Source organism: Coregonus lavaretus, assembly GCF_964263955.1.
Source record: "Coregonus lavaretus genome assembly, chromosome: 23".
Lineage (NCBI taxonomy): Eukaryota > Metazoa > Chordata > Actinopteri > Salmoniformes > Salmonidae > Coregonus > Coregonus lavaretus.
The window spans coordinates 31943345-32080192 of NC_140010.1; the positions used below are offsets into that span (position 1 = coordinate 31943345).

Below are 136848 nucleotides of genomic sequence, written 5' to 3' on the forward strand. Positions count from 1 at the left end.
GTACCGGAATGGTTGACAGTGAACAACATCTCCAGAATCATTCAAATGCCCCATACATTTCTAGAAAAACTAAGACAAAGTATGATAGGAATTATTATTTTTAAATCAAAATAATGAGATGTTAATCGCATACAAACATGTCATTACACTGTACATGGATAGAACCCTTTTCCACCTGCACATGAATAGCAGAACCCTCCATTTTCAAATAATGGTCTGAGACTGTGAGGGGTCATACAGTACGACATGCCATTTAGACGGTAAACAGTACAGCCACCTACAGTACAACAGTGTAAAATGGTGTACAAATGTCATCATGGAGATTAACATACAACACAGGTTTTCATTAAACTGTGGTAGCATAAAACAACTTTACCCATAATGCATTTGGGAAACTGAAGCCTAGTCGTGCATCAACTATAAATCTCATTGCTGGCCTGTGAGCTTAAAACAATACTCCATATTGTACTAAACAAGTATCTGACGTATCAACATACAGTATAGATCCATGCTTTTGCAACACAATAAAATAGGAGGAATGAAACCGAGAAATAAAAAAACATCTGTTTATTTCCATATTATTCCCGCACTGGCTCTGTTGCCTGACTGTGGTAATATTATGGTTGTTGATTGTCTGGCAAGCCTTAAGCAACATCCTTCAATCCACAAGAGAAAATTAAGGTTTATCAAGCACACACACACGGACACACTTGTACGGATCCATGCACACATGCACACACAGTCGCAGAGTTGCACACCTACATGCTCATGTATTTCTGGCAAATCGTAAGAGGGACACAATCCATTGATTGATTTCTCTGAAAACCAAAGCCTATATAAAATTCTCTCAGGTCTAGTTGGTAAATCTAGACAGAAGTAAACCAACACATATTGGCTCTGACAAGATACAGTTTGGATTGCACTTTTGCAGTAATAAACAGACATGATAGAAAACACATCATATACGTTTACGCTGTTGGCTAGGATTAATGATCTTTGACGTTGAAGGAAATAAAAATGCTGTACAATACATATACAGCAGTATGAGACGTGTTTGATACAGTACCTTATAGTATATGAAAATAATGAATACTTTTTGGGAATTCAATGAACACCATTCATCAGGAGAAGAACAGAAGAGAAGGAGAGAACATGTTGATTGGAGAAATAAAATGGTAAAGCTACAGGAATTTCTACATTTTAGTTGGAATAGGCAGTGTCATCATAATGTTTGATTGGAAATAGGGTCATACTGTGTAGATCAAGGTTGGGGTCAATTTGAATTTAAGTAAATTCTTGAAGTGATTTGAATTTAAAATAAAATAATGGAAAACAACTTTTTGTTTTGTTTATTGAGGTCTTGAAAATATATGCCTTTTTTCAATTATTTAATTGCAATTTGAGTTTACTTCCAGAATTGACTGAATTGGAATGTAACTGACTCCAACCCTGTTATACATAGATATCATCATCAGGATCTGTGTTGTCCTCTGGCGACCATGACAGTGAGCAGCAACCACATCCAACTGTGTGTCATGTGACACATTCATTGTCATGTGACCTCGGCGAAAGTAAGAGGATTCTAAAGGAAAAAAGAAGAAACAGAACAGAAATGTGTCTTCAATTAATATGAAGTAAACTGATTAAGTCAGATTAGACATTACTTGGTAACATGATATTTGCGATCTTGATATAAAAAAACACAAAATAGCACAGTCAAGATACAGTATCGGTCCTGTGACATCTTGGTCCCCAACATCTCTACCTTTCCCTATTTCAATTATATAACGACCATTACATAACCTCAAGCTAAGTCAGTTGCTTTGATTGCGCTGAGGGGCTTGTTAGGCTGTCTGTCTACACACACACACACACACACACACACACACACACACACACACATACACACACACACACACACACACACACACACACACACACATACAGAGTGGGCCAAGTAGCATGAGGCTAGCACACTGTACAGCTCCTGGGTTGCCTCTATAAGCATAATACAATAGCATTGCTCCTGAAGATTAATGATGTAGCCTTAACAGACCCTATAGCGAGGGGAATGCTAGGCCATGCATTACAGGGACATACAGTCTCCGGCCCCCTTGGTAATCTTGATGAAGTGCCTTATGGAGACCCGGTGCTCCCCCTATTTGAATTCACAATGAGTCCAGGGGAAGTTATATTGAGCCATTTGTCAACGCAAAGGAGGATGACCTCCTCTCGTTAGACTGAGGTGTGTGAGGGGAATAAGGACGAGGAGATGTGGAGAGGTGAGTTTGTGTGTGCGTGCATGAGTGGTAGATGAGCAAAGCACTAATGGCAAGAATGGTCAAATTTGTATTAGTTGAGGTTTGAGGGACTAGATGTACTTTAGAAATCCAAATACACCCAATGGAAACCTAAACTGCAGTATGGATCCACTCATTGTACAGTTTAGAGTAGCAGCAGGGAGGCTGTAGCTAAATGCATTTCCTCACTAAATGCATTGCTACACACAACATCACCATGGCCAAAGGCCATCTGCAAACTGAGTACAGAAGGTGACCCAAATAAATCTGACACATTAGGATGCTTTAGAAAACCCTTTGGATCCTGGCTCACTGCTCCCTTTGACTGCCTGGCTGCCTGCTTCAGTATTAATATATTTGAAGGGAGGTAAATTAAACACGCACACACCATCCCATAAGTAAGCCAGTAGTTAGTAGTGAAGGATATCATACCTTGCTAAGTAAGAAAGAATGTCATATAATATTGTTTTAAAAAGGCAAAATTATTATTTTAAAAGGCATAATAGCATTTTCCCAAGTATTCACCCCTGTAACTGCCTCTGTCGCCAGTTTATTTCATGTATTAGCACTTTAGTTTATTTCATGTATTTGCACTTTATTATTTAATTTCTTCTGAATTGTACGTTTACAGCAAGACGGAACTAATTATTGGTTCAGCCCGAGTGTTGTCACCCGAGCGCCTTTTAGCGACGCACCGAGGAAACTTTACCGCAAAAAGCTAATTATTTTTCCACTGTTATCGTGTTTAAGTGCATACTTACAAAGAAAGTATACAGAAGAAGATAAAGGACATTTAAAAGGATGTTTAGCACCTCTGTGTGATAAGCAGCAATGAGTTGTCACGGGTTGACCAGCATTAAAGCCCTGTATTCAAATCAAGACCTCTTGCCTCATGCCTGTCACTGGAGGAGCTACAGTGAGAACTCATCTGCTCTGCATGAGTAGACGAGGAAGACAGTACCAAAGAGCCGTGATCCATGGACAAGAAGGGACATCTCTACATCCAAGAGTGTGCATCTGCTCCTGACATTTACACAGCCGCAGCATCCACAGAAGAATCCAGGCGCCTTACCATGAATCCAGCTGATGCAAAGAAGCTTAAACTATTTCCCACAAGAGACTGACACATTTTTGCCTTCATATTCATACGGTATAGTTGTGTGTATGTTTAAGTGTTAAATAAGCTACAACCAAGAGACTGAATTTTGCATTTCATAGAACAACGTGATATTGATTTGTGTGAAGTAGATGTGAATATGTTCTAAAAAAAACTTATTAGTGGTAAAAATAGTATAAATGTGAATAGCTAATGGGAGCTGAATCACTTAGCTACGGGCCAAATTAGATTTAACCCAAATTTAAGTACACCAAGTAACAATGTCAGAGCCTAGTCTTACCTCTGGGAGAAAGCAGGTTAATGTAGGTGAAAGTATAGAGCAGCAGTGCATAGACATGCAACCACAGGCTACTAAAGGCACAAGAGCTAATGACCACACTTCCTCACAAGAACCACGAAGAAGCCAAAGAGACCGAAAGTTAACAGAAAAGGGCCAAGAACTGTACAATGAGCAAATAAGAAGATTTGCTCACCGTTTCACTGTGAGCTATGAGGAGTGGAAGGCTATTGCTAAAGACGCTAAGCAAGCTTTGAGTGGACAATGCTCAAACAACCTGCTACATGAACACATAAGCAAAATAAGTGCTGCCTCAGAGAATCTGAACATTGCTTATGATGAGTTAAGGCGCATAGACAACCCTGACCATGACACACGTCGCAGAATTGACACCTGTGATGCAGTAACCAGGAAGATCATCCAAACTGCAAAAGATCGTTTGGAGACAGCAGATAACGGTGGAGGAGATGAACAACGAGGCAACAGGGCGACATCGTCTATATTCAAGTCTGTAGCCTCAGACAAGATAAGTATCAAATCCCAATGCACTAAGTCCTCTCATGCTCAAAGCAGCTCCAGACATTCAAGTCGGATTTCTGTTAGCAGACAAGATGCCGCTGCTGAAGTTGCTGCCAATGAAGCTACTCTAGAAGTACTACTAGAACAAGAGTGTTGCATTGAGGAATTGGAAAGGCTTGAAGCGGAAGCTGCAGAGAGACAAAAGGTGCTAGATGCAAAGCGGAGACAACTGGAGCGACTAGAGACAGTTAAAAAGTTAAAGGCTGCTAAGGCACGTCAGCGAGTGTATGATCAGAGTGAGTGCTCAGATAAAGAAATAAGCAGTCTACTCCATCAAAGTGTCTGTATGAAGGAAAAGGAAGAAGTTAAACATGAAAATAATCTGTTGCAGCACCATTCTTCACCACAAGACCGGGCACATTCAAAGCAGGATGACAGCACAGCAGCTCTTGTTAGAGCACTTGCAGAGTCCATCAGTGCAGGTCGTCTTCCTATACCTGAACCAACAATATTCAATGGCGACCCACTCAGATTCAATGACTGGAAGGTTTCATTTCAGACACTCATTGATCGGAAAAACATTCCAGCCGAAGAAAATATATATTACTTGCGAAAGTATGTGGGTGGACCTGCTAAAAAGGCTATAGAGAGCTACTTCCTACTTGGTTCAGAGTCAGCCTATCACGCAGCATGGAGGATTCTCGAGGAAAGATATGGAAATCCATTCCTCATAGCCAAAGCATTCAGAGATAAGCTGGAGGCATGGCCCAAGATAAGCTCCAAAGGCAGTATCGAACTTCAAGAGTTTGCTGATTTTCTTCGGAGCTGTGAGGCTGTTATGACTCAGATCAGAGGCCTCGAAGTACTTAATGACTGCAATGAGAACCAGAAGTTACTTGCAAAGCTTCCAGACTGGCTGACCTCGAGATGGAACAGAAAGGTCATAGAAGTGGAGGAAGAAAGTCACACATGAAGTTTCTCACACGTGAAGCTAAGATTGCAAATAACCCAATAACATCTCTCCATGCTCTGAAACCTGCTGAAGGTGAGCAGATCAAGGTTTTAAAGAACAGAGCTCTCGGAGCAAAGGTACTAGCAACTAACTCAGATGAAAGAGCTTCCTCCACAAGCTGTGTTTTTTGTGAGAAGTCAGGTCACAGTCTACACAAGTGTTGGAAATTTATGAATAAAACCATCTCTGAGCGAGTCAAGTTTGTTCAAGGGATGAAGTTGTGCTTTGGCTGTCTGAAGCCTGGCCAACGCTCAAAGGATTGTGAAAATAGAAGGATCTGTGATACTTGTGAGAAAGGACATCCAACCTGCCTACACGATAATCGCAGCAAAGAAAGAGGAATGTCAACAAGGACTGATGGAGAAATGGAGAGTGACAAGTCAAGAGAAGGAACGACAGATCGTTCACAAGAGAGGGTGACAAAACCACCACGCGAGGTAACATCTAACAGAGTTATCCAGAATGTTAAAGGCACCCATAAATCCTCAGTCATTCCTGTGTGGTTGTCCACTACAAGTAAGCCAAATCATGAAGTTCTTGTGTACGCTCTTCTCGATACACAGAGTGACACGACCTTCATCCTTGAAGAGACAGCAAAGGTGCTTCACACTAAAAATGAACCAGTCCAGTTAAAGCTCTCCACAATGGCTTCAAGAAATACAGTGGTGCCTAGCAGAAGGCTGACTGATCTACAAATAAGAGGATTCTACTCCGATAAGATAATCTGCCTGCCAGTAACTTACTCAAGAGAATTGATCCCTGCAAACAGAGATCATATTCCCACACCAGAGACTGCCAAGGCATGGTCTCATCTTGAGCACATTGCAGATGAAACTGCTCCTCTGCAGAGCTGTGACATCGGCCTACTAATTGGCTACAACTGTCCTCAAGCTCTTGCACCAAGACAAGTGGTTGCTGGAGAAGAAAATGAGCCCTTTGCTCAGAGAACAGACTTGGGTTGGAGTGTAGTCGGCTATGGCAACCCATGTCTTGACTTTGGAGATGCCTTTGGAATAAGCCATCAAGTCATTGTGAAGCAAGTGACATCAGTTCTTCCAAATCTCCCAAACGAAGTGCACTATGTCTGTAGAACACAGATCAAAGAAGTAGTCCTTCCAACAGACGTCATCAAGGTGTTGGAATCTGATTTTGTAGAAAGGGCTTCAGAAGATGAACACCTTTCTCAAGAGGATCTCCAGTTCATGTCAATTATGGAGAGTGGCATCAGACTCAAGGATGATGGGCACTATGAAATGCCACTTCCCTTCAAGAAAGGAAGACCAAACTTACCAGATAACAAGGTATGTGGCATCCACCGTCTCAGATGTCTGGAGAAGAAGTTAAAGGGAAATGAGCAGTACTGCAGAGACTATAAGACCTTTATGGATGAGACAATAGCTTGTGGAGATGCCGAGCTTGTCCCTGAAGAGGATATTAGCAAGACCCCAGCGTGGTACATCCCCCACCATGGGGTGTATCATCCCCAAAAGCCCGGTAAGATCCGTGTCGTTTTTGACTGCTCTATAAGGTTTCAAGGGACAGCCTTGAATGACCATCTCCTGACTGGCCCAGAGTTAACAAACACCTTGGTGGGAGTTTTGTGTCGGTTCAGAAAGGGTCGTGTGGCAGGTATGTGTGACATAGAACGTATGTTCCACCAGTTCCATGTTAAGCCAGAGGACCAAGATTACCTCAGATTCTTGTGGTGGAAGGATGGAGATCTTAAAGCCCAGCCCTCCATCTATCGAATGAAGGTCCACTTGTTCGGTGCAGCTTCATCACCTGGATGTGCTAACTATGGCCTGAAGCACCTTGCCGCTCAAGGACAAGGACGCTTTAGAGAAGAAACCATCAGGTTCATCCAGAAGAACTTCTACGTCGATGATGGATTGGCAAGTGTAGAATCTGAAAACCAAGCAATCCAACTAGTGAAGGAAGCAAGAGAGCTTTGTCGCACAGGCAAACTTCGATTGCACAAGTTCATCTCCAACAGCAAAGAAGTCTTAGCCACAATTCCTGAGGAAGAGTGTGCTAAAGCCGTCAAGGACCTGACCATGATGTTGGGAGAACCACACATGGAAAGAGCACTAGGAGTACAGTGGTGTGTGACTTCTGATGAGCTGCAGTTCAGAGTGGTTGTCAAAGAAAATCCACTTACCCGCAGAGGGGTCTTGTCCACAGTTGCCTCGGTGTACGACCCACTTGGATTTGTGGCACCCTTCATCCTGGTAGGAAAGCAGATCCTGCAGCAGATGTGTCGTGACAAGCTCAGTTGGGATGATCCTTTGCCTGATGACCTTCGACCCCTGTGGGAGTCTTGGTTGCAAGATCTAAAAAACTTGGCTGGTGTGAGAATCCAAAGATACTATCTGCCATCAAGCTTCAAGGTCCAGCATTATGAGCTCCACCACTTCTCTGACGCCAGTGTGTCAGGCTATGGAGAGTGCTCGTATCTAAGAGCAGTCAGTACATCAGGTGAGGTCTACTGCTCCCTGGTCATGGGAAAGTCAAGAGTTGCTCCTACTAAAGTCACGACCATACCAAGACTCGAGCTGTCAGCAGCAGTGGTAGCAGTCCGGACCAGTGACATGCTCAAGAAAGAACTAGAAATAGACTGCCAACAAGAATGTTTCTGGACTGACTCAAAGGTTGTACTTGGATACATCAGTAATGAAGCCAGAAGATTTCATGTTTTTGTAGCAAATAGAGTTGAACGCATCAAGCTAAGCACAGAGGCCAGACAATGGAGATATGTAGCTTCAGAAGACAACCCAGCTGACCACGCCTCAAGGGGTGTCACAGCAGAACAACTCACAGCTTCTAACTGGTTCACAGGTCCAGACCTTCTTTGGCAAAAAGAGCTACCAACTGGAGTTGTCATGGTGGGAGAGATCGAGAGCAGTGACCCAGAGGTCAAGAAAGCTCAGGTTCATGACACTCAGGCAGAAGAAGCAAAAACAATTTTAGATCGTCTACACAAGTTCTCAGACTGGGCAAGAAAGGTGAAGGCTGTTGCCAGACTCAAGCGCCGTGCTAAGGAAATCAAAGGTCTCAAGCCAAAGTCCTGTGAGGCCTCGAACTTGGAGGAAAGGAAAAAGGCGGAGCTGACCATAATCAAGATGGTCCAGGAAGCAACTCTCTCTCAAGAAATGCAACGCCTTAGACATCATAAGGAGACAAAGGTCAAAGACAAAGCCAACCAGTTGCACAAACTATGTCCGTTCCTGGATGATCAAGGTGTAATCAGAGTAGGAGGCCGCTTAGCTGATGCTGCCCTACATCCACATGTGAGGCATCCAGCAGTACTTCCTAGAGACAGTCATGTTTCTGCATTGCTCGTCAAGCACTATCATGAGAGAGTGTACCATCAAGGTCGAGGAATGACTATAAATGAACTCCGATCCAATGGCATATGGATCCTGGGTTGCAGCAAGCTTGTTTCATCCCATATTCACAAGTGCACAAGTTGCAGAAGGTTCCGAAGATGCACAGAGCAACAAAGGATGGCAGACCTTCCAGAAGAGCGGATGGAAACAACTGCTCCATTCACTTACTGTGGAATGGACTGCTTCGGACCATTTCACATTAAGGAAGGAAGAAAGGAGCTAAAGCGTTATGGGCTGTTGCTCACCTGCATGTGTTCAAGAGGAGTTCACATTGAAGCACTTGATGACTTGACCTCAGATGCCTTTATCAATGCTCTGCGTTCATTCATCGCCATTCGTGGATCAGTAAGGCAGATAAGGTGTGATCAAGGGACAAACTTTGTCGGAGCAAGGCGTGAGTTCATTGAAGCACTGAAAGAGATGGATCAAGAAGAGCTCAAAGATTTGGGCTGCGAGTTCATCATGAACATCCCTGCCTCAAGTCATATGGGTGGAGTCTGGGAAAGACAAATCCGCACTATCAGAAGTGTCCTGGCATCCATTCTAGAACAGTCGTCCAGACAACTTGACTCCTCTTCCCTACGAACATTTCTATATGAGGTTATGGCGGTTGTGAATAGCAGACCTCTAACCACTGATCATCTGAACGATTCTACCAGTCCAGAGCCCTTGACACCAAACCACATCTTGACCATGAAATCCACAATCATTCTCCCTCCTCCTGGAAAGTTTGTCAAGGAGGATCTCTACCTCCGCAAAAGATGGCGCAGAGTTCAACTCTTAACCAACAACTTTTGGGTACGATGGAAAAAGGAGTATCTCCTGAATCTCCAACACAGACAGAAGTGGACCAAAGATCGCAGAAATGCAAAGGTCGGTGACATTGTTCTGTTACAAGATGCTGCCACACCACGAAACCAATGGAAGCTAGCAAGAGTCATCGAGGTGTATCCTGGAAGTGATGAAAGAGTGAGGAGACTCAAGTTACTCATCAGTGACTCCTCCCTGGATGGAAGAGGAAAGCGTACAGCCAAACCTGTTTACCTGGAGAGACCCATTCAGAAAACAGTTACATTGCTAGAAGCAGACTGATGGTTCTATCATACACTCACACACAGTTTATTAGTTGTTTATTAGGACAGAGTTTCATTTAATTTATTCATGCAGTAGGTTTGTCTCCAAGTTTTAAGAAATCACTTGTGATTTGGTGGGAGGGTAACTGCCTCTGTCGCCAGTTTATTTCATGTATTAGCACTTTAGTTTATTTCATGTATTTGCACTTTATTATTTAATTTCTTCTGAATTGTACGTTTACAGCAAGACGGAACTAATTATTGGTTCCGCCCGAGTGTTGTCACCCGAGCGCCTTTTAGCGACGCACCGAGGAAACTTTACCGCAAAAAGCTAATTATTTTTCCACTGTTATCGTGTTTAAGTGCATACTTACAAAGAAAGTATACAGAAGAAGATAAAGGACATTTAAAAGGATGTTTAGCACCTCTGTGTGATAAGCAGCAATGAGTTGTCACGGGTTGACCAGCATTAAAGCCCTGTATTCAAATCAAGACCTCTTGCCTCATGCCTGTCACTGGAGGAGCTACAACCCCCCTTGGCATTTTTCCTATTTTGTTGCCTTACAACCTGGAATTAAAATGGATTTTTTAGGGGTTTGTATCATTTGATTTACACAACATGTCTACCACTTTGAAGATGCAAAATATTTTTTCTTGTGAAACAAACAACAAATAAGACAAAAAAACAGAAAACTTCGGCATGCATAACTATTCACCCCCCCAAAGTCAATACTTTGTAGAGCCAGCTTTTGCAGCAATTACAGCTGCAAGTCTCTTGGGGTATGTCTCCATAAGCTTGGCACATCTAGCCACTGGGATTTTTGCCCATTCTTCAAGGCAAAACTGCTCCAGCTCCTTCAAGTTGGATGGGTTCCGCTGGTGAACAGCAATCTTTAAGTCATACCACAGATTCTCAATTGGATTGAGGTCTGAGCTTTGACTAGGCCGTTCCAAGACATTTAAATGTTTCCCCTTAAACCACTCAAGTGTTGCTTTAGCAGTATGCTTAGGGTCATTGTCCTGCTGGAAGGTGAACCTCCGTCCCAGTCTCAAATCTCTAGAAGGCTGAAACAGGTTTCCCTCAAGAATTTCCCTGTATTTAGCGCCATCCATCATTCCTTCAATTCTGACCAGTTTCCCAGTCCCTGCTGATGAAAAACATCCCCACAGCATGATGCTGCCACCACCATGCTTCACTGTGGGGATCGTGTTCTCGGGGTGATGAGAGGTGTTGGGTTTGCGCCAGACATTTTCCTTGATGGCCAAAAAGCTCAATTTTAGTCTCATCTGACCAGAGTACCTTCTTCCATATGTTTGGGGTGTCTCCCACATGCCTTTTGGCGAACACCAAACGTGTTTGCTTATTTTTTTCTTTAAGCAATGGCTTTTTTCTGGCCACTCTTCCGTAAAGCCCAGCTGTGTGGAGTGTACGGCTTAATGGTCAGATACTCCAATCTCCGCTGTGGAGCTTTGCAGCTCCTTCAGGGATATCTTTGGTCTCTTTGTTGCCTCTGATTATTGCCCTCCTTGCCTGGTCCGTGAGTTTTGGTGGACGACACTCCCTTGGCAGGTTTGTTGTGGTGCCATATTCGTTCCATTTTTTAATAATGAATTTAAATGGTGCTCCGTGGGATGTTTAAAGTTTCGGATATTTTTTTATAACCCAACCCCTGATCTGTACTTCTCCACAACTTTGTCCCTGACCTGTTTGGAGAGCTCCTTGGTCTTCATGGTGCCGCTTGCTTGATGGTACACCTTGCTTAGTGGTATTGCAGACTCTGGGGCCTTTCAGAACAGGTGTATATATACTGAGATCATCTGACAGATCATGTGACACTTAGATTGCACACAGGTGGACTTTATTTAACTAATTATGTGACTTCTAAAGGTAATTGGTTGCACCAGATCTTATTTAGGGGCTTCATAGCAAAGGGGGTGAATACATATGCACGCACCAGTTTTCCGTTATTTATTTGTTTGAATTTTTTGAAACAAGTAATTTTTTTCATTTCACTTCACCAATTTGGACTATTTTGTGTATGTCCATTACATGAAATCCAAATAAAAATCAATTTAAATTATAGATTGTAATGCAACGAAATAGGAAAAATGCCAAGGGGGATGAATACTTTTGCAAGGCACTGTAGGATACATGAATTCATCTGAAAACAATAACTAAAGTGAAGTAAAGTTATTATAAAAATGAATAATTTATGTTGTGAAACACGTAACCACATCCATCTACAAACACTGTGTATTTCCAGTAGCTTGTCAGTTTTCAGAGTGTCAGGTCAGTAGTTCTGTTCTTCTCTCCTGACAGTTATAGGGTAACTGTTGCTCCCAATGTTCTGAACAGTGTTTTAATCAATACACAGCAAATGGGCTACTTAGCCCAATTTAACACACATGATGTTTATACCTACACAGCTTTGCTATCAAGATTATTTGTATAGACAGGTAACGAGGCATGCAGGTTTTCATTCTTACATTATCAGTTTACACAGTGTGCGATTTAGCCCAACGTAACAATATGTGTGTCCTCTAGCTAATCACCTGTATACAGATGATTAGCAGACAGACACTCTTCCTCAGGGACTGGGATTGTGTACCTCTTGCCAGAGGCATTGTAAGAGCTTATAGTAATTTTACCTGGACCATAAAACGAAGAAGATGAGACTCTCAACCCAAAGTGATACATACTTTGTATTCCAAACACCAATGTATATTTTTGTCAATGTTCATATATTTTGGTCAATTTTCAACCTTCACACTACACAACTGGAAGTAGTGTTAATATTTCTGTACAGGAAATGGAGGATATACTGTATATGATGTGTCTTTCTGTATGGTGACCACAGCAGAATGGACTGAGGCTGACAAACAAGGTACTCTAGGAAACGGTCCCTAGCAAAGCACAGTATATTGTATCACTGCAATGAAGTGTGGCTGACAATACCTGTGAGGCTATGTACTTCTCCATGGTGTTGTCCATGATGCGGGGCTGGCCCATCATAGGAACACTGCTGGCCACGCTCTCCTCCGGCGGGATCTCGTTCAGCAGGGTCTTCCCTTTGAAGTTCTGCACCACCCCGAGAACCTGCACTCACAGCCACGGTCACGGGACAGACAAAGGAAAATAGACAGAGAAGGGGGGGGGGGGGAGAGAGAGAGAGAGAGATGGAGAGAGAAAGAGGGAGAGATAGAGGTGCGAGGAAGAGAGAGAGGGAACGAAAGAAAGAAAAGACAAAGAGATGAGGGAGAGAGAGAGAAGGAGGAGTGGGAGACTTAGTAAGTTAGTTAGTTAGTTAGGCTGAGATGGCGATAGAGGCTCTGTGGTGTTTTTGCAGAGCAGAGTGCCTTTCACTTCTCATAACATGGGTTATGTAAGTATTTTTTCTATTATAAACAACAAGCTCCCTCACGACGCCAGGACAGCGGAGTCACTCACCACCTTCCGGAGACACTTGAAACCCCACCTCTTTAAGGAATACCTGGGATAGGATAAAAAATAATAATAAAAATAAAAAAAAGTGTGTAAAGTGGTTATCCCACTGGCTATAAGGTGAATGCACCAATTTGTAAGTCGCTCTGGATAAGAGCGTCTGCTAAATGATGTAAATGTAAATGTAATAAAGGAATCGCACAGCTTGTTGCCCAAAAACATTAATTCAATCAGAGTTGTGCGTGTGTGTATGTGTCTCCTCAAGGAGTTTCATCCATTACCATCCATTTTTTGTGAGACGTCTATCTAAGGCAATGTTCAGACGGAGGAGAAATGCGAGTCAGAGAAAAATTATAATCTAGAGCAGTGGTCACCAACCGGTCGATCGCGATCAACTGTTCAATCTCCAAGGCATTTATAGTCGTTTACCAAACATTGCTGGAAACCCCCCCCCCAAAAAAGATTAATTCTTATAGTTTTTTCTTTGTTTAGCGCTGTTGGTGGTAGGTGCACTTGATTCAGCAGCCCGGCAGGCCCAGAGAGCAAATCAAGTGCACCTATAGGCCTACGGCTTGCCAATCAGATAGTTCAGATCACAGTGTCAGCACAGTTTCCTCGAGTCATAGACATAAAAAGAAGCCTTGAGCACACAGCAAAGTTGATACTGTGAGATTTCAAAACTTTTAAAACCATGACTAGAGAGAGAGACAATGAATACAGCAAATAGCTGCTGTTTTTATAAGTAAATTCCTGTTTAAGTTGTTATTCAGCATTGTCAACACTTTGTTCAACACTTTTATACGCCTTAAATGTGCATTCTCCCTACTTCCACTCACGCTACAACCAGCACAGCAGCTGCAATGAATGAGTATAGTAAAGCGTTTTGATAAGCTTGCGATGTTCTTTTTAGCGGCTTGTGTCTTTTTTAATATTGAGGAATATTTCACTTTCTCTGGTCATAGGAGTAACAACATGAATTGGTGCATAAGGCAGAAATAATGCAGTGTGACTTGCGTTTCGCCATCAGCTGGAAGACTAAGGGAGAGCGGAGGGACGGTGAGTCGGGTGAGAGGCAGCCTCACCGCTGCTCTCTCTCCCTCCCTCCCCTCAGACTTACCATCAGATGCAGGCCATCAGTCCAGTAAAATAAAAAAAAGCAAATTATTATGCTCACTCAGCTGTGCCTCACAAGTAATACAACATATTATCTAATACCAGTCTGATCCTATACCTTTTTCTGTATATATACTGAACGAAAATATAAACCCAATATGCAACAATTTCAAAGATATTACTGAGTTACAGTTCATATAAGGAAAATCCGTCAACTGAAATAAATTCATTAGGCCCTAATCTATGGATTTCATATGACTGGGAAGGAGCACAGCCATGGGTGGGCCTGGGAGCCTTGTGAGGTCAGTTGAATGTATTGCCAAATTCTCTAAAACGACGTTGGAGGCGGCTTATGGTGGAGAACTGAACATTAAATTCTCTGGCAACAGCTCTGGTGGACATTCCTGCAGTCAGCATGCCAATTGCACGTTCCCTCAAACTTGAGACATCTGTGGCATTGTGTTGTGTGACAAAACTGAATGGTAGATCTCGCCTTGCAAGTGATCTTGGCTCAGAAAAGTTTGGTGACCACTGATCTAGAGGGTCTCTTCCATTACCATTACAGGCCAAAAGGCCCTGCAGTCATTTGTTGAATTACATTCCCAAAATAAATATATAAATACAGTTGAAGTCAGATGTTTACATACACTTAGGTTGAAGTCATTAACTTGTTTTTCAACCACTCCACAAATGTCTTGTTAACAAACTATAGTTTTGGCAAGTCGGATAGGACATCTACTTTGTGCATGACACAAGTAATATTTCCAACAATTGTTTACAGACAGATTATTTCACTTATAATTCACTGTATCACAATTCAAGTGGGTCAGAAGTTTACATACACTAAGTTGACTGTGCCATTAAACAGCTTGGAAAATTCCAGAAAATGATGTCATGGTTTTAGAAGCTTCTGATAGGCTAATTGACATAATTTAAGTCAATTGAAGGTGTATCAAATCAATCCCAGAACAACAGCAAAGGACCTTGTGAAGATGCTGGAGGAAACAGGTACAAAAGTATCTATATCCACAGTAAAACAAGTCCTATATCGACATAACCTGAAAGGCTGCTCTGCAACGAAGAAGCCACTGCTCCAAAACCGCCTTAAAAAAGCCAGACAACGGTTTGCAACTGCACATGGGGACAAAGATCGTACTTTTTGGAGAAATGTCCTCTGGTCTGATGAAACAAAAATAGAACTGTTTGGCCATAATGACCATCGTTGTGTTTGGAGGAAAAGGGGGGAACTTGCAAGCCGAAGAACACCATCCCAAACGTGAAGCATGGGGGAGGCAGCATCATGCTGTGGAGGGGCTGGTGCACTTCACAAAATAGATGGCATCATGAGGAAGGAAAATTATGTGGATATATTGAAGCAACATCTCAAGACATCAGTCAGGAAGTTAAAGCTTGGTCGCAAATGGGTCTTCCAAATGGACAATGACCCCAAGCATACTTCCAAAGTTGTGGCAAAATGGCTTAAGGACAACAAAGTCAAGGTATTGGAGTGGCCATCACCAAGCCCTGACCTCAATCCTATAGAAAATGTGTGGGCAAAACTGAAAAAGTGTGTGCGAGCAAGGAGGCCTACAAACCTGACTCAGTTACACCAGCTCTGTCAGGAGGAATGGGCCAAAACTCACCCAATTTATTGTGGGAAGCTTGTGGAAGGCTACCCGAAAAGTTTGACCCAAGTTAAAACATTTAAAGGCAATGCTACCAAATACTAATTGAGTGTATGTAAACTTCTGACCCACTGGGAATGTGATGAAAGAAATAAAAGCTGAAATAAATAATTCTCCTAAACCTGACCTAAAACAGGGAATTTTTACTAGGATTAAATGTCAGGAATTGTGGAAAAACTGAGTTTAAATGTATTTGGCTAAGGTGTATGTAAACTTCTGACTTCAACTGTGCGTATATGTGGTACTTCTTTTCAGTATATGTATCAGTATGCTTCCATTATCTTATTTTCAGTATATGTATCAGTATACTTCCATTATCTTCTTTTCAGTATATGTATCAGTATACTTCCATTATCTCAGCAGGTTGCTGTAGCACTCATCATAGAAACCTGCCTCAGCTTCAGATATGGTATGTTATGAAACTGCAATGTGGTAATAATCGTTTGTGCGCAATTTGTCATGTTACGCCACGGCACTAAATTATATACTGAACACAGCATGTGAGAGTGAATAACACAAGCATACATTGACAGAAGTAGGGGACATCTAAAAGACAGATGTGCCTTAACATGAGAAAATAACATTCTGTAGTTATAGGTTCATTCACTCTATAACAACACTTTAGGGAAAAAAACATGCAGACACACACAACACATAGACATGCATGCAAGTAAACACGCACACACATACCTTTACCCCATGGCCCAGGCACCCTGCGGTTTTCACACACACACACGCTCATACACTCTCACACACACACACACTTCCACACACACACACACACACACCTATACCCCATGGCCCAGGCACCCTGCTGTTTCTGTTAGGCACTGTGCTTTCTTGCTGATGATGCGTGATGTGTGCCTGCTCGCCTGTGATACGGTGGTTTGATCTCAGATATCTCATGCTGGGTCCTTTCCCACCTTTCCCTATTCCTTTCCCTATTCAGTCTCGTTAACTAGGTCATACTAGGTGTGTGTCCCAAATAGCTCCCTATTCCCTACATAGTGCACTACTTTTGACCAGGGCCATGTAAAAAAATACATTGGGAATAGGGTGCCATTTCGGACGCACTTTAGCACACCTCTCTTCTACCCAGGGACTCACTAAAACTCTCCACCTATCCTGTCAGAAATGGATGATCTTTGAAGATACGTTTGTGCTAGTAGTAATTTAGAGTTGTTGAGGATAAACATGTCATGAGCAGCAACCTAGCACTAATGTATCCACACCAATGTATGCACAACCAATTAAGCAAGATTTATCCACAGACTAGTGCTTTGAAGTCAGAGAAACTCAAGCAAATCTAACGGTGTTCATACTCACTCTAGCAAGAGACACACCAACTAATAAGTGTATTGCAGAGATATCAAAGGAGCCCACTCATATAGGAGCTAACTCACTTGCCCTGTCTAAACACAACAGATCCACATGGCCCCACTGCGTTCATCTGAGCCAATTATCCAGCCATACTTGGCGGAAAACCCAGTGTTTTCCATAAGTGCCGGCCGTCGACTAAATAGCCGATAACAGAGTCATTATAAGCCGGCTACTTTTTCCACTTCATAAATTAACTAGGATTCTTTCCATTTAAAAGTTTTAATTTGCTATCAGTATAGCCTTTGTAGTGTATTAAAATTATGTCTTTGTTAAATGTTTTGCATGAAGAAATACACTACACCTTCTCCCGCTAGAATGAATGATATGCATCTTCTAGTGATCTATTGATAGGACAGGCGCCTGTCAGTCACAAAGCGAGCGATGACAGGAAGACTGCTAGTTTGTGTAGTTTGTCAGTCTACTGTCTGTCCCACCTCTTGGTACCGGTGTTATTTTTGTGCGCTGTGGTTTGCTGAAGTCAAATTTATTTTTATGGAGGAGGGAGGAGAGCATGATGCTTCTTCATTGTCTCCTGTGAGTGAATTGACATGTCCCATGTAATGTAAGTGGTAACGATGAGTTGAAATCCACTGAATTATTGTTTTGTGGCACATGCAAACTGGTAGACCACTACTGTTTTTTAGCGATTATCTGCAAATAAATTATGAAAACATTTGATGGAGGTGTTGAATCCTCACTGCAGGAACAATAGGTAGTAGAGAAAGAGCCTCATTCTGGTCCAAAATATGATAAAAGAAAACAGATTTGCATTTGTATTTATTATGGATCCCCATTAGCTGCTGCCAAGGTCAAAACAAGATTAAGGCAATTACATCACCCAAAATTGTAAATACAAAAGTACAACACACAACACATTATTACACCACTACTCTACCGCTACATATTTACAATACAAAATATTTAATACTACAATATTACAACATTACAATGTACGTGTGTGTAGAGTGTGTGTGTTAGCATATGTTTGCTTGTGTGTGTGTGCCTCTCCGCGTTGTTCCATGAGGTGTAGTTTTATCTGTTTTTTTAAATCTGATTTTACTGCTTGCTTGAGTTACTTGATGTGGAATAAAGTTCCATGTAGTCATGGCTCTATGTTGCACTGTGTGTTTCCCAGAGTCCGTTCTGGACTTGGGGGCTGTGAAGAGACCCCTGGTGGCATGTCTTGTTGGGTATGCATGGGTGTCGGAGCTGTGTGCTAGCCATTTGAACAGACAGCTCGGTGCATTCAACAAGTCAGTATCTCTCACAAAGACAAGCAGTGATGCAGTCAATCACTACTCTATTTTGAGCCAGGAGAGATTGACATGCATGTTATTGATGTTAGCTCTCCGTGCACATTACTCATTACAAGATTTTGTTGAGGTTTAGGGTTTAGTTAATGATTTGTCCCAAATACAATGGTTTTAGTTTTAGAAATATTTAGGGCTAGCTTATTACTTGCCACCCATTCTAAAACTGACTGCAGCTCTTTGTTAAGTGTTGCAGTGATTTCACTTGCTGTGGTAGCAGACGTGTATAATGTTGAGTCATCAGCATGCATAGACACACAGGATTTACTCAGTGCCAGTGGCAGGTCATTAGTAAAAAAAAAAGGTAAAAGTACGAGGCTTGACAGCTGCCCTGGGGTATGCCCGACTCTACCTGGATTATGTTGAAGAGGCTTCCGTTAAAAAACACCCTCTATGTTCGGTTAGACAGGTAAATCTTGATCCATGATACACAGTTGAAGTTGCAAGTTTACATACACTTAGGTTGGAGTCATTAAAACTCATTTTTCAACAAACTATAGTTTGGCAAGTCGGTTAGGACAACTAATTTGTGCATGACACAAGATATCTTTTCAACAATTGTTTACAGACAGATTATTTCACTTTGAATTCACTGTTAATTCACAGTTTACATACACTAAGTTGACTGTGCCTTTAAACAGCTTGGAAAATTCCAGAAAATGATGTCATAGCTTTAGAAGCTTCTGATAGGCTGGGCAGAACTGAAAAAGCTTGTGCGAGCAAGGAGGCCTACAAACCTGACTCAGTTACACCAGCTCTGTCAGGAGGAATGGGCCAAAATTCACCCAACTTATTGTGGGAAGCTTGTGGAAGGCTACCCGAAACGTTTGACCCAAGTTAAACAATTTAAAGGCAATGCTACCAAATACTAATTGAGTGTATGTAAACTTCTGACCCACTGAGAATGTGATGAAAGAAATAAAAGCTGAAATAAATAATTCTCTCTACTATTATTCTGACATTTCACATTCTTAATATAAAGTGGTGATCCTAACTGACCTAAGACAGGGAATCTTTACTAGGATTAAATTTCAGGAATTGTGAAAAACTGAGTTTAAATGTATTTGGCTAAGGTGTATGTAAACTTCTGACTTCAACTGTAGCAGAGAACGTAAAGCCATAACATATATGTTTTTTCAGCAAAGTCTAACAAAACAGCTCCCGCAATCTTTTCATTAGCAATTTCTTGATTGAACACCATTGAACATAATTTATTGATTGAACACTGACCTTCAACACCATAGTGCCCTTCAAGCTCATTACTAAGCTCGGGACCCTGGGTCTGAACCCCGCCCTGTGCAACTGGGTCCATGACTTCCTGACAGGCCGACCCCAGGTGGTGAAGGTAGGCAACATCACTTCCGCCAAGCTGATCCTCAACACAGGGCCACACAAGGGTGCATGCTCAGCCCCCTCCTGTACTCCCTGTTCAAGATCATCACTAAGCTCGGAGCCCTGGGTCTGAACCCCGCCCTGTGCAACTGGGTCCTGGACTTCCTGACAGGCCGACCCCAGGTGGTGAAGGTAGGCAACAACATCTCCGCCACGCTGATCCTCAACATGGGGGCCCCACAAAGGTGCGTGCTCAGCCCCCTCCTGTACTCCCTGTTCACCCATGACTGCGTGGCCACGCTCGTCTCCAACTCAATCATCAAGTTTGCTGACGACACAACAGTGGTAGGCCTGATCAACAACATGCTTCAATCATGTTTCAAGTTTCATTAGTCGTATGTACAGGATACACATGGTATACACTGTCCAACGAAATGCTTACTTGCAGGTTCCTTCTCGACAATGCAACAACAATAAGAAGTAAGAAAATACAAATATGAACATAAAGTAAATGGCTGAGTAGAATAGAAAATACATTTTAGTATAAGTATAATACAGGAAGGCACAATTTATAGTACAATATTTACACATGTATCACTGGAGGGGGGATTGGGGGGCAAGTGTTTAAATTCTGCAGTATGAGCAATAGTAAATAAGAGTCTGGTAGCAGCAGTTGTAATGTGTGTGTAGCATGAATGTATATACTGTATGTGTGTGTGCACCACACAGCTGGATTTGCCTTTGTAGTCCGTGATAGCATCGCCTAATGGATTTGCGGAGCTCGTACCTGCTTGCCTTGTACGCATTGCACGACACCGAGTCGTCGGGGTTCGTTCTGCTGACATTGAATGCTGCACTACAGGCTCTCAGCAAGGTATGGATTTCTACGTTCATCCAGGTTTTTTGGTTGGGGTATGGCCAGATTGCTATTGTGGGTACAACATCATCAACACATTTCCTAATGAAGCCTGTGACTGACGATACATATTCCTCAATATTGATGGATGAGTCCTGGGTGGAGGAATCTTTGAGCATATTCCAATCAGTATTTTCAAAACAGTCCTGCAGCATCGAGTCTGCCTCCTTTGTCCAGCGCCTCACTATTCTCTGTGTTGATGGCTCCCTCTTGAGTTGCTGCTTGTAGGTGGCGAGTTGGAACAGAGAGATGTGATCTGATTGGGCGAAGTGGGGGCAGGGATGGCTTTGTACGCGTCAAGGCTGTTTGCGTACACATGGTCCAGCACGTTGTTTCCTACCGCGGGGCAGTATAAATGTTGGTGATACTTTGGAATAATTTGTATAAAATTAGCTTGGTTAAAATCTCCCACGGCAATAAAGGCTGCTTCCGGGTGAGACGATTCTTGCAGGCTAATGTTCTTATACAGTTCACTAAGTGCCGCCTTGATGTTTGCTTGTAGCGGTATGTACACAGCTGTGATAATAACACACGTGAATACCCTTTGCATATAGTGGGGTCGGCATTTTAGCATCAGAAACTCCAGGTCGGGTGAACAGGAGCTCGAGATGTTTTCAACTTCGGTACACCAGGAATTGTTGATGAGGAAGCATACACCTCCCACCATACTCTTACCAGAAGCCACCATACGATCCACACGGAAAATGGAAAAGCACAGTCGAGTGAATTGTCTGTAAGCCATGTCTGTAAAAACAAAGATACAGCATTCCCTGATGTCCCTATGTGATTGAAGCCTTACTCGAGTTCACAAAGATTATTTTCCAGCGTTTGGACATTAGCCATCAGGATACTAGGAATCATACCACAGGAGGTTGGTGGCACCTTAATTGGGGAGGAAGGGCTCGCGGTAATGGCTGGAGCATTTTGAATGGAATGGTGTCAAATACATCAAACACATGGTTTGATGCCATTCCATTCACTCCGTTCCAGCCATTATTATGAGCCGTCCGCCCCTCAGCAGCCTCCACTGAATCATACCTGTAGGTCTATTCATGGGTGCCTGACTTTATATAAAAGTGTGGGTGCACAATCTGGAGAGGGGTCTGAGGGTCCTCCCCCTGAAAATGTTAGCATTTTTAAAACCTAAGAAAACATGTTGTGTTCTTTCAAGTAAGCATGGATTCCCTGTTGAGAAATAATATAGAATTACAGCAAAATGATGGCTCCCTCTCTATATTGTTTCTCAACAGGGAATCCATGTTTATTTGAAAGAACACAAAATTTTTTCTTAGGTTTTTGCCACAATAAATTAAATTGAAAGAGTAGACTAGAGTAGTTTTTCTGACTAGATTACTAATCTACTGCCTTCCCCTCAGTCCCACCTACAGTGGGACAGGTCTGAAACCCTAACAACTCTGTGACTCAAAAACATCCTGCCCCCTCCTCTGACAATCCCACCCACAGTGATTGACTGAAAGGCTAAACTGTTAAAGGGATAGTTCACCCAAATTACAAAATTATGTTGGTTTCCTTACCGTAAGTGTCCACAGCAGCAGAGCCAATAAAATACATACAGTGCATTCGGAAAGTACTCAAACCCCTTGACCTTTTCCACATTTTGTTACGTTACAGCCTTGTTCTAATCTACATACAATACCCCATAATGACAAAGCAAAAACTTTTTTATTATATATTTTTGTACATTTATTAAAAATAAAAAACAGAAATACCTTATTTACATAAGTATTGCTATGAGACTCGAAATTGAGCTCAGGTGCATCCTGTTTCCATTGATCATCCTTGAGTTACAGCCTTATTCTAATATGGATTAAATTAAAAACAAATTCTCATTAATCTACACACAATACCCCATAATGACAAAGCGAAAACAGGTCTTTAGAAATTCTTGCAAATAAAACAAAAACAACAACATAAATACCTTATTCACATAAGTATTCAGACCCTTTGCTATGAGACTCGAAATTGAGCTCAGGTGCATCCTGTTTCCATTGATCATACTTGAAATGTTTCTACAACTTGATTGGAGTCCACCTGTGGTAAATTCAATTGATTGGACATGATTTGGAAAGGCACACACCTGTCTATATAAGGTCCCACAGTTGACAGTGCATGTCAGAGCAAAAAACTCTGGAGAGACCTGACAATAGCTGTGAAGCGACGCTCCCCATCCAACCTGGCAGAGCTTGAGAGGATCTGCAGAGAAGAATGGGAGAAACTCCCCAAATACAGGTGTGCCAAGCTTGTAGCGTCATACCCAAGAAGACTCGAGGCTGTAATCGCTGCTAAAGGTGCTTCAAAAAAGTACTGAGTAAAGGGTATGAATATTTATGTCAATGCAATATTTCCGTTTTTTATTTTTCATAGATTACTAAAACCAGTTTTTGCTTTGTCATTATGGGGTATTGTGTGTAGATTGATGAGGGGAAAAAACAATATAATCCATTTAAGAATAAGGCTGTAACGTAACAAAATGTGGAAAAAGTCAAGGGGTCTGCATACTGTCCGAATGCACTGTAATTTGACGAACAAACATCATTGTGGCAATTAATATATTGCAGTAAAACTGTAAATATGACTTTAATCTCAAGAGAACACAGGTTTAATGTTAAAAAAGGTTATCTTACTTAAAAATAGTATATCCAAATCAACTAACACACTGAATTCATACATTTTCAGTCATTTTAATTGTAAAGCAATGTCTTTTTACTCAATACCACAACTCATTTTATCAATCTGGGAGGTAAAATTGTTAAATTATTCAATAATTTAGCTGTGTATTTCAAGGCATTCGAATGTACCAGAGGCCACCAAAATAGAGCTTGTCCTGCAATTTTTTCCCTGGCTGGCTACTTTTGTTATTTGGCTGGCTACTCTATGTACTTACAGAAAACAGAACTGAGCCATGACCAGTGATTTTCCAGGTTTTCCACCCAGATCTACAGTAGATAGTTAAACAAGGATCAAGGTAATATATCCAGGATCAGCATAATCTATGACAGTCTTAATATTAATAATTGGGAGGAAATGGTAAAACAGGCCTTAGATCAGTGTTTAGGGGCAACTTCATCCTACATCTTGTGGCTATCCCTGGCCCTTATTTTCTAAAAGATGGTGAGAGAGAAGGGACACAGGCAAACACAGGGTCGTATTCAATACCCAGAAAACAGGGGACGTCCTAAGGACATTCGGCGAAGTTGCCATTAGGTCCCTTTAAGGGTTTTGGCGAGACGTTATCCCACTCACATTCTGGGAACGTTCCAGGAATATTAAAACGTTAACTTCGGGACCATAAGAGAATGTTCAGTACAGGTCCTGGTTTGGTCACGTATAACATTATAATAAGGTATTTTGATGTCCATTACATGCTGACCACACCGCCCGCGTTACATGTGTGAGCGTTGCGAAATAAATGTACACATACACTACCGTTCAAAAGTTTGGGGGTCACTTAGAAATGTCCTTGTTTTCGAAAGAAAAGCACTTTTCTTTTTATTGGCCAGTCTGAGATATGGCTTTTTCTTTGCAACTCTGCCTAGAAGGTCAGCATCCCGGAGTCGCCTCTTCACTGTTGACGTTGAGACTGGTGTTTTGCGGGTACTATTTAATGAAGCTGCCAGTTGAGGACCTGTGAAGCGTCTGTTTCTCAAACTAGACACTCTAATGTATTTGTCCTCTTGCTCAGTTGTGCACCGGGGCCTCCCACTCCTCTTTCTACACTGTATTTCTGATCAATTTGATGTTATTTTAATGGACAAAAAAAATGATTTTCTTTCGAAAACAAGGACATTTCTAAGTGACCCCAAACTTTTGAACAGTAGTGTACATGTTATTCCATCATTGCATCCACACTGCTTGTGCGCGTCAACGACCATCTGCGTAGCCAGGCGCTAAAATAGAACTTGGTTCTATTTGTGACTCTTGACACGCTGCAAGTTCCGCCTCTCCCATCTCCTCACTGGTTTTTAGGAGTATATACCTGCGTGGGTGATTGAAAGATGAACTGAGGTCCACACTCCAGTCCAGTTGGTGGTAATGCACCTTAAAGTTTGTTGCCAACCGCCATATAAAGTCTAAAGAAAAAGAAGAAGCCTGAAGGAGGAGAGATTACTAGAAACAAACTCGGTTTACCCTTTTATCTGTGGATTAATTGTCAGAATAGAGTACCTTGTGCATTTCAGGTAAAATAACAACCCAATGTTTATATCCCAGGACAAATTAGCTAGCAACAGCAAGCTAGCTAGCTAAATTGCCATAAATGTTTAATGCTTTTTGACCTGCGTCTGTTTCTCAAACTAGACACTCTAATGTATTTGTCCTCTTGCTCAGTTGTGCACTGGGTCCTCCCACTCCTCTTTCTAAATTGCCATAAATGTTTAATGCTTTTCGACCTGCGTCTATCCCCAAATTAATATAGTTGGTTCAGAGTTCGTTTTGATATTTCAACCTGCGTGTCCTGATCGAGTCTGGTGAAGGTGGACAAATACAACACACGGACGCATCGCGCCCGGTGTAGTCAGCATGTTAGAGAACGTTATGAAAAGGTTCCTATTTGGTTCTGATAAGACGTTATCCACGGGACATTCAATGACCACAAGGGGATGTTTTATGATGGTCAAGGTGACGTCGCATGATGGTCCCAAGGGAATGTTCTCTGAGGGACCTTTGTCTAGTTCCCTAGTTCACTGTACGTTTCCAGGACATCACTGAGGACCATGTCAGGACCTTTTTAAGACGTTCTCAGGACTTTTATTTTACTAGTCATTAGGACTTTGTGTGATGGTCCCAAAGGATTGTCCCTGCAAACAAAAATAAGTTGTTAGGACGTTCCCGTTAATGTCACAGAATGGTTGCCTAAAGTGGTCAGGACTTTGTGTCATGGTTCCCTGGAGGTTTTGTGTAGTTCCTGCTTTTTCCCGGGGACGTCCCCAAGGATGTTTTTAGAACGTTCTTGGGCGTTGTGTCATGGTCCCCTGGAGGTTTTGGCTAGTTCCCGGTTTATCCTGGGGACATCGCTGAGGACGTTTTTAGGTCGTTCTTGGGCGTTGTGCCATAGTCCCATGGAGATTTTGTCTAGTTCCTGGTTAGTCCCAGGGACATCCATGAGGACGTTATTAGGACAGTCTTGGGACGTTGTGTCATAGTCCCCTACAGATTGTTATCTCTGCATTCATCTCGTATAAAATATTAATAGAGCAGTCTTTTCTATTCCCTGAAATCTCACCAAGGTAAGTTCAAGACCAGAATTTCTCCTATGTAGGCAAATTTACTTGGACCAGTATAAGTAATTACTTTTCTTTCACTTTGAAAATGTGGAGTACATTGTGTAGATCAGTAAAGAAAAAATCTAACTTAATCCCTTTTTAGATTTAAGGCAGCAAAATGTGAAGACTGTGCAAGGGGTGTGTAGACTTTCACTATGGACTGTATAGAGTTCAAACATGTTACATGTCAAAAGTATGTACATGTGACCACAGAGAGGGCCTCATCATGAAGAGTTAATGTAACAAGCATATAATAAGCATGTAACACATACGTAACAAACACGTTCAAAGAAACGATCCCTCTATCTTTAAACAGAAGGCTGTAGTATAAAGATGGTGAGTTCCCTCACCATGAAGACTGCTATGGCCCCTCCGATGATGAATCCGGCGATGACGTCACACCAGTGGTTACGGTACTCCACCACCCTGTTGATGCCCGTGAGGAAGGCCAGACATATGAGACCCAGCGATAGGACAGGCTTGGCCAGCTTGGTCCCCTTGGCCTTCACTGTTAACGTGATGTACATCTGCAGCAGGGAGACACACATCAAATCAAATCAAATTGTATTGGTCACATGCGCCGAATACAACAGGTGTAGACCTTACAGAGAAATGCTTACTTATGAGCCCATTCCCAACAATGCAGTTAAAAAGTAAGACAAATATTTGCTAAATAAAAAAGGAAATAGTAAAACAATAAAAACAATAACGAGGCTATATAGAAGGAGTACCAGTCCCAAGTCAATGTGCAGGTGTACAAGGTAGTTGAGGTAATTGAGGTAATACAGCATGTACATGTGGGTACTGGTAAAAGTGACTAGGCAATCAGGATAGATAATAAACAGAGTAGCAGCAGCGTATGTGAAGCGTGACAATGTGTATGTGTGGGTGTGTGTGGCGTCAATATGCATGTGTGTGAGCGTATGTAGTGTGTGTGTGTGTGTGTGTGTGTGTGTGTGTGTGTGTGTGTGTGTGTGTGTGTGTGTGTGTGTGTGTGTGTGTGTGAGAGAGCGTGTGAGTGTGTGTGTGTGTGTGTTGGAGTTGTACTGTACTGGGTCGTACACACTTCACTCTGTAGCGCCTTATGGTCGGATGCCAAGTAGTTGCCATACGAAGCGGTGATGCAGCCAGTCAAAATGCTTTCAATGGTGCATCTGTAGAACTTTGAGGATCTGAGGACCCATGCCAAATCTTTTTAGCCTCCTGAGGGGCGTTTTTGTGCCCTCTTCACGACTGTGTTGGTGTGTTTGGAGCATGATAGGTCCTTAGTTGATGTGGACACCGAGGAACTTGAAGCTCTTGACCCGCTCCACTATAGCTCTGTTGATGTGAATGGGGGCGTGTTCGGGATTCCGTTTCCTGTAGTCCACGATAAGCTCCTTTGTCTTGCCGACGTTGAGGGAGAGGTTGTTGTCCTGGCACCACACTGACATGTCTCTGACCTCCTCCCTATAGGCTGTCTCATAGTCGTCAGTGATCAGGCCTACCAACGTTGTGTCATCAGCAAACTTAATGATGGTGTTGGGGTTGTGCGCAGCCACGCAGTCGTGGGTGAACAGGGTGTACAAGAGGGGACTCAGCACGTACACCTGAGGGGTCCCCATGTTGAGGGGCAGCATGGTGGATGTGTTGTTGCCTACACTCACCACCTGGTGGAATCCCATCAGGAAATCCAGGATCCAGTTGCAGAGGGAGGTGTTTAGTCCCAGGGTCCTTAGCTTGGTGATGAGCTTTGAGGGCACTATGGTGTTGAACGCTGAGCTGTAGTCAATGAACAACATTCTCACGTAGGTGTTCCTTTTGTCCAGGTGGGAAAGGGCAGTGTGGAATGCAATAGAGATTGCGTCATCTGTGGATCTGTTGGGGCGCTATGCGAATTGGAGTGGGTCCAGGGTGTCTGGAATGATGGTGTTGATGTGAGCCATGACCAGCCTTTCAAAGCATTTCATGGCTACAGAGGCGGTAGTCATTTAGACAGGTTACCTTGGCGTACTTAGGCACAGGGACTATGGTGGTTTGATTGAAACATGTAGGTATTACAGACTGGGTCAGAGAGAGGTTGACGATGTCAGTGAAAACACTTGCCAACTGGTCAGTGCAAGCTCTATATAAATGTGTCCTGGTAATCCGTCTGGCCCTGCGGCCTTGTGAATGTAAACCTCTTTAAATGTCTTACTCACATCGGCTACGGAGAGCGTGATCATACAGTCATCTGGAACAGCTGGTGCTCTCATGCATGGTACAGTGTTGCTTGCCTCAAAGCGAGCATAGAAGGCATTTAGGTCGTCTGGTAGGCTCGCGTCACTGGGCAGCTCTCGGCTGGGTCTCACTTTGTAATCCGGGATAGTGTGCAGCCCCATCCGACGAGCGTCAAAGCCGGTGTAGTAGGATTCAATCTTAGTCCTGTATTGACACTGTGGGGATAACGCCGTCGATGCACTTATTAATAAAGCCGGTGACTGATGTGGTAAACTCCTCAATGCCATCGGATGAATCCCAGAATATATTCCAGTCTGTGCTAGCGAAACAGTCCTGTAGCTTAGCGTCCACTTCATCGGACCACTTCCGTGTTGAGCACGTCACTGGTACTTCCTGTTTAAGTTTTTGCTTGTAAGCAGGAATCAGGAGGATATAGTTATGGTCTGATTTGCCAAATGGAGGGCGCGGGAGAGCTTGGTATGTGTCTCTGTGTGTGGAGTAAAGGTGATCTAGCGTTTTCATCCCTCTAGTTGCTCAGTTGAATTGATGGTAGAAATGATGTAAAACGGACTTCAGTTTTCCTGCATTAAAATCACTGGCCACTAGGAGCGCTGCCTCTGGATGAGCATTTTCGTTTTTGCATATGGCTCTATACAGCTCGGTGAGTGCAGGCTTAGTGCCAGCATTGGTTTGTGATGGTAAATAGATAGCTACGAAAAATACAGATGAAAACTCTCTTGGTGAATAGTGTGGTCTACAGCCCTAAAACTCAACACTGGACCTTGAAGCCAGTTCCACAGGCTCCAGACCTTGTACGGCAAGAGTTGAATAACCCTGGTCTACAGCTTATAATGAGGTATTCTACACTCTTAGAAAAAAAGGTGCTATCTAGAACCTAAAAGGGTTCTCCAGCTGTCCCCATAAGATAACTTTTGAAGAACCCTTTTTGGTTCTTTTTGGAAGGTTGGGTGTTCGATTTCCAGTCGTTTCATATGAAAGACAAAACATTTGGGACCTGGTGTCTCTGCTGTCTATGGGGCTGTATGTCAAGCTGCCTCACACTACAGAAACAGGAGATAGGCTCCTGCCCTATGGGCCATTCTGACTCAGGTAAGGCTTGCTTATCTTACCGCTCCAGGGTCAGTTGCAATGAACACTATTAAGAGCTCTAAAAAATATATGTCTCTGTAGTTGATTTTGCTGAATTACAGTTCATAGAAGGAAATCAGTCAATTGAAGTAAATAAATTAGGCCCTAATTTATGGATTTCACATGACTGGGCAGGGGCGCAGCCATGGGCGGGCATAGGCCCACCCACTGGGGAGCCAGGCCCAGCCAATCAGAATTAGTTTGTCCCTACAAAAGGGCTTTATTACAGAAATAAATACTCTTCAGAACCCCACCACCCTCAGATGATCCAGCAGGTGAAGAAGCCGGATGTAGAGGTCCTGGGCTGGCGTGGTTACATTTCTGCAGTCAGCATGCCAATTGCACGCCCCCTCAAAACTTGAGATATCTGTGGCCTTTTATTGTTCCCAGCACAAGGTGCACCTGTGTAATGATCATGCTGTTTAATCAGCTTCTTGATATGCCACACCTGTCAGGTTGTCACACCCTGGCTCTGGGGACTCTTATATGTTGAGCCAGGGTGTGTAGGGTCTATGTTTTGTGTTCTATGTTCAGTTTCTAGTTCATGTGTTTTCTAGGTTGGCCGGGGTGGTTCTCAATCAGAGGCAACGAGAATCAGCTGTTGCTTGTTGTCTCTGATTGGGAACCATACTTAGGCAGCCTGTTGTGCACTTGTGTTTGGTGGGATCTTGTTCCGTGTTGGTTTGTGTTCATGACCGAGGACGTCACGTTTCGTTTTGTTGTTTTGTATTTTGTATCGTGTTGCTAGTACACTATTAAAGAGATGTACGCATATCACGCTGCACCTTGGTCCAATCATTATGACGATCGTGGCACAGGTGGATAGATTATATTGGCAAAGGAGAAATGCTCACTAACAGGGATGTAAACAAATTTGTGCACAAATTTGAAAGAAATAAGAATTTTGTGCGTATGGAAAATTTCTGGGATCTTCTATTTCAGCTCATGAAACATGGGACCAACACTTTACAAGTTGCGTTTATATTTTTGTTCAGTATACATTTAACATTTCAATGAACTTGCAGTTTCAATGAAGTGGAGATGAGATAAAACTTTTGCTCTAGTAACGTTTGGAGAGGACATTGTTTCTACTCTCCCAGCTCACCTCCAGTCCCTCACCCCACTAGCGACAAGCATGAAGGAGAGACAAGGGTTATGCAGCCGAGTCTATGTCTGATTCTAAGAGACAATGTCCAATAAGGCTGAAGAGCCAGAGGCAGCGACTACAGCTAAGCGCTAGCTGGTAGGCACAGAACAGCCCTGAGACCCAGAGACATAGCCTACAGTATTACCCAGAAAGCAATTTGAATAACTAGCCCTGCGTTCGCTCTGCATTGACTCCAAATGTACCCCTCCTCTGGCAACAATAAAACAATTCTAACAAAACATTAGAAATTATTGCGCAAATATAAATACTGTCTTCTTAACATTCTAATGCTGGATGAGTGTTAATAATAGAAATTCCGGATACATTAGCCACTCATGTATGAGGTTAAGTGAAAGTTAATTTGCCCTGAAGCGCCATGTTAGAGGTCCGACTTCTCTCTCATTAACAGGAACATGACTGTACTGTACTATATATTGTGGCAACACTGGAGTAACATACTTATCCATCTGACACTAATACAAATATGCCACTTAGAAGACACTTCCAAAGCAACTTACAGTACAGTGATCGCATGCATTTTTAATATGTGTGTGGCTGTGATCCCTGCAGGAAATTCACCCACAACCTTGTTGTGGCTAGCCTGCTAGCGCCATGCTCTTAACAACTGAGCCAAACAGATCTGACAGTTTTATAGTAATCTTCGAAGGTTCCATTATCATTAACTGTTATCATTTCTGAAAAGGATGTCCCCAAATTGCTGTGTCTAGCCTCTACCTTCGGGCTTCACATACAATCAGTCGCTTTGAGAAAAACAGAGACATCCAATCTTGGAGGGCAAGCCACTTGAGCTGAAACTGGAAATGAGGGAGCACAGAATAGGATGGGGCGGTGATGCTGCTGATTTTGGAGCACCGTTCTCCCTGCACCGTCTTCAGAGAGGAAACTCTTCAATAAGAACTAATTTGATCAAAGTTGGAAAGTAATAAAGGGAAATATATTTTTTTAAAGGATATGTATATATATATGTATGTATATGTATTTATATGTACAGTAGAGAAAAAAAGTATTGAGTCAGCCACCAATTGTGCAAGTTCTCCCACTTAAAAAGATGAGAGAGGCCTGTAATTTTCATCATAGGTACACGTCAACTATGACAGACAAATTGAGATTTTTTTTCCCTGAAAATCACATTGTAGGATTTTTAATGAATTTATTTGCAAATTATGGTGGAAAATAAGTATTTGGTCACCTACAAACAAGAAAGATTTCTGGTTCTCACAGACCTGTAACTTCTTCTTTATGAAACGTGGCTGGGTCTTTCAGCATGACAATGATCCCAAACACACCGCCCGGGCAACGAAGGAGTGGCTTCGTAAGAAGCATTTCAAGGTCCTGGAGTGGCCTAGCCAGTCTCCAGATCTCAACACCATAGAAAATCTTTGGAGGGAGTTGAAAGTCTGTGTTGCCCAGCGACAGCCCCAAAACATCACTACTCTAGAGGAGATCCGCATGGAGGAATGGGCCAAAATACTAGCAACAGTGTGTGAAAACCTTGTGAAGACTTACAGAAAACGTTTGACCTGTGTCATTGCCAACAAAGGGTATATAACAAAGTATTGAGAAACTTTTGTTATTGAACAAATACTTATTTTCCACCATAATTTGCAAATAAATTCATTATAAATCCTACAATGTGATTTTCTGGATTTTTTTCCCTCTATTTGTCTGTTATAGTTGACGTGTACCTATGATGAAAATTACAGGCCTCTCTCATCTTTTTAAGGGGGAGAACTTCCACAATTGGTGGCTGACTAAATACTTTTTTCCCCCACTGTATGTGTATGTACAGTTGAAGTCGGAAGTTTACATTCACCTTAGCCAAATACATTTAAACTCAGTTTTTCAAAATTCCTGACATTTAATCCTAGTAAAATTCCCTGTCTTAGGTCAGTTAGGATCACCACTTTATCCCAAAATAAGTTGGGTGAATTTTGGCCCATCCTCCTGACAGAGCTGGTGTAACTGAGTCAGGTTTGTAGGCCTCCTTGCTCGCACACGCTTTTTCAGTTCTGCCCACACATTTTCTATAGGATTGAGGTCAGGGCTTTGTGATGGCCACTCCAATACCTTGACTTTGTTGTCCTTAAGCCATTTTGCTACAACTTTGGAAGTATGCTTTGGGTCATTGTCCATTTGGAAGACCCATTTGCGACCAAACTTTAACTTCCTGACTGATGTCTTGAGATGTTGCTTCAATATATCCACATAATTTTCCTTCCTCATGATGCCATCTATTTTGTGAAGTGCACCAGTCCCTCCTGCAGCAAAGCAACCCCACAGCATAATGCTGCCACCCCCGTGCTTCACGGTTGGGATGGTGTTCTTCGGCTTGCAACCCTTCCCCATTTTTCCTCCAAACACAACGATGGTCATTATGGCCAAACAGTTCTATTTTTGTTTCATCAGACCAGAGGACATTTATCCAAAAAGTACGATCTTTGTCCCCATGTGCAGTTGCAAACCGTAGTCTGGCTTTTTTATGGCGGTTTTGGAGCAGTGGCTTCTTCCTGGCTGAGCGGCCTTTCAGGTTATGTCGATATAGGACTCATTTTACTGTGGTTATAGATACTTTTGTACCTGTTTCCTCCAGCATCTTCACAAGGTCCTTTGCTGTTGTTCTGGGATTGATTTGCACTTTTCGCACCAAAGTACGTTCACCTCTAGGAGACAGAACGTGTTTCCTTCCTGAGCGGTATGATGGCTGCGTGGTCCCATGGTGTTTATACTTGCGTACTATTGTTTGTACAGATGAACGTGGTACCTTCAGGCGTTTGGAAATTGCTCCCAAGGATGAACCAGACTTGTGGAGGTCTACCATTTTTTTTCTAAGGTCTTGGCTGATTTCTTTTGATTTTCCCATGATGTCAAGCAAAGAGGCACTGAGTTTGAAGGTAGGCCTTGAAATACATCCACAGGTACACCTCCAATTGACTCAAATGATGTCAATTAGCCTATCAGAAGCTTCTAAAGCCATGACATCATTTTCTGGAATTTTCCAAGCTGTTTAAAGGCACAGTCAACTTAGTGTATGTAAACTTCTGACCCACTGGAATTGTGATACAGTGAATTATAAGTGAAAGAATCTGTCTGTAAACAATGGTTTGTCACAATCGTTAGACGGAGTAGACCAAGGCGCAGCGTGAGATTCGTACATCTTATTTTATTAAGTGTACACACAAAATAAACAAAACAACAAACGATACGTGAAGACCACGGTACTAACACAAAACCAACTGGAACAAGATCCCACAACTATTGTGGGAAAACAGCCTGTATAAATATGGCTCCCAATCAGAGACAACCAGCAACAGCTGACACTCGTTGCCTCTGATTGGGAACCACTCTGGCCAACATAGAAATAGAATACTAGATAAGTCACATAGAACACAAACACATAGAATTTACACACCCTGGCTCAACATATAGAGTCCCCAGAGCCAGGGTGTGACAGTACCCCCCCCCCAAAGGCGCGGACTGCGACCGCGCCTCAACATAAACCAAACAGGGGAGGGCTGGGTGGGCATTCCTCCTCGGAGGCGGTTCCGGCTCCGGGCTTGCCCACCACCCTCCAACAATCCCCCCGTAGCGCCCCTGATCCGGTCTGGCCCCGCTGGCTGGAGCTGGACTGGACATCGTAGGAGCGGATTGCTTAAGCTCCGGTGTGGAGCAGCTGACCGGTACCTGACCAGGCACCGGTGACCCAGGCACGGGTTGTGCCGGACTGACGACGCACACCCCTGGCTTGGTGCGTGGAGCAGGAACGGGCCGGACCGGGCTGACGATGCGCACCCCTGGCTTGGTGCGTGGAGCAGCAACGGGCCGGACCGGGCTGACGATGCGCACCCCTGGCTTGGTGCGTGGAGCCGGAACGGGCCGTACCGGGCTGACGATGCGCACCCCTGGCTTGGTGCGTGGAGCAGGAACGGGCCTTACCGGGCTGACGACTCGCACCCCTGGCTTGGTGCGTGGAGCAGGAACGGGCCGTACCGGGCTGACGACTCGCACCCCTGGCTTGGTGCGAGTGGCAGGAACAGGCCTGGCCGGGCTGGCGACGCGCACCGTAGGCTTGGTGCGAGTGGCAGGAACAGGCCAGGCCGGGCTGGCGACGCGCACCGTAGGCTTGGTGCGAGTGGCAGGAACAGGCCGGGCCGGGCTGGCGACGCGCACCGTAGGCTTGGTGCGAGTGGCAGGAACAGGCCGGGCCGGGCTGGCGACGCGCACCGTAGGCTTGGTGCGAGTGGCAGGAACAGGCCGAGCCGGGCTGGCGACGCGCACCGTAGGCTTGGTGCGAGTGGCAGGAACAGGCCGGGCCGGGCTGGCGACGCGCACCGTAGGCTTGGTGCGAGTGGCAGGAACAGGCCGGGCCGGGCTGGCGACGCGCACTGTAGGCTTGGTGCGAGTGGCAGGAACAGGCCGAGCCGGGCTGGCGACGCGCACCGTAGGCTTGGTGCGAGTGGCAGGAACAGGCCGGGCCGGGCTGGCGACGCGCACCGTAGGCTTGGTGCGAGTGGCAGGAACAGGCCGGGCCGGGCTGGCGACGCGCACCATTAACTTGGTGCGGGGAGCAGGAACAGGCCGGGCCGGGCTGACGACTCGCACCCCTGGCTTGGTGCGTGGAGCAGGAACGGGCCGTACCGGGCTGACGACTCGCACCCCTGGCTTGGTGCGTGGAGCAGGAACGGGCCGTACCGGGCTGACGACTCGCACCCCTGGCTTGGTGCGAGTGGCAGGAACAGGCCGGGCCGGGCTGGCGACGCGCACCGTAGGCTTGGTGCGAGTGGCAGGAACAGGCCGGGCCGGGCTGGCGACGCGCACCGTAGGCTTGGTGCGAGTGGCAGGAACAGGCCGGGCCGGGCTGGCGACGCGCACCGTAGGCTTGGTGCGAGTGGCAGGAACAGGCCGGGCCGGGCTGGCGACGCGCACCGTAGGCTTGGTGCGAGTGGCAGGAACAGGCCGGGCCGGGCTGGCGACGCGCACCGTAGGCTTGGTGCGAGTGGCAGGAACAGGCCGAGCCGGGCTGGCGACGCGCACCGTAGGCTTGGTGCGAGTGGCAGGAACAGGCCTGGCCGGGCTGGCGACGCGCACCATTAACTTGGTGCGGGGAGCAGGAACAGGCCGGGCCGGGCTGGCGACGCGCACCGTAGGCTTGGTGCGAGTGGCAGGAACGGGCCGGGCCGGGCTGGCGACGCGCACCATTAACTTGGTGCGGGGAGCAGGAACAGGCCGGGCCGGGCTGACGACTCGCACCCCTGGCTTGGTGCGTGGAGCAGGAACGGGCCGTACCGGGCTGACGACTCGCACCCCTGGCTTGGTGCGTGGAGCAGGAACGGGCCGTACCGGGCTGACGACTCGCACCCCTGGCTTGGTGCGAGTGGCAGGAACAGGCCGGGCCGGGCTGGCGACGCGCACCCTTAGCTTGGTGCGGGGAGCAGGAACAGGCCGGACCGGGCTGGCGACGCGCAACCTTAGCTTGGTGCGGGGAGCAGGAACAGGCCGGGCCGGGCTGGCGACGCGCACCATTCGCTTGGTGCGGGGAGCAGGAACAGGCCGGGCCGGGCTGGCGACGCGCACCATTCGCTTGGTGCGGGGAGCAGGAACAGGCCGGGCCGGGCTGGCGACGCGCACCGTAGGCTTGGTGCGAGGGGCAGGAACAGGCCGGGCCGGGCTGGCGACGCGCACCGTAGGCTTGGTGCGAAGGACAGGAACAGGCCGGGCCGTACTGGGAACACAAACCACTGGCCTTAAACGGGGATCAGGAACGGGCCGGACCGGACTGGCAATACACCTCAGTACCTCTCGCCGTGCCTCTACAACTTCCTTCCCTCTTCTCACCAATGGCTCCCGTAACCTGGTGGCCTTCTGAACTCGCCCCTTATCTGCCTCCAGCAGCCCCGTCGTCCATGCCATGTGCCCCCCCCTAAAAATGTTTTGGGGTTGCCTCTCGCCTGTCCGACGTTGACCCGTTTGGCGCCGCTGCTCCTCTCTACGGCGCGCCTCCACCGTCTCTTCCCACGGACGCCGATCCATCCCGGCCTGTATCTCCTTCCAAGTCCAGGACCCTTTCCCGTCCAATATCTCCTCCCATGTCCAGGCTGCCTGCTCCTGGACACGCTGCTTGGTCCTGGTATGGTGGGATCTTCTGTCACGATCGTTAGACGGAGTAGACCAAGGCGCAGCGTGAGATTCGTACATCTTATTTTATTAAGTGTACACACAAAATAAACAAAACAACAAACGATACGTGAAGACCACGGTACTAACACAAAACCAACTGGAACAAGATCCCACAACTATTGTGGGAAAACAGCCTGTATAAATATGGCTCCCAATCAGAGACAACCAGCAACAGCTGACACATCGTTGCCTCTGATTGGGAACCACTCTGGCCAACATAGAAATAGAATACTAGATAAGTCACATAGAACACAAACACATAGAATTTACACACCCTGGCTCAACATATAGAGTCCCCAGAGCCAGGGTGTGACATGGTTGGAAAAATTACTTGTGTCATGCACAAAGTAGATGTCCTAACCAACTTGCCAAAACTATAGTTTGTTAACAAGACATTTGTGGAGTGGTTGAAAAACTGTGTATGTGTATGTAAACCTCCGACTTCAACTGTATATTTGCAAGAAGAAAAAAAACATATGGGGGATTGGAAGTGATGCAGACAATTACATTAATTGAAGTTACAATCTGTCTGCAATATTAAAGCTGATATACCCCCATTATTAAAAAATAAATAATACTAATAATTATTATTATTATTCAAAGTGCTCAACAACAGACATCAACAACAACAGCAGCAACCCTCCAAAACATCAACGGAGCAGCATTCTGCTCAGCCTAGATCCAACTGTTTAATTCAATAGCACAGCAGCAGCAGCACAATATATGCTTGGGGTGAAAAGATATGGACCTACTTTTGTAAACATAGATGCAATTATGTTCTAAATCTGAACTAAACAGATGGTTACCACAGGGATATTGTACAACTGTCTATTGTACAAATTAACATAATTTGGCTGTTCAAAGAAGTATAGGCAAAACAACTTTTAATGGAACCAAGTTCAGTCTCATAAACATGAAATTAATGGGCAATCATGAACATTCTGAAATAAGCAGAAATTCAATATAGGATTTGATAGCAGCAACCTCGCTTTGGACAGATCAGGGAAGATTCTGTATTCTCAAATGTTAAAGAGATATGGGCAGAGTTAACATCAAACTTCTGAAGTAGGACCACCAATAGAAATTAAGTATGTATAATAGGCCTTTAAAAAAAGTGGCATAGATCATCTTCAAACTGTCCTTAGTAGTACATTTGGCGTAGTCGGCAGGATCAGATATGCATAGTTAGCATGAGATCCCCCACTCACTGTATGTACTGTATACAGTGGCTTGCGAAAGTATTCACCCCCTTGGCATTTTTCCTATTTGGTTGCCTTACAACCTGGAATAAAAATAGATTTTTTGGGGGGGTTGTATCATTTCATTTACACAACATGCCTACCACTTTGAAGATGCAAAATATTTTTTATTGTGAAACAAACTTGAAATAAGCCACCTTTTGCAGCAATTACAGCTGCAAGTCTCTTGGGGTATGTCTCTATAAGCTTGGCACATCTAGCCACTGGGATATTTGCCCATTCTTCAAGGTAAAACTGCTCCAGCTCCTTCAAGTTGGATGGGTTCCGCTGGTGACCAGCAATCGTTAAGTCATACAACAGATTCTCAATTGGATTGAGGTCTGGGCTTTGACTAGGCCATTCCAAGACTTTTAAATGTTTCCCCTTAAACCACTCGAGTGTTGCTTTAGCAGTGTGCTTATGGTCATTGTCCTGCTGGAAGGTGAACCTCCGTCCCAGTCTCAAATCTCTGGAAGACTGAAACTGATTTCCCTCAAGAATTTCCCTGTATTTAGTGCCATCCATCATTCCTTCAATTCTGACCAGTTTCCCAGTTGCCAATGAAAAACATCCCCACAGCATGATGCTGCCACCACCATGCTTCACTGTGGGGATGGTGTTCTCGGTGTGATGAGAGGTGTTTGGTTTGCGCCAGACATAGCGTTTTCCTTGATGCCCAAAAAGCTCAATTTTAGTCTCATCTTCCATATGTTTGGGGAGTCTCCCACAGGCGAACACCAAACGTGTTTGCTTATTTTTTTCTTTAAGCAATGGCTTTATTCTGGCCACTCTTCCGTAAAGCCCAGCTCTGTGGAGTGTACGGCTTAAAGTGGTCTTATGGACAGATACTCCAATCTCCGCTGTGTAGTTTTGCAGCTCCTTCAGGGTTATCTTTGGTCTCTTTGTTGCCTCTCTGATTATTGCCCTCCTTGCCTGGTCCGTGAGTTTTGGTGGGCGGCCCTCTCTTGACAGGATTGTTGTGGTGCCATATTCTTTCCATTTTTTAATAATGGATTTAATGGTGCTCCGTGGGATGTTCAAACTTTCGGATATTTTTTTATAACCCAACCCTGATCTGTACTTCTCCACAACTTTGTCCCTGACCTGTTTGGAGAGCTCCTTGGTCTTCATGGTGCTGCTTGCTTGGTGGTGCCCCTTGCTTAGTGGTGTTGCACTCTGGGGCCTTTCAGAACAGGTGTATATATACTGAGATCATGTGACAGATTATGTGACACTTAGATTGCACACAGGTGGACTTTATTTAACTAATTATGTGACTTCTGAAAGTAATTGGTTGCACCAGATCTTATTTGGGGGCTTCGTAGCAAAGGGGGTGAATACATACAGTGGGGAGTATTTGATACACTGCCAATTTTGCAGGTTTTCCTACTTACAAAGCATGTAGAGGTCTGTAATTTTTATCATAGGTACACTTCAACTGTGAGAGACGGAATCTAAAACAAAAATCCAGAAAATCACATTGTATGATTTTTAAGTAATTAATTTGCATTTTATTGCATGACATAAGTATTTGATACATCAGAAAAGCAGAACTTAATATTTGGTACAGAAACCTTTGTTTGCAATTACAGAGATCATACGTTTCCTGTAGGTCTTGGCCAGGTTTGCACACACTGCAGCAGGGATTTTGGCCCACTCCTCCATACAGACCTTCTCCAGATCCTTCAGGTTTCGGGGCTGTCGCTGGGCAATACGGACTTTCAGCTCCCTCCAAAGATTTTCTATTGGGATCAGGTCTGGAGACTGGCTAGGCCACTCCAGGACCTTGAGATGCTTCTTAAGGAGCCACTCCTTAGTTGCCCTGGCTGTGTGTTTCGGGTCGTTGTCATGCTGGAAGACCCAGCCACGACCCATCTTCAATGTTCTTACTGAGGGAAGGAGGTTGTTGGCCAAGATCTCGCGATACATGGCCCCATCCATCCTCCTCTCAATACGGTGCAGTCATCCTGTCCCCTTTGCAGAAAAGCATCCCCAAAGAATGATGTTTCCACCTCCATGCTTCACAGTTGGGATGGTGTTCTTGGGGTTGTACTCATCCTTCTTCTTCCTCCAAACACGGCGAGTGGAGTTTAGACCAAAAAGCTCTATTTTTGTCTCATCAGACCACATGACCTTCTCCCATTCCTGCTCTGGATCATCCAGATGGTCATTGGCAAACTTCAGACGGGCTTGGACATGCGCTGGCTTGAGCAGGGGGACCTTGCGTGCGCTGCAGTATTTTAATCCATGACGGCGTAGTGTGTTACTAATGGTTTTCTTTGAGACTGTGGTCCCAGCTCTCTTCAGGTCATTTACCAGGTCCTGCCGTGTAGTTCTGGGCTGATCCCTCATCTTCCTCATGATTATTGATGCCCCACGAGGTGAGATCTTGCATGGAGCCCCAGACCGAGGGTGATTGACCGTCATCTTGAACTTCTTCCATTTTCTAATAACTGCGCCAACAGTTGTTGCCTTCTCACCAAGCTGCTTGCCTATTGGCCTGTGCAGGTCTACATTAATATATCCCTGATGTCCTTACACAGCTCTCTGGTCTTGGCCATTGTGGAGAGGTTGGAGTCTGTTTGATTGAGTGTGTGGACAGGTGTCTTTTATACAGGTAACGAGTTCAAACAGGTGCAGTTAATACAGGTAATGAGTGGAGAACAGGAGGGCTTCTTAAAGAAAAACTAACAGATCTGTGAGAGCCGGAATTCTTACTGGTTGGTAGGTGATCAAATACTTACGTCATGCAATAAAATGCAAATTAATTACTTAAAAATCATACAATGTGATTTTCTGGATTTTTGTTTTAGATTCCGTCTCTCACAGTTGAAGTGTACCTATGATAAAAATTACAGACCTCTACATGCTTTGTAAGTAGGAAAACCTGCAAAATCGGCAGTGTATCAAATACTTGTTCTCCCCACTGTATGCACGCACCACTATTCCGTTATTTATTTTGTAGACATTTTTGAAACAAGTTATTTTTTTCATTTCACTTCACCAATTTGGACTATTTTGTGTATGTCCATTACATGAAATACAAATAAAAATCCATTTAAATTACAGGTTGTAATGCAACAAAATAGGAAAAACGCCCACCAACAAACAAACAAATATGGTAACTTCTACAAATAGTATACTACACTTACCGCTGTGTAGAGCGCGGCGTAGACACTGAGTGCCGCCTCTTTGGAGGGGAAGGATTTGCGGCTGCGCATGATGTCGTCCTCATTTCCCGTGCACGCCCCCTTTTGGTTGACGAAGCGGGCAGTCTGCATGCAGCCCAGGGCCGTGTAGTTGGGCTTACACACTGTCAGGAAGTGGGGGGACAGGTTTCCTGTCACAACCTGGCCTGCGTTCACAAAGATGTCTGTGGAGAACAGTCCGAACGCATACACACCTAGAGAGAGAGAGAGAGAGAGAGAGAGAGAGAGAGAGAGAAAGAGAGAGAGGCACAAGCCGGAAGAAACAAAGAAAGAGAGTGATTGATGAGAACAAAGGTTAGAGGTGAGGAAGTGAAGAGACAGGTCATATGAGTCATAGACTAATGATGAGTATTTGATTATCTTTGTCTAGACGAGTCCTTCACCTTGAATGTCTTCCTTCAGCTTGAACTTCTCCAGAAAATAAACAATTGTTAAACGCTTGACTGCAGTTTCTGATTAGACCAGGGATGGGCAACTGGTGGCACAATAGCCGTGTTCACGTGCTAGTCAGAACTAGGAAACTCTGAAATGTCTAACTTGTAATTCGTGTTCAACGAATTACCAACTCTGAAATTTCAGAGTTTCCTAGTTCCGACTAGCATGTGAATGCGGCATCAGTGGGGGTCTCAACTTATTGTTGAGAGTTAAAATAGCAGAATACACAAGGTGCAATTTAGAAGTTTGGTTGTGCATCAGAAGTTTTTCTCCTGTTATGTCAGTCACTGACAGTCACTCAATTAGCCCATGTCAGCAAAAAAAAATGTGACTGTTAAATTAGTCTAGACAGCTATCTAAACTTGTAGTAATCATGGTCAATTTTGTTAGTCACTCTCACTCAGATATCATATTAAAAATGGCAAACATTTCTCTCCACCCTATGGCAAAATGTGTAGAAATACAGGAAATTTGTCACGGGTGCTGAAGGTGGGTGTGGTGCAGGAATCAAGCGCAGGACGCAGAAACTAAGTCCATAAGACTTTAATGAAATATTCACGTAGTACACGAGTCCAACAAGCCCGGAGGCGAAATTAAGGCGCACACAGGCGTCAAACAAAAGGCGCACTAACATGTGCGAAAAACCTCTCCTAACAACGGAGGGAAACACGTAGCTCAGAACACCAAACAGAAGCGTAATCACACACAACACCTGACACACACAACGAGAACTAAATAGGACACTAATGAAGACTAACTAGAAACAGGTGTACAACATCAAGACAAAACCAAACGAACATGAAACATAGATCGGTGGCAGCTAGTACACCGGGGACGACGACCGCCGAAACCTGCCCGAGCAAGGAGGAGGAGCAGCCTCGGCCGAAACAGTGACAGTACCCCCCCCTTGACGCGCGGCTCCAGCCGTGCGCCGACCCCGGCCTCGGGGACGACCAGGAGGACGCGGAGCAGGGCGCGTGGGATGGCCCCGGTGGAATTCCGACAGGAGAGACAGGTCTAGGATGTCCCTCCGTGGCACCCAGCACCGCTCCTCCGGGCCGTACCCCTCCCACTCCACGAGATACTGGAGACCCCCCATCCGGCGTCTTGAGTCCAAGATGGACCGAACGGTGTACGCCGGAGCCCCCTCGATGTCCAGTGGGGGCGGAGGAGTCTCTCCTATCTCACCTTCCTGGAGTGGACCAGCTACCACCGGCCTGAGAAGAGACACATGGAACGAGGGGTTAATATTCTTATATTCAATAGGCAGATGTAACCTATAACACACCTCGTTCAATCTTCTCAGGACTTTAAAAGGCCCCACAAACCGCCGACCCAGCTTCCGGCAGGGCAGGCGGAGGGGCAGGTTTCTGGTTGAGAGCCAGACTCGATCTCCGGGTGCGTACACCGGCCCCTCACTGCGGTGGAGATCGGCGCTCGCCTTGTGTCGACGGATGGCCCGCTGCAGGTGGACGTGTGCAGCGTTCCACGTCTCCTCCGAGCGCCTCATCCAATCATCCACCGCAGGGGCCTCGATCTGGCTCTGCTGCCAAGGTGCCAGAACCGGCTGGTAACCTAACACACATTGGAAGGGGGTTAGGTTGGTAGAGGAGTGGCGGAGAGAGTTCTGGGCCATCTCGGCCCAGGGAATATACCGAGCCCACTCCTCCGGCCGGTCCTGGCAATACGACCTCAGAAACCTACCCACATCCTGGTTGACTCGTTCTACCTGCCCATTGCTCTCCGGGTGGTACCCCGAGGTAAGACTCACCGAGACCCCCAAACGCTCCATGAACGCTCTCCAGACTCGGGAGGTAAACTGGGGGCCTCGATCAGACACTATATCCTCGGGTACCCCGTAATGCCGGAAGACGTGGGTAAATAGTGCCTCTGCGGTCTGTAGGGCAGTAGGAAGACCCGACATAGGGAGAAGACGACAGGCCTTAGAGAACCGGTCCACAACGACCAGGATGGTGGTATTCCCCTGCGAGGGGGGAAGGTCTGTCACAAAATCCACTGAGAGGTGGGACCATGGTCGTTGTGGAACGGGCGGGGGTTGTAACTTACCCTTGGCAGGTGTCTGGGCGCCTTACACTGGGCGCACACCGAGCAGGAGGAGACATAAACCCTCACATCCCTGGCTAACGTGGGCCACCAGTATTTAGTGCTAAGACAATGCACTGTCCGGCCAATACCCGGATGTCCAGAGGAGGGTGACGTGTGAGCCCAGTAAATGAGTCGATCCCGAATCTCGAGCGGAACGTACTTCCGACCCACAGGACACTGTGGAGGGCTAGGGTCGGCACGCAACGCCCGCTCCATTTCAGCATCGACCTCCCACACAACCGGTGCCACAAGACAAGACGCCGGTAGTATGGGAGTAGGCTCAACGGACCTCTCCTCCGTGTCATACCGCCGGGACAGCGCATCTGCCTTACCGTTCTGGGACCCAGGGATGTACGTGATTTTAAATACGAACCTGGCGAGAAACATACTCCATCGAGCCTGGCGAGGGTTCAGTCTCCTCGCTGCCCGGATGTACTCCAGGTTCCGATGGTCAGTCAAAATGAGGAAAGGGTGTTGAGCCCCCTCAAGCCAATGCCTCCACACCTTAAGGGCCTGGACTACAGCTAACAGCTCCCTGTCCCCGACGTCATAATTTCGCTCCGCCGGGCTGAGCTTCTTAGAATAAAAAGCACAGGGGCAGAGTTGAGGTGGCGTGCCTGACCGTTGAGAGAGTACGGCCCCTATACCGGCCTCAGAAGCGTCCACCTCGACCTGAAAGGGTAAGGCGGGAACCGGATGCGCCAGCACCGGAGCCGACGTAAACAGGTCCTTCAGTCTCCCAAAGGCCCTGTCCGCCTCGGCTGACCACTGCAGGCGCACCGGACCCCCTTTCAGAAGGGATGTGATGGGAGCTGCCACCTGTCCAAAACCCCGGATAAACCTCCGGTAGTAATTCGCAAAGCCCAAGAACTGCTGCACCTCTTTGACAGTGGTTGGGGTTTGCCAATTACGCACGGCTGACACACGGTCCACCTCCATTCTCACCCCTGACGCGGACAACCGATAACCCAAAAAGGAGACCGACTCCTGGAAAAACAGACATTTCTCTGCCTTGACATACAGGTCGTGCTCCAACAGCCTCCTCAATATACGACGCACCAGAGCTACATGCTCGGCTCGGGTAGGCGAGTACACTAGAATGTCATCAATGTACACGACCACCCCTTGCCCCTGCATGTCCCGGAAAATCTCATCCACGAAGGATTGGAAGACTGATGGAGCATTCATCAACCCGTATGGCATGACGAGATACTCGAAATGACCCGAAGTGGTACTAAACGCTGTTTTCCATTTGTCGCCCTCCCTAATGCGCACCAAGTTATACGCGCTCCTGAGATCCAGTTTTGTGAAAAACCGCGCTCCGTGCAATGACTCCGTCATGGTCGCAATCAGAGGGAGTGGATAACTGTATTTCACAGTAATCTGATTGAGACCACGGTAATCAATGCACGGGCGCAACCCTCCATCTTTTTTCTTCACAAAAAAGAAGCTCGAGGACGCGGGAGAAGTGGAGGGCCGTATGTATCCCTGTCTCAAAGATTTGGCTATGTAAGTCTCCATAGCTTTTCTCTCCTCTTGAGACAAAGGATACACGTGGCTCCGTGGGAGCGCTGCTCCTGCCTGGAGATCAATCGCACAATCCCCCTGTCTATGAGGAGGCAACTGCATCGCCCTAGCTTTACTAAACACGAGAGCCAAATCCCCATATTCAGGCGGAATGTGCAGTGCGGGCACTTGGTTTGGACTTTCCACCGAAGTCGCCCCCACGGAAACACCCAGACATCGCCCCTCACACTGAGCAGACCACCCATTGAGAGCTCTCTGTTGCCACGAAATGGCAGGGTTATGGGTACTTAACCAGGGAATTCCCAGCACCACCGGGTACGCAGGAGAGTCGATCAGATATAGCTGTATAGTCTCCTCATGACCCCCCTGCGCACACATCCTAAGTGGCGCTGTGATTTCCCTAATCAACCCCGACCCCAACGGGCGGCTATCTAAAGCATGAACGGGAAAAGGCTTGTCAACAGGCAGGAGGGGAATCCCTAAATCTAAACAAAACTTCCGATCAACAAAATTCCCAGCTGCGCCTGAATCTACTAGCGCCTTATGCTGGGAATGAGGTGCAACCTGTGGAAAACGAACAGGTATACAAAAGTGCGCAACAGAGAGCTCTGGGTAAGTGGGGCGTCTACTCACCTGGGAAGGCTCCCCAGTGCGTGGCCTGTTGTCTCCTCCCTCTGGGAACCCTCCCCTGCACCTGGCCGCAGTGTGCCCTCCACGACCGCAATTGGTGCAGGGGACAGGCCCCCTCGGGCTCCTCCTCCTCCTTTCTCTAGCGCCAGCACCCCCGAGCTCCATAGGGCTCGGCTCGGAGGTGCTGGAGGGTGGAATGGACGGACCCCACTCGGGACGTCCACGGGTGGCCAGCAGGGTGTCCAGACGGGTGGACATGTCGACCAACTGGTCGAAGGTGAAATTGGTGTCCCTGCAGGCCAACTCACGTTGAACGTCCTCCCGTAGACTACATTGAAAATGGTCGATGAGGGCCCGTTCATTCCACCCTGCGTCTGCCGCTAGAGTCCGGAACTCCAGTGCGAACGCCTGTGCGCTCCTCCTCCCCTGTCTCAGGTAGAATAGACGCTCCCCCGCCGCTTTGCCCTCAGGTGGATGGTCGAACACGGCCTTGAAGCGACGGGAGAACTCTGCGTAGGAGATGGTGGTGGCGTCCATCCTCCTCCACTCGGCGTTGGCCCATTCCAACGCCTTGCCCGTGAGACAGGAGATGAGGGCGGAAACGCTCTCGTGTCCCGAGGGCACCGGGTGTACAGTGGCCAGGTAGAGCTCCACCTGCAGGAGGAACCCCTGACACCCGGCAGCTGTGCCGTCATACGCCCTCGGGAGCGAGAGCCGAATCCCACTGGGTTCCGGACCTGGGACTGGTGGACCGGCCGATGGGGGTGGCAAGGTAGGTGGAGGTGTGGGTACCCCTCTGGACTCCCATCGGTGCAGGGTGTTGATGACATCCTGTAGAGCGGTCCCCAGTTGTCTGATCTGGTCATCCTGGCCGCGGACATGCTCCTCCAGGGACTCAGGTGTGGCTGTTGCTCCTGCTGATTCCATTATATATGGTGTGTGATTCTGTCACGGGTGCTGAAGGTGGGTGTGGTTCAGGAATCAAGCGCAGGACGCAGAAACTAAGTCCAAAAGACTTTAGTGAAATATTCACGTAGTACACGAGTCCAACAAGCCCGGAGGCGAAATAAAGGCGCACACAGGCGTCAAACAAAAGGCGCACTAACATGTGCGAAAACCTCTCCAAAACAACGGAGGGAAACACGTAGCTCAGAACACCAAACAGAAGCGTAATCACACACAACACCTGACACACACAACGAGAACTAAATAGGACACTAATGAAGACTAACTAGAAACAGGTGTACAACATCAAGACAAAACCAAACGAACATGAAACATAGATCGGTGGCAGCTAGTACTCCGGGGACGACGACTGCCGAAACCTGCCCGAGCAAGGAGGAGGAGCAGCCTCGGCCGAAACCGTGACAAATTTGCTGTGAAACTGCACATTTTTCTCTCCGCCCCATGGCAAAATGGTTAGAATTGCAGCAAACTTTCTTTAAAACAAACATGTTCTCTATGTCCCATGGCAAAATGGTTAGAATTGCCTGAAATTAGTTTTTTTTTAAACAACAAAAAAAGCTTCATTTCACTTAGGGCCCCCAAAAGTCTAGGGCCAGCTCTGACTGCATGTGTGGGTATGGATGTGGGTACACAGACCCGCGAGCCACTGTGGTTCCTCATGATGAGTTCAGATTGTTTGTGGCCCCCACCCCATCAATGTTGCCAATAACTGGATTAGGTAAGATGACAAACTACTAGTAATTGAGTTGAATAGCTCCACAGCATGTCTGGCAAGGTTATAGATAACTTTCAGTTCTCCAAATGAGTGGTAAGAACGAGGCAGAGTGGTAGTGGGTATCCATTTACTATTAGATCTGACACATTTACAGTGCCTTCAGAAAGTATTCACACCCCTTGACTTTTTCCAAATGTTGTTGTGTTATAGCCTGAATTTAAAATGGATTAAATGGAGATATTGTGTCACTGGCCTACACACAATACCCCATAATATCAAAGTGGAATTATGTTTTTAGATATTTTTACAAATTAATTAAAAATTAAAAGCTGAAATGTCTATAACATTTACATTTACGTCATTTAGCAGACGCTCTTATCCAGAGAGACTTACAAATTGGTGCATTCACCTTATAGCCAGTGGGATAACTACTTTACAATTATACATTTTTTTTTTGGGGGGGGGGGGGGGGGGGGGGGGGGGGGGTAAGGGGGGGTAGAAGGATGACTTATCCTATCCCAGGTGTTCCTTAAAGAGGTTGGGTTTCAAATGTCTCCGGAAGGTGGTGAGTGACTCCGCTGTCCTGGCGTCGTGAGGGAGCTTGTTCCACCATTGGGGTGCCAGAGTATTCAACCCTTTTGTTATGGCTATTTAATATAGATGTTTAGTGAACTACTCTGTCTCACTTAAGGGCAGACAACAGAACAAACCCTACCTCTTTAAGGAATACCTGGAATAGTATAAAAGTAATCCTTCTACCCCCCCTCCCCCACCCCCCCATAAAAAATATAATAAAATAAAAAGTGGTTGTCCCACTGGCTATCATAAGTTGAATGCACCAATTTGAAAGTCGCTCTGGATAAGAGCGTCTGCTAAATGACATAAATGTAATGTAAATGTAAACCAATTATATGAATTATGCATGTTGTAGAATGAAACACCTATATGCCCTATATGCCAATGAAAGGGTTAAAACAGAGCCATTATGAAATGGCTCTATAGGTATTTTTCCATTACATATATTATAATATGTCAAGGACATGGGATGGAGATAAACTTTAGGAACAGATAGACCTGTATTGTTTCCATTTCTCGTTGCTTCTGAGTAACCTGGTCACACGGTCAAGACAAAGAGCCTCAGAGTGTCCACAGTTTTTCAGTTCATCCTGTCTTTTACTATCTTTCAATGGCACAGCTGTGTGGAGATATGAGTAGTTATGGAACTAAAGTTATCACTTGTTTGTGCGCTATGACCCGATACACATAGCCACAAGAAGAAAACCATAGTGGCTCCAGGTCAAGGGAGGGGGGCTGTTTGGATAAAGAGGGGGTTCCGATATGATATGAAAATGAGACCAAGCAGACATGGGGATAGACAGGAAAGAAGCTAGACAAAGAAACCATAGTGGCTCAGATATGATATGAAAAGATGAAGCTGTATAAAAAGAGAGCTCCAAGTCTGGGACGGCAGTTGCTCTGCAGACCAGCTCGGCTCTATTGCTTGTGTAATAAAGTCTATCTTGATTCTACAAAAACTCTGAAAGTACTTTGTTTGTTTGATAATTTTCTACAACATAATTGGCGAACACGAAGGGACTGGAAAAAGAAATCATAGGGGTGCTGCGCCATCTGGAGGAGGCTGAATGAATCACACAAACACAGTGGCCACTGTAAACAGAGGTAAGCAGCGCTCTTACTTTTAGCATAGAAATTGTGTGGTTCGCTCAGCTGATTCTGGAAGGTCAGGTACCGGGGGTCTCTGCAGTATTATGGACTAAATCTAGGAAAAGTACAGAGTATTTGTTGGAATGAGAAATAAGCATGCATGTAATATTGTTGTTTCAGTAATATAAGTCTAAGAGCCTATGGATATCGCTTTGGAGAGCTAAGGTTAGAGCTCAAAAGAACTGCCCGGATAGGTTGCCTATGGATACCGCTCTAACGTGTTGAGGAAGTGCATCGTTAGAGGGCTGCGCGGGTAGGCTGTGCATACATTAAAACAATCCTGTGTATATAGCCCAGGGCTGCAATACATAGAGGAAAGCTAGGTAGGGTAGTTCTGATCATCCTGAGTAGGTGATGTAATAATTAGAGTAGTGCTGCTCATCCTGTGTAGGTGAGCAGAAGCGAAATAGCTGCAAGGGCTGCAATACATAGAGAAAGCGCTAGGTAGAGTAGGTCTGCTCAGCCTGTGTGGGTGGATAGTTTGCTTGGGCGGCTGTGATTCATTCAGTTTGGTTAAGTTGGATGGTTCATCTGTCTCATTCAGGTTGCTCATTTGATCAGTTTGATCAATCTGTTTGATTCGATTGTTTTGTCTGACTCGTTTTGTACAAGACTGGTTTTATTTGACCTGTTAGAGTTTGCGAAAGCAATCCGTTCATCTTGGTCAACCGGTCTGACTCAATTCATGCATTCAATTCATTGAGGTCACTCAGTTGTTCATCTGGTGTATTTGTTTAATTCGTCTGATTCATTTGTTCGTCCTGCTGGCCATTCTGTTCGATTTATTTTGGCGCGAGCGGCTGCTCATCTGTGTGGGTGATCAGAAAAGAAAATCCTGCGAATAATAGCCTTTTCTGTGTTGAGGAGGTGAATCAGGAAAGGGACTAGATTTGAGGTCGCTTGAAGTTTCTGTCTCGCTTTAGGAGAAGAATAAACGGTGCGTGAATGTTCATTGACATACTGAGTGTGGAAAAATTCACGTTTCCAGGAGGTTTAGAATCAAGAGCAAGGTGGGCACAAATAAGAACACCTCAATATAACATTCGAAGGTGGTGGCGTGGACCGGGAGAAAAGATAACAGTCAAACCACAATTATTTAAACAGTGGTGGATACAGGAAATAGTAATAATAGAAAACTATCTAGGAGAATTTGAGATATGGACTAGCCGTCCAGGTATAAACAAGTATATAAAGAAGTAAAAAGGAAAACTAAAAAGGAAAGTTAGGGAATAAATGCCAAGACGAAGAATAGAATGAGAACCAGCGGCATTCAGATATAGGATAAAGGGATGTACATTAGTAGAATACACAGTGACAGCAAACATAAAAATAATAACATATGATGTAGATATACTGAAAGACAGGAAAAGCAGATATAGGAATTTAGATATGAAAGACTTTACGAAAATAGAAGTGTAGGAATATTGGAGAAAATAGTAACGTGGGTATTAATAGGGGAAATTAGGGTGTGGTCCGGCCATTGTATCTCGGTGGGACCGATCCCTGCAGGTTTCCCTAATTTGGAAACCTTAGAAGTTATTTATGATTATGGTAAAATTGGTTATAGTAAAATGGTAATGTGATAGATTTGACATTCCAAATTTGGGCACCTTTTACAGAAGAACATTTTCCTGCAGGTTATACAAATATTGATTAAGTGTGTTTGGGAATAGCATTGTATGAATGTGGAAATAAGTCTTAATCTGAAGTTTGGATAATAAGAGATAGAAATGTGTATGAAAATATGATGAATTTTATGTGTGTGTAATCGATTGCTAGAGATTTGATAAAGTAATAATTGGAATAATATTAATATACTAACGTGTGCACCCAAACGTAGACATACGTCAGGGGTGGGAAACAATAAATAAACATTTTCTGAGTTGGTGCCATTTATGGATCATTTGATAGAGATAAGGTTAAGCATTATATGACTGTCTACAAAGTCTGGGCAATAGTCTCAGAAACTGAGTGGCGTATGTCCACTTTTTGAAAAATATGGGGAATTGACTTACCCTGACGATGTAACTATAAAGGCTTATGGGATTTTCTCCATCCAAGTAAAACATGTAAGGAAAAACTGCCCATAAAGCCTGGAAATGATCTACGTAATTTATAACATAGTACAAAGCCAATTTAGGGTTTCCATCAAACTAATTATCATTGCGGAGCTAATGTGATGTAGTAAAGGAATTTCATTATGACGCAAGGAAAAACATAATCCGTTTGATTAAACTCGCCAGATCTGTTTCCAAATCAATGAATGTGGATTTTGTTTCCAAATCAATGAATGTAGATTTGACTTGTTGACTGCTAAGTTATTCCCTTTGAGCATGTAAGATCTTTGCAAAGAAACACTTGGACAACCTTTAAGGCTATTTTCTGGTAATTGTGTTATGTGCCAGATGTTAAGACTACAAACCATTGTAATTGAGATATTTGCGGGATTTACTTGTAATTTCAATAGGCATAGGTTCTGTGTTACTGACTAAAATCTGGGTTTCTGATTAGAATTCAACTATGGCCATGGGTTGCTTAGATTGAAATAGCAGCCAGTGTTTATTTTAAGATGTAAACTGAACGATTTAGCAGCTTGCTTAGTTCAAATTGAGAGGCTAAGTTATTGAACATGAATAGCGGAACGATTTGTGTGGCCTAATCCTAATGGTTTGCTTGAGGAACCTACTGAGAATGGGGTTGTAATTTAAAATATTGAATTTAATATGGATATTAATTGAATATATGCTTGTCAACTACAGCAAGTGTTTGTTTTGTTACCTGTAGCCTAATCAGAAAGGACAGTTACCTAAATCTACTGACTTTAATAATAGCGGCTTGGCAATTGCAATAGAGCTGTGGCCATGATCTTAATTGATAACAAAGGAAAGTAAGTTTATATTAAGTGAGAATTTCGAATTTGAATTGTTTGGGTAGTGTCAGTGTTGCTGTAGGTGGGTGTGGTGGTGGAATCAGGCGCAGGACGCAGAAAGTAAGTCCAACAGACTTTAGTGGTTGCACAAAACACAAGCACGAAATAAATGCCCTGAGGCGAGAACTCCGCACGCAGGCGAAAATAAAACGGGCGCACTAAACATGTGCGACAAAACACTCCAACACAATGGAGAACAGCTCAACCGAGCAAACAGTATACGTCCAAGCAAACGCACGACAGTGAAAACAATCACACACAACACTTGACAAACACAACGAGAACTTATAGGACACTAATGACACTAAACGATAACAGGTGTACAATACCAGACCAGACCAAACGAACATAGAAACATACAACGGTGGCAGCTAGTATTCCGGAGACGACGAACGCCGAAGCCTGCCCGAGCAAGGAAGAGAGGCAGCCTCGGCCGAAACCGTGACAGGTAGACTGGAAAGAAAATAATGCCTTCTAATAATGTGAATGCAAATATGTTATTCGTTTTTTGGTGGTTTGTGGATAGACTTTACTAATGCCATGTTTTAGTCCGTGGGTGAAAGAGAGTCGTGCTCGCTGGGCTATATCAGCAGAGGTCTGAATAGTTTAATCGGAAACGTTCTTGGACAATTTCTAATTATTATTACTCAATTCTATAGTTTGCGTAACACCATTGATTTATGCAAACATTTCATTCATTCTAAAACGATAATCTGTTTCCGTTACGTGGAACAGTGGATTGCAGGTAGTTTTGAATATTACGCTGATGGGACAGCACCAACTTTTTGTAGGTTCTAGATTTGTTAAACAACAAATTTATATTTTGACTAAATTAATGCAATAGGTTACAATGATAACATTACCAGAAAGGGGCACAATCTAAAGCGAAACAGCTATTACCTATGTCGTTGATCCAGTAACGATACCAGGTTAATTGGACAGGAAAGATAATAAAGAGAACCACAAATAAAAGTGTCTATAGTATTGAGAGAAGTTCAGTGGATTATCCAAAATGAGCAGCAATAAAATAAGGGAACAATTAGGCACAAGGAAAACAGTAAGGAAAATATTGTTGACCCTACACCCTAACATAGACACTGAACCAAACATAAAGCTAGCGTCAGGGAGACCAAGAATACAGGGAATTGAGATGGCAGGAACACCAATAGAAATCACAAAGAAGAGATTGGAAAACGCTCTAATAAATGGGAAATAAGAACCAGAAAAATGGCAACAAAATTGCCAAAGGAAGGGACGTTTGATGTGACTGTGTGTTAGGAAATGGATACCATAATAAAGTACTATAAAACAGGATAGAAAGGGGAGAAAATAAAGAAGAAGAGAGAGAAAGAGAGAGAAATGTTGTGGGAGGAAGGAACGGGATGGAGAGAGCATGGCCAAAGTCAGAAGGATAATAATGGAAAAAGAACCAAAGAAGGTTGGCTTAACTGCACCTCCACCATACACACAAGAGGGACAATATCCCCAGGTCACAGGACTAGTCTCAATAACAGGGAATGTAGAGCTAAAAGTAGAAAAAGGGAAGGAGCAAGCTTCCACCCCAAAAAGAGAAAGAAGATCTCACTTAGATATAGACTGGTATGAGGGACTGAGGGGCATGTTAACAAAACTGGAAAATTATAGGATAGATGAACAAGATTATGATGGGCAAAGTAAGCGGGAGGATGCAAGTGATGAGGAAGATGAAGAACTTAGACAGTGTGCTGACTCTGATCAAGAACAATGTGAGACAGAGGGAGCCACAGGAGGCAAATCTATAGTAACATAATTAGGTAAGGCACTGCAAGCCCACCTGGAAAAATCAAAAAGATAATTAAGAAACAGAAGGACAATAAAAAAGCCAGAAAGGTATGGAGCTCAATATCCCATTTTGGTAAAGGGGACACATGTTCACTATGTGCCCTGGGGATCGCAGGACCTGGAAGGCCTGGTGATTAGACTGCCAAACATGAATGAAGGAGCAGGAAAATGGATTAGAACATTTGAAGAACAAATAAAGGGGAAACTACTGGCGGTGGGAGACTTGAAGGCATTGCTGGCCAGGATGGTGGGAGTGGCCAAAATGGAGGACCTGTTGCAGGCAGGTGGCCTCATACAGGCAGTGCGGAGGACGTTACTGGATGGAGTGACATTTTACAATTATAGGCCAGGACTATGGCACACTCTGAGAATAGAGTATCCAGCCAAAATAGAGCCTAAAGCACTGAGAGGGGAGCCATTGGGGGATAAAGAAAACCCGGCAGGTTACCTGGAGGACCAGCTCAAGAGGTGGCGACAAGAAACAGAAAGAGACCCAGAGGGGGATCCACTGATGACAACACTGTTCAGGACATCACTGATGGAAGCAATGCCAATGCCTGTCAGAAGCAGACTGGAAGATATGGTTGGACTTACGTCAAAGTCACACAAAGAGTTCTGCGACCATGTTATCCACGCAGTGGAAAAATACAGGAAGGACAAACAGAAACTGACAGAGCAGGGAAGAGACATTCAAAGAAAACTGACACAGATGCAGCTGGAAGAGCTGACAAGAAAGGTCATAAAGAAAACACAAGCTCCAGTGATTACTCCGACACCGCCAGAGGCTGGCGCCATGGCACCTGTCATCCAGGGAGGTCCACAACTGCCGCCTCAACAACAAGGCCAAAGAGCTCCTGCCATACCAGTAGTGAATGTGTACACACAACAATCCCCTGGACAGTGGCAAAACAAAAATAATGGAAACAGACCCAGGAATCAAGGGCACCGACCACAGCAGCAAACACACCAAAATAGAGGACCAAGAGAACCTCCAGGTGTCTGCTGGGGGTGCCATCAATCAGGACATACAAGAAGGAATTGTCCTAATTGGCAAAGAAATGGCCCCAGCTCGGATGCATAGCAGCAGTCTCAGATACAGGCTCCACAGGTCCCAGTGAACCCATGGGGAGGACTAAATCAGGGATACTAGGGATGCCCAGGGAATCCTAAAGGGGAGGGTCAGCTAGTGGCAGTAACTATGCAGGCTGATGAAGAACCTATGCTGCAGGTTCAGGTGAATAATAGAGGCACACCAATGATGATAGATACTGGAGCAACTTACTCATGTGTAAGTCCAAATTATGCCTCTCACCTCCACATGTCAGGCAAATATGCAAAGACAGTAGGATTTTCGGGACAAACGCAGCTAATACCTATGACAGTTCCAGTAAAACTAGAAGCAGGAGGAAAAGCTACCTGCATACCTATATTAGTATCAGAACAAACTCCAGTTAATCTATTAGGGAGAGATGCACTGTGTAGAGTGGGCATCCAAATTAAATGCACATCAGAGGGACTAATAATAGATCAGGAAGGTGTACGTCCACAGATGATGATGGCTATGGACAGAAAGTCAAATGTATACTGGATAGGGAACATAGAATCACCAGTACAAGAGGTACTAAAGAAGTGTGGAAAATGTATCAGGGCTCAGGTTCCAGAAATGAAGTTAGGCTATCATTGTACACTGCAATATGACCCATATCAAAATCAGTTGCTGGAACGACTATGGTTGAGGAAGGCATGGGGTAAACCGACCTCCATGAGATCGCAATATTTTATAATAGGGAAACAAGGGGCAGCAATGGAAGCACAAGATGCTCCAGGGTCTGATATCATACAGACCTGGTTTGATATACCAGGAACAGAACCTCACATAACACTTTTAGCGGCTGAGGGATATCAGGCAAAAGACCTAGGACCAATGATGAAGAAGGCTAAAAATACACAGTGGGTAAAAACAGAGAATCCATTAATTTTCCAGTCTGTTGACAAAAACCTCATTAAAGTCATATGCTTTGCATAGCTCATGGGGGAACCTCAGGAAGTGGAAATAACTGAGGAAAGACAGATGCCAGTAGTTGAAGAAGAAACAAAACAAGAAAATCTAAGGAAACAAATGGAAAGTATGATACAGATGTGGGTTTGGTAAAATCAGCTAATCCAGTCTGCATTAAAGTAAAGGCAGACACAAGACCCCCATGGAAACAGCAATACCCAATGAAACCTGAAGCAGAGGCAGGAATTCAGTCTACAATAGAGGGACTGATAGAAGCAGGAGTACTGGTTAAAACCCAGAGTGACTGTAACACGCCACTGCTACCAGTAGTAAAAGCAGACAAACAGAAGTGGAGACTGGTCCATGACCTGAGAGCAGTGAATGAAGTAGTTCAAGACTACCAAGCAGAGGTACCCAATCCACACACACTGTTCACAAACGTTCAACCAGATGCAAAATGGTTCTCAGTGATAGACTTATGTGGTGCATTTTTTAGATTCAGTAGCACAAGGGCATCCACCATGTTACCAGGGATTGGCAGCTGTACAGTATGCATATGACAAAGCATCCACGATCACAATGGGATACCCAGTGGTGATCTATGCTCATCATAAAATAACTGAGTTGATTGAGCAAGGAACATTTGTACTGACCAATGCCAGAATATTGGATCGTTTGACACTATTGACCTATCCAGATGTAACCATAAAACGATGTACTACAGTTATCCCAGCAGAAAGGATGCCAATAGAAACTGAAGGCGAAACACATGACTGTGTAGCAGAGTCCTTGGCGTTCACTAAATTGAGACCTGATTTGTTGTCAATTCCAATACTGGGAGCTACAGAGGAATTGTTTGTAGATGGGTCTTGCTTTAGAGCTGGTTATGCAGTAGTAAGGAAAGGACCAGACGACCAATTCTACACCATAGAGAGTGAAAGTTGTGACCAACCATGTTCTGCTCAACTAGCAGAGCTAAGAGCATTTACGGCAGCATGTAACCTAGGAAGGAATAAAGCAGTAAATATTTACACTGATTCAGCATATGCGCATAAGGTATGCCACCTGATTGGAGCAGTCTGGAAACAGAGGGTTTAGGAAAACAGATGGAAGCCCAATTTTGAATTTTGAACAAACACAACAACTAATGATTGCATTAATGAGGCCAAAATAGATAGCAGTTGTTAAATGCCAGGCACACAAGAAGGGAAAGGAATATGTTACCAAAGAAAACAACGCAGCAGATGAAGCGGCAATACTAGCATCTAAATGCAAAGTAGCCATACAGGCTCCACTGATTTTGATAGAAGCAGCCCCAGAAATAGATGATATAATAAGAATGCAGGACAGAGCCAACATAAATGAGCATACTATGTGGGAATAAAGAGGTGCAACAAAGGACAGGAATGGATTGTGGAGAACACAGGATGGACTAATAGTGGCTCCTATAATGCTTTTGAACTTACTCATTACCAGTGCACATGATTGATGATTGTGGACTACAGGAAAAAAAAGAGGACTGAGCATGCCCCCATTCTCATCGACCGGGCTGTAGTGGAACAGGTTGAGTGCTTCAAGTTCCTTGGTGTCCACATCACCAACGAACTATCATGGTCCAAACACACCAAGACAGTCGTGAAGAGGGCACGACAAAGCCTATTCCCCCTAAGGAGACTGAAAAGATTTGGCATGGGTCCTCAGATCCTCAAAAAGTTCTACAGCTGCACCATCGAGAGCATCCTGACTGGTTGCATCACCACCTGGTATGGCAACTGCTCGGCCTCCGACCGCAAGGCACTACAGAGGGTAGTGCGTACGGCCCAGTACATCACTGGGGCCAAGCTTCCTGCCATCCAGGACCTCTATACCAGGCGGTGTCAGAGGAAGGCCCTCAAAATTATATGAAGGACTCCAGCCACCCTAGTCATAGACTGTTCTCTCTGCTACCGCATGGCAAGCGGTACCTGAGCGCCAAGTCTAGGTCCAAAAGGCTTCTCAACAGCTTCTACCCCCAAGCCATAAGACTCCTGAACAGCTAATCATGGCTACCCGGACTATTTGCACTGCCCCCCCACCCCCACCATCTTTTTACGCTGCTGCTACACAGTTAATTATTTATGCATAGTCACTTTAACTCTACCCACATGAACATATTACCTCAACTACCTCAACTAGCCGGTGCCCCCGCACATTGACTCTGCACCGGTAACCCCCTGTATATAGCCTCCCTACTGTTATTTTATTTTACTTCTGCTCTTTTTTTCTCAACACTTTTTTGTTGTTGTTGTTTTACATTACATTTTTATTTAATAAATAAATGCATTGTGAATTGATTTGCATTTTAATGAGGGAAATAAGTATTTGACCCCCAGGTGTCTTTTATATATCTGTGGAGGGAGCTGAAGGTTCGAGTTGTTACCTATATAAAAGACACCTGTCCACAGAAGCAATCAATCAATCAGATTCCAAACTCTCCAACATGGCCAAGACCAAAGAGTTCCCTATCCAGTAGTTTACCATCCCCAATTGCAGGGTATGGTGGAAAGAGTAAACGGTTCTCTGAAAGCGAAAATTGCAAAGATCGGTGAGAGTACGAGATTGAATTTGGTAGATGCCTTACCTCTGGCACTAATGAGCTATCGCATGCAAGCTAACAGAATAACGCATCTAACACCGCATGAAATGCTTACGGGACCATATGAGGGTCCACCTCTAGAACAGTTGGAAAGGGAATTAGAAGAGTATATCAGGCAACTAACTGTTATACATTAAGTTATATACCAACAGGAGAGAAGCAGAGTTCCAGAACCAGAGGTGAATCCACCACGACAGTGGTCCCGGGGGAGAAGGTCTACGTCAGGGTCTTCAGAAGGAAGTGGAACAAACAGAGACGTGAGGGACCCTACACCGTCACCCAGGCTATACCAACTGCCGTAAGGGTCGAGGGGAGCTTGAACTGGTATCATCTAAACCACTGCACCCGAGTACTGCATGGAAACCGACGACCGAGAGATGAGGAGGCTGAGGCTGCCGAAATACCCAGTAGGGACGGAGAGGAAACAGAAACAGAAGAAGATGGCCCCGCCACTGCGTAGCATTGTTTTATTTTCTGTCTGTCTGTGTCTATGTGTCTTTGCAGCAGTGACTCTCAGCTTCCCTATTGGTACGCTGCCAGAAGGACACACTCCACACACCGATGTTGATAAATTGAGAAAGACTCTGCCTGAGCCCGAGACCCTAGTGACGGAAGAAGGTCCTGAGCCAAAGGGACCCAAAGCCGGCCCGGAGTAGATGCCCAGAAGTAGATGGTCATCGTCGGAAGAGAGCCCTGCTGGTCCCTCACAACAATTAGGACAATTTGATCTAGAGCAGAAATGGTTGCTAATCTTACATCTTGACAAAAAGAGTGTTGGGTGTGTGGATTGGGGCCGGTTAAGGTAGGAGCAGGTTTACCGCTTGTGGGAGTTCCCATAGGTGTAAATCTAAATATGTAAATAAACGTACCATTCTTAGTAGAGATGTAACCCTGACCCCATGACGTTCTCTGTATTACACAACCACACAGGCCCACCTTCGTTTGCTAGGCAAGATAATACCGGGTTTGGAGGGTGGATCACGCAACTGTGTCTGACCGTTGTTTTAGTCATTGTATTGATTTTGCTGCTCATCCTCATGTTGAAATGTTGCTGCAATATGTGTTTAAAACTGGTAACAAATGTAATGTTGCCATGACCCAGGGCCAGAATGCAGGTTGCGAATGATTAACTGAGCTACCCTTTATTGCTGAAGACTGTGATGTTTGAAAATATATATTTAAAGCAAGGATGTTAGTCACTACATATCCCTATATTCATATATTAGTCACTATATACAGTTGAAGTTGGAAGTTTACATACACCTTAGCCAAATACATTTAAACTCAGTTTTTCACAATTCCTGACATTTTATCCTAGTAAAAATTCCCTGTCTTAGGTCAGATAGGATCACCACTTTATTTTAAGATTATGAAATGTCAGAATAATAGTAGAGAGAATTATATTTCTTTAAGCTTTTATTTCTTTCAACACATTCCCAGTGGGTCAGAAGTTTACATACACTCAAATTAGTAATTGGTAGCATTGCCTTTAAATTGTTTAACTTGCGTCTAACATTACGGGTAGCCTTCCACAAGCTTCCCACAATAAGTTGGGTGAATTATGGCCCATTCCTCCTGATAGAGCTGATGTAACTGAGTCAGGTTTGTGTGGGCAGACTTTTTCAGTTCTGCCCACACATTTTCTATAGGATTGAGGTCAGGGCTTTGTGATGGCCACTCCAATACCTTGACTTTGTTGTCCTTAAGCCATTTTGCCACAACTTTGGAAGTATGCTTGGGGTCATTGTCCATTTGGAAGACCCATTTGCGACCAAGCTTTATCTTCCTGACTGATGTCTTGAGATGTTGCTTCAATATATCCACATCATTTTCCTTCCTCATGATGCCATCTATTTTGTGAAGTGCACCAGCCCCTCCTGCAGCAAAGCACCCCCACAGCATGATGCTGCCACCCCCGTGCTTCACGGTTGGGAGGGTGTTCTTCGGCTTGCAATCCTTCAATTTTTTCCTCCAAACATAACGATGGTCATTATGGCCAAACAGATCTATTTTTGTTTCATCAGACTAGAGGACATTTCTCCAAAAAGTACGATCTTTGTCCCCATATGCAGTTGCAAACCGTAGTCTGGCTTTTTTATGGCGGTTTTGGAGCAGTGGCTTCCTCCTTGCTGAGCGGCCTTTCAGGTTATGTCGATATAGGACTCATTTTACTGTGGATATAGATACTTTTGTACCTGTTTCCTCCAGCATCTTCACAAGGTCCTTTGCTGTTGTTCTGGGATTGATTTGCACTTTTCGCACCAAAGTACATTAATCTCTAGGAGACAGAACGCGTCTCCTTCCTGAGCGGTATGATGGCTGTGTGGTCCCAGGGTGTTTATACTTGCGTACTATTGTTTGTACAGATGAACGTGGTACCTTCAGGCATTTGGAAATTGCTCCCAAGGATGAACCAGACTTGTGGAGGTCTACAATTGTTTTTCAGAGGTCTTGGCTGATTTCTTTTGATTTTCCCATGATTTCAAGCAAAGAGGCACTGAGTTTGAAGGTAGGCTTTGAAATACATCCACAGGTACACCTCCAATTGACTCAAATTATGTCAATTAGCCTATCAGAAGCTTCTAAAGCCATCACATAATTTTCTGGAATTTTCCAAGCTGTTTAAAGGCACAGTCAACTTAGTGTATGTAAACTTCTGACCCACTGGAATTGTGTTACAGTGAATTAGAAGTGAAAGAATCTGTCTGTAAACAATTGTTGGAAAAATTACTTGTGTCATGCACAAAGTAGATGTCCTAACCGACTTGCCAAAACTATAGTTTGTTAACAAGACATTTGTGGAGTTATTGAAAAACGAGTTTTAATGACTCCAACCTAAGTTTATGTAAACTTCAAACTTCAACTGTACATTTGTAGTGTTTGTGTGGGACCTATAAAGTCCTAAAGGGGAGACTTTATAACTACACTGTCTCACTTAAGGGCAGACAACATAACAAACAAATGATATGAATGAAACACCTATATGCCTATGGATTAAGAATGTATTTTTTTTTTTTTTTTTTTTCATTTAGTAGACGCTCTTATCCAGAGCGAATTACATGAGCAATTAGGGTTAAGTGCCTTGCTCAAGGGCACATTGACAGATTTTTTACCTAGTTGGCTTGGGGATTAGAACCAGCGACCTTTCGGTTACTGGCACAATGCTCGTAACCACTAAGCTACCTGCCGCCCCAATAAATCAATGAAAGGGTTAAAACAGAGCCATGATGAAATGGCTCTACAGGTATTTTTCCATAACATATATTATAATATGCTTAACAATAGTAGAGACATTTCTTTAGTGCAAATGCTGTGATTCTGAGAAAGGATGGTTCCCTCTAGCTCCCTGCAGCTGGTCTGGCGTGTAGTCAAGGACATGGGATGGAGATAAACTTTAGGAACAGATAGACCTGTATTGTTTCCATTTCTCGTTGCTTCTGAGTAACCTGGTCACACGGTCAAGACAAAGAGCCTCAGAGTGACCACAGTTTTTCAGTTCATCCTGTCTTTTACTATCTTCCAAGGGCACAGCTGTGTGGAGATATGAGTAGTAACGTAACTAAAGTTATCACTTGTTTGTGCGCTATGACCCGATACACATAGCCACAAGAAGATAACCATAGTGGCTCCAGGTCAAGGGAGGGGGGCCGTTTGGATAAAGAGGGGGTTCCGATATGATATGAAAAGAAGGCCAAGCAGACATGGGGATAGACAGGAAAGAAGCTAGACAAAGAAACCATAGTGGCTCAGATATGATATGAAAAGATGAAGCTGTATAAAAAGAGAGCTCCAAGTCTGGGACGGCAGTTGCTCTGCAGACCAGCTCGGCTCTATTGCTTGTGTAATAAAGTCTATCTTGATTCTACAAAAACTCTGAAAGTACTTTGTTTGTTTTCATAATTTTCTACAACATTATGGCTGAAGATGTGCTTAACAAGTCACATAATAAGTTGCATGGACTCACTGTGTGAAATAATAGTGTTTAACATGATTTTTGAATGGCTACCTCATCTCTGTACCCCACACATACAATTATCTGTAAGGTCCCTCAGTCGAGCAGTATTTTTAACTGAACTAAATGACTATCGCCCCGTAGCACTCACTTCTGTCATCATGAAGTGCTTTGAGAGGCTAGTTAAGGATCATATCACCTCCACCTTATCTGACACCCTAGACCCACTTCAATTTGCATACCGCCCCAATAGATCCACAGACGATGCAATCGCCATCGCACTGCACACTGCCCTATCCCATCTGGACAAGAGGAATACCTATGTAAGAATGTTGTTCATTTACTGTAGCACAGCCTTCAACACCATAGTACCCTCCCAGCTCATCATCAAGCTTGGGGCCCTGGGTCTGAACCCCGATTTGTGCAACTGTGTCCTGGACTTCCTGACGGTGAAGGTAGGAAACAACACCTGCACTACGCTGATCCTCAACACAGGGGCCCCACAAGGGTGCGTGCTCAGCCCCCTCCTGTACTCCCTGTTCACCCATGACTGCGTGGCCACGCACGCCTCCAACTCAATCATCAAGTTTGCAGACGACACAACAGTAGTAGGCCTGATTACCAACAATGATGAGACAGCCTACAGGGAGGAGGTGAGGGCCGTGGCGTAGTGGTGCCAGGAAAATAACCTCTCTCCCTCAACGTCAACAAAGCGAAGGAGCTGATCGTGGATTTCAGAAGACAGCACACCCCTATCCACATAGACGGGACCGCAGTGGAGAAGGTGAGGCTTCAAGTTCCTCTGAGTACACATCACTGACAATCTGAAGTGGTCCACCCACACAGACAGTGGCACCCACGGAGATGTCAGCCTCGCGACTAGCTCTTAGGAAACTTTGCGGATGTTATTATAGATATTCAAACAGCTTTTATCCAATCAATTCCGCTCCATTTAATTTATTCAGGGCTTTTGTTAATTTTATTTTCTTACTGCAAGGGTGAACACCCCAGAGCATTGCTTCAGCCAAGCACACGGCAATGACAAACATTCCATTCATCATCTTGACTGCAGCCAGAACAGGCATATGTGGGTAGGTTTAACTTTGTTGACACTGATGATAGCTTAGAAGATGCTGCTACATTGTACTTTACTAGCTGCATTAAATATAGGTAAACATCACTTATCATCACTTATCATTTTGAGTCAGACAATTCCTGTACACCACTTACTGTATACCAACAATTTTGTCTTATTTTGAGTGCAGACCTTTGACATTATATTGCAACAAAGCTCCTTGCTACCGCGTCATGAGTTAGGGCAGCCATTCTGCATGGGGACAGTAAGCATTCGGCAAGTGGTATGGAGGTAGGTTACTGCCAAAACACGTACCCAGGAAGCGGAAGGTCCTGCGCACCAGAGGATTGAGGTAACAGCAGTCTCCCATGACGATGATCTTCTCCCTGTTGTCCAGGTCCTCCGACACATACTGGAGCAGAAACAACACAGACTCTATGGCTGTGATCTAATGTACAGAGGGAGAGAGAGAGACTTTAATCACTGATAACAGGATCTGAATATTGTGATGTTTTTTAGCAAAAAATACTACCATGGTCCCCGATAAACCATGGTCCCTGTAGCAATGCTTTTGTGCCACATTAACCAAATGTCGTATTGACGGCATGCATTAATACCTATTCTGTTTTCTGTCTGCAACCAAGCATAGAGTACAACAGATAGACCTAAGGCGGAAGAATACTGCACCAATGAACAATGAAATTGATTTGGGCTCTGATTCGGTTCAGCTGTAATGCCAGTGTTCCACTACAGCTGTTGGCCTTGATTGGCCCATTTAGCTCAATTGCCAAAGTTCAATGAGGTGAAACATTGATAAGCGCCTTTAGGTAAAGACACTGTGCAGACGCCCAGTATAATGTCTGCAATAATTTCCTGAAACAGTCAACTAAACATAGGCGTTTTGTGGTGGTAGAGTGTTAATCTTTTGTGTGTGACAAGGTACAGTGAGGGAAAAAAGTATTTGATCCCCTGCTGATTTTGTACGTTTGCCCACTGACAAAGAAATTATTAGTCTATCATTTTAATGGTAGGTTTATTTGAACAGTGAGAGACAGAATAACAACAAAAACATCCAGAAAAATGCATGTCAAAAATGTTATAAATTGATTTGCATTTTAATTAGGGAAATAAGTATTTGACCCCCTCTCAATCAGAAAGATTTCTGGATCCCAGGTGTCTTTTATACAGGTAACGAGCTGAGATTAGGAGCACACGCTTAAAGGGAGTGCTCCTAATCTCAGTTTGTAACCTGTATAAAAGACACCTGTCCACAGAAGCAATCAATCAATCAGATTCCAAACTCTCCACCATGGCCAAGACCAAAGAGCTCTCCAAGGATGTCAGGGACAAGATTGTAGACCTACACACGGCTGGAATGGGCTACAAGACCATCGCCAAGCAGCTTGGTGAGAAGGTGACAACAGTTGGTGCAATTAGTTGCATATGGAAGAAACACAAAATACCTGTAAATCTCCTTCGGCCTGGGGCTCCATGCAAGATCTCACCTCGTGGAGTTGCAATGATCATGAGAACGGTGAGGAATCAGCCCAGAACTACACGGGAGGATCTTGTCAATGATCTCAAGGCAGCTGGGACCATAGTCACCAAGAAAACAATTGGTAACACACTACGCCGTGAAGGACTGAAATCCTGCAGCGCCCGCAAGGTTCCCCTGCTCAAGAAAGCACATATACAGGCCCGTCGGAAGTTTGCCAATGAACATCTGAATGATTCAGAGGATAACTGGGTGAAAGTGTTGTGGTCAGATGAGACCAAAATCGAGCTCTTTGGCATCAACTCAACTCACGTGTTTGGAGGAGGAGGAATGCTGCCTATGACCCCAAGAACACCATCCCCACCGTCAAACATGGAGGTGGAAACATTATGCTTTGGGGGTGTTTTTCTGCTAAGGGGACAAGACAACTTCACCGCATGAAAGGGGCGATGGAAGGGGCCATGTACCTCCTTCCCTCAGCCAGGGCATTGAAAATGGGTTGTGGATGAGTATTCCAGCATGACAATGACCCAAAACACATGGCCAAGGCAGGAGTGGCTCAAGAAGAAGCACATTATGGTCCTGGAGTGGCCTAGCCAGTCTCCAGACCTTCATCCCATGGAAAATCTGTGGAGGGAGCTGAAGGTTCGAGTTGCCAAACGTCAGCCTCGATACCTTAATGACTTGGAGAAGATCTGCAAAGAGGAGTGGGACAAAATACCTCCTGAGATGTGTGCAAACCTGGTGGCCAACTACAAGAAACATCTGACCTCTGTGATTGCCAACAAGGGTTTTGCCACCAAGTACTAAGTCATGTTTTGCAGAGGGGTCAAATACTTATTTCCCTCATTAAAATGCAAATCAATTTATAACATTTTTGACATGCATTTTTCTGGATTTTTGTTGTTGTTATTCTGTCTCTCACTGTTCAAATAAACCTACCTTTAAATTATAGACTGATCATGTCTTTGTCAGTGGGCAAACGTACAAAATCAGCAGGGGATCAAATACTTTTTTCCCTCACTGTAGGTTGGCAATCATGACAAATTGGTGAGACAGGGCATCAGCTCTAGACTGCAGGTTTACCTTTCCCAACACCTAGACCAGCGCATCAGGGATACTGTGTTTTATCCACACAGTATACAGCTATGGGTTCAGAGCTGTTTCTGACTTCAGTGAGATTATATTCCACTGTCTCCCTAGTGTCCCTAGACTCTAGCTGCTGTCCTTACCAGACCTAATGAGTGTGGTCCAATCAAGAACAGAATCATGATGGAATCACACCAGAAAAGTACGCCAACTGGGCCTATGCCTTGTAAATACTTAGATTTTCAGCACTTTGTAAGCTGTTAACTTTCATTTTACAAGTCATAATGGCACCGTTCTGAAGCGCTCAAAAATCGGACAGAAATCCAGTAATAACATATGTTCCTTCCTGTTTCCATCTGGAATAAAGCCAGATTTTAATTATTTAATCTCTGAATTTGAGTGTGCCACCCTAACTGTGCCACTTTCAATTATTCTTGTTATAGAACTTTTCCATAGGTAAATATCAAAGGTTTGACAAGTTCATGCAATCAATTGTGCATAATTGTTGCGGGTTGCAGGTGATGTTGGACGGAGTCAGACGCAGGAGGGTAAATCACGGAATAAATGGTTTAATCAATAAACAGTGCGGACAAACACACTGGGGATGACAAGGCACACGGGTGAAATAACCCGGCGATACACAATATAATCAAGCTCCACCGAGCTATAATCTCCTCTACAATAACCAATCACACACAAAGACAAGGAGGCAGAGGGAACATATATACAGGTACTGATGAGGGGATATGAACCAGGTGTGTGTAATAAACAAGACAAAACAAATGGAATGAACATATGAGGAGCGGCAGTGGCTAGAAGGCCGGTGACGATGAACGCCGAAGCCTGGCCGAACAAGGAGAGGAGGCAGCTTCTGTCAAGACTTCCTCCGAAGCTGCCTCCCCTCCTTGTTCGGGCAGGCTTCGGAGTTCGTCGTAACCGCCTTCTAGCCACAACCGCTCCATTTCTCATCATTCCATTTGTCTTGTCTTGTCAATTACACACACCTGGTTCATATTCCCCTCATTAGTATGTGTTTAAGTGTTCCCTCTGCCCCCTTGTCCTTGTGGGTGATTGTTTCATGTGAGATTAGTGTAGCTCGGTGGAGCTACCTGTACTTTGTATTGCCGGGGTATATTTTTCCCGTATGCCTGTATTTGTTCCAGTGCACCTGTTTTGTGCACTGGACTGTTGACGCAATCCAGCGTAACTGTGTACTACGGAATGAACTCTGTATTCTGTGATTTACCCTCCTGTGCCTGACTCCTTCAAATCACACTCTCACAGCTTCGGAAGAAGTCGTGACAATAATACTGTATTAGCAATCCTGCCTTCTTCAAAGAAGTTGCTACTTCTACCTTCACTCTTCCCCTCTGGTCTAAGGGTCATCTTCAATGCATCTACTTATAAATAAATGTAACATTATCTCTTTGATCAAATATGTATAATATATAGTGCCTTCAGAAAGTATTCACATCCCTTGACTTTTTTCACATTTTGTTGTTACATCCTGAATTTAAAATTGATTAAATTTAGATTTTGTGTCACTGGCCTACACACAATACCCCATAATTTCAAAGTGGAATAATAATACAAAATTAAAAATATTAAAAAATGAAAAGCTGAAATGTCTTGAGTCAAAAAGTATTCAAACCCTTTGTTATAGCAAGCCTAAATATGTTCAGGAGTAAAGATGTGACATAAGTTGCATGGACTCACTCTGTGTGCAATAATAGTGTTTAACATGATAATTGAATAACTACCTCATCTCTGTACCCAACACATACAATTATCTGTAAGGTTCCTCAGTCGAGTAGTGAATTTCAAACACAGATTCAACCACAAAGACCAGAGAGGTTTTCCAATGAGAGAAGGGCACCTATTTGTAGATAAACATATATATTTTTTAAAGCAGACATTGAATATCCCTTTGAGCATGAAGTTATTAATTACACTTTGGCTGGTGTATCAATACACCCAGTCACTACAAAGATACAGGCGTCCTTCCTGACTCAGTTGCCGGAGAGGAAGAAAACCATTCAGAGATTTCACCACGAGGCCAATGGTGACTTTAAAACAGTTACAGAGTTTAATGGCTGTGACGGATCAACAACATTGTAGTAACTTCACAATACTAACCTAATTGACAGAGTGAAAAGTAGGAAGCCTGTACAGAATATAAATATTCCTTTATATGACTGAACAAACCATCCATCTAATATATTTCCACTTTTCTTTTAATGTTGTCTAACAGTCATCATTTAGGCTTTAGAAGCCTAACTGTAAATAAGACATGAGTTTGTCAATCTGCTTAATGACGCATCACTCGTTCTTTACGATAAAACATGCACAAATATTGTTCATATTTCATTAAAACAACATAATTAATGTGTCTCAAACTGCACTTGTGAAGGATAAAAAGGCAGCTCATAGTCATTAATGAAGCTCTGACATGCTCAACCCTTTCCACTGTATCTCCGCAAAGCACGGGGACCTAAACCCTATGCAGTTTATTCACATCTCACTGCAAACCCATCACCCTACTACTGCGAACAGGAGCGAGCCAGAGCCTTATTCACTGCTCACTAATAATAGCAATCATGCCATCTTTGGCCCATAAATGTCAAACAGTATAACACTGATGAGTGGGAATGTTCCTCTGGCCGCTTTACAAGGACTTCAGCAGGTTATTATTTTATTCTTGTTCATTTTCCATATATTGACAGCTCCCAGCTATATTTGCAGCCTATCTATTCAATGAAAACTCTCAAATTTATAGTAGGATTCTGTGAAGTTGTTGGTTGCCTTTACATCCTGCTTAGTGTGTGTCCCAAAGCCTTCCCAAATGTGTCCTGTTGATGGGAATGGTCAAGTCTTTTCCGATCTATGGTGTTCAATCATGATTAGGGTTGCAAAATCCCGGCAACTTTCAATAGTTCAGGAGGGAATACTCCAACTGTGATTTTGCGTAAACCAGGGAATTTATTGAAAGTTCCCGGAATTTTGCAAACCTAATCATGATTGACAGGAGACCAGGGGAGGGGAGCTAGTCTAGAGCAGTGATGCTCAACTGGTGAGAGGTTTTAAATGGGTCACAAGTTTCAGATTTCTTAAATAAAAAATACTCCAGTCTGAACTTAAATGACTAAAACCAGGTAGAAAGTAACCTTTGAACTACAGTGGGGGAAAAAAGTATTTAGTCAGCCACCAATTGTGCAAGTTCTCCCACTTAAAATGATGAGAGAGGCCTGTAATTTTCATCATAGGTACACGTCAACTATGACAGACAAATTGAGTGAAAAAAAATCACATAGTAGGATTTTTAATGAATTTATTTGCAAATTATGGTGGAAAATAAGTATTTGGTCACCTACTAACAAGCAAGATTTCTGGCTCTCACAGACCTGTAACTTCTTCTTTAAGAGGCTCCTCTGTCCTCCACTCGTTACCTGTATTAATGGCACCTGTTTGAACTTGTTATCAGTATAAAAGACACCTGTCCACAACCTCAAACAGTCACACTCCAAACTCCACTATGGCCAAGACCAAAGAGCTGTCAAAGGACACCAGAAACAAAATTGTAGACCTGCACCAGGCTGGGAAGACTGAATCTGCAATAGGTAAGCAGCTTGGTTTGAAGAAATCAACTGTGGGAGCAATTATTAGGAAATGGAAGACATACAAGACCACTGATAATCTCCCTCGATCTGGGGCTCCACGCAAGATCTCAACCCGTGGGGTCAAAATGATCACAAGAACGGTGAGCAAAAATCCCAGAACCACACGGGGGGACCTAGTGAATGACCTGCAGAGAGCTGGGACCAAAGTAACAAAGCCTACCATCAGTAACACACTACGCCGCCAGGGACTCAAATCCTGCAGTGCGAGACGTGTCCCCCTGCTTAAGCCAGTACATGTCCAGGCCCGTCTGAAGTTTGCTAGAGTGCATTTGGATGATCCAGAAGAGGATTGGGAGAATGTCATATGGTCAGATGAAACCAAAATATAACTTTTTGGTAAAAACTCAACTCGTCGTGTTTGGAGGACAAAGAATGCTGAGTTGCATCCAAAGAACACCATACCTACTGTGAAGCATGGGGGTGGAAACATCATGCTTTGGGGCTGTTTTTCTGCAAAGGGACCAGGACGACTGATCCGTGTAAAGGAAAGAATGAATGGGGCCATGTATCGTGAGATTTTGAGTGAAAACCTCCTACCATCAGCAAGGGCATTGAAGATGAAACGTGGCTGGGTCTTTCAGTATGACAATGATCCCAAACACACCGCCCGGGCAACGAAGGAGTGGCTTCGTAAGAAGCATTTCAAGGTCCTGGAGTGGCCTAGCCAGTCTCCAGATCTCAACCCCATAGAAAATCTTTGGAGGGAGTTGAAAGTCTGTGTTGCCCAGCGACAGCCCCAAAACATCACTGCTCTAGAGGAGATCTGCATGGAGGAATGGGCCAAAATACCAGCAACAGTGTGTGAAACCTTGTGAAGACTTACAGAAAACGTTTGACCTGTGTCATTGCCAACAAAGGGTATATAACAAAGTATTGAAAAACTTTTGTTATTGACCAAATACTTATTTTCCACCATAATTTGCAAATAAATTCATAAAAATCCTACAATGTGATTTTCTGGAATTTTTTTCCTCATTTTGTCTGTCATAGTTGACGTGTACCTATGATGAAAATTACAGGCCTCTCTCATCTTTTTAAGTGGGAGAACATGCACAATTGGTGGCTGACTAAATACTTTTTTCAATCAACAGTATTTTCAATATAGAGTTATTAGCAGCGCTATTTAGCGTATTTGGTTGATTTTGTCTCATACCAGTGAGCTTAACATTCTTCATCAAGAATATAGGCTAAATGAAATGATTGACAATGAATATGTTGGGACTGTTGTTCCCTTGTCATATAATTGGTACATGTACTATCAATATAGCATTAAAAATAGTTTTACACATTACATTTTGGCAACAACAAAAACATTGCGATGTTTATATTGGATTGCGACTGAGACAACCTGGTTCAATTTGGGTCCCGAAGCAAAACCAGTTCAGAACCACTGGTCTAGTATTTACACCAAACCCATACCTGTGGCTTTGTCACAAATGCCACCTCATTCCCATATGGGGCACAACTTTGGGTGGAATTTGATACTTGCACTGTATGTCTCTCATAAATACACATTTGATTAGGTGAAAGATCCAAATGAAAGAGATAGTGGGGTTCTGTGTGTACATCATAGATGGCTTTAAACTTTGCTGTTTACACTGCTCATTTGAAGCTTCAAATTAAATTGAAATGAGTTGATTATTAGTTAGAGGTTACTCAAGCTGTGTGGCTAGTGGTCAATCAGAGCTGGACTAGACAATCAGAGCTAGGCTACATCTGAAAATTATGTGCTAGCATGAGACTGCACAGAGGACATATTGGACAACCTTTACATTTGGAATATCCTTAACTGCTGTATAACTTAACTAGTTTATTAACTAGTATATTTTGTAAGCCCCTGAAGAACTTGTGAAGACATTGAAGAACTGAACAAAGCAGCAAAACAGTTAAATAAAAGCCTGAAAGACAGATCTGTCTACAACTGCTATAGTAATTAACTATTTGTTATCTAATGCCTTGGAGAATCTTGTAAAAAGATAACTGATTCATTTAACGAATTACAAATGAACATTTCCACTTGAAATAAAGTCCAGTGACTACCAATGATGACCCAAATTCAATCTGTCACAATTTTGAGATTAGGGGAAGAGATAAACTCACCCTAAAGACTCACTTACGAAAATCCCACTGGTAAAGTGAGCCCACCTCCTGGAGTCAAATTATTCATGTTCTCTTTTAAAGCAAGACGAGTGGAAAATCTCACAACACAGCACTGTGGATTAACAAGTGGCCTCTCAACCGGCTTTCTTTAAGCATCCTGAGATCCAATCGCAGGGCCTTAAGTGCTTTAAACAGATGATGCACAGTATACATAAAGCTGGCAGCTGAAGTGGGGAGGAAGCAAGTTCACTATATGTGTGGAGACTGTACTAGTAATGACAGGTTCACATAGTTCCGGTTTTAATGAAATCATCCATCAAAAGGCTCTGATCAGACACTACACCCAAACGAGGGCACTACGTTCATCCACCTCTACGGAAGCACTCTACGGAAGCACAGTTCCCGCTCAGCCCAGTCAAAGCTATTCGCTGCTCTGGCACCCCAATGGTGGAACAAGCTCCCCCACGACGCCAGGACAGCGGAGTCACTGACCACCTTCCGGAGACACTTGAAACCCTACCTCTTTAAGGAATACCTGGAATAGTATAACAGTAACCCTTTTACCCCCCCCCCCCCCCCCCCCCCCCCAGCCCCCCATAAAAATAAAAATAAATTGGGTGGTTGTCCCACTGGCTATCCTAAATTGAATGCACCAATTTCTAAGTCGCTCTGGATAAGAGCGTCTGCTAAATGACTTAAATGTAAATGTAAAAGGAAAAAGGGAATTGTTGTCCAACAACCAAGGGGAAGTAATAAGGGTGTATGTGTGTGTGTGTGTGTGTGTGTGTGTGTGTGTGTGTGTGTGTGTGTGTGTGTGTGTCCAAATGATTGTGTCTGCATGATTGAGTGGATGCATGGGTGTGTTCATGTGTGTTTTAATCAATGTGGACATACTCTACTGGACATGGAGAGAGACTGAGGTCCTGATGAAGTCAATGTTAATAGCAGTGCACAATGTGTAGAGCTAATGTGTCCCTTCCCATGAACATAAATGCTATACATGATACCATGACAATAATTAAATAGCAGGCATTGACTTTTTCACATTGTGGATAATGGATGTCAAAACACTACTCAATAATGATAATTACAATGGTTTGGAGGGCCCTGGGTTTTTCCTGGTCCTATCAATGCTACAATGAGAGCAAAGTGAATGCAACCAATACATTGGTTGATGAGTTGGGGAGAGGTACAGTATATGTCACATTTACATTTACATTTACGGTCACAAGACGCAGGCCTCCTAATTGTCCCTAGAATTTCTAAGCAAACAGCGGGAGGCAGGGCTTTCTCCTATAGATCTCCATTTTTATGGAACAGTCTGCCTACCCATGTGAGAGACGCAGACTCAGTCTCAACCTTTAAGTCTTTACTGAAGACTTATCTCTTCAGTAGGTCATATGATTGAGTGTAGTCTGGCCCAGGAGTGTGAAGGTGAACGGAAAGGCTGGAGCAACGAACAGCCCTTGCTGTCTCTGCCAGGCCGGTTCCCCTCTCCACTGGGGTTCTCTGCCTCTAACCCTGTTGCAGGGGCTGAGTCACTGGCTTGCTGGTGCTCTTTCATGCCGTCCCTGGGAGGGGTGCGTCACTTGAGTGGGTTGAGTTACTGACGTGATCTTCCTGTCTGGGTTGGCGCCCCCCCCTTGGTTTGTGCTGTGGTGGAGACCTCTGTGGGCTATACTCGGCCTTGTCTCAGGATTGTAAGTTGGTGGTTGGGGATATCCCTCTAGTGGTGCGGGGGCTGTGCTTTGGCGGAGTGGGTGGGGTTATATCCTTCCTGTTTGGCCCTGTCCGGGGGTTTCTTCGGATGGGGCCACAGTGTCTCCGGACCGCTCCTGTCTCAGCCTCCAGTATTTATGCTGCAGTAGTTTATGTGTCGGGGGGCTGGGGTTAGTTGGTTATACCTGGAGTACTTCTCCTGTCTTATCCAGTGTCCTGTGTGAATTTAAGTATGCTCTCTCTAATTCTCTCGTTCTCTCTTTCTCTCTGAGAACCTGAGCCCTAGGACCATACGTCAGGACTACCGGGCATGATGACACCTTGCTGTCCCCAGTCCGCCTGGCCTTGCTGCTATTCCAGTTTCAACTGTTCTGCCTGCGGCTACGAAACCCCTACCTGTCCCAGACCTGCTGTTTTCAACTCTTAATGATCGGCTATGAAAAGCCAACTGAGAGACCTGAGCCCTAGGACCATACGTCGGGACTACCGGCCGTGGTGACTCCTTGCTGTCCCCAGTCCGCCTGGCCTTGCTGCTATTCCAGTTTAAACTGTTCTGCCTGCGGTTATGGAACCCCTACCTGTCCCAGACCTGCTGTTTTCAAACTCTTAATGATCGGCTATGAAAAGCCAACTGAGATTTATTCCTGATTATTATTTGACCATGCTTGTCACTTATGAACATTTTTGAACATCTTGGCATGGTTCTGTTATAATCTCCACCCGGCACAGCCAGAAGAGGACTGGCCACCCCTCATAGCCTGGTTCCTCTCTAGGTTTCTTCCTAGGTTTTCGCCTTTCTAGGGAGTTTTTCCTAGCCACCGTGCTTCTACACCTGCATTACTAGCTGTTTGGGGTTTTAGGCTGGGTTTCTGTACAGCACTTCGAGATATCAGCTGATGTAAGAAGGGCTATATAAAATAAAATTGATTGATTGATTGATGTCAGGATGCTTGAGGCTACTAAATATAGTAACACACACTGCTATACAAACGGGAGAAGGTGTCCGCCTTCGTTTTCTGCCTCTCGGGCAAAGCCCTGGAGTGGGCAAACGCAGTCTGGAGTGAAGGAGGAGCCGCGTTGGACAACTACAGGGAGTTCGCTCGCCTCTTCGGGGCCATCTTCGATCACCCTCCCGAAGGGAGAGAGGCAGGCGAGCAGCTGGTCCATTTGAGGCAGGGGACGAGGACCGCGCAGGAATTTTTCCCTGGAGTTCAGAACTCTAGCGGCTGGGTCCGGGTGAAACGAATGGGCCCTCATCAACCACTTCTGGTGCCACCTGCGAGAGGACGTCCAAAGGGAGCTAGCCTGCCGGGACACAATGTCATCCTTCAATCAACTGGTGGACATGGCCATCCGGTTGGACAACCTGCTGGCTTCTAGAGGACGCCCTGGAAAGGGCCTGCCCATTTCACCCTCCCCCCAACCCGGATCACGAGATGATGGAGTTGGGTGGTGCGACGATCCGGGAGAGCGGAGGATGACAGCGCCAGTGTCACTCTTGTGGCACGAGAGGACATTTTACTGCGCACTGTCATCAGCGTTCTTTTGGGTCTGGAGGCGACAGGCAGGGCACTCTCGTGTCACCCCAGGTATCGAACACCCACACTTGTTCAGACCCCTCTGCTGAGCACTGTACCCTACACATCCACTCCCCTGATTACACAGGAGTTCCCCAGTGTAAGGCGCTGGTCGATTCAGGTGCAGCTGGGAACTTTATGGACAGGTCGTTAGCACAGTCGTGGTCAAAAGTTTTGAGAATGACACACATACTAATTTTCACAAAGTCTGCTGCCTCAGTTTTGATGATGGCAATTTGCATATACTCCAGAATGTCATGAAGAGTGATCAGATGAATTGCAATTAATTGCAAAGTCCCTCTTTGCCATGAAAATGAACTTAATCCCAAAAAAACATTTACACTGCATTTCAGCCCTGCCACAAAAGGACCATCTGCCATCATGTCAGTGATTCTCTCGTTAACACAGGTGAGAGTGTTGACAAGGACAAGGCTGGAGATCCCTCTGTCATGCTGATTGAGTTAAAATAACAGACTGGAAGCTTTAAAAGTAGGGTGGTGATTGAAATCATTGTTCTTCCTCTGTTAAGCCCTCCTGTTCTCCACTCATTACCTGTATTAACTGCACCTGTTTGAACTCGTTACCTGTATAAAAGACACCTGTCCACACACTCAATCAAACAGACTCCAACCTCTCCACAATGGCCAAGACCAGAGAGCTGTGTAAGGACATCAGGGATAAAATTGTAGACCTGCACAAGGCTGGGATGGGCTACAGGACAATAGGCAAGCAGCTTGGTGAGAAGGCAACAACTGTTGGCGCAATTATTAGAAAATGGAAGAAGTTCAAGATGACGGTCAATCACCCTCGGTCTGGGGCTCCATGCAAGATCTCACCTCGTGGGGCATCAATGATCATGAGGAAGGTGAGGGATCAGCCCAGAACTACACGGCAGGACCTGGTCAATGACCTGAAGAGAGCTGGGACCACAGTCTCAAAGAAAACCATTAGTAACACATTACGTCGTCATGGATTAAAATCCTGCAGCGCACGCAAGGTCCCCCTGCTCAAGCCAGCGCATGTCCAGGCCCGTCTAAAGTTTGCCAATGACCATCTGGATGATCCAGAGGAGGAATGGGAGAAGGTCATGTGGTCTGATGAGACAAAAATAGAGCTTTTTGGTCTAAACTACACTCGCCTTGTTTGGAGGAAGAAGAAGGATGAGTACAACCCCAAGAACACCATCCCAACCGTGAAGCATGGAGGTGGAAACATCATTCTTTGGGGATGCTTTTCTGCAAAGGGGACAGGATGACTGCACCGTATTGAGGGGAGGATGGATGGGGCCATGTATCGCGAGATCTTGGCCAACAACCTCCTTCCCTCTGTAAGAGCATTGAAGATGGGTCGTGGCTGGGTCTTCCAGCATGACAACGACCCGAACCACACAGCCAGGGCAACTAAGGAGTGGCTCCGTAAGAAGCATCTCAAGGTCCTGGAGTGGCCTAGCCAGTCTCCAGACCTGAACCCAATAGAAAATCTTTGGAGGGAGCTGAAAGTCTGTATTGCCCAGCGACAGCCCCAAAACCTGAAGGATCTGGAGAAGGTCTGTATGGAGGAGTGGGCTAAAATCCCTGCTGCAGTGTGTGCAAACCTGGTCAAGACCTACAGGAAACGTATGATCTCTGTAATTGCAAACAAAGGTTTCTGTACCAAATATTAAGTTCTGCTTTTCTGATGTATCAAATACTTATGTCATGCAATAAAATGCAAATTAATTACTTAAAAATCATACAATGTGATTTTCTGGATTTTGTTTAGATTCCGTCTCTCACAGTTGAAGTGTACCTATGATAAAAATGACAGACCTCTACATGCTTTGTAAGTAGGAAAACCTGCAAAATCAGCAGTGTATCAAATACTTGTTCTCCCCACTGTATATCATAATCCAATCCAGTTTGATTTCTGTTTTGACGTAAATATGTAACTGTGCTGTTTCACAAAAGTTCTGAACATATATACATTTTACGGACACAGTATATTTTACATTAGTTATCTTGTTGTTTTTATTCCCTCCCTTCAGCTCCATAGACTGGCCTTTTATTTTCCCCAGCACAAGGTACACATGTGTAATGATCATGCTGTTTAATCAGCTTCTTGATATGCCACATCTTTCAGGTGGATGGATTATCTTGTCAAAGGAGAAATACTCACTAACAGGGATTTAAACAAATTTGTACACAACAATTGAGAGAAATAAGCTTTTTGTGTGTATGCAACATTTCTGGGATCTTTTATTTCAGCTCATGAAACATGGGACCAACACTTTAAATGTTGCGTTTATATTTTTGTTCAGTGTACATTGTTTACAATCAATGGAGTAAAACAAGCTTATATTTTGGGTTCTGATGGGGTACAACAGTTAAACTAAGCTCATGAGGTACACATAATTCATTTAAAAGTCCCACAATGTGCGTAGGAATCGCAGCTTGATGCTTTCAATTCTATTCTCCCCAACAACCAAATACACCTCTCTCTAGTTCCACTGTGGTATGTATTTTACAGTCTCTGTGTTGATTTTTTCATAACTGCGTTGTTTAGACAGACAAACAGATGGCACATTGGATAACTGGGCCATCTCCTTTGATTCAGCTTGAGTAGTCCTTGTTTGAATTGTCAGTGTGTGTATGTGTGTTCGTGCGTGCCTGCATGTATGTCTGTGTGTATGCAGAGACAGCTCTCCACACACATATCGATTTCTCCTGCTGAGTGTATTTCTTACAGCTGTGAGTTACTGCTGTGGGTCAGGACGAGACAGAGTAGTGAGGACCTGTGGTTATGAATCAAAAACTGTTTGATTGTAAAGTCAATGTTTACAACGGCTTGTCACCCTCATGTTGTGAGACTTTAGTTCAAGGAGCACCATCCCTAAAATACCAAAGGAATACCCTTTATAGCTCATAACATGTATCATCTATGTATTACATGTGTTTGTGTTTATAACACGTTAAAAAATCAAGCATGATTTCTGTCCTTGTTTCTATACTCTCTTTGTAAGTTAGCAACCTTGCAGCAAAGCTAGCGCCCTTAGGCATTGTCAAGATAACCAAATGGATGTACACCACCATAACCCTCAGGGTGCAGAAGTGAATTTGTTCGCTTTTTAGTGCATCCCTGAACAGCTTCTGGAGGGGTATGATAATAATGGCTACCATTACGTGTCTAGTGGAGTGTGAGATTATGACCTGATAGTAGTCTCATCCATCCTAGCCCGTTATCAAACACAACTCCCCAGAACATAGCAGATAATATTAGTGATTAGGAGAGGGAATCTAAGAGGCCTTGGTATCAGGCAAGGCAAACCTTTCATTGATCAAGTTATGGTGTTTGGAAATGCGTCTCAATGGTCATGCTGCTACTGTTTTATTGATAGCTGAGTCCGTCAATATCCGCTCATCATAAATTCCCCCTCAACATTACATAGGGCCATAAGGGATGTCCGGGGAAGGCTAGGGGGAGGCTAGGGGTGAGACACTCTTCAGTGGATGTTTATGATTCTCGTCTGTCAAGGATTCGGGGGTTGGACTGTGCCAGGCTTCAACCATTACTGATTCTCGTCTGCCTAGGATTCGGGGGTTGGACTGTGCCAGGCTTCAACCCCATCTAATGATGTAACATCCATCCCTGCACAACCCAGGATAGGAACTCACAGAGTCAAGGATTGGTGTACTCAACTCAAAGGTCCTTAGACAAAAGTATTTGGGTGCAAGGTTGAAAAGGACTCGAGTTCACAACAATACGTAAGACCATAGCTACTGACAACCGGTAGCCTACCAAAACCATGGCAGTACTTCAGGTATCAAGAAAGGTGACCACTCGATAAGCAATGGCTAGCTCTCACTAGTTAGTTCAAATCTGCAATACTACACTGAGGTGTCGAATCATGCTTTTTAATCTAGCTCTCTACCTCTGGCAATTTGTCCAAAGCTAAGGTCTCAGTGCAGTTGAGTAAAAGCGTAGTTGAGTAAGCGCTTAACGGCACAAAGGTGCAGGGTAGTCAGACTCAGTTTGGGAGAGGGGAGAGATGAGGTTAGGACTGACCCAAAGCCTACCCTGACTCAGTCTATCACAAAGTCAGAGTTCTGATATTACGTTTTTATTATAGGCTCAATTAAGTCCAAGAGGACACACACACAGGCACACATACACACATACACATAGGTACACATGACATGCATGCACACACAAACACAAGAACAAACACAGCTTACATTTTTATGGCATCCTTGAGAAGCATGTTGCAGCTCGAGGCTTGATCTTATTGTTAATGATTTCCCATGTAAGAGTTTAAAATGGCAGCAGGACTACAATGAATGCGTTTGAAACGAATGAATTTTGCTCTAACATCACTGTAAGGTCGTTCCACCTCAAAAAGCACAAGAAAGAGGATTTCAACACCCACCATCTCAGAATATTCTGAAATAGCTTATGTTGTTAGATAAGATTAGCATTCCTTCAACATTATTTTTGGACCAAACATTTTTCTAATAATTAGATAGACATAAGGAATCCAAAGAAATTGTCAAAAGCCACCCACGCAAATCCCACCTTAACAACGCGTATATTGTATCAGTTCTACATTTACATTTTAGCAGACGCTCTTATCCAGAGCAACTTACAGTTAGAGAGTGCATACATTTTTCATACTGGCCCCCCGTGGGAATCGAACCCACAACCCTGGCGTTACAAGCGCCATGCTCTACCAACTGAGCTACAGTAGGCCAGTTCTCTATGTCTGACAAGTAGTATGGAGCTGTGGCTCTGAGTATTGTTTCTTCATCCTATGCAATGTATTCTCAGTGAATTAGGTGATGGTTCTTTCCCCTGTTCAGAGAAATTAGTCATTGAATTTGTTAGGTTTATGTCCCATCCTACATCCAAATATTACCAGGTTCTGACCACTAGATGGTGCTGTTCCTGCTATTAGGTGAAGAAAGTTTGAAGAACTCCCCCCTTAATGCTAAAGGCATAGTTCACCCAAATTATTAAATTACATATTAGTTTCCTTAGCCTGTAAGCAGTCTGTGGACAAGGTATGACAGCAACCCATGCTTTGGTTTTTTAGGCCACTGTTTCAAATGCTAACTTTTTTGCATTTGTGGCACAAATCCAATGCAGGTCAATGGTACCTACAGTTGAAGTCGGAATTTTACATACACCTTAGTCAAATACATTTAAACTCAGTTTTTCACAATTCCTGACATTTTATCCTAGTAAAAATCCACTGTCTTAGGTCAGTTAGGATCATCACTTTATTTTAAGAATGTGAAATGTCAAAATAATAGTAGAGAGAATGATTTATTTCAGCTTTCATTTTTTTAATCACATTCCTAGTGGGTCAGAAGTTTACATACACTCAATTAGTATTTGGTAGCATTGCCTTTAAATTGTTTAACTTGGGTCAAACGTTTCGGGTAGCCTTCCACAAGCTTCCCACAATAAGTTGGGTGAATTTTTGCACATTCCTCCTGACAGAGCTGGTGTAACTGAGTCAGGTTTGTAGGCCTCCTTGCTCGCACACGCTTTTTCAGTTCTGCCCACAAGTTTTCTATAGGATTGAGGTCAGGGCTTGGTGATGGCCACTCCAATACCTTGACTTTGTTTGCCACAACTTTGGAAGTATGCTTGGGGTCATTGTCCATTTGGAAGACCCATTTGCGACCAAGCTTTAACTTCCTGACTGATGTCTTGAGATGTTGCTTCAATATATCCACATAATTTTCCTTCCTCACGATGCCATCTATTTTGTTTAGTGCACCAGTCCCTCCTGCAGCAAAGCAACCCCACAGTATGATGCTTCCACCCCCATGCTTCACGGTTGGGATGGTGTTCTTCAGCTTGTAAGTTCCCGCTTTTTCCTCTAAACATAACGATGGTCATTATGGCCAAACAGTTCTATTTTTGTTTAGTGAGACCAGAGGACATTTCTCCAAAAAGTACGATCTTTGTCCCCATGTGCAGTTGCAAACCGTAGTCTGGCTTTTTAATGGCGGTTTTGGAGCAGTGGCTTCTTCCTTGCTGAGCGGCCTTTCAGGTTATGTCGATATAGGACTCGTTTTACTGTGGATATAGATACTTTTGTACCTGTTTCCTCCAGAATCTTCACAAGGTCCTTTGCTGTTGTTCTGGGATTGATTTGCACTTTTCGCACAAAAGTACGTTCATCTGTAGGAGACAGAACGCGTCTCCTTCCTGAGCTGTATGACGGCTGCGTGGTCCCATGGTGTTTATACTTGCATACTATTGTTTGTACAGATGAACGTGGTACCTTCAGGCGTTTGGAAATTGCTCCCAAGGATGAACCAGTCTTGTGATTTCTTTTGATTTTCCCATGATGTCAAGCAAAGAGGCACTGAGTTTGAAGGTAGGCCTTGAAATACATCCACAGGTACACCTCCAATTGACTCAAATTATGTCAATTTGCCTATTAGAAGCTTCTAAAGCCATGACATCATTTTCTGGAATTTTCCAAGCTGTTTAAAGGCACAGTCAACTTAGTGTCTGTAAACTTCTGACCCACTGGAATTGTGATACAGTGAATTATAAGTGAAATAATCTGTCTGTAAACAATTATTGAAAAAATTACTTGTGTCATGCACAAAGTTGATATCCTAACCGACTTGCCAAAACTATAGTTTGTCAACAAGAAATCTGTGTATGACGGCTGCGTGGTCCCATCCAGGCTCTGTCGTAGCCGGCCGCAACCGGGAGACCCATGGGGCGGCGCACAATTGGCCCAGCGTCGTCCAGGGTAGGGGAGGGAATGGCCGGATGTAGCTCAGTTGGTAGAGCATGGCGTTTGCAACGCCAGGGTTGTGGGTTCGATTCCCATGGGGGGCCAGTATGAAAAATATAAACAATAATGTATGCACTCACAACTGTAAGTCGCTCTGGATAAGAGCGTCTGCTAAATGACTAAAATGTAAATGTGTAGTGGTTGAAAAACGAGTTTTAATGACTCCAACCTAAGTGTACGTAAACTTCCGACTTCTACTGTATATTAGCATTTTCACACTTCATATCCAAATTATCCTAAATTATCTAAAAATGGATTGTGTAACTCAATGATGTTACTTATAGATGATTTGGAAATGAAGCGCTTAAATGCTATCATAGGTACCATTCACTTGCATTGAATTTGTGCCACAAATTCTAAAAGGTTTGCATTTTAAATGGTGACCAGATTTGTTTATTTGTATCCTCATTAGCTTTTGCAGAAAGTGCAGCTACTCTTCCTGGGATCGACAAAAAAACACAAAACATGACATGTAACAAAACACTGATACACTGATAGACAAGGACAGTCACACAAGGTAAACAAACCAAAGCATGGGTTGCTGTCATACCTTGTCCATAGACTGCTGGGTGAACTATCCTTTTAACCAGAGGTGGGTAGAGTACAGAAAATCAGTACTTAAGTAAAAGTATGTTACTTAGATTGTAATTTACTCAAGTAAAAGTAGCCCTCTTAAGAAACTACTCAAGTAAGAGTAAAAAAGTATCCGGTCAGAAAACTACTTAAGAACTAGTTTTTTTACAACATACGGTAAATTGTGACAGCAAACAAAAAGAACAACAATTTAGTGCAATTGATTTGACATTCATTTCCTTATTTAAGCCTGCCAGCAACATCTTGCAGATGTCCTCCAGCACAGGTAGGCTGTACAGTTTCAATTGCGTTCTTATTCAAAGACGACTTAATATATATCAATGTGCTCAATTTCCTAAAAAGGTAAATGTTACTCGAGACTAGCGCTGCTGCGGTGACCGTATTACCGTCACACCGGCAGTCACGAGTCCCCAAAAATATGATTCCACATGACAGTTTAGTCACGGTAATTAGGCTTCTCCAAGCTCTGATGCTGCTGCTGGTCATTAGTAGCCAAACAAACTTGCTAACTGCCTGGTACTCAGCACTCTATTGTCCCTCTAATCACTCTGACATCAATTCAAATGTCTTCGAAAATCGAATCACTTCATGAGAGCCCATGAGCTCATGTTGCGCAACATTTCTATAGGCTATATAATTGCGGGAGATAACAGTGATGGCCGCTAATAAAAAGAGGAGGATCCCATCAGCTTTCTATAGGCTAGGCCTACTATATTTATTTATCAACTTTCCTAATATTAAGCACATTGCTTATATTTACAACAGGAGTATAGCCTACCTGGCTGGCATGAAAACAAACCATTGGGAAAAGCGTCCTCCATTCGCTATTTAAGTGCATAGATGGCATGTATTTTTTCCCGCTGACCCCTGTTTCGATACAGGTGCATGATAATGATCCATTCTAAATCAAAACAAATGTCACACACTTGTAATTCTGTGTTGTTGTCATCGGGGAGGTCGTCGGGTCGTCGGGTAAGCTTGGCTTTACACATAGCTTGGGCTTTGTCGAGTAAGGCTTAAACTATGTATTTAGATTGTAGTTAGGTATTGTAGGTAGTTATTGTGGGTTGTTGTATGTAATTATTGTAGGTTAGTATTGTATTCGGCTGTGCCCAGCGTAGCCCAGCGTAGCATGAAGCTAGCTAGCTAACCCACCACCGGGACTAGCTGGCGAGTAGCTATTAGCAACGGTATAGTTATTTCACGCCTGAGAGTGCCTGTAATTACGCCAGCTGGCTGCCTACAATAATTACATACAATAATTGCCTACCATTCAGCTGTTTCCTAACCTCATTGTCTGAACCGTTAACGTTAGGTAGCAAGCGGCTACTGTGCTTGAAATATTAGCTAGCTTGTTGCTACCTGGATAGCTACTAGTAAACAATAGCTGGAACGACCGTGTGAACAGACGCGAACTGGCTGAGTCAATTCAGTGGCTAGCTTTGCACTTGGCTAGCTAACAGTAGCTGCTAGGGGTAAGTCATAACCTACATTTGTTTTGTTTTTTACATATTGATAGCCCGAGTCGTTCAAGGAATTTGGGACATGGGTGACTAGTTAACGTTAGTTTGGCTCTCTCTGTGTGTTCGTGCCGTGAAAGGAGGGGTTCTTCTTTGTCTGAAAGCAATGGCTAGCTAGTTTGCTAACTATTCTAGCTAACTAACTGGCTGAATAAGTTGACGACGGACTCGCTCAAGCTGTCGGGACTAACCCACAACGTTAGACACGGACACGAACGATCTGCTTGCGTGTTGATACACTGGTGGTTTGTTGTGGCAGAGTATTGGCGCTAAACCGTGTTGCTGGAGTCCGGCATGCTAGCTGGCTGTGGCGTCATATGACCTGATGCCCGGACGATTTTCACGGAATAATACTGCACCTAGTTAGCTAGCTGAATAAACTGAGTTAGTCTATTCCTAGAAACATTGAACCGCTGTAGTTTACAACAATTATAGTTTCTGAGGTGGAAGTTGGGAGAGTTATATTTGGGAGTTGTGCTGAGGGAGGCCCCGCTCTCTCCTTTCCCAGATGTTTAGTTCATTTCATTCCGATCTCCTCTGCATTATTGTAGCCATTTGCTGCAGCCTGTCAACTATGCCTCTGCCTATCCCTGTTCTCTCCTCTCCGCACAGGCTACACAAACGCCTCACACCGCGTGGCTGCTGCCTCTCTAACCTGGTGGTCCCTGCACGCACCACCCACCTGGAGTTCCAGGTCTCAGGCAGCCTCTGGAACTGCCGTTCTGCTGCCAACAAGGCAGACTTCATCCCAGCCTATGCTACCCTCCAGTCCCTCGACTTCTTGGCGCTGACGGAAACATGGATTACCACTGAAAACACTGCTACTCCTACTGCTCTCTCCTCGTCTGACCATGTGTTCTCGCATACCCCGAGAGCATCTGGTCAGCGGGGTGGTGGCACAGGAATCCTCATCTCTCCCAAGTGGACATTCTCAATTTTTCCCCTAACCCATCTGTATATCTCCTCATTTGAATTCCATGCTGTCACAGTCACTAGCCCATTTAAGCTTAATATCCTTGTCATCTATCGCCCTCCAGGTTCCCTTGGAGAGTTCATCAATGAGCTTGACGCCTTGATAAGTTCCTTTCCTGAGGATGGCTCACCCCTCACAGTTCTGGGGGATTTCAACCTCCCTACGTCTACATTTGACTCATTTCTCTCTGCCTCCTTCTTTCCACTCCTCTCCTCTTTTGACCTCACCCTCTCACCGTCCCCCCCTACTCACAAGGCAGGCAATACGCTTGACCTCATCTTTACTAGATGCTGTTCTTCTACTAATCTCACTGCAACTCCCCTCCATGTCTCCGACCACTACTTTGTATCCTTTTCTCTCTCGCTCTCCTCCAACACTACTCACTCTGCCCCTACACAGATGGTAATGCGCCGTCGCAACCTTCGCTCTCTCTCTCCCGCTACTCTCTCCTCTTCCATCCTATCATCTCTTCCCTCTGCTCAATCCTTCTCCCTCCAATCTCCTGATTCTGCCTCCTCAACCCTCCTCTCCTCCCTTTCTGCATCCTTTGACTCTCTATATCCCCTATCCTCCCGGCCGGCTCGGTCCTCCCCTCCAGCTCTGTGGCTTGATGACTCATTGCGAGCTCACAGAACAGAGCTCCGGGCAGCTGAGCGGAAATGGAAGAAAACTAGACTCCCTGCGGACCTGGCATCTTTTCACTCCCTCATCTCTACATTTTCTTCATCTGTTTCTGCTGCTAAGGCCACTTTCTACCACGCTAAATTCCAAGCATCTGCCTCTAACCCTAGGAAGCTCTTTGCCACATTCTCCTCCCTGCTGAATCCTCCCCCCCCCCCCTCCTCCCTCTCTGTGGATGACTTCGTCGACCACTTTGAAAAGAAGGTTGACGACATCCGATCCTCGTTTGTTAAGTCAAATGACACTGCTGGTCCTGCTCACACTGCCCTACCCTATGCTTTGACTTCTTTCTCCCCTCTCTCTCCAGATAGAATCTTGCGACTTGTAACTGCAGGCCGCCCAACAACCTGCCCGCTTGACCCTATCCCCTCCTCTCTTCTCCAGACCATCTCCTGTGACCTTCTCCCCTACCTCACCTCGCTGATCAACTCATCCTTGACCGCTGGCTATGTCCCTTCCGTCTTCAAGAGAGCGAGAGTTGCACCCCTTCTCAAAAAACCAACACTCGATCCCTCTGATGTCAACAACTACAGACCAGTATCCCTTCTTTCTTTTCTCTCCAAAACTATTGAGTGTGCCGTCTTTAGCCAACTCTCTTGCTATCTCTCTCAGAATGACCTTCTTGATCCAAACCAGTCAGGTTTCAAGACTGGTCATTCAACTGAGACTGCTCTTCTCTGTGTCACGGAGGCTCTCCGCACTGCTAAAGCTAACTCTCTCTCCTCTGCTCTTGTCCTTCTAGACCTGTCTGCTGCCTTTGATACTGTGAACCATCAGATCCTCCTCTCCACCCTCTCCGAGCTGGGCATCTCCGGCGCGGCTCACTCTTGGATTGCGTCCTACCTGACCGGTCGCTCCTACCAAGTGGCGTGGCGAGAAGCTGTCTCCGCACCACGTGCTCTCACCACTGGTGTCCCCCAGGGCTCAGATCTAGGCCCTCTCCTATTCTCGCTATACACCAAGTCACTTGGCTCTGTCATATCCTCACATGGCCTCTCCTATCATTGCTACGCTGACGACACACAACTAATCTTCTCCTTTCCCCCTTCTGATAACCAGGTGGCGAATCGCATCTCTGCATGTCTGGCAGACATATCAGTATGGATGACGGATCACCACCTCAAGCTGAACCTTGGCAAGACGGAGCTGCTCTTCCTCCCGGGGAAGGACTGCCTGTTCCATGATCTCGCCATCACGGTTGACAACTCCGTTGTGTCCTCCTCCCAGAGTGCGAAGAGCCTTGGCGTGACCCTGGACAACACCCTGTCATTCTCCGCTAACATCAAGGCGGTGACCCGATCCTGTATGTTCATGCTCTACAACATTCGGAGAGTACGACCCTGCCTTACACAGGAAGCGGCACAGGTCCTAATCCAGGCACTTGTCATCTCCCGTCTGGATTACTGCAACTCGCTGTTGGCTGGGCTCCCTGCCTGTGCCATTAAACCCCTACAACTCATCCAGAATGCCGCAGCCCGTCTGGTGTTCAACCTTCCCAAGTTCTCTCACGTCACCCCCCTCCTCCGCACACTCCACTGGCTTCCAGTTGAAGCTCGCATCTGTTACAAGACCATGGTGCTTGCCTATGGAGCTGTGAGGGGAACGGCACCTCCGTACCTTCAGGCTCTGATCAGTCCCTACACCCAAACGAGGGCATTGCGTTCATCCACCTCTGGCCTGCTGGCTCCCCTTCCTCTGCGGAAGCATAGTTCCCGCTCAGCCCAGTCAAAACTGTTCGCTGCTCTGGCACCCCAATGGTGGAACAAGCTCCCTCACGACGCCAGGACAGCGGAGTCACTCGCCACCTTCCGGAGACATTTGAAACCCCACCTCTTTAAGGAATACCTGGGATAGGATAAAGGAATCCTTCTACCCCTCCCTTACCCCAACCCCCCACCCCCCCCAAAAAAAAATAAAAAAATAAAACACATTGTAAAGTGGTTATCCCACTGGCTATAAGGTGAATGCACCAATTTGTAAGTCGCTCTGGATAAGAGCGTCTGCTAAATGACGTAAATGTAAATGTAAATGTATATTATTTAGTATATGTAAAGACAAGAATAAATCAACAATAGTCTGATGGGTGACAATATTAGCCTATCACTTGTGAATTATATAGTATCACTTGTGAATGATGCCCAGCATAAGAAACAATGCCTTTTTTTTGCGAATTGTTCGAATCATAGTTGCACACCTCATGTAGCCTAGCCCATTGGCCTATATGTTTTAATAAGATTTGTATCTGTCACGCCCTGACCTATAGAACTCTAGTTTGTTGAGTCAAGGTGTGGAAGTCTATGTTAGAAATTCTATGTTGATGTTCTAGTTTTCTATTTATATGTCTGGCCGGGTATGATTCCCAATCAGAGGCAGCTGTCGCTCGTTGTCTCTGATTGGGGATCATACTTAGGTAGCCTATTGCCTACTGTGTTGTGGGATCTTGTTCCTGTTAGGCTGGTATGTGTATAGCCCTTTGGACTTCACGTGACATTGTTTCTTGTTTTGTTGAATGTTTATTTAGTTAATAAACATGTACGCTTTTCACGCTGCACCTTGGGTCCGACCCATCTCTCAACGATCGTGACAGAAGATCCCACCATAAAAGGACCAAGCAGCGTGCCGAGGCAGAGCGAATAGCTTTGTCACAGGTGGGCAAATGGTAGTCATGGGAAGAGATATTCGCTGGGAAAGGACCTTGGGCGAAGGTACAGGCCCTGGCAAGAGAGGATCAATGACAACGCCAACGGGACCAACCGCTGAGCAAGCCCGAGAAGCAACCCCAAAACATTTTTTGGGGGGGGCTAGAGGGGTGGTCGGGGATCGAGAGAGAAGAGCCCCGACCACTGCACCTGGTTGGGTTCCAGTTGGAGTCTCTACGACCATGGGAACAGGAATGGGAACAGTTTTACACGGAGGAGTCGGAGGATGACGACGACGATGAGGTTCTGTTCCCTAACTCGTGGGGGCTCCCGGAGGAGTCCTCACTGGAGGAGAATTGGCGAGAGAGAGAGAAGGACTGGAGCAGCCTGAGAGAGGAGGCCACCACATTACGGGGGCTGTTAGCTCAGAGGGAGCAGGAGTTATCCGTTCAGAGGGAGGCGCTACAGGAGGCTCAAAGGGAGAAGGAAGTAGTGGAGGCACGGAGAGAGGAGCTGGTCAGGCAACAGAAGGAGCCCAGTGCGTCCTGCGAAAGTGGGCATCCAGCCAGGATGGGTTGTGCCGGCTCAACGCTCCTGGTCTCCGGTGCGCCTCCACGGTCCAGTATATCCTGGGCCAGCCCTACGCACTGTGTTGCCAGTGCGCGTTCACAGCCCAGTGCGTCCTGTGCCAGCGCCCCGCACGTGCCGTGCGAAAGTGGGCATCCAGCCAGGACGGGTTGTGCCAGCTCTAAGCTCCAGACCTCCAGTGCGACCCGTGCCTGCTCCCCGCACCAAACCAGTAGTGCGTGTCGCCAGTCCAGTAAGGCCTGTACCTGCTCCCCGCACCAAACCATTTGTGCGTGTCCCCAGTCCGGCCCGTCCCGTTCCTGCTCCTCGCACCAAACCAGTGGTGCGTGTTTCCAGTCCGGCCCGGCCCATTCCTGCTCCTCGCACCAGACCAGTGGTGCGTGTCCCTAGTCTGGCCCGGCCCGTTCCTGCTCCTCGCACCAGACCTGTGGTGCGTGTTTCCAGTCCGGCCCGGCCCGTTCGTGCTCCTCGCACCAGACCAGTGGTGCGTGTCCCCAGTCCGGCCCGGCCCGTTCCACCGGTGCCTGGTCCAGCTCCGGTCAAAGGCTCCACTCCGGAGCCAGAGCAGTCCGCTCCACCGGGGTCCAGTTCAGCTCCGGTCAGTGGCTCCACTCCGGAAACAGAGCAGTCCGCTCCACCGGGGTCCAGTTCAGCTCCGGTCAGCGGCTCCACTCCGGAACCAGAGCAGTCCGCTCCACCGGTGCCCAGTTCAGCTCCGGTCAGCGGTTCCACTCCGGAGCCAGGGCAGTCCGCTCCACCGGGGTCCAGTTCAGCTTCGGTTAGCAGCTCCACTCCGGAGCCAGGGCAGTCTGCTCCACCGGGGTCTAGTCCAGCTCCGGTCAGCTGCTCCACTCCGGAGCCAGAGCAGTTCTCTCCATCGGGGTCCAGTTCAGCTCCGGTCAGCGGCTCCACTCCGGAGTCAGAGTAGTCCGCTCCACCGGCGCCCAGTCCAGCTTCGGTCAGCGGATCCACTCCGGAGCCAGAGCAATCCACTCCACCGGTGCCTGATCCAGCTCCGGTCAGCGGCTCCACTCCGGAGCCAGAGCAGGCCACTCCACCGGGGTCCAGTTCAGCTCCGGTCAGCGGCTCCACTCCGGAGCCAGAGCAGTCTGCTCCACCGGTGCCCAGTCCAGCTCCGGTCAGCGGTTCCACTCTGGAGCCAGAGCGGTCTGCTCCACCGGTGCCCAGTCCAGCTCCGGTGAGCGGTTCCACTCTGGAACCAGAGCGGTCTGCTCCACCGGTGCCCAGTTCAGCTCCGGTCAGCGGTTCCACTCCGGAGCCAGGGCAGTCCACTCCACCGGGGTCCAGTTCAGCTTCGGTCAGCGGCTCCACTCCGGAGCCAGGGCAGTCTGCTCCACCGGGGTCTAGTCCAGCTCCGGTCAGCTGCTCCACTCCGGAGCCAGAGCAGTTCTCTCCATCGGGGTCCAGTTCAGCTCCGGTCAGCGGCTCCACTCCGGAGACAGAGTAGTCCGCTCCACCGGTGCCCAGTCCAGCTTCGGTCAGCGGATCCACTCCGGAGCCAGAGCAATCCACTCCACCGGTGCCTGATCCAGCTCCGGTCAGCGGCTCCACTCCGGAGCCAGAGCAGGCCGCTCCACCATGGTCCAGTTCAGCTCCGGTCAGCGGCTCCACTCCGGAGCCAGAGCAGTCTGCTCCACCGGTGCCCAGTCCAGCTCCGGTCACCGGTTCCACTCCGGAGCCAGAGCGGTCTGCTCCACCGGTGCCGAGTCCAGTTCCGGTCAGCGGCTCCACTCCGGAGCCAGAGCAGTCCTCTCCACCGGGGGCCAGTTCAGCTCCGGTCAGCGGCTCCACTTCAGACCCAGAAGTCAGCCCCTCTCCAGGGTCGGGGCCTCCCACACCAGGGTCCAGACAGGGCTTGGTGCATTGCAGGAGGATTGCCGATCCAGGCCCAGACGTCCAGACCAGGCCAGAGGCGCAACGGGGAGGCAGAGGTCGTCACGCCCGGAGCCGGATCCGCCTCCGAGGCTGAAAGCCCACCCGGACCCTCTAGTTTGTTGAGTCAGCGTGTGGAAATCTATGTTAGAAATTCTATGTTGATGTTCTAGTTTTCTATTTCTATGTCTGGCCGGGTATGATTCCCAATCAGAGGCAGCTGTCGCTCGTTGTCTCTGATTGGGGATCATACTTAGGTAGCCTATTGCCTACTGTGTTGTGGGATCTTGTTCCTGTTAGGCTGGTATGTGTATAGCCCTTTGGACTTCACGTGATGTTGTTTCTTGTTTTGTTGAATGTTTATTTAGTTAATAAACATGTACGCTTTTCACGCTGCACCTTGGTCCGACCCGTCTCTCAACGATCGTGACAGTATCACAACTAAAGTGGACATATAACTTCTTAAAATTAAGCAAATTAATCTTTACAAGGGGTGTAGAGCCTAACTGGCACATATACAGTGAGGGAAAAAAGTAATTGATCCCCTGCTGATTTTGTAAGTTTGCCCACTGACAAAGAAATGATCAGTCTATAATTTTAATGGTAGGTTTATTTGAACAGTGAGAGACAGAATAACAACAATATAATCCAGAAAAACGCATGTCAAACATTTTATAAATTGATTTGCATTTTAATGAGGGAAATAAGTATTTGACCCCTCTGCAAAACATGACTTAGTACTTGGTGGCAAAACCCTTGTTGGCAATCACAGAGGTCAGACGTTTCTTGTAGTTGGCCACCAGGTTTGCACACATCTCAGGAGGGATTTTGTCCCACTCCTCTTTGCAGATCTTCTCCAAGTCATTAAGGTTTCGAGGCTGACGTTTGGCAACTCGAACCTTCAGCTCCCTCCACAGATTTTCTATGGGATTAAGGTCTGGAGACTGGCTAGGCCACTCCAGGACCTTAATGTGCTTCTTCTTGAACCACTCCTTTGTTGCCTTGGCCGTGTGTTTTGGGTCATTGTCATGCTGGAATACCCATCCACGACCCATTTTCAATGCCCTGGCTGAGGGAAGGAGGTTCTCACCCAAGATTTGACGGTACATGGCCCCGTCCATCGTCCCTTTGATGCAGTGAAGTTGTCCTGTCCCCTTAGCAGAAAAACACCCCCAAAGCATAATGTTTCCACCTCCATGTTTGACGGTGGGGATGGTGTTCTTGGGGTCATAGACAGCATTCCTCCTCCTCCAAACACGGCGAGTTGAGTTGATGCCAAAGAGCTCCATTTTGGTCTCATCTGACCACAACACTTTCACCCAGTTCTCCTCTGAATCATTCAGATGTTCATTGGCAAACTTCAGACCGGAATGTACAGTGGGAAAAAAGTATTTAGTCAGCCACCAATTGTGCAAGTTCTCCCACTTAAAAAGACGAGAGAGGCCTGTAATTTTCATGATAGGTACACGTCAACTATGACAGACAAATTGAGATTTTTTTCTGTCAAAGGACACCAGAAACATAATTGTAGACCTGCACCAGGCTGGGAAGACTGAATCTGCAATAGGTAGGCAGCTTGGTTTGAAGAAATCAACTGTGGGAGCAATTATTAGGAAATGGAAGACATACAAGACCACTGATAATCTCCCTCGATCTGGGGCTCCACGCAAGATCTCACCCCGTGGGGTCAAAATGATCACAAGAACGGTGAGCAAAAATCCCAGAACCACACGGGGGGACCTAGTGAATGACCTGCAGAGAGCTGGGACCAAAGTAACAAAGCCTACCATCAGTAACACACTACGCCGCCAGGGACTCAAATCCTGCAGTGCCAGACGTGTCCCCCTGCTTAAGCCAGTACATGTCCAGGCCCGTCTGAAGTTTGCTAGAGTGCATTTGGATGATCCAGAAAAGGATTGGGAGAATGTCATATGGTCAGATGAAACCAAAATAGAACTTTTTGGTAAAAACTCAACTCGTCGTGTTTGGAGGACAAAGAATGCTGAGTTGCATCCAAAGAACACCATACCTACTGTGAAGCATGGGGGTGGAAACATCATGCTTTGGGGCTGTTTTTCTGCAAAGGGACCAGGACGACTGATCCGTGTAAAGGAAAGAATGAATGGGGCCATGTATCGTGAGATTTTGAGTGAAAACCTCCTTCCATCAGCAAGGGCATTGAAGATGAAACGTGGCTGGGTCTTTCAGCATGACAATGATCCCAAACACACCGCCCGGGCAACGAAGGAGTGGCTTCGTAAGAAGCATTTCAAGGTCCTGGAGTGGCCTAGCCAGTCTCCAGATCTCAACCCCATAGACAATCTTTGGAGGGAGTTGAAAGTCCGAAAACATCACTGCTCTAGAGGAGATCTGCATGGAGGAATGGGCCAAAATACCAGCAACAGTGTGTGAAAACCTTGTGAAGACTTACAGAAAACGTTTGACCTGTGTCATTGCCAACAAAGGGTATATAACAAGTATTGAGAAACTTTTGTTATTGACCAAATATTTATATTCCACCATAATTTGTAAATAAATTCATTAACAATCCTACAATGTGTTTTCTGGATTTTTTTTCCTCATTTTGTCTGTCATAGTTGACGTGTACCTATGATGAAAATTACAGGCCTCTCTCATCTTTTTAAGTGGGAGAACTTGCACAATTGGTGGCTGACTAAATACTTTTTTCCCCCACTGTATATGTGCTTTCTTGAGCAGGGGGACCTTGCGGGCGCTGCAGGATTTCAGTCCTTCACGGCATAGTGTTTTACCAATTGTTTTCTTGGTGACTATGGTCCCAGCTGCCTTGAGATCATTGACAAGATCCTCCCGTGTAGTTCTGGGCTGATTCCTCACCGTTCTCATTATCATTTGTCACGGTTTCGGCCGAGGCTGCTCCTCCTCCTTGCTCGGGCAGGCTTCGGCGGTCGTCGTCCCCGGAGTACTAGCTGCCACCGTTGTATGTTATCGATGTTGGTTTGGTTTTGTCTTCCTTGTTCACCTGTTTTCTGTTAGTGTTAATTATGTTCCCTATAAGTGTCTCGTTTTGTTTGTAGTGAGTTGTGTGTAATTGTTCCGCCTCTCCGTAGGTGCTGGTATTTTGCTCTATTGTGTTTAGAGTCCAGACGCACTTTTGCGTATTGCTTGTGCATTGGAGTGTTTTTGCGCACTGTTGCGTAATCGCTCGCCTCCTTGTTTTGTTGAGGCCCTTTTCTTTGTATTGTCGTGTCCTCTAGTAAAGTCTGTTGGAAGTAGCTTCTGTGTCCTGCGCCTGACTCCTACACCACATCCACATCAGCCATTGACAGAATTACACACCATCATGGAGTCAGCAGGAGCAGCAGCAGCACCCGAGTCGCTGGAGGAGCGCGTCAGCGGGCAAGACGACCGGATCCTTCAACTCGGGTCCGCCCTGCAGGACGTGATCAACACTCTGCACCGATGGGAGACCAGAGGAGTGCCCACACCTCCTCCGACCTTACCACCACCATCGGTCAGTCCTCCCATCCAAGCTCCAGAATCCAGTGGGATTCGGCTCTCGCTCCCGAGGGCGTATGATGGCGCCACAGCCGGGTGTCAGGGGTTCCTCCTGCAGGTGGAACTCTACCTGCCCACTATACACCCGGCGCCCTCGGGATACGAGAGCGTTCCCGCCCTCATCTCCTGTCTCTCCGGCAAGGTGTTGGAGTGGGCCAACGCTGAATGGAGGGGAATAGACGCCGCCACCATCACCTACGCGGAGTTCTCCCGCCGCTTCAGGGCAGTGTTCGACCATCCACCTGAGGGGAAAGCGGCGGGGGAGCGTCTATTCCACCTCCGACAGGGGAAGAGGAGCGCACAGGAGTTCGCCCTGGAATTCCGGGCTCTAGCGGCGGATGCGGGGTTGAATGAGCAGGCCCTCATCGACCACTATCGATGCAGTCTACGGGAGGACGTTCGGAGAGAGCTGGCCTGCAGGGACACCAACCTATCGTTCGACCAGTTGGTGGACATGTCCATCCGTCTCGACACCCTGCTGGCCACCCGCGGACGTCCCGAGTGGGGGCCGTCCATTCCATCCTCCAGCACCTCCGAGCCGAGCTCTATGGAGCTCGGGGGTGCTGGCGCTAGAGAGAGGAGGAGAAGGAGCCCGAGGGGGCCGTCCCCTGCACCAACTGTGGCCGTGGAGGGCACACTGCGGCTAGGTGCTGGGGAGGGTCTCCAGGGGGAAGGGACAACAGGCCACGCACTGGGGAGTCCTTCCAGGTGAGTAGGCACCCCACTTACCCAGAGCTCTCTGTTGTTCACTTATGTATACCTGTAAAATTTCCACAGGTTGCACCTCATTCCCAGCATAAGGCGCTAGTAGATTCAGGCGCAGCTGGGAATTTTGTTGATCTGAATTTTTGTGTAAAGTTAGGGATTCCCCTCCTTCCTGTTGATGCTCCCTTCCCTGTCCATGCACTAGATAGCCGCCCGTTGGGATCGGGGTTGATTAGGGAGGTCACAGCACCACTTAGGATGAGTACGCAGGGGGGTCATGAGGAAACTATTCAGTTATATCTGATCGACTCTCCTGCGTATCCAGTGGTGCTGGGGCTTCCCTGGTTGATTACCCATAATCCCTCCATTTCGTGGCAACAGAGGGCTCTCAAGGAGTGGTCTGCCCAGTGTGTAGGGCGATGTCTAGGTGTTTCCGTGGGGGCGACCTCGGTGGAGAGTCCGAACCAAGTGCCCGCAATGCACATTCCCCCTGAGTATGAGGATGTAGCACTCGTGTTTAGCAAGACGAGGGCGACGCGGTTGCCTCCTCATAGACAGGGGGATTGTGCGATAGACATCCAGGCAGGAGCAGCGCTTCCGCGGAGCCATGTGTATCCTCTGTCTCAAGAGGAGAAGGGGGCTATGGAGACTTACATAGCCGAGTCTCTGAGACAGGGATACATACGGCCCTCCACCTCCCCTGTGTCCTCGAGCTTCTTTTTTGTGAAGAAGAAGGATGGAGGGTTGCGCCCGTGTATTGATTACCGTAGTCTCAATCAGATCACTGTGAAATACAGTTATCCACTCCCTCTGATTGCGACTATGATGGAATCATTACACGGAGTGCGTTTCTTCACAAAACTAGATCTCAGGAGCGCCTACAACTTGGTGCGCAATAGGGAGGGCGATGAATGGAAGACAGCATTTAGTACCACCTCGGGTCATTACGAGTATCTCGTCATGCCATACGGGTTGATGAATGCTCCTTCAGTCTTCCAATCCTTTGTGAACGAGATCTTCCGGGACATGCAGGGGCAAGGTGTGATCGTGTACATTGACGACATTCTAGTGTACTCTTCTACCCGAGCCGAGCATGTAGCCCTGGTGCGCCGAGTGTTGGGGAGGCTGTTGGAGCACGACTTGTATGTCAAGACAGAGAAATGTCTGTTTTTCCAGGAGTCGGTCTCCTTTTTGGGTTATCGGTTGTCCGCGTCAGGGGTGAGGATGGAGGTTGACCGTGTGTCAGCCGTGCGTAATTGGCAAACCCCAACCACGGTTAAAGAGGTGCAGCAGTTCTTGGGTTTTGCAAATTACTACCGGAGGTTTATCCGGGGTTTTGGACAGGTGGCAGCTCCCATAACGTCCCTGCTGAAGGGGGGCCCGGTGCGTTTGCAGTGGTCAGCTGAGGCGGACAGGGCATTTGGGAGACTGAAGGACCTGTTCACTTCGGCTCCGGTGCAGGCGCATCCGGACCCCGCTTTACCATTCCAGGTAGAGGTGGATGCGTCAGAGGCCGGTATTGGGGCCGTACTATCGCAACGGTCCAGCACGCCACCTAAACTCCGCCCCTGTGCTTTTTATTCCAAGAAGCTCAGCCCGGCGGAGCGAAATTATGACGTAGGGGATAGGGAGCTGTTAGCCGTGGTACAGGCCCTAAAGGTGTGGAGGCATTGGCTTGAGGGGGCTCAACACCCTTTTCTCATTTTGACTGACCACCGTAACCTGGAGTACATCCGGGCAGCTAGGAGATTGAACCCTCGTCAGGCTCGGTGGAACATGTTTCTAACCCGGTTCGTGTTTAAAATAACGTACATCCCTGGGTCCCAGAACGGTAAGGCAGACGCCCTGTCCAGGCGGTATGACACAGAGGAGAGGTCCATTGAGCCCACTCCCATCCTGTCGGAGTCTTGTCTGGTGGCACCGGTAGTGTGGGAGGTCGATGCAGAAATCGAGCGGGCGTTGCGTACCGACCCTAGTCCCCCAAAGTGTCCTGTGGGTCGGACGTACGTTCCGCTCGAGGTTCGGGATCGTCTGATTTATTGGGCTCATACGTCCCCCTCCTCTGGACATCCAGGTATTGGCTGGACAGTGCACTGCCTTAGCGCAAAGTACTGGTGGCCAACGTTAGCCAGGGATGTGAGGGTTTATGTCTCCTCCTGCTCGGTGTGCGCCCAGTGTAAGGCGCCTAGACACCTGCCCAGGGGAAAGTTACAACCCTTGCCCGTTCCACTACGACCCTGGGCTCACCTCTCGGTGGATTTCGTTACAGACCTTCCCCCCTCTCAGGGGCATACCACTATACTGGTCGTTGTGGATCGGTTCTCGAAGGCCTGTCGTCTCCTCCCAATGCCGGGTCTCCCTACTGCCCTACAGACCGCTGAGGCACTGTTCACCCACGTCTTTCGGCACTACGGGGTGCCCGAGGATATAGTGTCTGATCGAGGTCCCCAGTTCACCTCCAGAGTCTGGAGGGCGTTCATGGAGCGCTTGGGGGTCTCGGTGAGCCTTACCTCGGGGTACCACCCAGAGAGCAATGGGCAGGTAGAAAGAGTGAACCAGGATGTGGGTAGGTTTCTGAGATCGTATTGCTAGGGCCGGCCGGAGGAGTGGGCGAGGTATATCCCCTGGGCAGAGATGGCACAGAACTCTCTCCACCACTCCTCCACCAACCTAACCCCTTTCCAATGTGTGTTAGGGTATCAGCCGGTTCTGGCACCATGGCATCAGAGCCAGATCGAGGCTCCTGCTGTGGATGAGTGGGTGCGGCGCTCGGAGGAGACGTGGAACGCTGCACATGTCCATCTGCAGCGGGCCATCCGTCGACAAAAGGCGAGCGCCGATCTCCACCGCAGTGAGGGTCCGGTGTACGCACCTGGAGATCGAGTCTGGCTCTCAACTCGAAACCTGCCCCTCCTCCTGCCCTGCCGGAAGCTGGGTCGGCGGTTTGTGGGGCCATTTAAAGTCCTGAGGAGGTTGAACGAGGTGTGTTACAGGTTACAACTGCCTATTGATTATCACATTAACCCCTCGTTCCATGTGTCTCTTCTCAGGCCGGTGGTAGCTGGTCCACTCCAGGACTGTGAGATAAGTGAGACTCCTCCGCCCCCATTGGACATCGAGGGGGCTCCGGCGTACACAGTTCGGTCCATCTTGGATTCGAGACGTCGGATGGGGGGTCTCCAGTATCTCGTGGAGTGGGAGGGGTACGGCCCGGAAGAACGGTGCTGGGTGCCGAGGAGGGACATCTTAGACCCATCTCTCCTGACTGAGTTCCACCGTGGTCATCCCACGCGCCCTGCTCCGCGTCCTCCTGGTCGTCCCCGAGGCCGGGGTCGGCGCACGGCTGGAGCCGCGCGTCAAGGGGGGGGTACTGTCACGGTTTCGGCCGAGGCTGCTCCTCCTCCTTGCTCGGGCAGGCTTCGGCGGTCGTCGTCCCCGGAGTACTAGCTGCCACCGTTGTATGTTATCGATGTTGGTTTGGTTTTGTCTTCCTTGTTCACCTGTTTCCTGTTAGTGTTAATTATGTTCCCTATAAGTGTCTCGTTTTGTTTGTAGTGAGTTGTGTGTAATTGTTCCGCCTGTCCGTAGGTGCTGGTATTTTGCTCTATTGTGTTTAGAGTCCAGACGCACTTTTGCGTATTGCTTGTGCATTGGAGTGTTTTTGCGCACTGTTGCGTAATCGCTCGCCTCCTTGTTTTGTTGAGGCCCTTTTCTTCTATTGTCGTGTCCTCTAGTAAAGTCTGTTGGAAGTAGCTTCTGTGTCCTGCGCCTGACTCCTACACCACATCCACATCAGCCATTGACATCATTGCAACTCCACGAGATGAGATCTTGCATGGAGCCCCAGGCCGAGGGAGATTGACAGTTATTTTGTGTTTCTTCCATTTGCGAATAATCACACCAACTGTTGTCACCTTCTCACCAAGCTGCTTGGCAATGGTCTTGTAGTCTTGTAGCCCATTCCAGCCTTGTGTAGGTCTACAATCTTGTCTCTGACATCCTTGGAGAGCTCTTTGGTCTTGGCCATGGTGGAGAGTTTGGAATCTGATTGATTGATTGCTTCTGTGGACAGGTGTCTTTTATACTCCCTTTAAGAGTGTGCTCCTAATCTCAGCTCGTTACCTGTATAAAAGACACCTGGGAGCCAGAAATCTTTCTGATTGAGAGGGGGTCAAATACTTATTTCCCTCATTAAAATGCAAATCAATTTATAACATTTTTGACATGCGTTTTTCTGGATTTTTTGTTGTTGTTATTCTGTCTCTCACTGTTCAAATAAACCTACCATTAAAATTATAGACTGATCATTTCTTTGTCAGTGGGCAAACGTACAAAATCAGCAGGGGATCAAATACTTTTTTCCCTCACTGTATAAGCAGCGCATGAGTTTCAAGTTTGGGGAAGATCATTTTCACCATAAAAATGCACACATGAGCATTACATGCATAATTGCATTTGCTGTCACTTTTGATAATGGTGTTTTCCGCTAATGGAACATTCGCACTTATAGCCTACTACCATGTGTGCATTGCTGCGCTTATAATGTGAAGAAATAGCCTAATAGTTTATCAACATTTTAAGCCAAACGTTCTGATCTGTTGCTAATGGTTGTATTAATTTGGGATCTATTGCATCCCAAAACTGTCCCAGACTATGTTTGGAATATTTATTTCTCGCACAGAATATAATAGGTCGACTTTTGTACTATGGGGGATAGTAGATTGACATAGGCTAGTGCTTTAGCTGTTCATTAGGCCTACTCATCTTGTTGGCTGACGAAAAGTAAATGTGGACAGTTCTTCCAATATCTTCAATATGCACCTCGGAATTGGATAAGGATGCGCGCAGTTGCGTCCTCTGTGTCTGTCTTAACTTGTAGCCTGTGAGAAAGACCCGATCACCTGATGGAGAGCCGTGTGAGTGAGAGATGCTTCGGACAATCAAGGAGAAGGGCACAACGCAACACTCCGGGCCACAAAAGGCATGGATTTTTTTAGGGTGGATTACAGCCACAAAGGGGATGCCGCCGAGAAATTCGAGGCATTATCAAGTGCATGTCAAATCTTGAATGAGAGACTATTGGAGTGTGTACATCTTGCGCAAAAAAACAAAGCAGAGCTCATGCCTTTCAAGCAACTTTTTTCTAATCATCATTAGTCATGCAGCCTTACAATTTCAAAAAATTATAAAAAATAAATAAAGGAAAAGTGGTGCGTGCATATGTATTCACCCCCTTTGCTATGAAGACCCTAAATAAGATCTGGTGCAACCAATTACCTTCAGAAGTCACATAATTAGTTAAATAAAGTCCACCTGTGTGCAATCTAAGTGTCACATGATCTGTCACATGATCTCAGTATATATACACCTGTTCTGAAAGGCCCCAGAGTCTACAACACCACTAAGCAAGGGGCACCACCAAGCAAGCGGCACCATGAAGACCAAGGTATAGATCAGGGTTGGGTTATTAAAAAATATCCGAAACTTTGAACATCCCATGGCGCACCATTAAATCCATTATTAAAAAATGGAACGAATATGGCACCACAACAAACCTGCCAAGAGAGGGCCACCCACCAAAACTCACGGACCAGGCAAGGGCATTAATCAGAGAGGCAACAAAGAGACCAAAGATAACCCTGAAGGAGCTGCAAAGCTCCACAGTGGAGATTGGAGTATCTGTCCATAGGACCACTTTAAGCTGTACACTCCACAGAGCTGGGCTTTACGGAAGAGTGGCCAGAAAAAAGCCATTGCTTAAAGACAAATATAAGCAAACACGTTTGGTGTTCGCCAAAAGGCATGTGGGAGACTCCCCAAACATATGGAAGAAGGTACTCTGGTCAGATGAGACAAAAATTTAGCTTTTTGGCCATCAAGGAAAACACAATGTCTGGCGCAAACCCAACACCTCTCATCACCCCGAGAACACCATCCCCACAGTGAAGCATGGTGGTGGCAGCATCATGCTGTGGGGATGTTTTTAATCGGCAGGGACTTTGGGGGGGTGAATAGTTATGCACGCTCAAGTTTTCAGGTTTTTTTTGTCTTATTTCTTGTTTGTTTCACAAGATAAAATATTTTGCATCTTCAAAGTGGTAGGTATGCTGTGTAAATCAAATGATATAAACCCCCCAAAAATCCATTTTAATTCCAGGTTGTAAGGCAACAAAATAGGAAAAATGCCAAGGGGGGTGAATACTTTCGCAAGCCACTGTATAGCCAAATGTTTGTAGAACAACTCAAGTTACATTAATAACTCTAAATTAAGCATAGGAGTACCTATTTCTTTGTTAACCGCTCAACACAGAATAGCCGCATGTGCGCACTCCCTCAAAACGTTTGGAGAAAATATGTATATTTTATTCAGCTTTGTTCAATTGTATTCTTCATGCTATAAAATAATATAAAATAATGCCACGGAATTATAAGCAAATCTTGTCTGCTAAATGAACTAGTGTAGCCCACAACCATTTGGCATAGCCACATCAGGACCTAACATAAGGACAACTCAGAGTATGCTATTATTTTCTTCTGAAATAGACTACATTTTCTTCATATCATGCTTCTTTAGACCTGTCTAAAATGAATAATGGATTTATTGTGAAGGTGTAGACTATATTACATGGATTTATTAGACTTTTTAAAATGGCTTGTAGGCTATGTGTGGAAACCAGGAGATGCTAAATGTGTTTATGTTAATTAACGGTCAATTACCATGAGACCGACAGCTTTTTGCTTGACAATCACCGGCTGACAGAATTTCGTGAACGCCACAGCCCTAAAGGTGGGTGTCATGACTCAGGGGACCACTAAAGATGACCACATCTTGACAAATGGACCATATCTTGACAGATAAGAAGAGAGAAGTATAAGAATATGAGTATATTCATAGACAGGGTTTGGCTGTGTTTTTCACAAATAAACCAGATAGGTTTGGCAAATGGCAGTGCCCATGGGCCACGGCAAATAATTACATTATATTTAGTATTTAACCAATATTTTAATATTTCCTTGTTACCCAATGCATCTAGCTGTTTTTTAAGGCTAAATCCAAAACAGCAGAGTACAGCACCTGCATGACTATATTAAAAGTGACATTATGCCTTAGTTCTATTTGGCCATATGGTGACTTCACTATTCCTGTCAGACATCTGCTTGAAGCACAGACATACATCTATTTATATGGAACATTACCGTAAGGGTTGAGGTGAGATGTGACCCAGGTGCCGTGCAGGATATACAGTAGGCAGTAGGCAGAGATGGTGAAACAAGGATCTTTACTGGTGGTCCCAAAGCCAAAATACAAAATAACGGACTTATTACGATAAAAGAAAGGCGGAGCAAATAAGTCTCCAAAAACTGGCTGACAGCCAAAATACGAAACACTACCTAAGACTGAAACAAATAATGAAACAGGGAGAACACTCCTCAAGTACCTGTACATAGATCTCCGATCAGACACTGAGTAGTACTGCTGGACATAGAGAAACTAGCAGAGAAAACTGAGCAAGGGAACACAGGGAAGTGAGGGTATAAATACACAGGTGAACCGATAGACACATGATTTGGAATGAAATAATAAAGTAATCAAATAAAACAAATGTAATATACACAACCAGGGGTTGGAACCAAAATTATTCTGAAATAAAATATAAACGCAACATGCAACCATTTAAAAGATTTGACTGAGTTACAGTTCATTTAAGGAAATCAGTCAATTGAAATAAATTCATTAGGCCCTAATCTATGGATTTCACATGACTGGGAATACAGATATGCATCCGTTGGTCACAGATACCTTAAAAAAAGGTAGGGGTATGGATCAGAAAACCAGTAAGTATCTGGTGTGACCACCATTTGCATCTTGCAGCGTGACATATCTCCTTCACATAGAGTTGATCAGGCTGTTGATTGTGTCCTGTGGAATGTTGTCCCGCTCCTCTTCAATGGCTGTGCGAAGTTTCTGGATATTGGCGGGAACTGGAACACGCTGTCGTACACGTTGATCCAGAGCATCCCAAACACGCTCAATGGGTGACATGTCTGGTGATTATGCAGAACATGGAAGAACTGGGACATTTTCAGCTTCCAGGAATTGTGTACAGATCCTTGCGATATGGGGCTGTGCATTATCATGCTGAAACATGAGGTGATGCTGGCGGATGAATTGCACGACAATTGGCCTCAGGATCTCGTCACGGTATCTCTGTGCATTCAAATTGCCATCGATAAAATGAAGGTGTGTTCGTTGTCCATTGCTTATGCCTGCCCATACCATAACCCCACCGCCACCATAGGGCACTCTGTTCTCAATGTTGACATCAGCAAACCACTCGCCCACACAACGCAATACACGTGGTCTGCCGTTTTGAGGCCAGTTGGACATACTGCCAAATTCTTTAAAACGACATTGGAGGTAGCTTATGGTAGAGAAATGAACATTACATTCTCTGGCAACAGCTCTGGTGGACATTCCTGCATTCAGCATGCCAATTGCACTCTCCCTCAAAACTTGAGACATCTGTGGCATGTGTTGTTTGACAAAACTGCACATTTTAGAGTAGCCTTTTATTGTCCCCAGCACAAGGTGCACCTGTGTAATGATCATGCTGTTTAATCAGCTTCTTGATACGCCACGCCTGTCAGGTGGATGGAGTATCTTGGCAAAAGCTAACAGGGATGTAAACAAATTTGTGCACAAAATTTGAGATAAATAATATTTTAGTGCGTATGGAACACTTCTGGGATCTTTTATACCAGCTCATGATAATGGGACCAACACTTTACATGTTGTGTTTATATATTTGTTCAGTGTATTTTCCAATCGTTTTGTTCTGAACAGAACCATAATTTTTTTCATTCCGTTCCACTGTTCCGACCAGCAAAATAAAGTTCTGAACCAGTTAGAACCCCAAAAAGGTACCGGTTTATATCGTTCCTTCCTGTTCCTTTTTTTTTTTTTTTTTTACATTTAGCTCAACATTAAATTACTTCACCAATCAGTGAGGATAGAGCAGCATACTGTGGAGCGTTAAGAGCTAATTGTATTTTTCCGTAACAGCATGGTTTAATCATAATGAAAGACAAACCCACACACTGTGCTGCCAGTCACAGTGTAGGGCGCGAGATGCAACAAAAATGTTGCGGGTGAGGAGAGAGTGAGAGAGAGAGGATGGAGGAAGCTTGCCTTGAAGAGCTGGGCATCTTGTGATGACATGCATTATCTGAATTTGGCCCACAGATTATACCTAAGGAGGAGCGGCTTCTATGGAGGAACTTTGAATGTCTTTGAACTTCCAAGTTGGTTTAATGTTGGACCAGAGCAAACGTTAGCTAGCTAGCTACGGTAGCTAACATGCTTGTGTGTGCAGCACTAGAATTAAAAACAAGTCTTACCTTTTGGAGTTAATAAACCCAATGTGAAACGTGATAAGTATAGTATCGTTAACTAGCATTGAAAAAGTTAATGCATTATTCTAAACATCTCTCCCTAGTTTTTGAATCACGCTTGTAACGTGGTCAGTAGGCTACAGTAACCTATGCTTCAGAGGGGAGGGGCATGTAGCCTACACACACAAGCACACCCACTGGCACAAGATTTCCAGCTGACAGGCAGAAGCCGGAATAAGTTTCTGAGTGACAGAGTGAGGGCTTTACATAGGCGCTGTGTTGCGATTTTTGTGGGACAGGAAAAATATACACGGAACGTAAAATAACGTTATTAAGCGGTTCCCATGCTTTTAAAATAATGTTTCTCTTCTGGAACAGTATAGACCACTTTCGCTTCCGGTGTGGGTTTTGTTTCTCAAGCAATATCGTTATTTTCCAGTTTTAGGTTCTGTTCCCTGAACCATTCTAACCCTTGTACATAACAACTGAAATATTTTATTAAAGTAAAGTAATGTGAATAAACTATGTTTAATAAGTGATAAGTCCCCTGTAGCTCAGTTGGTAGAGCACGGCGCTTGCAACGCCAGGGTTGTGGGTTCGTTTCCCATGGGGGGCCAGTATGCAAAATGTATGCACTCACTAACTGTAAGTCACTCTGGATAAGAGTGTCTGCTAAAATGACTCAAATGTAAATAAGCAGTAATGAGCAGTCACTACCATCATGGGGATTTTATTAATTGTTTTATCATGTGTTGTTACAGCATTCAACCCACAAAATGCATAGTGCATTTAATGTTGTTGTTTAAATAAATAAAAACATTTGAAAACAATGATAATTTTCTTATAATCGAACGGAGCTGACCTCAAAAAGCACTAATAACTCAGCACCATTTTCCCCAAATCCAATTAGTTTTCCACATTGATTTAACTTCATCACATAGATTTTTTTTGTTGTTGAAATGACGTGGAAACAACGTTGATTCAACCAGTTTTTGCCCAGTAGAATGTTACATGTCATGAAACACCTGAATACATCCAGGGGGACTGTCAAAAGGGTACAACACAGTGCTCCATAGTATAAGGCATGTAAGAGCAACGGGGATATAGTGTATGGCTTATCAATAAGATATATGGTTGGCACGACTAATCTCCATCGATTATTTACCAATGTAGCAAAACAAATATTGAATGTTTACCTAGACTGGTTGCACCATTGAGGTCAGAATACCTCTTTCCTAAAGGAGACCTGTTCCACTGCTACTGTTTTAACCTAAAGTTGTACATTTGTGTGGTTCATCCCTATGCAGTTGGTGTGTCCATTAGTTTATGCCTTCCTTATCCATACATTTGCCCATTTCCCAAAACTCACCAAAAGCAACGGCAATCCGCAGACCACTGCGTAAAGTATGGCAGGAGGTACAGCGCTGGACGCCTCGGGTCCAAGGTAGGGCTTGGTGTAGGCATTGTCATAGCAGAAAAACCCTTGGACGTGCACGTTGAAAGTGTCGGTGTACTCAAAGTAGTATGCCAACATGACAGTCCCAGCCATGATCACCAGCTGGAAGTAAAGCATGGTCACAGAGGTGAAGCGAACTGAGCCCCACGAGATCCACGGGCATCAGAAAACCCCGGTTGAATGGAACCCACAGCCGCCCGGTTTTTAGGCTACTGCTGTAACCCGTCCAGTACTCCACCTCGCTCCGCGTTCCATCCACATCTATCTCTCGCTACTACAATGGAAGATAATCCATAAAACATTGTGTTGGGTGAATAGGCGAGCTCAGTCTTGACACCGCTCAGAGGTCCATGCGAGAGTGAGCGCTAGGATAGAAAAAGACTGTGGGGCGGGTTAGAACATGAGCGCGTGGGATGGAATACACTCTCCTTCCGTGGCGCGAGAGATATGCGTGGCATGCAGACTTCTTCCCGCCTTGAGCGATGATGAGTGACAGCGTGCCAACCATGACCATGAGCCACATGACGTTTATAGAAGTCCCATACACTTCTTAACGTTAATGTGTTCCGCAGCTACATCTGTAGGCAACTAGATTCAGCCAAAGTCCGATTTTTGTCGGAGATAAAATAATTATAATAATTTGTCCATCGCAAATTGACCACAGCTAAGCCCAAAAATAGATTGTATTTGAAAATAACATTATTTAATACCTTGATTGCATTTTGAGATATGATCACATCTCTTTTTATTTGTGGGAATATTGGGAACTATCAAATTAAACAACTTTTTTGGCTGAATTCCTAGTGGTCTTTTTGACTAAAAACAAAAAAAAACATTTTTTTACAAAAATCTTTGGTGGTCCACAGTTTGTCAGTGTTTAGCTACACCAAAAAGTTCCTGATGTTGATGATCTACTATACTGTGCATTTCAGGTCATGAGATCTTTGACTTAGATAGATCATCCTGGCAGCAAAAACAAATCATATGGACAATGTTCTTCACACACACACACACACAACACACACAAACACACGCCTGGTCATCTAGTATGGAGTGAGAAAATTCTCAATGTTTTGTCTGTATAATGTCCCACAATCCATGTGTATATTCACCATAACTCACAAATAAAACCATGATCTGTGAATATATAAAAATATTTTACCAATAAAACCATGATCTGTATATATATATATATATATATATATATATATATATATATATATATATATATATATATATATATATATATATACAGTGGGGAGAACAAGTATTTGATACACTGCCGATTTTGCAGGTTTTCCTACTTACAAAGCATGTAGAGGTCTGTAATTTTTATCATAGGTACACTTCAACTGTGAGAGACGGAATCTAAAACAAAAATCCAGAAAATCACATTGTATGATTTTTAAGTAATTAATTTGCATTTTATTGCATGACATAAGTATTTGATCACCTATCAACCAGTAAGAATTCCGGCTCTCACAGACCTGTTAGTTTTTCTTTAAGAAGCCCTCCTGTTCTCCACTCATTACCTGTATTAACTGCACCTGTTTGAACTCGTTACCTGTATAAAAGACACCTGTCCACACACTCAATCAAACAGACTCCAACCTCTCCACAATGGCCAAGACCAGAGAGCTGTGTAAGGATATCAGGGATAAAATTGTAGACCTGCACAAGGCTGGGATGGGCTACAGGACAATAGGCAAGCAGCTTGGTGAGAATGCAACAACTGTTGGCGCAATTATTAGAAAATGGAAGAAGTTCTAGATGACGGTCAATCATCCTCGGTCTGGGGCTCCATGCAAGATCTCACCTTGTGGGGCATCAATGATCATGAGGAAGGTGAGGGATCAGCCCAGAACTACACGGCAGGACCTGGTCAATGACCTGAAGAGAGCTGGGACCACAGTCTCAATGAAAACCATTAGTAACACACTACGCCGTCATGGATTAAAATCCTGCAGCGCACGCAAGGTCCCCCTGCTCAAGCCATCGCATGTCCAGGCCCGTCTGAAGTTTGCCAATGACCATCTGGATGATCCAGAGGAGGAATGGGAGAAGGTCATGTGGTCTGATGAGACAATAATATAGCTTTTTGGTCTAAACTCCACTCGCCGTGTTTGGAGGAAGAAGAAGGATGAGTACAACTCCAACAACACCATCCCAACCGTGAAGCATGGAGGTGGAAACATCATTCTTTGGCGATGCTTTTCTGCAAAGGGGACAGGACGACTGCACCGTATTGAGGGGAGGATGGATGGGGCCATGTATCGCGAGATCTTGGCCAACAACCTCCTCCCCTCAATAAGAGCATTGAAGATGGGTCGTGGCTGGGTCTTCCAGCATGACAACAACCCTAAACACACAGCCAGGGCAACTAAGAAGTGGCTCCGTAAGAAGCATCTCAAGGTCCTGGAGTGGCCTAGCCAGTCTCCAGACCTGAACCCAATAGAACATATTTGGAGGGAGCTGAAAGTCCGTATTGCCCAGCGACAGCCCCGAAACCTGAAGGATATGGAGAAGGTCTGTATGGAGGAGAGGGCCAAAATCCCCTCTGCAGTGTGTGCAAACCTGGTCAAGACCTACAGGAAACGTATGATCTCTGTAATTGCAAACAAAGGTTTCTGTACCAAATATTAAGTTCTGCTTTTCTGATGTATCAAATACTTATGTCATGCAATAAAATGCAAATTAATTACTTAAAAATCATACAATGTGATTTTCTGGATTTTTGTTTTAGATTCCGTCTCTCACAGTTGAAGTGTACCTATGATACAAATTACAGACCTCTATATGCTTTGTATGTAGGAAAACCTGCAAAATCGGCAGTGTATCAAATACTTGTTCTCCCCACTGTATATACAGTCGTGGTCAGAGGTTTTGAGAATGACACAAGTATTGGTCTTCACGAAGTTTGCTGTTTCAGTGTTTTTAGATATTTTTGTCAGATATTACTATGGTATACTGAAGTATAATTACAAGCATTCCATAAGTGTCAAAGGCTTTTATTGACAATTACATTAAGTTTATGCAAAGAGTCAATATTTGCAGTGTTGACCCTTCTTTTTCAAGACCTCTGCAATCCGCCCTGGCATGCTGTCAATTAACTTCTGGGCCACATCCTGACTGATGGCAGCCCATTCTTGCATAATCAATGCTTGGAGTTTGTCAGAATTTGTGGGGTTTTGTTTGACCACCCGCCTCTTGAGGATTGACCACAAGTTCTCAATGGGATTAAGGTCTGGGGAGTTTCCTGGCCATGGACCCAAAATGTCGATGTTTTGTTCCCCGAGCCACTTAGTTATCACTTTTGCCTTATGGCAAGATGCTCCATCATGCTGGAAAAGGCATTGTTTGTCACCAAACTGTTCTTCGATGGTTGGGAGAAGTTGCTCTCGGAGGATGTGTTGGTACCATTCTTTATTCATGGCTGTGTTATTAGGCAAAATTGTGAGTGAGCCCACTCCCTTGGCTGAGAAGCAACCTCACACATGAATGGTCTCAGGATGCTTTACTGTTGGCATGACACAGGACTGATGGTAGCGCTCACCTTGTCTTCTCTAGACAAGCTTTTTTCCGGATGCCCCAAACAATCGGAAAGGGGATTCATCAGAGAAAATGACTTTACCCCAGTCCTCAGCAGTCCAATTCCTGTACCTTTTGCAGAATATTAGTCTGTCCCTGATGTTTTTCCTGGAGAGAAGTGGCTTCCTCGCTAACCTTCTTGACACCAGGCCATCCTCCAAAAGTCTTCGCCTCACTGGGCGTGCAGATGCACTCACACCTGCCTGCTGCCATTCCTGAGCAAGCTCTGCACTGGTGGTGCCCCGATCCCGCAGCTGAATCAACTTTAGGAGATGGTCCTGGCGCTTGCTGGACTTTCTTGGGCGCCCTGAAGCCTTCTTCACAACAATTGAACCTCTCTCCTTGAAGTTCTTGATGATCCGATGAATGGTTGATTTAGGTGCAATCTTATTAGCAGCAATATCCTTGCCTCTGAAGCCCTTTTGTGCAAAGCAATGATGACGGCACATGTTTCCTTGCAGGTAACCATGGTTAACAGAGGAAGAACAATGATTGCAAGCACCACCCTCCTTTTAAAGCTTCCAGTCTGATATTCTAACTCAATCAGCATGACAGAGTAATCTCCAGCCTTGTCCTCATCAACATACTGTGAACCATCAGATCCTCCTCTCCACCCTCTCCGAGCTGGGCATCTCCGGCGCGGCTCACTCCTGGATTGCGTCCTACCTGACCGGTCGCTCCTACCAAGTGGCGTGGCGAGAAGGTGTCTCCGCACCACGTGCTCTCACCACTGGTGTCCCCCAGGGCTCAGTTCTAGGCCCTCTCCTTTTCTCCCTATACACCAAGTCACTTGGCTCTGTCATATCCTCACATGGCCTCTCCTATCATTGCTACGCTGACGATACACAACTAATCTTCTCCTTTCCCCCTTCTGATAACCAGGTGGCGAATCGCATCTCTGCATGTCTGGCAGACATATCAGTATGGATGACGGATCACCACCTCAAGCTGAACCCTGGCAAGACGGAGCTGCTCTTCCTCCCGGGGAAGGACTGCCCGTTCCATGATCTCGCCATCACGGTTGACAACTCCGTTGTGTCCTCCTCCCAGAGTGCGAAGAGCCTTGGCGTGACCCTGGACAACACCCTGTCGTACTCCGCTAACATCAAGGCGGTGACCCGATCCTGCAGGTTCATGCTCTACAACATTCGGAGAGTACGACCCTGCCTTACACAGGAAGCGGCACAGGTCCTAATCCAGGCACTTGTCATCTCCCGTCTGGATTACTGCAACTCGCTGTTGGCTGGGCTCCCTGCCTGTGCCATTAAACCCCTACAACTCATCCAGAATGCCGCAGCCCGTCTGGTGTTCAACCTTCCCAAGTTCTCTCACGTCACCCCCCTCCTCTGCACACTCCACTGGCTTCCAGTTGAAGCTCGCATCCGTTACAAGACCATGGTTCTTGCCTATGGAGCAGTGAGGGGAACGGCACCTCTGTACCTTCAGGCTCTGATCAGTCCCTACACCCAAACGAGGGCATTGCGTTCATCCACCTCTGGCCTGCTGGCTCCCCTTCCTCTGCGGAAGCATAGTTCCCGCTCAGCCCAGTCAAAACTGTTCGCTGCTCTGGCACCCCAATGGTGGAACAAGCTCCCTCACGACGCCAGGACAGCGGAGTCACTCACCACCTTCCGGAGACATTTGAACCCCCACCTCTTTAAGGAATACCTGGGATAGGATAAAGTAATCCTTCTACCCCCCCCCCCCAAAAAATAAAAAATAAGAAGAAGAAGAAGAAGAAAAAAAAGAAAAAAAAGAAAATTGTAAAGTGGTTATCCCACTGGCTATAGGGTGAATGCACCAATTTGTAAGTCGCTCTGGATAAGAGCGTCTGCTAAAAACGTAAATGTAAATGTAAATGTAACACTCTCACCTGTGTTAACGAGAGAATCACTGACATGATGTCAGCTGGTCCTTTTGTGGCAGGGCTGAAATGCAGTGGAAATGTTTTCTTGGGATTAAGTTCATTTTCATGGCAAAGAGGGACTTTGCAATTAATTGCAATTAATCTGATCACTCTTCATAACGTTCTGGAGTATATGCAAATTGCCATCATAAAAACTGAGGCAGCAGACTTTGTGAAAATTAATATTTGTGTCATTCTCAAATCTTTTGACCACGACTGTACAGTTGAAGTCGGAAGTTTACATACACCTTAGCCAAATACATTTAAACTCAGTTTTTCACAATTCCTGACATTTCATCCTAGTAAAAATTCCCTGTTTCAGGTCCATTAGGATCACCACTTTATTTTCAGAATGTGAAAGGTCAGAATAATAGTAGAGAGAATTATTTATTTTACATTTTACTTCTTTCATCACATTCCCAGTGGGTCAAAAGTTTACATACACTCAATTAGTATTTGGTAGCATTGCCTTTAAATTGTTTAACTTGGGTCAAACGTTTCGGGTAGCATTCCACAAGCTTCCCACAATAAGTTGGGTGAATTTTGTCCCATTCCTCCTGACAGAGCTGGTGTAACTGAGTCAGGTTTTGTAGGCCTCCTTGGTCGCACACGCTTTTTCAGTTCTGCCCACACATTTTCTATAGGATTGAGGTCAGGGCTTTGTGATGGCCACTCCAATACCTTGACTTTGTTGTCCTTAAGCCATTTTGCCACAACTTTGGAAGTATGCTTGGGGTCATTGTCCATTTGGAAGACCCATTTGCGACCAAGCTTTAACTTCTTGAGATCTTGTTGCTTCAATATATCCACATAATTTTCCTTCCTCATGATGCCATCTATTTTCTTTAGTGCACCAGTCACTCCTGCAGCAAAGCACCCCCACAGCATGATGCTGCCACCCCCGTGTTTCACGGTTGGGAGGGTGTTCTTCGTTTGCAACCCTTCCCCATTTTCCTCCAAACAAAACGATGATCTTTATTGCCAAACAGTTCTATTTTTGTTTCATCAGTCCAGAGGACATTTCTCCAAAAAGTACGATCTTCGTCCCCATGTGCAGTTGCAAACCGTAGTCTGGTTTTTTTATGGCGGTTTTGGAGCAGTGGCTTCTTCCTTGCTGAGCGGCCTTTCAGGTTATGTAGATATAGGACTCGTTTTACTGTGGATATAGATACTTTTGTACCTGTTTCCTCCAGCATCTTCACAAGGTCCTTTGCTGTTGTTCTGGGATTGATTTGCACTTTTCACACCAAAGTACGTTCATCTCTAGGAGACAGAACGCGTCTCCTTCCTGAGCGGTATGACGGCTGCGTGGTCCCATGGTGTTTATACTTGCGTACTATTGTTTGTACAGATGAACATGGTACATTCAGTCATTTGGAAATTGCTCCCAAGGATGAACCAGACTTGTGGAGGTCTACAATTTATTTTCTGAGGTCTTGGCTGATTTATTTTCATTTTCCCATGATGTCAAGCGAATAGGCACTGAGTTTGAAGGTAGGCCTTGAAATACATCCACAGGTACACCTCCAATTGACTAAAATTATGTCAATTAGCCTATTTGAAGCTTCTAAAGCCATTACATCACTTTCTGGAATTTTCCAAGCTGTTTAAAGGCATAGTCAACTTAGTGTATGTAAACTTCTGACCCACTGGAATTGTGAAACAGTGAATTATAAGTGAAACAATCTGTCTGTAAACAATTGTTGGAAAAATTACTTTTGTCATGCACAAAGTAGACGTCCTAACCGATTTGCCATAACTATAGTTTGTTAACAAGAGATGTGTGGAGTGATTGAAAAACTACTTTTAGTGACTCCAACCTAAGTGTATGTAAACTTCCGACTTCAATTGTGTATATATATATATATATATATATATATATATATATATATATATATATATATATATATATATATATATATATATATATACTACCGGTCAAAAGTTTTAGAACACCTACTCATTCAAGGGTTTTCTTTATTTCTACTATTTTCTACATTGTAGAATAGTAGTGAAGACATCAAAACTATTGTCACGACATCCTCCAAAGCCGCCTCCTCTCCTTGTTCGGGCAGGCTTCGCCGACAGTCAACCATTAGGGTCCTGGTTTGTTACAGCACCAGTCACCATTGTTACCCACGAGACTCATTGCGAGCAAGTCACTTGTTTTATTATTGAGTCTCCTGCTTTCCCTGTGGTATTAGGTATTCCTTGGTTAGCACTCCACAACCCCACCTTCTCATGGCCACAGAGGGTTCTCGCAGGGTGGTTGTGAGAGTGTCAGGGTAGGTGTCTCTGTGTTTCCGTTGGTGCAACCACGGTGGAAAGTCCAGACAGCACCTCCACCGTGCGTATTCCCCCCGAATACCTCGATTTGGTGCACGCGTTTTCCAAAAAGCAGGCGACCAAGTTACCACCTCATCGGGCGGGGGATTGCGCGATAAACCTCTGGGTAGAAGCTGTGCATCCCAGGAGTCATATGTATCCCCTGTCACAGGCTGAAACGGAGGCTATGGAAACATACGTAATATAATAATATGCCATTTAGCAGACGCTTTTATCCAAAGCGACTTACAGTCATGTGTGCATTCATTTTTACGTATGGGTGGTCCCGGGGATCGAACCCACTACCCTGGCGTTACAAGCGCCATGCTCTACCAATTGAGCTACAGAGTCCTTGCGCCAGGGGTTTATACGTCCCTCCATTTCGCCCACCTCCTCAAGTTTCTTTTTTGTGAAGAAGAAAGATGGCGGTCTGCACCCTTGCATTGATTATCGATCACTGAACAAGGAGACGATACGATTTAGTTATCCTCTCCCCCTCATTCCTTCAGTGATCGAGTCAATGCATGGGGCGCGCTTCTTCACCAAATTAGATCTCCGGAGTGCGTACAACCTGGTGTGTGTCCGAGAGGGGGATGAGTGGAAGACAGCATTCAGCACAACCACGGGGCATTACGAATACCTGGTGATGCCGTACGGTTTGATGAATGCTCCATCCGTCTTCCAGTCCTTTGTGAACGAGGTGTTTCGGGACATGCTTGGTCGCGGTGTAGTGGTCTACATCGATGACATTCTGGTGTATTCCATTACGCGTGCTGAGCATGTGTGCCTGGTTCGCAAAGTGCTGGCCCGACTGTTGGAAAATTACCTTTATGCCGAGGCAGTTTTTCCAGCAGTCCGTCTCCTTCCTCGGATACCGCATTACCACCTCAGGTGTGGAGATGGAGGGAGATCGCATTTCAGCCGTGTGTAATTGGCCGACTCCAACCACAGTTAAGGAGGTGCAGCGCTTTATTGGATTTGGCAACTACTATCGGAGGTTTATCCGGGCCTTTGGCAAGGTCGCAGCTCCCATTACATCTCTGATGAAGGGTGGGCCGTCTCGGCTCCGCTGGTCTGCTGAGGCTGACAGGGCCTTCAGTAACCTGAAGGGTCTGTTCACCTCAGCCCCGATACTGGCCCACCCCGATCCATCACTACCATTCGTAGTGGAGGTGGATGCGTCCGAGGTAGGGATAGGCACTGTCCTACCTCAACGCTCGGGCACGCCACCCAAGACCCGCCCCTGTGCCTTCTTCTCCAAGAAGCTCAGCCCAGCGGAGCAGAACTACGACGTTGGTGATCGGGAGCTGCTGGCTGTTGTCCGAGCCCTGACCGTGTGGAGGTACTGGCTCGAAGGGGCAAAACACCCTTTCCTCGTCTGGACGGACCACCGTAACATGGAGTACATCCGGGCAGCGAGGAGAATGAATCCTCGCCAGGCCAGGTGGGCCTTATTATTCACCCGGTTTGATTTCACTCTATCATACATCCCGGGTACGAAGGCAGACGCATTGTCACAGCTGTATGACACAGAGGAGAGGCCCAGAGACAACACCCCCATACTCCCGGCCTCATGCATTGTGGCGCTGGTAGTATAGGCGATGGACGCGGATATAAAGCAGGCGTTAGGCACAGAGCCATCTCCACCTCAGTGTCCAGCTGGGCTGCAGTACGTGCCTGCTCTTATCCGTGACCATCTGATCTATTGGGCACACACGTCACCCTCCTCTGGTCACCCAGGTATCGGTCATACAGTGTGCTGCCTAACCGGAAAGTACTGGTGGCCTACCTTGGCTAAGGACGTGAGGGTGTATGTCTCCTCCTGCTCGGTGTGCACCCAGAGTAAGGCAACTAGGCACCTCCCAGCAGGTAAGTTACAGCCTTTACCAGTTCCACAACGACCATGGTCTCACCTGAGTATTGATTTCCTTACCGATCTTCCCCTCTCTCAAGGTAACACCAACATCCTGGTCATTGTGGCCCGCTTTTCCAAGGCCTGCCGCCTCCTTCCTCTTCCCGGTCTCCCCACAGCCCTGCAGACTGCGGAGGCCCTGTTTACACATGTCTTCTGGCAGTATGGGGAACCAGAGGATATACAGTGGGGAGAACAAGTATTTGATACACGGACGATTTTGCAGGTTTTCCTACTTACAAAGCATGTAGAGGTCTGTAATTTTTTTATCATAGGTACACTTCAACTGTGAGAGACGGAATCTAAAACAAAAATCCAGAAAATCACATTGTATGATTTTTAAGTAATTAATTTGCATTTTATTGCATGACATAAGTATTTGATACATCAGAAAAGCAGAACGTAATATTTAGTACAGAAACCTTTGTTTGCAATTACAGAGATCATACGTTTCCTGTAGGTCTTGACCAGGTTTCCACACACTGCAGCAGGGATTTTGGCCCACTCCTCCATACAGACCTTCTCCAGATCCTTCAGGTTTCGGGGCTGTCGCTGGGCAATACGGACTTTCAGCTCCCTCCAAAGATGTTCTATTGGGTTCAGGTCTGGAGACTGGCTAGGCCACTCCAGGACCTTGAGATGCTTCTTACGGAGCCACTCCTTAGTTGCCCTGGCTGTGTGTTTCGGGTCGTTGTCATGCTGGAAGACCCAGTCACGACCCATCTTCAATGCTCTTACTGAGGAGAGGAGGTTGTTGGCCAAGATCTCGCGATACATGGCCCCATCCATCCTCCCCTCAATACGGTGCAGTCGTCCTGTCCCCTTTGCAGAAAAGCATCCCCAAAGAATGATGTTTCCACCTCCATGCTTCACGGTTGGGATGGTGTTCTTGGGGTTGTACTCATCCTTCTTCTTCCTCCAAACACGGCGAGTGGAGTTTAGACCAAAAAGCTCTATTTTTGTCTCATCAGACCACATGACCTTCTCCCATTCCTCCTCTGGATTATCCAGATGGTCATTGGCAAACTTCAGACGGGCCTGGACATGCGCTGGCTTGAGCAGGGGGACCTTGCGTGCGCTGCAGGATTTTAATCCATGACGCCGTTGTGTGTTATTAATGGTTTTCTTTGAGACTGTGGTCCCAGCTCTCTTCAGGTCATTGACCAGGTCCTGCCGTGTAGTTCTGGGCTGATCCCTCACCTTCCTCATGATCATTGATGCCCCACGAGGTGAGATCCTACATGGAGCCCCAGACCGAGGGTGATTGACCGTCATCTTGAATTTCTTCCATTTTCTAATAATTGCGCCAACAGTTGTTGCCTTCTCACCAAGCTGCTTGCCTATTGTCCTGTAGCCCATCCCAGCCTTGTGCAGGTCTACATTAATATATCCCTGATGTCCTTACACAGCTCTCTGGTCTTGGCCATTGTGGAGAGGTTGGAATCTGTTTGATTGAGTGTGTGGACAGGTGTCTTTTATACAGGTAATGAGTTCAAACAGGTGCAGTTAATACAGGTAATGAGCGGAGAACAGGAGGGCTTCTTAAAGAAAAACGAACAGGTCTGTGAGAGCCGAAATTATTACTGGTTGGTAGGTGATCAAATACTTATGTCATGCAATCAAATGCAAATTAATTACTTAAAAATCATACAATGTGATTTTCTGAATTTTTGTTTTAGATTCTGTCTCTCACAGTTGAAGTGTACCTATGATAAAAATTACAGACCTCTACATGCTTTATAAGTAGGAAAACCTGCAAAATCGGCAGTGTATCAAATACTTGTTCTCCCCACTGTAGTGTCTGACCGGGGTCCCCAGTTCACATCCAAGGTCTGGAAGGCGTTCATGGAATGTCTGGGTTTCTCGGTCAGCCTGACCTCTGGTTTCCACCCCGAGTCTAATGGGCAGGTGGAACGGGTAAATCAATCAGGATGTGGGTAGGTTCCTGCCGAATATGCCCAGAACTCTCTCTGTCACTCCTCCAGTAACCTAACGCCATTCCAATGTGTTTTAGGTTACCAACTGGTTCTGGCACCGTGGCACAAGAGCCAGACCGAGGCTCCTGCGGTGGATGACTGGTTTCGGCTTGCGGAGGAGACGTGGGACACTGCTCACGTCCACCTCCAACACGCCGTGCGTCGTCAGAAGGCCAACGCTGACCGCCACCACAGTGAGGCCCCGGTCTTCATACCGGTTGATCGGGTCTGGCTCTTGACCCTGAATCTGCCCCTCCGCCTGCCCTGCCGGAAGCTGAGCCCGCGGTTTGTGGGGCCATTCAAAGTCCTGAGGAGGATCAACGAGGTTACCTATAGGTTATTACTCCCCCTTGATTATCATGTCCAAGATGGCGTAGCAGTGCGGTCGAAGTTTTATTCATTGTCCTAGTGTAAATATCCCGTTTCTTGTTTTTTTGGTCTATTTTGTATATATTTCTCAATTTTACTTTTCATTCTTTAACTAAATATACTTTCCTGCAACCCGCCTCACCCAACGTGGAAAGGATTCTATTATTTCTTTATAACTTTCATCAAGAACCTTAAGCTGAAACTAGTGTAGCTGCAACTGAATGGCTACTTGCTATTAGTCACCGTTAGCGTCTTCACCATTGTCCGTGGCCTACACTATCCACCAGCCAGCTCTAGCTCTAGCCTGGACAATTCGTCGGCCAGTCTGCACAGCGTGCTATCGACCCAGAGCTTATCGGACTTTCTGCCGGAATCACTGGACCCTAGCGCCGGATCATCGCAACCAGCTAGCTAGCTGCAACCTGTTGTTGGCTAATTACCATTGCCCCATAGCAAGCACCAGTTAGCCTTGAGCTAGCCTCAGGCCCATCTCCCAGCTATCTACCTCTCTGTCAACCGGACGGGACCTCCTAGTGTTGACACTGAGCCCCGCCGATCCAACACGACTGGTTTGCCGACGAAATCGTCTGATGTGGTTTCAACAGGCTTCCCGTTGCGACGACCACGAAGATCCATCTGCTAGCCCCGGCCCGCTAGCACACGCAAACTACAACTGTGCTCCCTGCTAGCTGTGCTGAAGCACCAATTTGAACTGCTCTCGGACTCACATTTTGCTGTTCACTGGACCTTATGATCACTCAGCTGCACAGCTGATGCCTGCTGGACTGTTCCTTTACACGGTACCCTGTCCTGTTTATTCTGTTTAGCCTCAGCCCAAACTTTATCGCTATTACCAGTTGTTGTCTTAGCTCTCTCTAATAACACCTGTGATTGCTTTATGCCTCTCTCCCTTGTCAATATGCCTTGCCTATTGCTGTTTGGGTTAGTTCTTATTATATTATTTCACTGTAGAACCCCTAGTCCCTCTCAAACTGCCTCAAATAGTTCCTTTGTTCCACCCCCCATACACGCCGAGACCGGCTCAATCGGTGCCTCCAGTGATGCTATCTCTTTCATTGTTACCCAACGCTTAGGTTTACCTCAACTGTACTCATATCCTTCCATATCCTTTTCTGTACATAATGCCCTGAATCTTTTCTACAACGCCCGGAGAACTGCCCCCTTTATTCTATGTACCCAACGCACTAGAAGACCAGTTCTTAAAGCCTTTAGTCGTATCCTTATTCTAGTCCTCCTCTGTTCCTCTGGTGATGTAGAGGCTAACCCAGGCCCTGCAGCCCCCAGTATCACTCCTACTCCCCAGGAGCTATCATTTGTTGACTTCTGTAACCGTAAAAGCCTTGGTTTTCTGCACGTAAATATCAGAAGCCTCCTTCCTAAGTTTGAGTTGTTCATTGCGTTAGCACACTCCGCCAACCCTGATGTTCTAGCAGTGTCTGAATCCTGGCTTAGGAAGCCCACCAAAAATTCTGAAATTTCCATCCCCAACTATAACATTTTCCGTCTAGATAGAACTGCCAAAGGGGGTGGAGTTGCAATCTACTGTAGAGATAGCCTGCAGAGCTCTATCATACTATCCAGGTCTGTGCCCAAACAGTTTGAGCTTCTACTTCTAAAAATCCACCTTTCCAGAAATAAATCTCTCACTGTTGCCGCTTGCTACAGACCCCCCTCAGCCCCCAGCTGTGCCCTGGACACCATATGTGAATTGATTGCCCCCCATCTATCCTCAGAGTTCGTACTGCTTGGTGACCTAAATTGGGATATGCTTAACACCCCGGCCATCCTACAATCTAAACTAGATGCCCTCAATCTCACACAAATTATCAACGAACCTACCAGGTACAACCCTAAATCCGTAAACATGGGTACCCTCATAGATATCATCCTGACTAACTTACCCTCTAAATACACCTCCGCTGTCTTCAACCAGGATCTCAGCGATCACTGCCTTATTGCCTGCGTCCGTAATGGGTCCGCGGTCAAACGACCACCCCTCATCACTGTCAAACGCTCCCAAAAACACTTCAGCGAGCAGGCTTTCCTAATTGACCTGGCCCAGGTATCCTGGATGGATATAGATCTCATTCCGTCAGTAGAGGATGCCTGGTTGTTCATTAAAAGTAATTTCCTCTCAATCTTAAATAAACATGCCCCATTCAAAAAATACAGAACTAAGAACAGATATAGCCCCTGGTTCTCCTCAGACTTGACTGCCCTTGACCAGCACAAAAACATCCTGTGGCGTACTGCATTAGCATCAAATAGCCCCCGCAATATGCAACTTTTCAGGGAAGTTAGGAACCAATATACACAAGCAGTTAGGAAAGCAAAGGCTAACTTTTTCAAACAGAAATTTGCATCCTGTAGCACTAACTCCAAAATGTTTTGGGACACTGTAAAGTCCATGGAGAATAAGAGCACTTCCTCCCAGCTGCCCACTGCACTGAGGCTAGGAAACACTATCACCACCGATAAATCTACAATAATCGAGAATTTCAACAAGCATTTTGCTACGGCTGGCCATTTTTTCCACCTGGCTACCACTACCCCGGCCACCAGCTCTGCACCCTCCGCTGCAACTTGCCCATGCCCCCTCCGCTTCTCCTTCACACAAATCCAGACAGCTGATGTTCTGAAAGTGCTGCAAAATCTGGACCCCTACAAATCATCTGGGCTAGACAATATGGACCCTTTCTTTCTAAAACTAGCCGCCGAAATTGTCGCAACCCCTATTACTAGCCTGTTCAACCTCTCTTTCATTATGTCTGAGATCCCCAGAGATTGGAAAGCTGCCGCGGTCATCCCCCTCTTCAAAGGGGGTGACACTCTAGATCCAAACTGTTACAGACCCATATCCATCCTGCCCTGCCTTTCAAAAGTTTTTGAAAGGCAAGTTAACAAACAGATCACCGACCATTTCGAATCCCACCGTACCTTCTCCGCTATGCAATCCGGTTTCCGAGCTGGTCATGGGTGCACTTCAGCCACGCTCAAGGTCCTAAACGATATTATAACCGCGATCGATAATAGACAGTACTGTGCAGCCGTTTTCATTGACCTGGCCAAGGCTTTCGACTCTGTCAACCACCGCATTCTTATTGGCAGACTTAATAGCCTTGGTTTCTCAAATGACTGCCTTGCCTGGTTCACCAACTACTTCTCAGATAGAGTTCAATGTGTCAAATCGGAGGGCCTGTTGTCTGGACCTATGGCAGTCTCTATGGGGGTGCCACAGGGTTCAATTCTTAGGCCGACTCTTTTCTCTGTGTATATCAATGATGTCGCTCTTGCTGCTGGTGACTCTCAGATCCACCTCTACGCAGATGACACCATTTTGTATACATCTGGCCCTTCATTGGACACTGTGTTAACAAACCTCCAAACGAGCTTCAATGCCATACGACACTCCTTCAGTAGCCTCCAACTGCTCTTAAACACTAGTAAAACTAAATGCATGCTCTTCAACCGAACGCTGCTTGCACCCGCCCACCCGACTAGAATCACTACTCTCGACGGGTCTGACCTAGAGTATGTGGACAACTACAAATACCTAGGTGTCTGGTTAGACTGTAAACTCTCCTTCCAGACTCACATTAAGAATCTCCAATCCAAAGTTAAATCTAGAATCGGTTTCCTATTTCGCAACAAAGCCTCCTTCACTCATGCTGCCAAACATGCTCTCGTAAAACTGACTATCCTACCGATCCTTGACTTCGGCGATGTCATTTACAAAATAGCCTCCAACACTCTACTCAGCAAATTGGATGTAGTCTATCACAGTGCCATCCGTTTTGTCACCAAAGCCCCATATACTACCCACCACTGTGACCTGTACGCTCTTGTTGGCTGGTCCTCACTACATATTCGTCGCCAAACCCACTGTCTCCAGGCCATCTATAAATCACTGCTAGGCAAATCCCCGCCTTATCTTAGCTCATTGGTCACCATAGCAACACCCACCCGTAGTATGCGCTCCAGCAGGTATATCTCACTGGTCATCCCCAAAGCCAACACCTCCTTTGGCCGCCATTCCTTCCAGTTCTCTGCTGCCAATGACTGGAACAAATTGCAAAAATCTCTGAAGCTGGAGACACATCTCCCTCACTAACTTTAAGCATCAGTTGTCAGAGCACCTTACTGATCACTGCACCTGTACACAGCCCATCTGAAATTAGCCCGCCCAACTACCTCATCCCTATATTGTTATTTATTTTGCTCATTTGTACCCCAGTATCTCTATTTGCACATCATCTCTTGCACATCTATCATTCCAGTGTTAATACTAATTGTAATTATTTTGCACCATAGCCTATTTATTGCCTTACCTCCATAACTTCCTACATTTGCACACACTGTATATATATATTTTTTCTGTTGTATTTTTGACTTTGTTTTGTTTTACCCCATATGTAACTCTGTGTTGTTGTTTTTATCGCACTGCTTTGCTTTATCTTGGCCAGGTCGCAGTTGTAAATGAGAACTTGTTCTCAACTGGCTTACCTGGTTAAATAAAGGTGAAATAAAATAAAAATAAATGTTAACCCCTCGTTTCATGTGTCTCTCCTCAGGCCGGTGGTGGCTGGTCCGCTCCAGGAGTCTGAGGTGTGGGAGGTCCCTCCGCCTCCTCTGGACATCGAGGGGGCCCCGGCGTTCTCCGTCCGTTCCATCCTGGATTCGAGGCGTCGGGTTGGGGGCCTTCAGTACCTCATGGAGTGGGAGGGGTACGGTCGGGAGGAACGGTGCTGGGTCCTGGTGAGGAATATCCTCGATCCCTCCCTTTTGCAGGATTTCCACCGTCGCCATCCGGCTCACCCTGCTCCGCATCATCCTGGCCGTCCCCGAGGCCGGTGTCGGTGCACTGCTGGACCTGCGCGTCAAGGGGGGTGGGGGGGGGGGGGTGGGGTACTGTCACTACTTCCTCCGAAGCTGCCTCCTCTCCTTGTTCGTGCAGGCTTCGGCGTTCATCGTCACCGGCCTTCTAGCCACTGTCGCTCCATATCTCATCATTCCATTTGTTTTGACTTTTCTATTATACACACCTGCTTCATATTCCCTCATTAGTACATGTATAAGTGTTCCCTCTTCCCCCTTGTCCTTGTGGGTGATTGTTGAATGTGAGGAGAGAGTAACTCGTTTGAGCTACGTGTACTTTGTATTGCCGGGGTATATTTTCCCTGTGTGCCTGTTTTGTTCCAGTGCGCCTGTTTTGCACACTGGACTGTTTGACGCTATCCAGCATAACTTTGTACTATGGAATAAAGTCTGTATTCTGTGATTTACCTGCCTACGCCTGACTCCTTCAAATCACCTCTCACAACTATGAAATAACACATATGGAATCATGTAGTAACCAAAGAAGTGTTAAACAAATCAAAATATATTTGATATTTGAGATTCTTCAAAATGCCACTCTTCGCCTTGATGACAGCTTTGCACACTCTTGGCATTCTCTCAACCAGCTTCATGTGGTAGTCACCTGGAATGCATTTCAATTAACAAGTGTGCCTTCTTAAAAGTTAATTTGTGGAATTTCTTTCCTTCTTAATGCGTTTAAGCCAATCAGTTCTGTTGTGACAAGGTAGTGGGGTATACAGAAGATAGCCCTATTTGGTAAAAGACCAAGTCCATATTATCGCAAGAACAGCTCAAATAAGCAAAGAGAAACGACAGTCCATCATTACTTGAAGACATGAAGGTCAGTCAATACGGAACATTTCAAGAACTTTGAAAGTTTCTTCAAGTGCAGTCGCAAAAACCATCAAGCGCTATGATGAAGTTACCTCTGCTACAGAGGATAAGTTCGTTAGAGTTACCAGCCTCAGAAATTGCAGCCCAAATAAATGCTTCACAGAGTTAAAGTAACAGACACATCTCAACATCAACTGTAAGAAATCCAAAACATTTGCAATGTGCATTTGCACATCAAAATGTGCATGTGGATCTCTATTCCTTGTTTACCTAATTTTGAGACTTTTTCCACTGGAAAAATCAGCAAGATCCACAAATGCATTGCTTCAAATGACAGTCCAGCCAGCCAATCAAGTAATGCACAATGTGATGATGTCATCTATTGTTAGGTCTGAACTGGGGTTGGGTTGAACCAGAGAGGAAGAGGCAAAGAGGACAAGTCATTTCTGCAAAGTTTTAGCTATTCCTCAGCCTGAGGTACTAGAAAAAAACCAAAACAATCAACTTGAAGGTAAGTGTCTATTTTACAGTGCATTCGGAAAGTGTTCAGACCCCTTCACTTTTTCCACATTTTATTACGTTACACCCTTATTCTATAATGTATTAAATAAAAATGCTCATCAATCTACACACAATACCCCATAACGACAAAGTGAAAACTGGTTTTTAGAAATGTTAGCAAATGTATTACAAATAAAAAACAGAAATACCTTATTTACAAAAGTATTCAGACCCTTTGATATGAGACTCGAAATTGAGCTCCGGTGCATCCTGTTTCCATTCATCATCCTTCAGATGTTTCTACAACTTGATTGGAGTCCACCTGTGGTAAATTCAATTGATTGGACATGATTTGGAAAGGCACACATCTGGCTATATAAGGTCCCACAGTTGACAGTGCATGTCAGAGCAAAAACCAAGCCATGAGGTCGAAGGAGTTGTGCGTAGAGCTCCGAGACAGGATTGTGTCGAGGCAAAGATCTGGTGAAGGGTACCAACAAATTCTTGATGAAAACCTGCTCCAGAGTGCTCAGGACCTCAGAATGGAGCGAAGGTTTACCTTACAACAGGACAATGACCCTAAGCACACAGCCAAGACAACGCAGGAGTTACATATGGGGTAAAACAAAACATAAAGTCAAAAATACAACAGAAAATATATATACAGTGTGTGCAAATGTAGCAAGTTATGGAGGTAAGGCAATACATAGGCTATAGTGCAAAATAATTACAATTAGTATTAACACTGGAAAGATAAGAAGTGAAAGAGATGATGTGCAAATAAAGATACTGGGGTGCAAATGAGCAAAATAAATAACAATATGGGGATGAGGTAGTTGGGTGGGCTAATTTTAGATGGGCTGTGTACAGGTGCAGTGATCGGTAAGGTGACAATTTCGGCGGCTAGTTTTAGAAAGAAAGGGTCCAGATTGTCTAGCCCAGATGATTTGTAGGGGTCCAGATTTTGCAGCTCTTTCAGAACATCAGCTGTCTGAATTTGTGTGAAGGAGAAGTGGGGGGGGGCATGGGCAAGTTGCAGCGGAGGGTGCAGAGCTGGTGGCCGGGGTAGTAGTAGCCAGGTGGAAGGCATGGCCAGCCGTAGCAAAATGCTTGTTGAAATTCTCGATTATTGTAGATTTATCGGTGGTGATAATGTTTCCTAGCCTCAGTGCAGTGGGCAGCTGGGAGGAGGTGCTCTTATTCTCCATGGACTTTACAGTGTCCCAAAACGTTTTGTAGTTGCTACAGGATGCAAATTTCTGTTTGAAAAAGCTAGCCTTTGCTTTCCTAACTGCTTGTGTATATTGGTTCCTAACTTCCCTGAAAAGTTGAATATCGCGGGGGCTATTTGATGCTAATGCAGTACGCCACAGGATGTTTTTGTGCTGGTCAAGGGCAGTCAAGTCTGAGGAGAACCAGGGGCTATATCTGTTCTTAGTTCTGTATTTTTGAATGGGGCATGTTTATTTAAGATTGAGAGGAAACTACTTTTAAAGAACAACCAGGCATCCTCTACTGACGGAATGAGATCGATATCCATCCAGGATACCTGGGCCAGGTCAATTAGGAAGGCCTGCTCGCTAAAGTGTTTTAGGGAGCGTTTGACAGTGATGAGGGGTGGTCGTTTGACCGCAAACCCATTACGGACGCAGGCAATAAGGCAGTGATCGCTGAGATCCTGGTTGAAGACAGCGGAGGTGTATTTAGAGGGTAAGTTAGTCAGGATGATATCTATGAGGGTACCCATGTTTACGGATTTAGGGTTGTACCTGGTAGGTTCGTTGATAATTTGTGTGAGATTGAGGGCATCTAGTTTGGATTGTAGGATGGCCGGGGTCTTAAGCATATCCCAATTTAGGTCACCAAGCAGTACGAACTCTGAGGATAAATGGGGGGCAATCAATTCACATATGGTGTCCAGGGCACAGCCGGGGGCTGAGGGGGGTCTGTAGTAAGCGGCAACAGTGAGAGACTTATTTCTGGAAAGGTGGATTTTTAGAAGTAGAAGCTCAAACTGTTTGGGCACAGACCTGGATAGTATGATAGAGCTCTGCAGGCTATCTCTACAGTAGATTGCAACTCCACCCCCTTTGGCAGTTCTATCTAGACGGAAAATGTTGTAGTTGGGGATGGAAATCTCCGAATTTTTGGTGGCCTTCCTAAGCCAGGATTCAGACTCTGCTAGAACATCAGGGTTGGCGGAGTGTGCTAACGCAGTGAATAACTCAAACTTAGGATGGAGGATTCTGATATTAACGTGCAGAAAACCAAGGCTTTTACGGTTACAGAAGTCAACAAATGATAGCTCCTGGGGAGTAGGAGTGATACTGGGGGCTGCAGGGCCTGGGTTAGCCTCTACATCACCAGAGGAACAGAGGAGGACTAGAATAAGAATACGGCTAAAGGCTTTAAGAACTGGTCTTCTAGTGCATTGGGTACAGAGAATAAAGGGGGCAGATTTCCGGGCGTTGTAGAATAGAGTCAGGGCATTATGTACAGACAAGGATATGGAAGGATATGAGTACAGTGGAGGTAAACCTAAGCGTTGGGTAACAATGAAAGAGATAGCATCACTGGTCTCGGCGTGTATGGGGGGTGGGACAAAGGAACTATTTGAGGCAGTTTGAGAGGAACTTGGGGTTCTACAGTGAAATTGTATAATAAGAGCTAACTGGAACAGCAATAAGCAAGGCATATTGACATGGGAGAGAGGCATAAAGCAATCACAGGTGTTATTAGAGAGAGCTAAGACAACAACTGGTAATGGCGATAAAGTTTGGGCTGAGGCTAAACAGATAAACAGGACAGGGTACTGTGTAAAGGAACAGTCCAGCAGGCATCAGCTGTGCAGCTGAGTGATCATAAGGTCCAGTGAACAGCAATATGTGAGTCCGAGAGCAGTTCGAATTGGTGCTTCAGCATAGCGAGCAGGAAGCACGGTTGTTGTTTACGTTTGCTAGCGGGCCGGGGCTAGCAGATGGATCTTTGTGGTCGTCGCAATGGGAAGCCTGTTGAAACCACAGACGATTACGTCGGCAGACCAGTCGTGATGGATCGACAGGGCTCCGTGTCGACTCTATGAGGTCCCCTCCGGTTGACAGAGAGGTAGATAGCCGGGAGATGTGCCTGACTCAAGGCTGATTAGCCAACAACAACGTTCATTTGGTTGCAGCTAGCTAGTTGCGATTATCCAGTGTTAAAGGTCCAGTGAATCAGTGATTCCGGCAGAAAATCTGATAGGTTCTGGTTCGATAACGCGCTGTGCAGACAGTGCAGACTGGCGGATAATAGTCCAGGCTAGAGCTGGCTGGTAGGTAGTGCAGGCCACGGACAATGGAGAAAAGACGCTAACGGTGGCTAATAGCAAGTAGCTAGTTATCTGGTTAGCTGGCTACTCCCGTCCGGTAGACAGAGAGGTAGATAGCCGGGGCTAGCTCAAGGCTCAAAGCTAACTGGTGCTTCTGGGACAGTGGTGATTAGCCAACAGCGACATCCATTCGGTTGCGGCTAGCTAGATCCGGTGTTAAGGTCCAGTGACTCAGTTATTCCGGCAGATCATCCGATGTTCTGGGTGAAAACCACTAACGGTGGCTAATAGCAAGTAGCTAGTTAGCTAGTTAGCTGGCTGGCTAGTTTCAACTGGAGATTCTAGATAAAGGTGAGTAAATAATAGAATCCGTTCCACATTGAGTGAGGCGGGTTGCAGGAAAGTATATTTAGTAGAAGGATGAAAAGTGTGATAGGGAAATATATACGTAAGATACAAAAAAATACAAAAAAATTGCTATTTACATGGACACACAAGAGAACACGAACGCACTGCTACGCCATCTTGGATTGGATCTTGGATTAAGATGGTTTCGGGACAAGTCTCTGAATGTCCTTGAGTGGCCCAGCCAGAGCCCGGACTAGAACCCCATCAAACATCTCTGGAGAGACCTGAAAATAGCTGTGCAGCGACGCTCCCCATCCAACCTGGCAGACCTTGATGAGAATCTGCTTCAGAGTGCAAACGACCTTAGACTGGGCGAAGATTTACTTTCCAACAGGACAATGACCCCAAGCATACATTCAAAGTAACGCTGGAATGGCTTCAGAACAAGAATGTGAAAGTCCTTGAGTGGCCCAGCCAAAGCCCAGACTTGAATCCTATTGAAAATCTGTGGAAAGACTTGAAGATTGCTGTTCACGCAGCTTCCCATTTAACTTAACAGAGTTTGAGAAAATCTGCAAGGAAGAATGGTAGAAAATCCCCAAATACAGGTGTGCCAAGCTTGTAGCGTCCTACCCAAGAAGACTCGAGGCTGTAATCGCTGCCAAAGGTGCTTCAACAAAGTAAAGGGTCTGAATACTTATGTAAATGTAATATTTCTGTTTTTTCTGTTTAATAAATGTCTAAAAACCTGTTTTTACTTTGTCATTATGGGGTATTGTGTGTAGATTGATGAGGGGAAAAAAACAATTTAATCCATTTTAGAATAAGGCTGTAACGTAACAAAATGTGGAAAAAGTCAAGGGATCTGAATACTTTCCGAATGCACTGTATATGTGTACATAGAGGTTTTGTGAAAAGGCATGACAGTAGTTTATTTGTTATATGAAATATAATGGTACATTTCAGGCAAACCCCTAGCCCAATATTGGACTAAAGGCGCCTAACGTTACTCCTAAATCCAAGGACATTACATGTTCTATTTAAAGGGCAAATTGGATCTGGAAGCTAAAACAGCCAAATACTCAATCTAAACGTGAATCGATTCTCAATTGCGGTACGGTTCTGGTAAAATAAATCTCTTTACTTTCATATCACAAATGCAAAATACACACTTACTGTACACTGTTTTAATCGGTTTTAACACAGTTGCAGCCGACAGTATTTTTCAGTGACAACAAGTTTGTGACGTCTGTCTTCCATTTACACACCGGTGTTCGGAGTTGCAGATAGCTAATTAGCACAGGTAGTTCACACTGTCTTCCGTCTGTTTTCCGTAAACAAGCACTGTAAGCCTAACCCTATAAAGGTATCGATTTAACCTTTTATTTTTTGAAAATGAAAAGATAAGGTCCTTATGCTTCCAAAACCGTATCGCAAGCGATGCGTGTTAATGTTCAGACCGAGCATCGTGGCTCTTAACAAAACTCCCCCCTACAGAGGACGCCTTCATTCAATGACTCTTATGTGTAATGTAATGAACCTGAGAGTCATTATCAAGGACTAGCGAACTCCTAGCCATTGCATTGACAGCATCATGGATGTCTTTGTGACTTATGCTGAATATATACAGTTCCTTCAGAAAGTATTCATACCTCTTCTTATTCCACATTTTGTTGTTACAGCCTGAATTCAAAATGGATTAAATTGATTTTTGTCTTACCCATCTACACACAATACCCCATAATGACAAAGTGAAAACATGTTTTTAGAAATGTTTGCACATTTATTGAGAATGAAATAGAGAAATATCAATTTACATACAGTACCAGTCAAAAGTTTGGACACACCTACTCATTCAAGGGTTTTTCTTTATTTTTAATATTTTCTACATTGTAGAATAATAGTGAAGACATATGGAATCATGTAGTAACCAAACAAGTGTTAAACAAATCAAAATATATTTTATATTTGAGATTCTTCAAAGTAGTTCCCTTTGCCTTGATGACAGCTTTGCACACTCTTGGCAAGAATCTAACAGGCAGGTCACAAACTGGCAAATAATGGCGCAGTACAACAGTGTTGTGCAGACCGGCATCTCGGAATGCACAACTCGTCAGACCTTTTCACGGATGGGCTATTGCAGCAGACGACCACACCGGGTTCCACTCCTTTCAACTAAAAACAAGAAGAAGCGGCTCCAGTGGGCACGTGATCACCAACACTGGACAATTGAGGAATGGAAATACATCACCTGGTCTGACGAATCCTGGTTCCTGTTGCGTCATGCTTTATCTTGGCCAGGTCGCAGTTGTAAATGAGAACTTGTTCTCAACTGGCCTACCTGGTTAAATAAAGGTGAAAAAAATAATAACACATAATAAAAATGCTGATGGCAGAGTCAGGATTTGGTGTAAGCATCATGAGTCCATGGTCCCATCCTGCCTGGTGTCAACAATACAGGCTGGTGGCACACGTTAGCTCCCTTAATATCAATTGAGCAACGTTTCCATGCCCCAAAGAGCTGTTCTGGAGACAAAGGGGGAACCAACCCGGTCCTCGATGGGTGTACCATGGACTTGCCCCTCTGAAGGCCAATAGACCAACGTAGTATATCCTTGTGTTTATGTCCGTCCGTCTGTCTTCTTCTACTTCTTCAGCATTGTTGTTTACACCGTTACCACCACTGTCCTCCTCACTGTATACATAAATCGTGTTGATGTCATCATCTTTAACAGTGTTCCCCTACTAACTACTTAATTTATGTAGAGAGGGTTTCTGATGGTGGTCTAATGAGACTGTGGCTCCTAATAGTCCAACCTAAGATGTGCTAAATGTGCTGTGACTGTCACAAAAAAGTTGTGGCTCAGCTAAACAAGCTGAATGCTCCATCATTTATTCAGCAACCTCATGATTATTTCAAAGGAAATTAGGTATTGATCGAGTGGCAACTCTGGAATTCTTTATTCTTTTGCTTTTTCACATAATAAACAAGGCTCACTTTCTAAGCAAAAGGGAGCCGATCTGAAATACAGTAGCCCACAGATTAAGATGATGAATTATCAGATTATGGATGACAAAAATCAGATCTTGATACTATTTTGTCTTTCCCCTCATCGTCTAGATCACAAGCTTCTTGTGATGATAAAACTATCTTGGCTTTTGCTGGTCTCCCTTAGATGCTACAGCACAGACACATGGTTCAGTGGATATAGATGCTTTTACTGTGAATTAATTGAATGTACAGTATATGAGGAATGAAATACTATATACTACAGTAACAACAAGACTGATGAAGTATCTTGTTTTACTATCATTTACTACTGTCCAATATTCACCAAGAAAAGCTGACACCACTCATTTTCAGATCACCTTGACAATCAAGCAGATTGACTAGAAGGGAGATCCCAGCCATATTCAGTAACATTTTATACTGTAGAAATGTAACTAAGAACATTTCGCTCTTGATAACAACTATCAATCATGGTCGGTTTTAGTTCCCTCACTTTAACAATATTGTGGCATGCCTGTGTGCCCTCTAGTGGAATATGATGAACAAGTAAATGTTTGTGTCCTAGTCCTAACAAGATGATGACCTCGCTGTTACTGAACTTCACACTAGAGATTTACTGATTTTTTTTTCAGATCCAGTCTAATCTCTCATGGGTAGACTACATAAAGCATCAAACCAAATTATCCTAGAAAACATTCTCCTCCATTCGCTTCCTAAGAACCCCATTGCAATAAATAATGAATAATGGAACAAGGAAGCATTCACAGAACAATAAGGTTGTGTTGATGTAAAGGTTACATTGCTGATCGGAAGCTATGGGACTGGTTTAGGGTTTAGCCTTGTCTTTAACTGGAGGAAGCATGGTTTATTCCTCAAAGGACCCAGAGGACACGACAGTCTTATTCTTCATCTTCACATAGACCTAGAGTTAGCTAAACCCAAGGGAACTACACAATCCCTCCTTGTAAATTGTGTGGGTAGACTTGCAGTGTACACACCAACTGACAAGGTCGCAGTGGTGAAATTGGATTTTCAGACACTTCCCTACTGCTAATATGCCATCTATTTCGGGGGTCTCAAGCTTTGCCCACGGAGCGACATTCCTGGGGTGACCTTGTTGTCACAATGTAAAAGGTCAGTGGTAAAATAAACAAGGTGTAACAGCGACAATCGCCAATTCAGCACCATTGAAAGAGACCACAAGCAAATCACAATTCCAAAGTTCAGCACTAAAGGACAGTGGACAGTGACCTTATCAGGAGCAGCCACTTCCCACTAACCAAAACATAAGAAGCCAATATGTGCAGCCATATTGACCTTTTCAACCCAAACTTTAAAACTGTACATAATAGAGGATAAATGAAAATAGACCTCTGCATAGTTTTTTGGTATTTATTAGGATCCCCATTAGCTGCTGCAAAAGCATCAGCTACTCCTCCTGGGGTCCACATGAAACATGACATACAGTGCCTTTGGAAAGTATTCAGACCCCTTGACTTTTTCCACATTTTGTTAGGTTACAGCCTTATTCTAAAATTGCTTAAATTGTTTTGTTTCCCTCATCAATCTACACACAATACCCCATAATGACAAAGCAAAAACTGCTTTATATAAATGTTTGCTAATAAAAAATAAATACAAACGGAAATATTATATATTTACATAAGTATTCAGACCCTTTACTCAGTACTTTGTTGAAGCATCTTTGGCAGCGATTACAGCCTCGAGTCTTCTTGGGTATGACGCTACAAGCTTGGCACAACTGTTTTTGTGGAGTTTCTCCCATTCTTCTCTGCAGATCCTCTCAAGCTCTGTCAGGTTGGATGGGGAGCGTTGCTGCACAGCTATTTTCAGGTCTCTCCAGAGATGTTCGATCTGGTTCAAGTCTGGGCTCTGGCTAGGCCACTCAAGGACATTCAGAGACTGTCTTCGCTGTGTGCTTAGGTGAACCTTCGCCCCAGTCTGAGATCCTGAGTGCTCTGGAGCAGGTTTTCATCAAGGATCTCTCTGTACTTTGCTCTGTTCATCTTTCCCTCGATCCTGACTAGTCTCCCAGTGCCTGCCGCTGAAAAACCATAAAGGCCTAATTGGTGGAGTACTGCAGAGATGGTTGTCCTTCTGGAAGGTTCTCCCATCTCCACAGAAGAACTCTAGAGCTCTGTCAGAGTGACCATCGGGTTCTTGGTCACCTCCCTGACCAAGGCCCTTCTCCCCCGATTGCTCAGTTTGGCCTGGCGGCCAGCTTTAGGGAGAGTCTTGGTGCTCCAAACTTCTTCCATTTAAGAATGATGGAGGTCACTGTGTTCTTGGGGACATTCAACGCTGCAGAAATGTTTTGGTACCCTTCCCCAGATCTGTGCCTAGACACAATCCTGTCTCGAAGCTCTACGGAGAACTCCTTCGACCTCATGGCTTGGTTTTTTCTCTGACATGCACTGTTAACTGTGGGACCTTATATAGACAGGTGTGTGCCTTTCCAAATCATGTCCAATCAATTGAATTTACCACAGGTAATCAAGTTGTAGATACAGTGAGGGAAAAAAGTATTTGATCCCCTGCTGATTTTGTAAGTTTGCCCACTGACAAAGAAATGATCAGTCTATAATTTTAATGGTAGGTTTATTTGAACAGTGAGAGACAGAATAACAACAAAAAAATCCAGAAAAATGCATGTAAAAAATGTTATAAATTGATTTGCATTTTAATGAGGGAAATAAGAATTTGACCCCCTCTCAATCAGAAAGATCTCTGGCTCCCAGGTGTCTTTTATACAGGTAACGAGCTGAGATTAGGAGCACACTCTTAAAGGGAGTGCTCCTAATCTCAGCTTGTTACCTGTATAAAAGACACCTGTCCACAGAAGCAATCAATCAATCAGATTCCAAACTCTCCACCATGGCCAAGACCAAAGAGCTCTCAAAGGATGTCAGGGACAAGATTGTAGACCTAAACAAGGCTGGAATGGGCTACAAGACCATCGCCAAGCAGCTTGGTGAGAAGGTGACAACAGTTGGTGCGATTATTTGCAAATGGAAGAAACATAAAAGACTGTCAATCTCCCTCGGCCTGGGGCTCCATGCAAGATCTCACCTTGTGGAGTTGCAATGATCATGAGAACGGTGAGGAATCAGCCCAGAACTACACGGGAGGATCTTGTCAATGATCTCAAGGCAGCTGGGACCATAGTCACCAAGAAAACAATTGGTAACACACTACGCCGTGAAGGACTGAAATCCTGCAGCGCCCGCAAGGTCCCCCTGCTCAAGAAAGCACATATTCAGGCCCGTCTGAAGTTTGCCAATGAACATCTGAACTGGGTGAAAGTGTTGTGGTCAGATGAGACCAAAATCGAGCTCTTTGGCATCAACTCAACTCGCCGTGTTTGGAGGAGGAGGAATGCTGCCTATGACCCCAAGAACACCATCCCCACCGTCAAACATGGAGGTGGAAACATTATGCTTTGGGGGTGTTTTTCTGCTAACGGGACAGGACAACTTCACCGCATCAAAGGGACGATGGACGGGGCCATGGACCATCAAATCTTGTGTGAGAATCTCCTTCCCTCAGCCAGGACATTGAAAATGGGTCATGGATGGGTATTCCAGCATGACAATGACCCAAAACACACGGCCAAGACAACAAAGGAGTGGCTCAAGAAGAAGCACATCAAGGTCCTGGAGTAGCCTAGCCAGTCTCCAGACCTTAATCCCATAGAACATCTGTGGAGGGAGCTGAAGGTTCGAGTTGCCAAACGTCAGCCTTGAAACCTTAATGACTTGGAGAACTTCTGCAAAGAGGAGTGGGACTAAATCCCTCCTGAGATGTGTGCAAACCTGGTGGTCAACTACAAGAAACGTCTGACCTCTGTGATTGCCAACAAGGGTTTTGCCACCAAGTACTAAGTCATGTTTTGCAGAGGGGACAAATACTTATTTCCCTCATTAAAATGCAAATACCTTTATAACATTTTTGACATGCGTTCTTCTGGATTTTTTTGTTGTTATTCTGTCTCTCACTGTTCAAATAAACCTACCATTAAAATTATAGACTGATCATGTCTTTGTCAGTGGGCAAACGTACAAAATCAGCAGGGGATCAAATACTTTTTTCCCTCACTGTACTTATAGATCTCAGGATGATGAATGGAAACAGGATGCACCTGAGCTCAATTTCGAGTCTCATAGCAAAGGGTCTGAATACTTATATAAATAAGGTATTTGCGTTTTTTGTTTTTAATACATTTGCAAAAATATCTAAAAACATGTTTTTGCTTTGTCATTATGGGGTCTTGTGTGTAGATTGCTGAGTAAATTGTTTTATGTAATCCATTTTAGAATAAGGCTGTAACGTAACAAAATGTGGGAAAAGTCAAGGGGTCTGAATGCTTTCCGAAGGCACTGGAATACATAGTCTAGCACATTATTAGTCAAGGACTGAAATACATACATTTAAAACTTCACACATAGTCTACATATCAGTACATACACACAATATCTAGGTCTAATACATAGTACAGTGCAAATTACAATACAATATATATAAAATTGCTCTCTTCACAGTCCCCTTTGTGCAGCAAGGTGTTTTTTTTATCTGTTTGAAACTGGTTTTATTGCTAGTTTGAGTTACCTGAGGTGGCAGAGAGTTCCATGTAGTCATGGCTCTATTTAATGCTGTGCGTTTCCCAGCCACTGTTCTGGACCTGGGGACTGTGAAGAGACCTCTGGTTGCATGTCTTGTGTTGTACCGATGAGTGTCTGAACTGTGTGCCAACTGCTTAAACAGACAGTTCGGTACCTTCAATGAATCAATCCCTCGCACAAAGACCAATAGTGATGCAGTCAATCTCTCCTCAACTTTGAGCCAGGAGAGACTGACATGCATGTTACTGACACTTTCCCTCCGTGTACATCTAAGTGCGATATGTGCTGCTTTGTTCTGGACCAACTGCAATTTACCTACGTATGTCCTTCTTTGCCGCACATGACCACACAGCTGGGCAGTAGTCCAGGTGCAATAAAACTAGGACCTGTAGGACCTGTCTGGTCGACTGAGATGTCAAGAAGGCAGAGCAACACCCTATCATTGACCGACCTCTTCTCATTTTAGCAACCATTGAGTATATGTTTTGACCATGACAACTTGCTATCTAGTTTTACAGACAGCAGTTTAGTCTCCACAACTTGCTCAATAGCCACATTATTCAATAATAGATCTAAACGAGGTTTAGCATTGAGTGAGTGATTTGTCTCCAAAATTATGCTTTTAGTTTTTGAGATATTTAGCATCAGCCTATTGCTAGTTACCCATTATAAAACAGACTGGAGCTCTATATTAAGTGTCTCATTTATTTATTTTACTGTTGCAGCCAACATGTATACTGTTGAGTCGTCAGCGTATGTAGACACACAGGCTTTATTCAAGGTCAGTGGAAGGTCATTTGTGAAAACAGAAAACAATAATGGCCCTAGCCGGCTGCCCTGCGGTACACCACAATCAACTGAATTTGCATGAGTGAGGCTTCAGACTTATTTGCTATTCCCTTTGCCTCATCCCTCTCAGCCATACAGTTCTTAAATTCATCATCTATCCATGGGGATTTGGCAGTTCAAACAGTCAGTTTCTTGATGGGCGCATGCCTGTCAGTAACCGGAAGAAGCAGTTTCATA

The 136848-nt window shown here is 45.3% G+C and overlaps 1 protein-coding gene across 1 annotated transcript; it reads right to left on the reverse strand.

The window, feature by feature from the left end:
- Positions 1–9595: 9595 nt before the first annotated feature.
- Positions 9596–106345, reverse strand: LOC311150480 (phospholipid phosphatase-related protein type 5-like; the record flags this gene model as incomplete). The annotated part of the gene is made up of 6 exons (XM_084187978.1): positions 9596–9655; positions 12641–12781; positions 26495–26671; positions 41225–41475; positions 64112–64244; positions 106142–106345. The coding sequence occupies 6 exons, from the start codon at positions 106343–106345 to the stop codon at positions 9596–9598; spliced, it is 966 nt and encodes a 321-aa protein (XP_084044104.1).
- Positions 106346–136848: the final 30503 nt, after the last annotated feature.